This window comes from Nuphar pumila, chromosome 9 (genome assembly GCF_984573655.1).
Source record: "Nuphar pumila chromosome 9, dmNupPumi1.hap1.1, whole genome shotgun sequence".
Taxonomy (NCBI): domain Eukaryota; kingdom Viridiplantae; phylum Streptophyta; class Magnoliopsida; order Nymphaeales; family Nymphaeaceae; genus Nuphar; species Nuphar pumila.
This window is the reverse complement of record NC_143257.1, coordinates 118,543,152-118,670,082: the sequence shown is the minus strand read 5'-3', so window position 1 is coordinate 118,670,082 and position 126,931 is coordinate 118,543,152. Positions and strand designations below refer to the sequence as shown.

Below are 126,931 nucleotides of genomic sequence, written 5' to 3'. Positions count from 1 at the left end.
AGAGACCTCATACAGAACCTGGATTAATGGGATACAAATAATGTGTGGAGCAGAGAATGCACCAGTTCTTTATGACACCTACTCAAACGACTAACACATCTAGAAAGATTACATATAAAAGAGAAAAGTATTGAGGTTTGAAGTTCCATGAATTTGCACAAAAAAGGGATGTTCCCATTTAATTTAAGGAGGCGTTTACCAGCACTTTCAGGCAGGGAGTAATTTACTTGAGGATTGTTCTTCCTGAGAAAGGTAGTCACAAGGTCGGATTTGGAGATGACCTACTTTCTCAAATGAGAGAACTTTCTCAAGACAATTGTCTCACATTTGCAATGCCTCGAGAAAATGTTCCTCCTGAGAATTATTCTCTTAGAAACTTGAAAAAAATGATTCTCATATGGGTGGAAGTAAACGGGCCCCAAGCTATAGCTCTTCAAAACTAACACGAACCGGGACTCAATATGGGTAAGCGACACTAGGTCACAAATTCTTTGAAAAACAGGTCACGAGGGCACAAATTTTTTAATCATGTAATTGATTAAATATTACTTTTTCATATTTTAATATATGTGAATATACTTGTTATTGATGATATAATTAAAAATCTCAAAAATTACAAAGCAATGTCAGTACGTATCGTAAAGTATCACTTGTCGTGTTATGTCCCTAAAAAACAGAACCTAAGTGGCGATGTCACTTTCCTCCTATCCCATACTTCCTCTAAAACCTATATCCTCTATTTAGGTATTCCAATGGGCTGGCTTAGCTCATAAAATTGACAGGATGACTCGTCGACTCTGCATTGGCAGGCCTTCGGTTGATAAAATCTTTGAGGTCCCCCTTTCACAAACATTACACCCAAATTCAACCTTGCACCAAGGGATGACCCCATGGGTTTCCAAACATGATTATCTCATGTTAAGTGACAAACTACAATTGCTCCTATCCAAAGCACAGCCCTTGTAGGTAGGGATGTCAACGGGCCAGGTTTGGTTCGGACCCAGGTGGAACCAGACTTGAACCAGATTTTTGGGTATGGTATTGAGTCCGGACCAGAGCTTAATTGGGTCTACTATAAGAGAAACCATACCTGGACCCAATAAGAACTACATGAACCAGACCCAGACCATACCCAGTAAAATAATATTTTTTTCATTTTTAGATTGAAAAATTGTGGGTCTTAATCGGAACTCGGGTCGGGCCCGGGTTTGGTATAAAATTTCACAAACTATACCTGGGTCCATGTATTAATAGGCTCTTTGGGTCCGGACCGAGGTCTTAATCGGGTCTTCTTATTTTCACCATACCCGGACCCTATAAGGTTTGGTCCAGGTAAATCCGACCCGTTGACACCCTTACTTATAGGTAGGGGTGTCAATGGGTCGGGTTTAGTTCGGACCCAGGTAGAACCAGACCTGGCCCCAATTTTTGGGCATGGTATCGGGTCCAGACTCGGGTCTAATCAGACCCATCATAAGAGAAACCATACCTGGACGCGATAAGAACTACATGAACCAGACCCGGTAAAATAATATTTTTTTATCATTTTTATATTGAAAAATTGCAGGTCTTAACCGAAACTCGGGTCTGGCCCGAGTCTGGTATAAAATTTCACAAAATATACCCAGCTCCATGTATTAATCGGACCTTCGGATCTGGACCCGGGTCTTAATCGGGTCTTCTTATTTAGCACCATACCTGGACCCTAAAGGGTTTGGTATGGGTCGGGTCTAGGCAAACCCGACCGGTTGACACCCCTACTTGTAGGCAAAGTTCTTTCTGATATTATAGAATAGCATGTCACTATTTTTTCCCAACTCGACCCCCGAGAGAAAGAAAGATACAGCAATATCGATAGACCACAGTCCAAGTTTAACAGAAAACCTCAGGGAGTTACAATCTATTCAGAATACATGAACCCAAGTAAGACCAGAATCGTCCACAAGGGCTCACCTCATCTGGCTAGGTGGGTTAGCTTGAAGCATTCAAGTTGAAGGATGTCACGAGTTCGATACTCAGGTCCACCACCTGAACCGGGTTTCCTCCTTGCCACAAAAAAAAGTAAGACCAGAGTCAACACACCCAAGTTGTAAAGTCTCCAAGTGATACAGGATAACAATGATTTTGAGGATTCATGAACTAGTTTCTGCAAGTGTAGATCCCACCATACAAACAAGCTGATGTTCTTATAAGGTTTGCACACAAGTAATTGATCCAATACAGGACATGAGCACCAGTTTCATGAATCAACTTAGAAATTATCAACTCCATGAACCAGAGCTAGTAGTTTGTGAGAGTGGCAAGTAGCTCACAGTACATCCTCTGCTGAACTTTTGAAGTGTACCACTTTGGAAGAAATCAACGCAGATCAAAATATTTGAAAGGTGGATCCCCCAAAAACAGTAATGATGACGTATGCGTTGTTTGTGCCCCGAAAAAGATGGCAGCACCCTGCATATGACAGAAATATTTTAGTGGAATATGAAGTCAAGGATCACTACCCAAAGCAGACATTTATCTGGAATTCTTTACCTCTAATGATGCTGCAACCAAAGGACAGATCTTTGTCTATCCAACAGTGCAATTAAATAGTGTTTCTACTCTCCAGGGGTGTTCGACCTTGCGTAGTTGGTGAATTGTGCTATGGCCATGAATATGTACATGATCAATCCCATGAGATAAGCAGCATTTAATCCGAGAGAGAGAGAGAGAGAGAGAGAGAGAGAGAGAGAGAGAGGAACAATATATGGAAAATGTTAAAAGAACAAATTGTGCGTCGTATGGCCATGAATATGTACATGATCAATCCCATAAGATAAGCAACATTTAATCTGAGAGAGAGAGAGGAACAATATATGGAAAATGTTAAAAGAACATGACCTTTTGAAATTGCAACTGGGAAATAACATTAAGATCATAAAACAAGAATTATTCGAACAAGAGATACTTCATAAAACACCACTATTTTAGAATGGACTGAAAAAGGTGGCAAGTCCATTTCGTGTTTGAAAAAGAAACCACTTTTCGACTCCAGAACTTTCAAATTAGATACCAACGAAATAGGATCACAAATTACAAACAGCAAGCTCGCATGACTGATGAAATACGATTCATACTTGTACACTTATTTAGTTAAAACAAGCTAATGAAAAATTATTCAGTGAAATACACAATTCATCAAAAGCAGAAAGATAATAGGATAATCACAACAATTACATATAAATTCTGCTTGGTCATTCTTCTGAAAAGCATGTTCTTTGAACGTTTTTCGTTATTGATTGATTTATACCATAGTCAAGGTAATTTCTCACCGAAGGTTTTTCTTGGAGAGATTTTCATTAGTTTTTCTCGGGAAAATCTCAAAAAAAAAAAAATCTTGACTTTTAAAAGTTAAAAAATATAAAAATAACAAGAAATACAAGAAAGTAATAGTTTTTGTATTGTTTTTCTTGGAAAAATATAAGGAAATAACTTTGAAAACTTTTTAAAATACAAAAATTGGGCTTAAAACATATAAAAATAAGAAACATTTCCAAAAAATATCATGATAATACCATGGTATTATTGTGATATTTTGATTTCTGGTGATATTTTGCTGATATTATTGGCTTACCTTATATTGTGATAATATAATGATATTTCCAAAATATCGGCTATATCAGTGACTATGGTTTATATATTTTCTACATTTAAATGTACATACAATTAAAGCAGCCTAGCCATTGTAAAACGAATCCCCCACATTTAGCAACAAATAACTTTGCCCATTTGTACCAATATGAAAGGAAAGATGGAGAGGGAGGAAAGCCCCACGTAAGGCTCATTTTGTTTCTCTGAGTTTCAGTAGTTCATTGTTTTACAGATTCCAAGATTTTTCCCTGAGAAAGTGTTCAAGCTCAGAGTTTGGCATGGGATATTCTTCCTCTTGAATGTTCAACATTAATTAAAAACCTACCTGGTTGTGATGGAGCAGAGTAGGATCGTCTGCTGGATGTGCACAGAGGCTGTGAGAGAGAGAGAGTGTGTTTATACGTTCAACGGCCTTCTTCGGGGGGATAGTTCTTAAGGGGGGATAGTGCCTATCCATTTTGGATGCTCTCATTATCGATATATATGCTCTAATATAAAAAGCAGAGGTTGAGGATAACTCCGCCTAACCTGGGTAGTCGTTGCCCAGCAAATGTGTCATGCATCTGAATTACCCGCATAGAGGGATAAACGGTCTCAATGCATGACTCCATACATGTGAGGGTGCATCAAGTAAAATAACCAACAGGTAAGAACTTTACGAGTTCATTCTTTTAACATCATTAAAAAAGTTGTTTACTTCAAGCTTCACCACCGTCGAACGCCGACATTTCTTCACATGCATTGTGAACATAGGCTTCTATTTGCGGACGTACTCCTTTTACGAACTATGACCTATATTTGCGAATATAGGCTTTTATTTTCAGATGTTCTCTATTTGCAAACTATGGCCTATATTTGCGAACATAGGCTTTTATTTGTGGATGTACTCATTTTGTGAATTATGACATATATTTGCGAACAATGCTTTTATTTACAAATATCCTTAATTTGCGAACTATGACCTATATTTGCGAACATAGGATTCTATTTGAGAATGTACTAATTTTGCAAACTATAAGATATATTTGCGAACATATCTTCTATTTGTAAATGTCCTTCGTTAGATAACTATGACCTATATTTATGAACATATGCTTTTATTTGCGGACGTACTCCTTTTGTGAACTGTGACCTATATTTGATAATATAAGCTTTTATTTGTGGATGTCCTCTCTTTGTGAACTATGACCTATATTTGTAAACATAGACTTATATTTGCAGATATACTCCCTTTGCAAACTATGACCTATATTTGCAAATATAAACATCTATTTGCAGATGTCCTCTATTTGTGAACTATAACTTATACTTGCAAACATAGACTTCTATTTGTCAATGTCCTCCATTTGCTAACTATTGGGAACATAGGCAACATAAGAATCTATTTGCAGATGTCCTCTACTTGTGAAGTGTGACCTATACTTGCGAACATAAGCTTCTACTAGTGAATGTCCTCTGATTGCTAACTATGACCTATACATGCGAAGATAGGCAACATAGGCATCTATTTACGGATGTCCTTCGTTTGCGAACTATGACCTATAAAACTGTAAGTGTATAACTTTGTATAACTTGTGATTATATAACCAGTGCATAACTTTGTAATCAAAGTAATTTTTATCTAACGGTAACAATAAACTGTAAAAGTGCAAAACTTTGTAATCAAAGTAATTTATAATGTAATTTACAAAACATTCAGTTACAATGTTGTTTGTCAACTTCCTCATCAAGGTCCTTTGGTGCATCCTCCTTTGCTTTCTTTTGTTTGTCCTTCTCTCTGCCTTTTGCTTTATTGTCTTCTCCTCTGTCTTCTTTTGGGTTTTATCTTTTTTCTTCTTCCTCCTCAATTTTTAGTAGTATTTGACTATGCACTTCCTGTACTTTATTGCATCAGCTGGAAAAAAGGTTATTAGTAAGCAACTAATTAGCTTATATCACAAGAACACAATAAAATATAACATATAAATATGTACATGCATGAAATCAAGTTTCATGTTTCTTCCCAAGTATAACATGTACATCAGGACAAATATATCACAATCAATCTCTTAACAGTTATATACAAAGTCAATAACATGTATACATACATATTGAGTTTAGACATATTTACAAAGTAATTACTCGTTCTCTTATTAAAGAATATCATCAATGTGACATGCCATCCAATCAAAGTAAGCATCATAGCTAAAGCACTCTGCAAAAAGTTTAACTTACAATCCAACATTAATCCTACTTAATATGAGAGAAAAATAAATATATTGAATAAGTATTGAGTTTGTACTAATTTTTTTATATCATTATCTGCACTATGTGTGCTCTTCGTAGAATTATAGAGCCTAAACTCCTTTTATTTCATGACTATTTCCCACATAACCCAGTGATGATTGCCCCAATTGAAAAGAATTAAGATCTGTAATATAAATCGAGTTCAAGATATGAGCACACATCGTATGTGGTATAAACGTAAATATAAGTATGCAATATTGTTCAACGAATATTGTGTCATATTCATCAAAAGGATACAATACACTTTGGTTTTTCAAGAAAGAATGAGCCCCTTCTTTCATATAGGAACATTTGACTATTTGTTGTGAACAATGTTAAACAATTAATTTCTCTTAGTCGGTAGAAAAATTGGAGAACTATCATTTTCTAGACTCACTAAGAAATACAAGTTCAGGTAGATGGTCTTTGTTTGTTCCTTTCTTGCTGCCATGTCTTGATTGTAATTTTGAATAAGTCTTCCTATGAATCTATACAGATATTACATAATCGACATATATGATATATTCATATTAGATTCAAATGAGTCTACATACAAATATAACAAACAAACAACAAACATGCAAATTTAATACTTACATCATTGGCAACAAAGTATCTATGAAAAAATCATGCTCGGACATCTCTACAACATCACGTTCATGTAGTTACTTGTCAGCAACCTTTTTTCATGGCCAATTACAATTGAATATAAACACGTATATTTAATACCACTAATTGTATGCACACATAACTTGTTAAATTATACATTTTACCATAATTTGATCCTTGCTTCAAGTTGGGAGTTTGGTTCCCTTTCTGCTGCCGTATTTCTCTTTAGGTGACATATCACAAGACCTAAAATACATATAGAAAATATAAGACATTGCCCATTCATTGAAAAAAACTCACTAAATACATAGAAATAAACATTTTTTAACAAATACACACACATAGAAAAGCACACATAAACACATTCATTTCATAACAAGAGGTACTCAAACATACTTTTATGTGTGTTTCTACTTGTTATGTCTAACTCACAACATATATTTCACTTGTATGATACAACATCATTTGTTATTGTCATTTGTCTCTTCACCTTAGGTCGCTCTGGTTTACGTATCACATTTGGTGGATAGACTGAAATAAGTGTCAATAGAGCATTGTGTGAAACATTTTTTGACATTAGGAGAAACAAAAATGTATGATATACACGTAGATACGATTTAACTTTGATGTACTCATCACAAACATCGGAGTAATTCTTTGATAGCTTTTCCTTATACAAGATGAAAGCAACTGCATGTTCACATGAAATTCCACTCACCTATCACTCTTCACAAGAGCATTGCATATTTTCAAGATCAACATTGCAATCATGAGATCAGTCGAGGGCCTCGTACATACGTCGGTGGCGATGTACGACAATCACACATAGTTGTGCCTTTCTCTTCTATGCCTCTAGTTTTTTTTACCTCAAACACAATAACGCCTAACTTTTGTGCCTAATATTCTTTCTTTTCTCAACACGAGATGAAGCTTCTTCAAAAGAGGCACTAGAAGTTTGCCACATATGAGGAGAATCCATAAATTGAAGCAATCTACTATATTAGATATTAAACATCTATATTTTTTCCTAAAAAGTGAGATATAGCTCAAAATTTCGGTTTCATGTTGGTGGGAATATAATCTTATGCGGCTATATCTTGCTCTTATATTTTTTCAAAGAAAGTAATTGCATTGTGGTTTTGTGGTCACTCGAGCTGCGCTCTACAAAAATGCATTAAGTGGTGAATCAAAATTCTTAGAAAAGTTTTATGTCAAGTGCTTTATGCAATATCCAACATGACATTTAGGAAAAGTATTAAAGACAACATACTTTAGCTTTGGGTGCCTATATGAGATAATAGTCAATTTTGTTCGCATTCTAAACTCATCGAAGAGTTTGAATTCGTGTTTTAGAGACTCCAAAACAATGCACATGACTCTTTATCTACAACTACAAACACTACCGAAAATATCTCACAAAAAAATCAATACTATGAACTGACAATAATATAGCTATGTATTTTTCTTTTAAGAATGTATCATCTATCATAAGAAGGGCACTATTTTAGAAAGTAATTGATACATGAACAAAATGATAAGAACATGTACTTAAATCAATCTTTCCGACCAGTCTTAATGAATCCTATTGTTCTTAGGTTTCTCGCCATCAAATAATCCAAATAAGTAAGAAGCTTATTGAAGGAGTCATCAAATGATAAGAACGTAGCTCATCCTTTGTGTGTTCATATTCACACCATGCTTGTTTGTAACTAATCTCCACACATTCCTCATGACTAATGTTATTGATAACTTCTCTCAGAGTCTGTTATCATGAAAGTGTTTGCAAATAACACTTGTAATCCATGCAATAGACATTTTTTTCACTGAAAGGTTGCCCAATAATCCACCATATATATATATGCTCTATTTCATACTTCTTTACTTAAAAAATTATTTTTTTGTGCACCTTTGTGCAATGGATCCTCTAGTAGCAATCACCCATAGTCTGTGGTTTCTTTCTTGTGCATAAGACTGTCATTCTATTATTGTCGCTCTTTATAAATTTTAATTTATAGTTATTTCTTATCACATAATCTTTTAAAAACTCACGATAGTGCTTTAGATCATTAAACTTTTGTTTGACATCAATGTCACTAGCATTTGAGCTTATTGTTAGCTATTGAAAAAATTCCTGATCATTAAGTTTTTCTTTACGCAACTCGTTAATCAACTGAGATGCCTTCACTTCAATGATTTTCAATTGTTATACATTGTATGAGAATCCACTAAATGAGAACCTATTTAACCATGTCTCATTAGTACAAAAGCATAAAACCATTATACTGCCCAATAAATACTCATATAGCTTATACAACATACAAAGAGTTTAACTTTTCAATTGTCATTTGTGCATCATTTGCATCTGTAATTAATTATCATCTTTCATGAATGTTTTGGTCATCTCCTATCCTTTTTTAGTCATCTACATCCAACATGGTATAGTCATCATTATCATCAAATTCTTCATTGTCCACATGATCAATGCTACAACTAATTAATTGACTATTCAGATGCATAAACTAAATCAAAAGTCATCGTATTTATCATTTCATTTGCTTTTATGCATACAACATTTTTGTATTTTTAAATTTCATGATTAACAATAAAAATACCTTCATCATCACACATATATCTCAAGCATAAATTATAAAGTCCAACAACTTGTACCTAGTTATGTCATCTACCTTGGAAGGTTGGATGTTATCAAAATTACTATGGTGAATATCAATAGCACCAGTTTACTGACTTAGTTTCACATCCTCTACAGTGATCCTATGATTATATACAACATCAATAGTTTATGGAGGTTCTTTATTGCCTGCACATTGAACATCTATATTCCAAATTGATTCAGGCAAATGTATGTCCTCTGTGTGCATGTTAAGAACATCAATATTGCCCACTATTTGGGACAATTGAATGTTCACCAAAGGACTAAGCTCAATAGATGGCGTTTGAGATATATGCACATTCTCCACAGGATTTTAATCATTCTCATCATCAACTGCTTCTCGTTCATTACTTCTAACTGCTTCTTGTTTATATACAAAAGCAATTGCTCATTGTTTATCTTTGCGAGCCAACAAGTAAACATAACCACTAAATAACACCAACAAATATATATCTATAAAAAAAACCCTAAAAAAATCAAGTGCCAAACATTAAATAAAGCATAGGCAAACATACATAAATCTTTCACGGCAACAAGAGATCATAAATACTACAAGGCCATGTTATATATATATATATATATATATATATATATATATATATATATATATATATATATATAAATGTAAGAAAACAATATATATAACTCACTTTAAAACTTAATTGAAAGACAAAAAAGTTGACCAAAAGATGTCACAACCTTGTCGAAATGCTACAAGATGATTTTACAGAAATCACTACAATGAAGAGAAGGGGAGAGAGGGAAAATGGTTAGGGTTCTAGAGGAAAAAGGGTTAGGGTTTTAATGAGAACAAAGAAAAAATACCGCAATGACTTTATATATGAATCAACAAGCATGTGAAAGTCAGGGACATTCTCAATAGGTATTTGCAAATGTAAGTAGACATTTGTGGACCTCCTCGAGGAGTATTTAGTTAAAGAAGGTTTGTAGGTTATATTCATGAAGGTCGTAGCAAATGTCTCATCAGAGTGCAAATGTCGAGGACATTCATTACATGTATTTGTGAATATTAGCAGACATTTACAGACCTCTTCAAGGAGTATTTACTTAAATGAGGTTTGGAGGTTATATTTGTAAATGTTGTACTATATTTGCAGAGGTCTCATCAGAGTGCAAAAGTTGGGGACATTCACAATAGGTATTTATGAATGTCACACGCATTTGAAGAGCTCTTTGAGGAATATATATGTAAAACGCAGCCCAGCCAAACCGAGTAGGCTCAAACTTCATCTAGGTTGGGCAAATAACGATTGAAAAAAATGAAATTTTGAGGAAGACGATTCCTCTAAATGAGGAACTGCCTTCCCCCTCTCATACACAAGAGCCAAGGATAAACCTCACACCCCCTATTATCAGAAGGGTGAGAGTTGTCCTCACGCACTCGACCGAGAGAGAGAAAGTTGACAGAAAGAGAGAGGGGTGAACAGAGTGAGTTGCAGAGAGTTTGAGAGAATGAGAGAGAGGGAGGAGGTCCGTCGGAGCACCGCTGATGGCCACCATAGGTAAGTGACTCCCTTTGCCCCTTGTTTTCTTTCTATTTGTTTTTTAGAGAGGGTTGGTAGTTATGGTTGTCAACATATTTGAAAAGAAGAGGCTGCAATCACTAGCTACCAGTATCGTTACAAAGAGAGAGAGAGAAAGAGGAAGACCAAATCGGTCTGGGAGTAAACTAGACCGAGTCGGGTTTATTTTGATAGACTGGGTTGGTTTGGGTGAGACCCATACTGAACCAGCTAGAAAAAAAGGGGTGTCTCAGTCGACAGCTGATCGACTTAGTCTGGACTGAATAAGATTGAGTCAGTCTAACCGAATCGATTTGGGTGTAATCCTAGATCGGGTCAGATCTGACTGAGACCGACTCAGTTCGAGTCCAACCAGACCTAGTCTGGTCAATGTATATATAATAAGAAACCATACAGGTTGAATTATGTCACAATTTTGTTTGTTTTGGGTTTTGATTAAACTGGACTAGATTGGGTCTGGGTCCAGTTTGACCCAGTTGATCTGGATTGGTTCAGATTGGACCAAACCCAGACCAAACTGGGTCTAGATCCAGTCTATAACTAGACAGATTAGTCCTAGATCTAGATCAAAATTGGGTCTGGATCCAGTTTATAACTATACAGATCAATCATAGATCCAGATTAGAACTGGATTTGGATCCAGTTTGTAACTAGATAGATCAGAACTGTGTCTGGATCCAGTCTATGATTAGGTGGATCAGTTCTGGATCAAAACCAACTAAAAAGAAGGGTGTCTTGGTTTAGAGCCATCCGACTCGATCTGTACTGAAATGAGCCAAGTCGGTCTGATCGAACTGGTCTGGGTCTGAACTTAGACCGGGCCGGTTTTGTAATGTCCCAAAATTTTAATCCAAAAATTTATGAGAATTTTGTTATAATATTTAAAAATATTTTTATACTTTTAAAATTAATGGCAAAAACCATTTGCTCAAAAGATCAATTAAAAACATTGGGTGTATTATAGAACTAACAAACCATTTATTGAATTGAATTGAAGTCATCAGTCACATAGTTGACTTAAATCAGTCCAAGAAACTTTAAAATAAACATCAGAGTTCAATCATAATCAGTGTTGTGAGAGGCATACGCCTCAGTACCTGAAGCGTACGCCTCAGAGGCGAAGCGCACGCTCAAGGTACTGAGGCGTTGCAGTGATGCGCCTAAGGTAAATATAAAAAAAGAAATTTGATTATGAGCAGATGGGGTTTCAGCTTTCCAAATCTGATTATTAAACAAAGGTCGTTCTGATGCAGTCGAATACGCATTAAATTCAATCCATTAACATCCCTACAAAAATGCCACATATTTTTACGATATTTTAGATATACCACCGATACTTGAGAGTCTCATGTTGTGAGAGGCGTACACCTCAGGTACTGAGGCGTATGCCTCAGAGGCGAAGCGCAGAATCAATGCCTTGCTTCGCCTTATCGCATTTAACAACCTTGATCATAATCACATCCAAAACAAAAATTTTGAGAAAGAGGAAAGACTTGGCTTTGGTCCTGTCGCCATGTCCCACCATCGCAAGGCCTCTTTATTCAGTACGTGCATGATATTTTTAGGGTCAGACTCATTGAGCCCTTAGTAGGAGATGATAATCCAATGCAGGTAAATCAAAACCGCTATACATCAACATAGACAAGTATCTATTTCAAGTACGCATGATATCACAATTGCATAACATGATTAACATTCAGAAATAACTGCAATTTTATGCATGCACAGAGAATAATACATGCACTTAACAATGCAGAACAAATAACCTTCTCATGCATGAGTGACTTTTAATTGCCTTCATTTAAGTTTTCTTTTTACGTGATGCATATCATGACTATATAAATGCACAAACATTTAAGGTTTCACTTCTTAGCTCTATGAGTATTACACAAGCTTAACCTGGATTAGGATCACAACTCAAGAGGGTATATTAAAACAATTTGTGACTTAACCTTGGTCGGGTACTTTGCACCAGTAAAGGGTGAGGAACGACCTAGTCGAGAGAGAGAGAGCTTTCAACACCATCATCCTGATGCATCAAACTTCACTCATGAGTTCCTTAACTTGTCATCCCGCAACTAATGTGGAGGCTTTTCCTATCTTTGTGGTTGGGGAGGAGCAATCTTCCATGCTCAAAAACTTGCTTCACGAACCCTGAAGTACCGCTTACCCTCTCATTGTAAGCCTAAATAGAATTAATGTTTATAACATACTCTTTCAATTACATTAACTATATTACTTTTATGCACACATACATGATGAATCTATATCACTCATATTCATGCCTCCAATTTGGGCACTTAGATATATGATTAAATGCCAACAACACTTCCATGCCATGCATGATAATTATAACATATTTTCTTTTCACACATGCATTTATTCACAGACATTGAATATTATAATATGTATCCATACACAATCACAAGCTATATTATACTACACATGCACATGCAATTCAATGGTAGTTTCTCATTAGTCATAAGTATGCAAGATAATTCAGTATGTGTCATGCTTATACAAACTTTAAGGCATACATACATCTCATTATTGTTCACAATTCATGTTGTATGCATATTCATAAACAGACATTCTTATAAAGAATCAATACTTTGTACAGCTTAGCCGGTCTATCCTTGGTTCATGAACTGGTTAGGCAAGAATCTGCTTTATTATTTTGAAAGTCATTGTTTTGTACATAGGTAGAGATCATAGCTTAATTTTCTATAGAACATGCAGAATTTCATTAGCTTTCACACACATAAATAGTTCAAAAAAACTCCTTTAAACGAGAAAGATACAAACATTTTACTGGGTAGCGGTGAGAAGCCATACATGATGACGAGTTTACTCAAACGGGTGAATAGTCAAACCGAGTCATGTATCATACCAAATTCTATTTTTCTAGTAGTCATTACTCTTGTAACTTAATGCAAATTATTGATATAACTTCATGCACAAACTACTTTAATCTAAACAATTTATCAAAATAATTTTTGCATAACTAGGATCTACAATGAATGCAATATTATGCATTTTAGAATGAGCCGACTTACAATGTCGAATATCGGTCTAGCAAGGCATGAACTATGCAATGGAATGCGTAAAAAACTGAAAGAATGACTAAACCATGAAGGATTCCACCCTCTACCACATATTAAAAATTGTGCTAATCATTGATATACAACAATTCAAAAATAAACCTGCATCACCATCTAGTTACTTTTCCATGCGAACAAGACTATACCTATTCTATTTTTTTTCAGAAAACCAATGAATTCATATGTATACCAAGGTTGATTTAGTCTGATTCATATCGAGAAAACACTTAGGAATGACCCAAGAATGGTTCATCCCCTCGCATTACCACCATTGACGTGAACAAGGCCAAACACTCATACCCGATTTTCCCCAGGTAGCCTTTTCGAACATTTTTTTCTTTTTGCAAATAAAGAAATACACATAATTTTTTCCAAAACCAAACCAATCCAGCCCCTCTTTGGACTGATCTCATTCATAAATGAGATTTGATCAAAACTGATCTACGTATAAATCAGCTCTTGACCTTACCCGCATATGTTTCCAAGAAACCGATTAATCGCATAGGCCCAATATCTGCTTCCGACACCTATATGACTTAACATCGTATCCAAATTATATTTTTATGAGAACTGATCAGTCTCACAGACTGATATGGTACCTCAAAATCATATCTAGGTATGATTCAATCTCTAAGAATCTGATTCATCATTAGTTTTGGGAAAAACCTCGAATCTATGCCAAAATTTGGGGTTTTGCTTAAAAACATTTTTGGGTATTTGTGGGTTTAAGATCTATATCAATCCTATTCTCATTGAGACTGATATAAGTCTCAAATACAAATCTTAAATCCCATGAATATGCTCATATATATAGATTCGAATCTACATGAAGTGGATTAGAAACCCCTACCTTGTTTTGTCAAAATCAATAGATGTGAAAGCCGAAATGATCAGTTCGTAGGCTAGAAACATACACCTCCTTTGAAGTGTGGCTGCAGCTCCTTGGTTGAACTCTCTTTAATGGAGTTTTAGAACTCCTCAACACCAATGGAGAAAAAAAGAAAACAAAGAGAAAGAAGGAGAGAAGAGAGAGAATAAGGGGGGGGATGTGAAAAGGCCAATAAGGGGGGCGTGAGCTCTTCCTAGGGCTTGTATAATTTTTTTCAAGTCTCTAAACCTTCCAAACCCTTCTCAAATTCTAGCAACATGTTTCTAAAACTAATTTTATAAATTCCAAAATTACATTTCTTGTAAATCTCCTATTCCAATTAGCTATATCAATTTTTTCTAAGTTCTAACCTTATCTTATGTAAATTATATAATGTAATTTCATAGCATACATAATAATATATCACAACTTTCTTCTTAGAGAGGTTCTGACCATCTATAAGAGGGCCCACAAGTATGGGATGCCCCCTCATGTTCTCTACTTTGTAAAAATTATCACTTAAAAGTCTTAGATCTTAATACACTATCCTTATTTCACCATTTTAGTAACTTTTGGCTTTTGTTACTTCTTTTTTTTATATATATTATTGCAGCCAAAGAGGGCACACTAAGATGGGACATCCCACCCTAGTGAGTCTCCTTTCCATCTTTCAAAAGTCCATACAATGTTTCCTTTTTGTTGGCTTTGATATTTTTACTTTTCTTTTTCTTTTCTATTTAACCTAATTTCATTTTAGGAAACTTTGAAATAGGATTCAACTAAGATTTCAACTAAGGTTTAACTTACCAAACATTTAGAAATACACCAAATTTAGATGCCACATAGGATGGGCCCACATAGGGGGACACCCCACCCTATGGACCTCTACATTATACAAAATTTGTTTTAATATAAGTTTTTCATTTTATAAAATTCTTATTTAATATTTTATATTACTTTTAAATTTAGATTTAAATCTGACAAAAACCAAATTCTAATTTAATAAACTATATTACATCCAAATCTAAATTAAACCTAAATTCACCTAAAATTATATTCGAATTCATTTAGATTCAATTTACCAATTAATTTATTAATTTCTCTTTTTTCTTAAATTTAATTTAAAATATGAATTTCACTGAAATAAAATTTTAATTCTTCATGAAACATCTTTTATAATTTGACTTAGACTTAATTTGCATTTTTATATTTCTTTCACATAAAATTCTTATTAATATTATTTTTATACTTAAAAATACTCTAAAAAATCACAAGTGTTAAAGGGTCTGACTGAGGTTGACTTGGTCCGAGTCCAGCTAGAATGAGACTGGTCAATGTATATATATAAAAAAAAAAACTGACACATGTTGAGCCTTGTCTCAGTTTCTTTCTTTTGGGTCTGGATTAAACTAGACTAGACAAAGTCTAGGTCCTGTTTGACCTAGTTGATCTGAACTTGTCGAGGTTGGACCAGACCCAGACTAAACTGGGTCTGGATCGAGTTTATAACTAGACAAATCAGTCCTAGATCTAGATCAAAATTTGGTCTGGGTCTAGATTAGAACTTGGTCTAGATCCAGTCTATAACCAGACGGATCAGGTTTAGATCCAGTATGTAACTATAAAGATCATTTCTGGATTCAGGTCATAACTGGGTTTGGATCCAGTTTGTGATTAGGTGAATCAGTTCAGGATCTTGACTGGAACTAAACTGGATCCAGTCTAGTCTGTTTTTGACCAGAACTGAACTACATCGAGTCTAGTCTGTTCTAGATAGGATCAGTTCTTAATCCTGACTGCAACTAAACTGAATCCAGTCCAGTTTGTTCTTGATTGATACTGAACTGATTTTAGTCTAGTCTGTTCACAAAACTGAACCATCCTATTTTGTTCTCACTTGAAACAGTTTGGATCCAGTCCAGTTATACCTAATTGAATATGAATTTACATCACTTAGTCAACGAATCCAATATGGAATTTAGAGAAGTTAAGAAAGATCTGAACCCAAACCCAATTGGGTCCAGTCTGGGTTGAGTAAACCTAGTGTTCTAAACTCAAATCAAGCTCGGTCTTACTTGGATTGAGTCAGATCAGATCGTAGTGAGTTGAAATGATCAAATTACCCTTGTATGTGTGACCTGATATCAAGTTAATAAAATGAGTATAACTTTGCACCCCAAACTCAAAATTGAGTGAGATTTGGTGCGCTGGATTTGTATTGCAGAGAAAAATTTGCCTATTCTATGGTTATGACCAAAGCAGAGGCAAAAAAATTGAGGTCTGACAGACCACCTCAAAAAGAGGTATGTTGATAATTTTGATAAAGTATAAGGAATGTTTGTTTATTAATATGAACATAATTGTGTGATGATCAGATCTTACTTTTTTAGCTATAAGAGACTCGACTGCAAACTAGAGTACAATGTTTGCATTCGAGGTAAGAAAAAATTATAAGCATTTTAGTTAATAATACATTGTATGTTGATGCACTTGTGAATTAGACTACATAAAATCATGCTTATTTGAGATCACAGTTGTGTTCTAATTACATATTAGAAGTGCACCTTTCTTGAGATTATAGAATGAATGCATATGAATTAGCATTGATACAATAAATGATTTTATGTATTTGTGATTCTTTAGCATATGTTGCATGTATTGAGTTATTGTATTTTAGATAAAATACATACTTGAGTTTGTGAAGAACTTAAAAATACATGCATGAGAGTAGAACTCTTGAGATGAGATATTGAATCTCATACGAGTTATGGTCATGCTACTGTGACTTGAAATACTTTAGCATGCTAAAACCCCATAAATTATCGAGGGGGGGGGGGGTGATTAGTGAAAATGACTTCCTGATGGCCATCAATGTAAGTGCCTCCTTTGTCGGTGCCCTTAGGATTTATAGATGTAGAGAGACTATATCTTTGCATTCTTAGAAAGTTGATGAATATCAAAATCCTTATGATTGTCCCTTGAGAATGCTTGATTAAGAATGTCTCTTGAGAATACTTATTGAAAGACAATGAGTATGAATTCGAGAGAGACTTTATTTGAATGCATGAGATGCATATTATATATGTTCTAGGGGATTTTGTTTTCACCGAGAGATTTTGGACTCTAGAATTAGATTAAGATGTAGCATGATTTACAAAACATTAGAACATGTATAACTCTACTTACTGACTTGCCGGTTTGCTATCGAGGGTCTTACATTACAGTGGATAAAGACAAAGAGACTAGTTCATAGTCTGATCAACACTATAGAATTGGGATATTCTACGCGGGTTGCTATGCCAATAATAGTCTGTTGTTGATATAAGCAAAGTAGATAGTGATTAGCATCGAGAGAATGCTAACTTGTGAGAATCGAGTAAGAAATTGGGGAGGTAAAAGACATAAACATGTGTTCATTGTGTGATCAAAAACTAAAATAGGATTAGGGGCTTAGAACCCACTACAATTGTAAATCTTAATTTATTCTGCTTGTAATTTATTACTTACTAAGTTGTGGACCCACTGTCCATTATTACAATTGTAGGTTCCGTGTGACTTTATGAAACAGAACTTGATGCTAGGACGTTGTCAGCCTTCTTCAGAACGTAGGTGGCCTCGTCTTTCGGTAGATCAGTTTCTTTTTCTTCTTTTATTTATTGAACTTGTGAAGGGATGCCTCATTTGGATGATATAACTTTTGTGGCTTACGTGAGATTTCTTTATTTGAATTTAATTGATGGTAGTTTATTTAGAAAAAAATTTTGTAGTGACATGTTTTTGTGCACTACTTTGGTATTTTTCTCTGGAAAGTAATACCCACAAACTCAGACTTCAAAGGTCCCATATCAGAGTGTTGCAATTTACTTAAGTGAGGCTTACAGGTTATATTCATGAAGATCCTACTGTATTTGTGAATATCGTACTGTATTTACAGATATTCACCAAAACTCTTTTTTATTGAAAGATTGTGAGCAAACTTCATACATCGTACCCAGCGGCGGAGCCAGAGGTGGGCATGGGTGGGCGGTCGCCCACCCTAGAATTAGAAACTGAGTCGACTCGGGACTCGGTCGAGTCAACTCGACTCAGTGCTGCTGGTGTTTTTTGTCTGCAGAACCCTAGTTTTGGAGTTTCGATTTTAGGGTTTTGTTGTTTGCTGGATTTGTAGAGATGGTTTCGAAGGATTCTGATTGGTTCTGAGAGGGGATTGAAGAGTGGAAAGAGAGCAACCTCCATGGACGCTAGGAAGGGTGAGCGGGTGGTCATCAACCCGAAGGTGCGCAAAGTTGGTTTCGTGACGGCCTCCGACCATGTACGCTCTGCCCCTGATGCCGCCGTGGCGGAGGAAGTCGTGCCGTCGATCTGTGTTATGTCTCTGACCGGGAACACGCTCTCTCCGGTGATGATCCCGCCTCCCCGACATTCTGTGGAGGCAGCGGCGTGGGAGGTCCCTGTCTCGATGACATTGTCGCCTCGTCGGAGGCCGAGCAACAACCTACATGTTGGGAGCTACAAAGTGCCAGACTATCTGTTGAGCATGTCGCCACTGGCTTCGCCTTCGAGCATGACCGAGAGTGTTCTGTTGATTGAGTTCTCGGAGGAGCCCTCGCCTCGTTGGGTGTCTAAAACAGTGTCTGCAGGCGTCGACGAGGACAGAAAGATGGATGATTTTATGCAGCATTCTGCTTCCCTACCGGTCGTTGGTTTTCCCAACACCGGCAATTTGACTGTTGTTTCGATGGTGAAACCGCCTCCGGAAGTTCAAGGTAAACCCTTCTCACTTTGTTTCAATTCATTTGTCTCTATAGTTCATTTTAGGGTAACAATTTCAGAGATTTCAATGTGAATATTGTTGTGACATATATGAGAATAGTTTTTTATTTTTAGATATTGAAAATCCAAAAACTGTGGTTGAATTCTATATCATGTTTAGGCTTTGGTAAGTGAACAAGACTCGTATATGGATTGTGGGTTTTTTATCTTTGTCTGTGGGAGAAAACACATAATTGAAGAGGTTCACTTTTAGTGGGTGTAAACGAGTAAAGGTTATTTTAAACATTTTGGTTATTAGGGGGCAGATTGTTGTTTATCGTATTACCATAGGACTCCGTATCCTTCGTTCTTGTATTTCAGTTACATCGCTAATAAATCTAGTTAATGGGGAATGCTACTAAATTCGAATTGAAAAATTGAACACGTTCAAATAGTTCCTTATTGATCCCTTCCAAGCAGGATCGTCCTTCAAGACCATAGCATTGTCCCCGAGACCCGAAGTCTGCCCACCCAACGAAAAACTTCTGCCTCTGCCACTGATCGTACCTATATAACACACGAACCTCAACATGTTCACATGTGCAAAGCGCAAAAATATTCTAAAAAGGTCAGGCATCGATGATTTTGGATATGTAGAGAATTTTATAAAAATGCTAAGTATTTCAAAAAGCATGCCATTTTGCAAGGATAGTACCGTTATTTTTCGTTAATTAAATATTTAATTTTCTCTCTCAACAACTATTATCTATTTCTCTATATCACTAGTGCCTAACACCACCACCACCACCACCAATTCCAACCAGTTGTCCCATCGTAACTCAACCTACTGCTTAGTTTTTCATTTTATCATTGCTTTAATGATCCACTTCTCCAAACCCTTCTGGTGGAGCAAGGAATTGCGAGTGTTGGAATGGATCTAATGCATGATTTAGTTTTGTAGTGGTTGTCTTTATCTTAAAGAAAAAGGCTTTGTTTGGAATCAATATGATCGTGAGTATTCTCCAGGGTTTAACCAATTAGTTATGCAGTAATGGTTTTCATTTGCCTGTGATTGATCCAGTTTGGGTTCTTAACATAATCACCCATGACTGGGCACTTTTATCTTTCTTTCACTGTTTTTATGAAAACAAGGGAAAGTTTCATTTATGGGCCAATTTTTTGCCCCTAATTTCATAAATGGCTCACACTTTTTTTGAAATTCCAGAAATAGGGTATAGATTTGTCAAATGGAGACCTCCGGTAGACATCGTCATCTTGAAAATGTGACTCTCTTTTGGTTTCTTATTTTGTTCTTTGAAATTGAAAAATACTCACTCAACCTTATAAATAGAAAAAAGTTAAATATTTTAATCATTTGATCATGAAGGTTATTATTGTAATTTGACTTGTGGTTTAATCTGAGCTCTTCTTGTTTGGTAGGAGCAGCTAGTGCACGTCACCTTGTGTTGGGGCGTTGCAAGTTCAAATCCCAATGGTACCATTGTATAACTGGTAGGGGTCTGCCTAACCCCAGCTTACCTTTAAAAAAAATAATAAAGGTATGCTTCTATTTGACAGTTATTAGAAAACAAAGGCCCCATATCAGAAAATTCAGAAACATGAGGCCCATTTTATAAATTAAGAGCAAAAGGCAACGTCATCACTGCCATCATCACCATCATCCTATTTTTGTTTTCTATCATCATCCTATTACCACCTTTAATCTTTCATTTATTTTTCTTTTTTTCTTGAAGTAAATATGAAATTAATAGTGATACACTCCTTTTTATGAAGTTTTCAATATAACTAGCATACAAGGAGGCATGACTTGAGTAACAACAACAACTACGCCTTCATCCCAAAACAATTGGGGTCAGCGATATGAACCAAAAAAGAAATTCATTTTGGGTCTTCCACATGAATCAATACAAGGAGGCATGACTTGAGTGTCAAAAAAAAAAAAAGTGTGTGTGGCATAGCTTGAAATTGAGCCATTTTACCAAGGGGGGGGGGGTGGATTATCTGTAGGAGCAGCTAGTATACGTCACTTTGTGTTGGAACGTTGCAAGTTCAAATCCCAATGGCATTGTTGTATAACTGGTAGGGGGGTCTGCCTAAGCCAAGAGCTTGCCTTTCAAAAAAAAATTTGGGGGGCCATTTTAAGTCTTAAACTTCTTAAAGTTGAAAAAGTTTGTCAAGTTAACTATGGTTATGCTCGGTAGTTGGCATCCACATGCCAACCCTGGCTGAATCTTGCTCTGTTTGAGAGTCAGTTTTGGAGAGAAGTTGAGAAAGGTGATGGGAGTGGAAAAGAAAATGAACGATGAGAGTGGAGTCGCCAGTCTAGTTGAAAAGGCCCATCTCCACTCTTGTCATCCTTCCCATCTCTAAAAACCAATGATATTAGTATTGTTACACATCGTATCGGCAGAAATGGCCAAACCATTCAGAGCCGATACCGATACTGACAACATTGCTCAAAACTTGGCTTCCAAACATCAATAGGGTAAATGGGGGTAGGTAGCATTTATTAACTCCCTATATCCAGCTCCCAAACAGAGCCTAAAAGGGCTTTCTAACGAAAATTCCAATTTGATGAAAACCTAAATCTTGAGAGTGGAAAATCTTATGTTTGGCATTTCCTTCTCAAGTACCAGCTCTCAAAATAGAGCCTTAATTAGTAAACACTCTCAAACAGGCCTTATTTGTTGAATCTTTAAAGTTGTCTTAAGAACTAAGTCTTTGTTTGGGATTTGACAATACAAAATTTGTCTATCTAAAATAATGGCTGCTGCTAATTCATAGATTTTGCAGCTACCACCTGTAGGAGGTATAGTGCCAATACAAAGGGGAGACGATCTCACCTCCTTTCTCAAATGCATAAATTACCTCTCCGAGGTCATTACTCCACTCAACTGCCTTTAAGGTAGTTGGACATTTTTTTACCAAAAGCTTAAACTCCTATCCCAATTACCAGTTATAAAAAAGAGCTTGATGGAAACACGAAATCCATTGAATTTAGAATCTTATGGGCTATTGATGACACCCGAAATTAGGATTTTAAAACCAAACTACAATAAAAACATGCTTGGTTGCCTCTTTCAATATTTAAAAATTGGTATTGAAAAAATAGTTTTGACATTTCAAATGATCTTATGAAAAGATAAAAAAACTGTTTTTACCAAAACCATTATTTCATGCATTCATTTGTGTCAAAGACCTTTTTTCCCATAAGTGTCATCTCTCTCTATTTTACTGTTGGATCTTGGAAAGGATCCAATGTGGCCACATGGGCTCACAAGGGAATCTAAGGAGCCACACTTATGGTGGGCTCGTAACTAATAGAAACACAAAGCGGATGATTAAACATCTCATTCAGGTTGGGGAAGTGACTACCCAGGGGTGGGCAATTTATGCCTCAGCCCTTGCGCACTGTAAAAACGATTTGTGTATAAATCCACCCTAAAGAAGGTAGTTTATATTCACTGTGCATACCCCGATCCTAAAATTCCTATAATGGTATCAAAGCATAAGAGGTGTGCACGAAAACTCAGTGCAGAGAGGGGTATCTCCTTTGAACAACCATGCTTGACACCGAAGGGGGAGGCTGCAAGCAAAGGAAACTCCTACACAGGATGGTCTTGATCTGTGGCCCGCAGGATGGTCATGTCCTGCACCAAAGAAACTCTTGCAGAGATGATCTTCTCCTTGATCGAAAAACCCACTGGTCGACTGAACCCAACAACCAGCGTTAGAGGAGTGAAGGAATCTCCTCAATCAGATGGGTGGCAAACCCAAAAACCTTGCACAAGGGGTGAATCCTGAAATGCTTTGTATATTTGCATATTATTTTTATATGGTTTATATGTTGCTCATGTTTGAATCCTATTAATATTTGGATTCAGTATGACATAATATTGATCCAGTTTTTATGATGGATTAAGTTGGATTGGATAATATATTATTGGATCTGATGCTTGGATCAATAAAGCTGATATGAGAGCAAATTGGATCAAGTTGGAACATGTAGTATTCTAATATACTTGGTTGGATCCGATAAAATATATTGGATCTGGTTAAACTTGAATAAATATAAATAGATCCAGTTGAATGAGTTTGAATCTAGGCAACACCATTATAATCATAAACTAAACTAAATTGGTTTGATATGGTTGAACCTATTTGACATACATGATACATGTGAGTTAGATCCATATTGACACTATGAGATTTAAAAATGTTTTATAGAATTGCATTGCATGTGCCTATGGATATTCTTTTTGATCTTATTATATATGAATCTATTATGTTTCTAAATTAGTATAATGACATTCAATTTTATTTAACTTGGTTATATGAGACTATGAATGTTTTGATGCATGTATAATTTTTAGATAGTTCTTTATTGGGTTCTCTTATTGTATGAATCTGGTGATGGATCAAGAAAAGTATAATGTCTGGTATGAAGTATGAATTCATTTGATTTTGAAACCTAAGGATATAGATTTGGACAATAGACAAATCTTATGCGACACATGGTTTTGCTTGAGCTATATATGCTTACATGGAGATTTATTTTTCACTATGAATCATGGTGAACTTGATGATCACATCTCAAGTCAGTTTTGAATATGAACTCATATAAACCCAATGAATTTGGATAGTCCTTTGATTGGATCCGGTAATGGATCTGAACTTATATGTTCACAGGTTTGTAGTTTGATTGCTTATTATAATGTTTGATAAGATTAAAGCTTTGAAAAATGAATGAGCTTATAATGTTTAACATATCCAAATGGTAATTAACACAGAAAATGATATCTCATTGATTATGGATCTGGTGCATATCTAAATTGAATATGGATATGATGACTTATATTTTAATTTTAATGCATATTGCTTCTAGTTTGTGATGCCTTAACACAGATATTGCTTAACTGCAATGCATTAGAAAAGTGATAACTGATTATTATTTATATGCATGTGGATATTAATTTGCATATGATGATAAATAGTCATTATAAATCATGTTCATATGGTTTGTTTGTATAAATGCACGAAAAAATATTTTCATATTTTAAAAGCTTTATGCATAGTATGCAACATAGTGGTATTTATATTTTTTAATCATATTTATGATTGATTATTTAGATATATCAATCTATAATGATTAGGTGAAGGCTAACTTGATGAGAGTTTAATCATGTTGGATTTAGTGGAAGTATTGACTATGATGAAATTTTTGAAAAGTGAAAGTATTTATCATTTTTGGGCAAATCATAATTTATCATGAATCCATGAGTTGATGAAAATTTATAGTACTTTTACTAATATGCATGTGGACATGATGATGTTCAATGGTATGATTATGAAAGAGCTATAAGAACGTAGTACTAACTAAGAAAGTAAATCCCACGTATGATGTATTTGTTTGAATATAATATTGCATATTAAGAGTTATAATTTAAATTGTGACATGATAATAAACTCATTGTTATGTGAAATGAATGCATGAAAAGATAATGACATGGCTAAATCCATACTATATATGAAAAAAATTATGGTTCATATGATGATGAAAATGTCATATAACTATGTGAGAAATAACTCATAACATGTGTGAAAATAATCATACTTAAAAATAATAAAAAAATGCATATAATTATGTAAGAAATAACTCATAACATGTGTGAAAATCATTATACTTGAAAATGAATATAACTATGTGGTATATAACACATAGGATATATGAAAACCTTATAAATGGATGATGAAAAACCCACACATGTAGAAAAATAATCCATAGCATGTGAAAAAACATATCATACTTAAATATTTATATAACCAAAATAATTGTGCTGGCTTATTTGATGCATGTTTTGTCATGAAATGCTATATGTGATATATGATGCATAAATTATCCAATTAATATATAATATGCTTATTCGCTTCATATGGTTAAATGAGATATTGAATCTTGAAAATGATCCAATGTGACAACTATATGGGCTCACAAGAGAATTCAAGGAGCCCCATATATGGTGTACTCGTAACTCATAGAAACACAAAATAAATGATATTAAACTTGGGAAAGCGACTATTCAGGGGAGGGCTATTTAAGTCCTAGCCCCTATGCACTGCATCAACAATTCAAGTGCATATCCTCCTTGAAGAAGGCCGTTTACAAGATTGCCCCCTCTCTCATTTCTCTACAATCTTTCAGTTTTCTCCTAACTCACTGTGCACACTCAGATTTCAAAATTTCTATATTTACATGTATATTTTTTTTCTGTCAGTCATTTGGGTGAACTGTCAGGAAATGCCCTTATATGAAAACAAGGCTCTGTTTGGTAGCTGGCGATGGGAAGTTAACAAACGCTTCTTACCCCATTTAACCTCATTGATGTTTGAAAGTTAGGTTTTGAGAGATGTGAAAGGTGAAGGGAGTGGAGAAGAAAGTGAATGAGTTTTTTTTTTTTAAGTACCACTTCCCAAAGATGTATTTTACAATTCCATTCTCATCACACCTCTCATCTTCTTTCCAACACCAGCTTTAAAAACTGAAAAAATCAGGTGCCATATGATTGCAGAAATATTTGTGCATTAAGCACCTGACCACCCTTTCGGGGATAGACAGTTTGTGGGGCCCAAGGCCTGATGGAGGGCAATCAGGTGCTTAATGCACAAATATTTGTGCAATCATATTGCACCCGATCCGGACTCCTTCTAAACGGAGCCCAAATCGAAAACAGAGAGAAAAAATTAGGTTTTCTGATACTTTTTCCAACTATATAGTTGATGGTTGGAAATTGACAGTTGACTGTCTTCTTTTTTTTATTTTTGATTAGTTCACACCCAACATTTCACTGAAGAACAAAAAGTTTTTTGCAAATGGGTCTCTGCCTTATTACCAATTTGAAAAATAGTTTCTGCCTTATGCCATTTTGCAAATCCGTCCTTGCCTTTTCACTAACCCTTTCAAAGCAGTCCTTAAGTTAACATCTGTTAGCTTTCCTGTCATTAATTGATATGAAGGGTCAGGCAAATTGATAGTTCTGCCATTGTAGGAAGACCAATTTATAAAATGTGAATTATTTGATGAAGGGTATTTTGGTGACCAGCTAACTATGATCAAACTAACCAACAGGGACTCTGCTTGGTTGGTAGGAGTTGTCAGTGGTGGGATGTTGCAGGTTCAAACCCCAGTGGTACTTTGAATAATAACTGGTGGGTCTGCCTAACAAAAAAAGATTTATGGTCAAACTAACAGCTGTTGAAAGATGGATCAGTTTGTAATAAGGATGAGAAAGGCTAGAGGAGAGGACTAGGACTGATTTGCAAAATGCCATAAGGCAGAGACTGTTTTGCAAAATGTTATAAGGCCGGGATCAATTAATAAGCGACCAGTCTCGTGTTTGAATCCCACGAGGGACTACCCCTCCTTTGCTGGTAAGTTAAAAAAAAAGATTGAGGATGAATGCATGAAAATAAAATTTTGTTTTTATATAAAAAGTTATAAAAAGAAAGTGGAAGACATTATTTTAAAATTTTATTGTGCTTTTGACATTTAAAAAATAAAAAATATCATCTAAACGGGCCGTTACATTCGACGTTTGCCCTGCCGTTGTATTTGGCATTTACTTTCCAAATACCCGTTCCCAAACAGAGGCTTCCTCGCAGGCCTTATCCTTGGAATGATAAACCGACCTTGCCTTATCCGCGGGAAACATTTCAAAGCTCCCCTGTACAACAACAAAACCAGTAGAGAGAGAGAGAGATGTCAGTTTCTCTCTCTGCATGGTGTCCTCCACCTCTGTTTCAGAATGCACAGATTCACCGAAGAAGTATTCTCGGCGATCTTCGTCTCCGCGGGCGTCGTGGTTCCTCAGTTCCGCGACCATCTCTTTTGAAGGCCATAAAATGTTCATCTCAAGGAGAGGGAAGAAGAGAAGACTCTGGAGGAGGAGGAGGGAAGACGGAGGAGGTGGAGAGGCTCTTCTCCAATCTCAACCAAGTTACCCTAAAAAGGGAACCAGGTAACAATCTGCTACCCTTCTTCCGCGATTCCATCCATTATTCTATCCGTTGGTTTCTGATTTGGAGAAATATGTGGGTATCTGGACAAATGCTTCTTAGATTTTCGCTCGAACGCGGAGAATTCCTTTGAAAAATTCTCTCGTCGACTCCGTTTTCCTGAAACATTGTCAGGCACAATATGGATTCAAGCTCTTCGACTTAGAAACAATTCCGATTAATGGGTTTGGACTTTGGAGGATAAGCTCGGAACACGTTTTTCAGATTGCCCAAAATTGATGTGCTTTGGAGGTGATCAATTGAAGTATTTGGGGGTTTGCCTACCGAGATGAAATTGATTACATAGCCTTGGAGGTGACACTTCAACAATAAACATGGCATCTTTGGAAGCACCGTAGGCTGTGTTTAGAGTTTAGATGAACCCAGATATCGGAAAGCGCGGGATAGCGGGGATATTCCATTGTGGAGCACCATCCAATAGCCCGTCTTATCCCGTTCTTCCGTAATCGACGCAGGCAAACGCCTCTCAATAGGGTAGATTACAAACAAGAACACACCTTGAAGCACTAGAGAGTGATAGCTCAACGCATTTGTTAGAAGAGAAATGAGTTGTGGCAGGAGGCTCTATTCTTAGGCTTCTTAGAAAATGTTAGTGTTTGAGGAACTAAAAGAGGCTTGTGCAACCTTATAAATGCTAGAGACCGATTAAATCAAATACATGCATTAAAATATGAAGGCTTCTCATTCCACAACAATGAACATGCTTTAATTTCTCCAGCCTGTAATTCATGTGATACATTCAATTTGCTACTAAGCATAACTCAGTGAACCAAAGACTACTCGAAAAGTCTCATTTGCTAGAATGTGCATTGGGCCCGTGCTTAATGTTATGTCTAAGCATCCTACCTTCATTTAAACAACGGGCATAGAAAAAGCAGAAGTGGCTCTTGCCATACACGTTATGAATCAGCCAAATGATATTAGGATGTTTCTGTTTGACAAAACATGGTTCACTGTTCAATAGATCTCGAGTTATCAGCCAATTATGTTACTAAATATGGAAGTAAAATATTTGTAGATTTTCACATGGTTCAAGCTGGCTGATTGACCTTTTTGAAGGCTAGATCTGGCTAATCATATTTGTTGAAATGTGTTGGAAGGATAAAACCATAATAATTGTAGGAGCATGAGCATTATTTTTGTGGATGTTTGCATTCCCATGAAGATGGAATGATGAGTCAGTCATCAAACAATAATTTCTTCAAGATCGTGGTTCAAGTCTCACCACTGCTGGTATCTTATTTCTATTATTGGTATTTGTGAGACACATGAATCCCTTTGCTTTTGCAATTTACAGAATTTCAGATTTTTCATGCTCAAATTTTCTTGTTTAACTAGGGCCATCTCCTTGCTATCTATATCACACAGACACTTGACTTAGCATGCGTATCCCATGTCGACAGCACACGACACTCGGACACTTCATGAATACAACATGATGGTTCATGAGCACAGTTAAACCAGTTTCAACACAGTCAACATTGTGTCATTAACTTTATCTGTTTTTCTTTTATGATCTTATTTATGTATTTCATATTCATTTGAATGCTTTTTTGTTTTAAAATTTGTCATCAATTACATTACATTTCAATTCAACTTACTTTCATTATTTGAAGTTATTGTAGTGATTCAGAATTGTTGTTTTATACACATACACACATACTTATATCTATGTCTGTGTACAGCCGTGCCCCCATGTCCTAATTTTTTAATATTACTGAATTGTACCAAGCATATTCACTTTGTGCCCCGTTCCCACATCTGCATCCTTGTGAAATAGCTTGCTATCCATGAAAAGTAAAAAACACGGGATTGCTTATTGTCATCACTGTCTTTTTTGTTTTTAGTATTTTATAGTTTCTGACTATCATCATTAAAAAGACTTGCTATTTCATCAATGACGTTATCCTCTTTTTTTGTTTGTTTTGATTCCTAGGGAGCCTGAGTAGTGCTGTATTTCTAGTTGCTGGCACCACGGTATGTTACTCGTTGCACTCTACAACAATGTCCCTAATATATAACTCACATCTGACTTCTTTGAGTCATCATCATCTGGATGCTCATGTATGCAAGCATATGTGTGTGTATGCATGTGCATCTGTGCACATACTGGTCATATGACATTATTATATGTGACACACATTTGTCGCATGACCCCTCTTTTATATATCCAAGATGAAAAGGTTGTCATAAATGCTAGTTATTAAATGCACAACAGAATAATCTTTTCTCTATTTTAATTTTTAAGTGAAAAAAAACAATACACATTTAAAGTCTAGCATTTATAATAGTTTGGTTTGTATTGATGATCTCAAAATGATTCATAAGGTGGGCAATTTTAAAAATCCTCTCAAAAGCCTCTCTCTCTCTCTCTCTATATATATATATATATATACAATAGTGTTGTAAGTATCGTACTGTATTGTACGATACATGTGTATCGTATGTATCATATGATACAGGCCCGTATTATACGATACGGTACAATATGACCTATCATACGATACTGGCTCGACACACTTAAAAGTGTCTGAATCGTAATTTTATAGTTTTGGGTTTTAAAGATCTCCTGAGGGCCGACTTCTTTATTTGTGTAGAGGCCATTAGAGGGGAGCCCACGCGTCCTAGGAGTTGTGAGAGGGGGACAATTCGTGCTCAAGGGAGAGGGCTTTTGCGATTTTCTCAAGTAAGAGTGCATTTTCACCCTTTTTTCACTCAAGGAAGTGGGTTAAGGTAAAAAATCCCTATTTCTTGCTTCTTATTGAGTTTTTTTGGGAAAAAGTATGGTTGATGCTAGTAGTAGTGCCACCACGGTTACAAAAAGAAGAGGAGAAAGAGGAGGAGGAGGAGTTTTTCGAGAGGAGGTGGAGCTAGAAGATCTATTAGGAACTTTTTTCCTCTTAAGACTGCCCCTGGGGCGCAACTCAACATTTGTATTGCTATGACTCATCAACATTTAGTCGAGCAGGCAAATGTCGCAGTTGTCAACATTCGTACTGCTAGGACTTAAGTTTGTTATGTGTGTATAAACTTGTTGTCGAATATTTGTATATATGCTTATAATTTTATTTGGTGGTTAATTGATTATGTTTTATTTTAGATCTTTCGATATCGTCTTCACATAGAGATGATCCTGCATGACGATACTGCATAAGCTGTCATATAGGTGCGGGTGCGGCGATGCAACACTTTAAAAAAACTTGGGTGCGAGGGTGCGGGAGGGTATATATATATATATATATATAATTTTTAACATTTAACAGTTAACAGTAACACTAATGAAATAAAAAAAATTATCGTAATATCATCAAATCAATTCATCATCATGCATGCAATAAATCAAATTAACAATCTACAATAATCTCCAGTATGATAACATCGTAACATGTGATTGTGGTATATAACATCTTAACACTTGAGAAATAACCACATCAGTATGATAAAGTTCAATGAGTCACCATGATAAAAAAAAGTGTGCATAGAGATTAAATGTACATCAACCCCGCCAAGCCGAGCAGTAACATTGTATTCTGCAAGGCATCATAAATTGACCATGAAAGATGAAGCATAAAAAAAGTTAGGCATTTATAAGTGAAAGAGATCAATATTTTTTTTAAACTCTCGCATGTAAATGTTGGGTTTATTTTCCTCTTTTGGGCAGGCAATTTTTGAAGGGGTACATGCTTTGCATCCTGAAATAAGTAACTCACTTGATATGTTGATTGTCGTTGTAAGTATAAACTTCATTATCTCCATAAATGAGTTTTGTTTGTCTGCCCTTGTTTTTGGTGTCCAAATACAACTTTCTGAGTAATTTTTTGCTGGTAGGTGTGTGGGGGGGGGGGTGCATTCACATTTGATCGATAGAGTTATGAAGGACCGAAAAAGGGCAGAATACTCTTCAATAAAGATAAATAAGCTAGAAAGGGTGGAAGAAATATGTACATAGAGAGAGAGAGGCGGGGCAGGGGTTTAGCTGAGAAGAGCGAGAGAGACGAGGGGAGAGAGAGCGGTACATAGAGAGAGGGGGCGGGGGTTTAGCCGTGAAGAGCGAGAGAGATGAGGGGAGAGAGATTGAGAGAGAGAGAGAGATTAAAGGAGAGATTAAGAGAGAGAGAGAGAATGGAGACGTACCTCATCGTGTCGGAATCACCACGCCAGAGTCGCCTTGCCGCTGCTGGGTTGGAGACGAAGAAGAGGAGACGTTGGGGTCGGGAGGGGTGGGCAATTTTTTTTTGCCGTAATCCCCCTCCCAGCCCATTTCTTCGAGATTTATTTTTTTAAGTCCAAAATTGGACACTCAAGACCCTGGATGCATTGACCACACCCAGGGTCGATTTGATTGCACCGGGTGCCGCACTTGCACCCGCGTCGCATCGCGGCGACGCGGGTGCGGCACCCGGCTGGCCGAATCCCTGTAACATAGTGCAGAAGCATGGATGGTGTACCCCGACCAGGGTCATAATTGAGATGTGTGTTTTGTGGTGCTATTATTAGAGGTGAGATGCATAGATTTAAGCAACATATTGCAAGTCTTCGTCAAAAAGTACGTCCATGTGATTCTCCATTTATTCCTGCCACTTTTCATGTTGATGTTATTGCTAAACTAGAAACACTTGAAAGAAGAAGAAGGTTGCAAAAATGTAAAGAAGAAAGACTTTCAACCATTGTTCTAGATTATGCAAATGATGATGATGACCCACTTACCAAAAAACAGTCTGAATATGAAGAGGCGGTGGCGCGACAGTTGGATGCAACAATGAGGATTTTCTGTCCTAATTCTTGGCCTATTAAAAAAATAGGACCTTTATAGTTTAGACTTTAGAGATGAAGATTAGCAGATAAGACATTGGTTACATGTGATGTTTTTAGTTATTATGAACTCTCAATAGTTTAATTATGACTTATGGCATTTTAGTATGACCTGGATGTGAATTTAATATTGTTAAGGTTTTAATTGTGTTCAAATTATGTAGTTTCCTTTTATTTACATTGCCAATTATTAGTTGTATGGTTTGTTTCATGTGGTTATGATTTTTAAATTTTTTTTCTATTTTTTCTGATTTTTTAAAAAAAATTATTAAAAAATTCCGTTATTTTACGATACGATATGGTCTTAATTTGGGCCTTACCGATACGGGTAACAATACAATACTTATAACCTTGATATATATAGATGCGGATATTGTCATGAGATGACAATATTAGGTGTTAATATGAACATATCTTGCTTGAAATAAAGGACTCTAATAGAAGGGGCTGTAATGAAGTATGCGAAAATATAACCCAAGGATGCAAAAGCATTCACAAAGTCCAATAGTGGACAATATGACACAAGAGAAATACAAGTAAGAAGTCCACAAGGGACAATACAAAAGGCTAAAAAGGCTACACAAGCATGCAAAAGAAATAAAATATTTATTAGAGAGAGCTTTGGAATACAATGCAATACAAGGGGTGAAGACCCCTATTTATACACAAAAGAAGAGGAGTGAGAGGCTATTGGCGGCTCCCACATGGAGTCGTTGGGAGCCCCCAACGACTCTATGTTGGGACCCCCAATGCTATTTAAAAAAAAAGAAAATAACAAGAAATGAAAAGTAAAAAATATAAAAAAGAATCTACCTAATTAAAATAGTTGTTTCTAGAAACAACTATGTAAAAGGACTAAAATACCCCTATCAGGTATATATATACGTACATGTATTTTAACAGGGGCATCTCATGTTAAACAAGTTTATTCACAAATTTGAAGCCGTATAATTTTTTTGGCAAATCTTAGGAACAATAACTGGGCTAATTCACTTACCAAATGCGGTGAAAGAGGTAATGCTGATCCTAGATATTTCTTATTAAAGCTTTTATTGGTTCAATTATGCCTAATTAACCAATTGTGAGTTCATAGGAGGGGTGCTAAAAATATACTGTTGTGTTCATGTGGGCACGTGGGAAATTATGTCATACTTTACTCAAACATACTGCTTATGGTTACTTTCATTTGTGTCAGGATATTTTTTTTTTGTCTTTTCAAGGTTGATCATGTTGTCCAGCTTCACCCTGCAACTCAGTTAAATCAAATTTATTTTGTATGAAAATTCTTAATTATTATAATTTTCATGTTAAAAGGGGCTTCTGCACCATAGCAATGTGTACCCTCTTGAGTGATCCAAAAGCGCTATTCACTTAGCCATAGAAAGCAAACTTCTTTCTCGGTTTACTGGCATTATGGCACTGCAAGAAGTCTTTTCTGTTGAACTGTAAATGCCATAAATTATGGATTGATCTACTTATCTTGTTTCATGCTGTAAAAGCTCATTCTCTATCATGTGTAAATCAGATATATTTCATCCTAATTTTGTAGGTTGGTGCTGGTATACTAGCTATTCCTTCAGTGACACAGGAAGCTGGGTTTCTTGCCTCCTCAATGACTTGCATATTTTGCTGGGCTTATATGGTAACCTTTTCTAATCAACTGCTAACAAATAATTTCCATGCTTGATTGCTTCATGCATTACTTTTTTTTTGTTGGTTAATGCAGGTTGTGACAGGCTTGTTGATTGCAGAAGTAAATGTCAACACCATGTGTGAACTTGGTTCTGGTGGTGTTTCACTGGTAACATCCAATCTATTGTTATGTTTGATATTTATTTTTCTGGTTAATTCATGGCTGGTCATGACTTGTGAAATATATGATAATGACTTGAACACAACCTTGGTCTCTTGCTTAATCGTTGTTACTTTACTCTCTTTCTTCAATTGTTGTTTGTAGCTGTTTTTATTATCATCTTTTGTTTTTTTAAACACCATGTGAAATCTAAAGCTAGCTTCAAAAGGGATTAAATTTTGGGAAAAACTTTGGTTGAATCCTTCCATCTTGCTTTGTTTTTGTCCATTGAGTGCTCATTAAGGGTGCATTTACATGTCAAAGAAAATGAGTCCTTAAAGAAAGTAAATCTGCAAGGACTTTAGTTCCTTCCATTTGCTTTTTACAAGGATTATAAATAATTTGTTTGTTTTAGAGAGTGAAACGTGACATGGATAAACTTTCTAGTGTTTGTAAGTGTACCATACCATGCGAAATCCTTTTTGTGCATTGCACATTTGTATTCAAAATTGAATCCTTAAATATCCAAATCCAATTCGCTTATACGCGTCCACTTACCTACTATCAGAAGTGTGGCTACAAATGGTTGGATATGGATTGGGTAACCAGACAACTGCCAACTACCATCAGAATCTACTCTGGTAGTTATAAGAGCCACGCAACCTCCCCCCACTTCCTCTATTGCCTTGTTTGTGCCCAGAGATTGACAGAAGCCCTGAACCACTCCAGTGCAGCAAACACGAGAAAAGGAAACCATGTTGGTAGCGGCCGAAACACCATTACCACTAGAGATAGCAAAAACCATGATTGAACCTTCTGGTCCTTGTCAAACATTCAGCTCAGGACTCCTGTAAGTTTCAGAAACCCACATTATTAGTGCAAATGCCATCCAAAACTCTGACCTGAAACCAACGAATTCTACACCCAAGCTTGCAACTCCCAACCCCACCCCACCCTGAGAGAGAGAGAGAGAGAGAGAGAGAGAGAGAGAGAGAGAGAGAGAGAGAGAGAGAGAGAGAGAGAGATTCGGGAAATGAATTCGTGCAAAATAAGCATTTCACATAAAAGAAATCCTTGCATAAGCTGAGGATTTCATTTCTTGTATTTGTACAGAAAGTACACGGTTTTCTGTGCTTTTCCACTGAAAATTTGTATTAATGTTAATTATTAGCAACTCCATAATACAATGTATACAGTTGAGTGTGGGATTTATTAACAGAATCGAGGAGTGTCCTTCAGGAACTTGGTTAAACTAGTAGCAAAACTTTTAAGACATGTTTAACACAATATTGTCATTAAGAGCATGATTGTATTAGAACCTAATGGGCTGGTTATTTATGCAGTATGAGTCTACCAAACATCATTGTGACTAACTTTTGGAAAAAATTAAATTTATTAAAAAACAAAGGAAAAACACAACTTTTTTGTTAGTTCCTATATACAGTCATTGAAGTTCAAGAACCAAGATAAGACAGTCCATCCAAGTTATAAATTAATGGCTATATTTAGAAAAATGAAGTGCATTGTTCAAAAAGCTGTTGCCTTGTAAAAAAGCTCACAAAACCGATTTATGCTTTCATGTTCTTTTGGCCACTTTCAATGAGGTTAGTCTGTAGCTTGTTTACCAACAGATATTTCATTAACTCTATTTGGGAGGATATGAAGTTTTATTTGAAATGTGGTTCATATCATGCATCAAAAACATACTTAATGGCATTTGATGTATGTATTTTGTCTTGTCACCATGATGTGTAAAAAACACGGGCTTCTGAATGCACGAGTTAAATTTGAAGAATAATATTCTGACTAATTTGAAAATGTTTCTTTGTTTCAGGTGTCAATGGCAATGCGGACTCTTGGGAAATTAGGAGTTCAAGTTTCTTGGTATGCACAAGCTTATTGAAGCTACAAGTATATTCATATGATTAAGAATGAATTTGTCTACAGTTGAAGTGTAAAATGGGATGTTTCTAGATAATTGTATCATAATCTCACGAGAAAGACACTTGGAAGGAAGGAAGAAAGAGGAAGCTTCTGCCAAAGGGAATTCTCCCTTAGTGTGTACGGACATCCTATCATGTTTGAATCTTTTTATAGAGATGGTGTCTGACTTGAATGTCAACTATACCCTTGACAAGTTAGGACGGTTATACAACACAATACACACATAATATTACACATAAAACAAACATTGCAACCAACATGTAATGTACATTGAAATGTTCATATATTGCCCCTTATTACTCATAGAAGTGACAATATTGCCCCTACATGCACATCTCATGATTAACAGCCCCTTGCAAATTGTACGAGTGATGAGCGTGGACAGTTTGTTCTTCAAAAACCAATGTTTGTTTGACCTGAGAGGTTGTTAAAAATGTTAGCTATCTTTCTCCATGGATAAGGACAAAACACTCCATGTTCTACTTTTCAAGAAAAGAGTGATACTTTTCCATGGTGAATTGGATTTATTGCTATTGCAACATCACCACAATCGTCACAACAGAACAAGGACTGACTAATGGGTTGTGCAAAGTGGTGATAATATTTTGAATCCAAGATACTTTTGTAGTAACCATAGCTGTAGCACGATATTGAGCCTCAATGCTGGAGCAAGCTGCACTATGCTGTTTTGCCTACACCAAGATATAATATTTTGACCTCAAAAATTGCAAAGATACCAAGTAATTAACTTGAAGCTTGAAGGGTCCTGGACAAACCTGTATATAAGTATGCAACAATAGTAATGGGCAACCATTTTCAATTATTCATGCTATTTTATAAACCAATCCATTAACTAATGTCCCTTTAATGTAATGCTTCGTTTGACTGCTTCCATATGACAAGTCTTGTCTGCACATGAATAATATGAAACTTGGTTCAATGCACAAAATAAATCCAAGCACAGGAAGGTCAAGTACTGAAGTGCATCAAGAATTCTCTTCTACTTTTAGGATTGGACAATAAACGGGCACATGATAGATAAAAAACACAATGAAGATGGAGAAGATTGTCTTGAAAACAAACCACCGTATTGTATTGAGTTTGGTATCAACAGAAATATATAGTGTATGAGTACATATTTTCTGAAGTTTTCTATCCTTATCACTATCTTAGAAGATAATACACCATTGGGTGTGATTGTATACAATTTGTTAGGTAAATCACCATGTGATCCTTTTATATTCTTGACCCTTCATGATAGGATATGGATGTGGATAGTAGTATTGAATCCATTATGAACAGATTTGGATAACCGTGCCACTGGCTACTCTGCTGTACATTAGGTCATCCTTGCCTTTCTTCAGGATCTGGATAATTCATTTCTTTTTTGTGTCTCAATATGCCCCTGCATACTCATCGTGGTTAGTTTCACATTGAATTTGAACCAAAGAAAAAGGTACCTGGGTGATAGTGCATTAGTAAGTATATCAGCAGTCTGGTGTTGTGTAGGAATATAACACACTTGTAGATGCTGCCTTGCAATGTGATACCAAATATGTTTGGTTGAGCGTGGAATACTTGATTGCTGGTTAAATAGGCAGCTTCAATATTATCGCACCACAAAGTAGGTGGTTGTATTAGAGTAATACCCAATTCTTTTAGGAGCCATTGAATCCTAGCTAGCTCGGCTGTGGCACATGCAATGGCCCTATATGCTTATATCGGTGCTAGACTGAGCAACTGTAGATTGTTTCTTTGCACTCCTAGCAATTAAATTTGTGCCCAGGTAGGCAACATAGCTGTTGGTTGAGCGTCTATCATCTGGGCAGCCTGCCCAGTCCACATTAGAGAATGCTGTTAATGTGTTAGACAGTGTATAGTTCAACATTAATCCGTGTGTAATTATATGTTTGCAGTAATGCAAAATGCACTTGACTGTAGTCCAATGAATTGTCATTGGTTTGTGTGTAAACTGACATACTTTATTAAAGCATAATTCAAATCAGCCATGTAAGAGTAATGTGTTATAATGCACCAACCATGCAGATGCAGCAGACTCATTTCTGGATTGGAAAATTATAATTTCTTCATAATAATCTTAGAATTGTTGAATATAGTTCACCTTCTATTATTTAGCTATTGCCATGATTAAAATTCAGTTGGCATCTGAGGGGATTTGCATATGTTCTGTTTGTAACTTTCCCAATTTATTCTTTTGCAGTTGGTCATATCTATTCATCCATTACGCACTTCTTGTTGCTTATGTGGCCCGTTCTTCTGATATTTTGGCAACTTCCTTCAGCATGCCATTGTATGACTCCAAAGCCTTCTGCTGATAGTTAAATAGCAAATGTTCTTATCCACATTTAAGTTTGCACTTTCTAAATAAATTTAGTGGAAAACATCGCTATGCAAGCTTTGTTCTTCAAGAAATATGGTCAGGACAGTTTTTTCGCCAAAAAAGGCTGACCAGCTGTGGTTAGTGGCTTAATGTTCTTAATTCATGTTTGCATAAAAGATTGCAAAATAACTGGTTTGTTGAACCATTTAGTCTCCATAAACTGAGCTTTCTTAATTTTCTGACTGATGAATGGACATGAAAATGAAGTAGATTGTAGTGATTAAGCAATATTTTAACATTTAGTTGAGTTGGTTATGGTTCCTTGGTTGAAAGCTTATAGATTGAAAACAATATTAAAGGATGTATGATCTTGAATACACTTTTTACCTGGAGTGGGGTGCTACATCTAATTATAAGAATGCAAGGACATCAAACCTCGGGTTGCACCCTTCGTTATTAATTATTTTTTAAGTGATAGTTGTTTGCTCTTCTTTTTTAGTCAGTATGCAATCCTTGTTCCAATTTAACTAGCATAAATTGAATAACATGTCTAAGAGTTCTGTGTTAATATGCAGTGGGTACATCTTAACATTTTCCCTTCATGGAATTAAGTCAGCGAAGCACATTTTATTGCAGATGGGAAAGTGCCTTGCTGTTTACATCAGTTTTTGGTAGTATATGCTATTTTGGAAGGTATGGTGCCTGTTCTTCATCCCTCATTTTTTGTCTAATACTTAAAGGAAGGCAATTACACATTTCTTGAACATCCCTAATCCCCAAGCTAGATTCTATGTATGAGGATGGGCTAGCTGCTGTAAATTTTATGATTCTGTCATGTTTTATTATATTCAATGCACCAAGTATTTGTGTCCAGGAATGCAAACTTCAGTAACTTGCAGAGGTATATTTGTAATTCTTAATTAACTTAAATATACGAGGAGACATAATATAAGGACGTCCCATCTCTCTTTCTTTGGATATCCTCTTGGCCGCGTCAACATATGGTATCAGAGCGAGAAAATAATCCTAACGAGTTATTGATCTTTCTTTTGTTATTTCTTCTTCATTCATCTATGTCTCCTTGTCTTTCTTTATTCCTGTTCATATCTTCAAACTTCTCTCTTCTTTTGTCCTTATCATTGTTTGCTCTTCTTTCCTTTGCTCTGTGTTCTGTAAAAACAGCAAGGTCTTTACTAGGTCCAATTCTTATTGTTTGAAAAGAAAATAATCCCCAGACCTGATTCATATTGTTTTGGCTCTGGGTCCAATTATCAGATCTGATTAGAAATTGGATTGATGAAATCCGATCATAACCCACATATTCCCTTGAAACAGACACTTTCTTTCAGACTAGAAGGTGTCCTATTATTTAGGTCTATTTCTAAGAGGACGGCCTCCAACTGCATTGTCTTAGAGCATTCATATTTAAGCAAAGTGCCTATTGACCTCCAAAAAGTGGTTATTCTTTGTCCAGCTTTTGTAGGAAACAGTGTATCCTTGCTTTGCTTTTCTATGTGAATTTATTTTGTGTGTATCTAATTTTTTAAATTTATTGTATGATAATGTTATTATTACATGTAATGAATATATTTGATGGTGTTTGCATGTTAAAAGTGGTACGGGGGCCAGAACAAAGGCCTTAAAAATACCAGAAAAATGATTATTGATTTGGGGTGGGGGTGGGGGTGATGGGGGGCTCTGCTAGCAAAAGTAAAGGTATTGGCTTATGAATTGATTCATAATGATTCTAAAACTCAATTGATATCCGGCAATGTAATTTATAATTACTGGACCTGTATTTAATATGACAGGAATCGCTTCTAATATTGAAAATGGTCAGCTAATTACAGAGAAATATGAATTTCACAATAGATTAGAGCTTGTCCTTATACCAGAAATCTGAAAGCTAACAAAGTATTATATCTTATCTAATAACTATTGTTAGTCTTAGTTATTGATACATTGTAGACTGAATAAGCATTTTCTCACAGACAAAATCTGATTTCAAAACTAGAATTTGCTGCTGGCTTCTTTTTATACTTTAAGGCTCATACCTATATAAGTTCTTATTTTAATCTAACCATATTAAATAAATATGTTTTCCTAGTTGAGAATGAATTTATTGAAGTCATCTCTAATGCATATAAGCATATGCAAACAACTTCAATCTCAACTTTGTCATGTTGTTCGAAGAATAGTCTCAACTGTTGGGTTCTTAGATTTAGAAAGGTATCTTGCCTCCTTTCATCTGTTCTCGAGATTTTAGTATATTGTCCCTAGGACTCCACCACAAGTAGGGGAGTTGGATGTTGGAAACTCTACACCATGCTCTTGAAGAAAGCTTTATACTGATATGCAAGGTAAGTTTGTAGGTGGGTTTGTGGGTGTGTGTAAATGGCTATATCTGGCAAGAGAAAACATCTTTAGATATTATAAGCATTTCATTAAATCTTTGAGAATCCTATCATTTGGAAAATAAAAAAATATAAAAATACAAAAGAATAAAAAATTGGTTTTAATTATATTTTTGGAAAAAAGTGTCAATAAATGTAAATGTTTTAAATAAAAAGGAAAGAATAAGAAAAAAATATGTTTTAGATACAATAACAAAAAAATAAAACAAATTTTGAAAATATTGTGAAACTTTTGTGAGTTTTCATTTTCTGCAATTAACCTTATCTGTCTCATCTAGTGACTACACCCCAGCTTAATATTTTGGCCACACACCAACCCAAAAGAAAAAACAAACATTTTTGCATCCAGCAGCCTTTTTCTATCCGGGCAACCATTGGTAGTTAGTCTAGGTCAGTCTATTTATAGTAAGGTGTAGCTTGCTTGTTCCAAAGGCAATAGGTCTGCATTTTGATGCATCAAGTTTTCAAATCTGCTAAGTTCGTTTTCACCTCAATATTGTAATGCACATCTTACATCAGTTAATCTCTTGTTAAGCTCCATTCTCATAGTGCACTAGGGATTAGGAAAATAGAGGCACATTGTGCACTGGCAGAAGGTCAAGATTTCATCATAGGGAACCAAACAAATATATTCTCAGCCCCATGTCTGTTGCTTACTAACCTTGGTCACATTGCTGGGCATTTTATTACAACAGATTTCCACATCAAGGATTAATACATAAGAGATAATGTGTCCTCTTTCCTGAGGCCATCTGCATGGAGGAGCATCCCTCTAGAACCTTGTTAAGATAACAAAAGAAAAATGCTTGATTGATTGAGGAAATGCATTGAACAATATGGAATCTAGAACTACAGGAAAACCAATGATTTTGGTTTCTGTTTCATAGTAAGTTCATTTTATTTCTTCTTTCTTGCCATTCCTGAGATATAAATTTGATGTGTTCTTTTAATGTACTTCAATCTAAGTCACACGGACTCGGCTAAAAGGTCGACGCACCCGCGTCGACACGCCCCGACACGGGTGTGGCTTCGGACACGGTCAACGCATCGGGGCTGAGTCCGTCCATATTTTGGACTCGTTCAACTTTGCCCGAGTCTATTTTTGTCCATTTATTAAAATTAATTTGGACTCGGATCGGGTCCGGACCCGACCCAGATTGGACTCAAGACGGTATCGGAGTCGGGGCCCGACCCTTAAGAGGCTACGCAGGGGGAGGGGCAGACGACAAACCTCTCCCCGCCGATCGCTCCCTCTCCCCGCCGATCGCTCCCTCTCCCCCACCCGTCCCTAGCTCCTCGTCCCCTTCAGGCTCGCCGGCTACCCAGACCCCGACAACCGTAGCTGCCGGCGACGCCATCCACCGGCGACCCCATGCACCGGTCCTCTCAGGTATATCCCTCCTCCCTCTTCCGCCTGCCTCGTTCGTGTTTTTCGGCAGGGAGAGGAGGCCCCTGCCTCAGTTTCTTTTCCGGCAGGGGGCGGAGCCCCTTGCCTCGGATCTGTTTTCCCGTAAGGGGACTCTCTTGTGTATTTTACTTCAATAGAATTACTTTTTTATTTTTGCTTTAAAATTTACAATCTTATTATTGTTATATATAGATATATATTTAAAAAAATAATTTTTGAAATTGCTCTGCACCCATGTCGCACCCGTACCCGTACCCGCACCCGCACCCATGTGACATATACTTCAATGTGTTTTTTAATGTTTAGACTAATCCAGAAGCCTGATCAGATAATTTTTTAAAAGCAAAGAATGCTAGTAGAGACGGCTTTAACAGCTACTTCCTTGCTTGTTTTAATCATTCTGGTGCTTCAAGATTTCAAGAAGTTCACTTCTTCCCTTTCTTAAGTCTTTTATTGCCTACCGATTAGTCAAAACAGAAGATTTATTTTCTCTGCCTTGTTGGCCAATGACCTTTTCCAAGTTGACGTGCAATATTTCTAATAAATTCTGTCACAGTCAAAGCCCATAATTATGTACTATTGAAGAAATGAAGTTAACTGTAGCTTAAAACAGTTAAATAAGCTAGCATGCACTTTACAATCTTGTAAATGCTGAATTTTTTTTCATGTGATGTGTAGTGGACCTGTTTCTGTGTTGTTACTTGCTTTGGCTCAAAAATTAAGTCAGTACCACACAAGATTAACTTAGTTCTTTTTTCTTCTTTTCTTTAGCCAGCGGTTTATCGGGGCTGTAAATGGGATTTTGGTTTTCGGTATCCTGTTTTCCTTTACTGCTCTTGTGGTAAGCTTCTTCTGGCAATGAAGTGTTTTCAGTGAAACTATTTGGAGATGTAATTGTCTTGTTGCTTTCCAAATATGTAGTTCTCATAATTCTGTTGCATAGATTCTTGTAATCAGTCAGTCTCTTTAACTGGTGCTAAATCCAATACTAAGTATATTCCAAAGCATTTAAAATCAATAGACTTATCTAATTGATAGAAATTTTTCACATCACCTGGCCAATCTTTTGATGGTTCATCACTACTGCTACTAAATAAAAAATAAAATAAAATGGTTGTGTTTCATGTTCATGACTTCATGGTGTTATTTATCCTTCCAAATGTTAATGCTGAAAGGGTAGGTTGTGCGAAGATTTCCTTGTGATTTCCTTGCGATTCATTATATAAGGCAATGTTAAAAATGATTTCTGGGTGACGAATTTTAACATGACTTGCAATAAAGAATCATGAGAATACTATCGACCTCTTCACTAGTAGTGTGACTAATATCTTTGATAGATTTAAGCTACTAATGTGCATGAAGTAATTTTTGGCTGCACACGTATTCTATGACACGTCTGAATCTTATGCATCATAGAATCTGAATATTGTTCATCAGCTGCTTGATTCAGGGGGTTTAATGCTTTGTGCTAGCTTCTTATGCTCAGTGCAGAATATCTCATAGTACCATCATTTTCGGCAAGATTATGAAAACCCATAATCCATTCATGCCCTTTTTAAACCAATTAGAAAACAGCTGAGTCGTCGTCTTTAGCTGCAAAAGATAAACGGATTATGCATCAACTTCGTGCAAACAGTGGTCATATTAACAGGGTCAATTTGGTGCCAAAAGTGGAAGCATACACAAGCACATCCTGGACATTGATCACCTTCTAAGAGCTGTGTATTTACTCTTAGTTTGATATGGGTTCTGTAAAATATTTTCCTGTTCATATTTGAATCCGACTCTGAACCTGATTACATGATATTCAAATATGTCAGATCTAGTAATGCCTATGCCTGACCCATTCCCACCGATATCCATGACTGACATCATAGTTATTCATATTGTAATGATCTGGAAAATTATTGGTCTTTTTGTGGAAAGTATTAATAAACCATCATGACATTTTACAAAAAACAAAAAAATAAATAAATAGGGGAAAAGTGGAAAACTTAGAATATAGAGTAAAAACCATTTCGATATGATGTAAACATTCTTAACATCCTTTTAAATGTGACAAACGGAGAAAACTAGAAGTTAATAACAGCTTGAGTCATGGATAGTGAAGTCGTGGCTTTTCAAGATCAGACACTATTAATTTACTTTTTTCACATGTAAAAAGCAGTTTTGCAAAATTGATGTGAACTTAATAGTTGCTGTTAGGATATGCCTTCAGGGGCATAGTCATTGACCACTTATCACATTTTCTCTTTTTTCTATTTTGGTGAAATCCAAAATATCCACCATTCCGGAATTTGGTAATCTATGTAAATTAGCTCTCACATTAATAATCTTTATGATATCATAATGCAATTAGCTGCCCATGAAAAAGTGGTCATTTCTTTCAGTTAATTGTAGCTTCCTCATCCTCTCTTGTTTCCCATCCTAGTAAGTGGAAGATCACCCATGATAGAAGTCATCAGTTCGTTGATGGAATGAGTTTCTTGCCCATAGATGGTTTTAGTGATTTGTGAAGCAAAAGTTTGAATAATCCACATTGGTATTCAACTTCGTCGTATTATGCAGCACATCTTTCTAGTTAACTAAACCTAGAGATAATACAAGTAAATCATGTTAGGACTTAAAACATATAAAAAATTTCATTTTCTAGCATTTCAGTTTTTTCTTTTCTTTGTTGTATCCAAATTAAGTAATAGCTTTCTTCAATACGTGCCTTCCTGAGAGTTATTGAATATCGTGAAGATATTAAGATTCGTCCTCCTCTACCAAGCTTCTCTATGCAGCAAGTAGTAATAGAAAAATACTTTTTTTTTTCTTTATTATAGGCATTGTCTGGTAAAGATATTCAATGGAATTCTCTTTTGCAATTCCATGTGGAAGCCATACCTCAAAGCATACCAGTAATAGCACTTTCATTTGTATACCAGGTAAACTTTTTGAGGTTAATGAACAATCTGCTATCCTGGTAAATAACCTTGTTGGTGTATTTTCCCAGAATGTGGTACCGGTTATTTGTACCAACCTTGAGGGGAATCTGTCAAAGGTTAGGTATGTCGTTAAAGCAATTTATTCAGTTAATTATTGTGATATGTATCATATGTATCTTTTTACTTGTGTTGGAGCATTCATCTGTGGTTTTCTGTTAGTTTTTCTTTCTCCTCAAGCCAACCAATATCCAGCCCTTTAACCTTAATCAATTTTTTAAATAACTCGGTGGTGCTTTGTGTTAGGTGGCATCACCAAGAGTATTTAGTAAATCTATAAAGGAACACATAACTTCTTTGGAAGCATTTTTACATTCCGAATTTACAACTAATAAACACGACCATATAATCCCAAGTCTTGCACAACTTTTCTGAACTCTTGGGAGTCAATCAAACCACTTATGTTTTCTTGAAAATCAAATATTAGCTATTACATTTTCAACTCCAAGATGTTGCTTGCTTCATTGGTCAAGCTAACTCTGGAGGTTGGTTTTTTCTTTTTCTTTTCCTACCAAGTATCTCATGCCATAATATAAGTTGGCCATTTGCAATCTGCACTTTCCAGGACTGCAATAGTACTGGGAACAGTTGTTCCACTCGTTTTGTTTCTCATCTGGGACGCAGTCATTCTTGGAACCGTTCCAAATCTTGAGATAAACAACAATCTGGTTGTGGACCCTTTGCAGCAACTTCGATCCAGCAACAGTGTAATTGGAGTAAGTTCTTAGTAAATTGCTATGCCTGTGTGAGTTCCAACAGTTGATTTTGTCTGAAAAGAAAGTTGATGCATTTCAGTGTTGATTTTTCTGCAGCCAGTTGTTGAATTGTTCTCCTTACTTGCAATTGGAACCTCATACATTGGATTTGTCTTTGGCCTTTCAGATTTTCTTTCTGACTGTAAGTGATCTCTTTTCCATTTAAAAACATTGAGTTTAGTCATTAATGCTTCACCACAGCATGTATGTCATGGGTTTTCTATCATTGTGTGAGTTACAGAATGTAGGAAGAAATGGTGGCATCAGGCTGAGAACATTCTCCCAAATGAACTGATAAAGAAGTGAATTATACAAAAAAAGAAAAATCTCCACAAATTGAAACAAAAATGAAGCAAATGGTGTTGAGTTGTAAATTGAAACTAACTATAAAAAGAAAGCTTATCATACTTTATAATAAGTCGGAAATAGCAATTGATCTTATCAAGCTACTATCCCTTTAATGCTATAATCTTCTCATTTTAACGTAAAAACTGATGTGATCGATTCAATTCAACCTATGACCTTGTTGTAATGAAGTATGTGGAATTACAAGCTTAAGATGCAAAAGCATCAACCAAGTCCAATAATGGACAGATACAAATGCACAATAAGCACATAAGCAAGAAGTCAACGATGGGACAATACAAAAAGCCTCAAAAGGCAAAGCCAACAAGTAAAGAATAAATATTATTGAAGGAGGCTTGAGAAATACATGAAGAGAACAAAGGGGAACACCCCTTATTTATACACAAAAATGTGAGAGGAGGACACCATTGGGAGCTCCCCTCATGGAGTAGTTGGGGAGCTCCCAACGGTCATATTTATAATTGTTGGGGCCCCAACGATTCCATGAGTGAGGCCCCAAATGATATAAACAAAAAGAAAAATAAAAAGTAAAAAATACATAAAAAAGAAATACAAAAAATAAACTAAGAAAATAGTTGTTTCTAGAAAACAACTATGAGTACATGTGAAAAGACAAAAATGCCCTTATTGGGCAAACTAGAACTATATATTTTAACATTTGTTACCTATGTCACACGGACTTGCCTAAGTGGCCGCTGCACTAGCATCGACGCGATGCGGGTGCAGCAAATATGAAAATTTGCCGCATCGAGTGTGGTCAAACAAATCTGGGTGCGGTCAACCCGCACCCAGGGTTACGTTTGTCCAAAATAAACTTGGTCAATTTTGACCGAGTTCATTTTGGTCCAAAATTAAAAGAAATTGAAAAGTAGGGGTGGGGTGGTGTTATTAGGGCATGATTGCGTCCCCTGTTAAAATGTATGCATATATAATTATACATATACATATATATTTATGTATATATAACTATATTTATTATTTTTTTTGTATTAGCCTACTAGGGGCATTTTGGTAATTTTACCCTTTGTAATAAGGACCGTCCACTAGGGACAAATTTAGTCTTTTTTGTATTTATTTTTATTTTTATTTTTTGTGTCTTTTTTACATTATGTAAGGGCACAATCAAATGTCCATAGAGTCGTTGGGAGCTCTCCAAGGCCTCTCTCTTGTGTATAAATAGGGGCTTATCCCCTCTCTTGTATTCAATGCTTTTCCTAAGCATTCTACTCAATAAAGATGATATTTTTTATGTTCTTGTGTTATTGTTTTTTTACTCTTTGAAGTCTTGTGTATGCACTTTGTGCTTGTGTAGTGCCTTAGTGCTTTTATTTTGTTCTTTATTGTACTTGTAATAGTGCTTGTGCACTTTGTTTTTGTTTTTTCTGCATATTTCATTACTTGGTATCAGAGCCAAGAATTTTTTCTTGGTATTTTTTCCGCCTTTTTGAGTCTTGGGATTCTTTGGTTTGAGCTTGTGCTTCGTGAAGGAATCATGATCGGTGTTTTTCTTGGATTCAAGGGAGATCTTGACCTGGTATGTATCTTAAATCTTTATTTTTTCTTGAGTTATCTATCTCATGCATTATGCATTGAGAAATTACTCATTTTTCTTATATTTGAAAATTTATTTATTATTTTTGTTAGATCTAAAATCTTTAAATGCTTTTCAAAATTATTTTTTAAAAATTATTTTATAAGGCTTATAATATTTATTTGGTTTTGTGAAATGATATTTATATATGTGTATGCTTTTATGAGATCTAGTTTGAATCTTAGGTTTTTTAACTCTCTTTATTTAATATGTACACATATGATCTAGTATTCTTGAGCATGTGTTTTTGGTACTTAGATACTTTATTTGAGCACTTCATGGTTATAAATGTCAAAACATGTTCTTATGTATGACTTTAAATTTATTGTGCTCTTTTTGTTATATTGGACTTTGTTTTGTTATTGTTAAAGATTTTAAAATTATTTGAAATATTTATTTTTAAAAATGGCTTTGTGTGTCATTTACGAGTATGATTTTATGGGATTTTGCTTAACTTGTGTTTGAATTTCTTTCTTTTCTCTTTGATGTATTTTTATGTGAAACATAGAATATTTTATGTAGTATTAAAGATTTTATTTGATTAAGGTCTTAGTGATCATGGATATCTCGTTATTTTGAAATTTGAATAAATGATTTTTCATATTGATATATGACCCTTGTGCACTTGTGATTGTCTTGCATACACATTAATGAATGAGTTTTGTCTATTTGGGGATAAATAATTGATCATGATTTCTTCATACAAAACTTGTTCTTTTATGGAAATTATGAACTCATCCATGTGGGATTTATTTTGAACTCCTGCATGAGGTTTATGGATGTTTTTTAAGTGTGCTTTTTTTAAACTATTAAAAGTATTTATGGTATTGTGTGTTCTCTTATTAGCCCTTTTAGTGGTCCTTATGATTGTGCCCATTTAGGCTATAGTTTTATTGCACTTGAATGATTTGTGCCTTGTGGTTGTGATATTTCTTAGACTCATGGCTCCTTAATGATCGTTATCTTACATGTTCTTTACATAATGTTACCTCACATGAGTTTTAATTTTTATGTTTTTTGCATACTTGGTATCCATGTTATGAAAAGCGTTGAGGTGTAGCGAGGCGCTCCACCAAAAATCGAAGTGAGGCATAAAGCGTAAGCCACAAATATTTTTAAACTTAAAAAAAAATTTAAAAAAAATTAAAAATAGAAATAAATAGAAGAAATATTTTATTGATGAAGCACCAACCAACAAGAAATAGAAAATCTCAAATAAATATAAAAAATATGAAATTAACATGTAAAAGTAACATTAATGCAACAACTTGATCTATGTAAGTATCTAAGAAATAAAATATGAGCATTTAATAAAAAATTAAGTAATAAAATCTCTAACAATCAAATTTCTCAACATATGTCATCATCAGAAAATGCATATTAGCATTAACAATTTAACAGCCAAATGTTAATGTATTTTTCCAAAACTCTTAAAAAAGACTATTACAACATTCACAAGTACAAAAAAAAAAAACCAAAATACAGAGAGTACCTGTCTGAAGTTCTTCTTCCTTTCAGCAAAGAGAGAGAGAGAGAGAGAGAGAGAGAGAGAGAGAGAGAGAGAGAGAGAGAGATTATAAGTTTTGGTCCCACGGGGTTTAGATGGATCCAAAACAAAATTTGGATAGATCCAAATAGGAAAAACAGAAAATCAGTTCAGTTAGGTTATGACAGGTTTTACTAAAAAATTCGGTTCTCCTAAATGGTTGGGCAGAAAAATCTCAAATTTTCAAGGATTGATCTAGACACGTTTGGGAAGGTCTCGTTAAAATTTGAGGGTCTAACTCCACGAGATTTGGGATTTATGAGGTCGGGAACAAGAAAATGAAAATCTGGTTAGGACTGGGTTTCAGGTTTGGCAAGGTTCGATAAATAGGTTGGTTCTCCTAACTGGTTTGGAGTTTATGACTGATTTTTTGCAGAGTGGTTAAGGACATGTAGCCAAACTCGTTCTGGTTAGGGAGATATGACTGTTCAAAGTCGGTCCAGATTCTACAATTATCAGCAAACTGAAAATGAGCCTTAACTAGGTTCACATATATGGGATAGCTCTTGGATGGGTTGGGGCTAAGAACAAAGGCTGGGACCACTTACTGGACTTAGGTAGGCTTGCTAGGGATGGTCTACAAGGGTTAACATGGTTGGGTTGGGCTGGTACTGCACGGAATGCACGACTGCACCATGTAAGCTTCGAGTCCACCGAATGGGCCTGGCGTACCTTGGAGATGGAGGGCCTTGGCTGCAGCCTTGGTCTTCTTGTGATGATCAAACCCACTAGGGATCAACCCTACACTTGAGTAAGGTTTGGACCTTACTGAAAGAGAGACGAGTCAAGGGAAGGGACTTGTAACAAGGTCAAAGAAGGGACCTGATCAGATAAAGGCCTAGGGGCCAAGGGAAGAGAAAGGAAGAGAGGGACACGCCCAAGGAGAGAGAGAGCTTCAACTTATTTCATATAATTTTTCATTTTTTTTCAATAACAAAGGGTTGAGCCTTTATATAGGCCATGACTTACATATTTAACAAGATGGGAATACTAAAAACAAGAAACCATTAACTGAAATATATAAAACCTAACTAGCTAACACCTAACTTAGCAAGAAATCTAAACTTAGGTAAAACCTCTTGCCAATTTAGGTAACACCTAAGGGCCTTCTTAAACACCATCACATGTCCGTCTAGGCCACATTTAAGAGGGTTAGACGCCCTCCAAGGGAGAGCCACAAATTCTCATTGATACCAATAATGCCCCTGCAAGGTGGATTGGGTCAGGACGACTGGATCTTGGCTTGGTGGATCCGATCCACTTGGGTCCGCTTCATGAAATGGATTTTAATTGGGCAGTTTTGGTTCTTGGTGTAATGCCCCAAAATTTCAACTTGTGATTTCGAAAACATTATCGAAAAACCTTTCAAAGATTTAAAGTTTTCACTTTTAAAAACGACAGCGGAAGACATTTAGAAAGGAGTATAAGTCAACAATCCTGGGTACGTTAGCTGAAAAAACCCATTATTCACACAAACAACTACTTAAAAGAATTGAGGAAATGAGACAATAGATTATTCATAAAATCTGTAGTTTATTACAAAATGAGCATTTTCTCAAAGTTCAATAATCTAAAGAAAAACTCCAAAACTCAGAGCCAAGCCGCCAGTAGAAAGAAGAGAAATCTTGAGCCATGTTGCATCACGCCATCGGCCGCTTGTGAAGTCCTACTCATCACCTGCCCATGAAATGTGTCAGTTTCATAACAAACCAGTAGGTGCACGAAGAGATAAGTAGAATAAAATAAAGCAGGACATTCATGAGATAAGTAGTTATTATATTAAAACAATCAATACAATTGTAATCTATTCTAATCAGTGTAACATGTGAAAAGAGTTATTGTTTGAAACATTTCAAGCAGTGTAAGTCTCAATCATCTACAACTATTCAAAAAGATATTCTTTAAGTTCTGATATTAACTGACCTATAGGTACGCACAGACGCGAAACGTAGAAACAGTCGTGACCGATCTGGGGGTTTATTATGTTAGGTGTTTTTATTAACCCGGATGACTGACTGAGTCCGCTCCTAAGGGGACGGTCAGTGACCAAGAGAGTAAATCCTCGAAGGCATTCGTGGCCCATGGATGCATCCAACTTCTGCAGAAGTACCTGGGAGTTACCACCTAGGATAATTTATGGTAATCACAATTCCTCTAACTCCGATGATTGGGGAAACCAAGTCTTTTGCCCATGGGGTGGTTGTTAACAACCTGTCCATCGGAGTTTTTGTACCATCCATCCTCTCCCTTGATGAACCGTGAAGGTCGAATGGGTACGACGGAGGTTTCTTAACCGCCGCCTCATTCTACATGCTCTGGTCTGTTAGACCCACTCGAGCATCTTGCCTGTGAAGGCGAGTTATTACCATTTATGTGATCTCAGCATTGTGCTAAATGCACGCATCGAGGTTGCTACAACCTCATCATCCAAACATCGTAACACACATGGGACGTACTTGTCCAAAAGTACGGTCGTACCTTCCTAGAGGTACGACTACGATGAGAGGGCAACAATTAATGTCTTATGATTCTTTTGGTTCATACATGACATGTATTGTTCTTTGAGCAATTAGCCTGTGGAGGTCGACATTATCTTATTGATATCTATAAGGTGTTGATTGCCCACTTCAGGGTACTTCATTACCTCTCGTAAAACTTATACCGTACATGTCTTAAGGTTCGATTACAATAGCAATTGTCGTGTGTTTCTCTCTAGAAATAAGTCTACCTAAAGAGTTTTACATTAAGTATGCAATTTCAAAAGAATAAGGATGAGAAAACGCAAAACAGATAATCACAAGTTAAGTAATCCCACAGGTAAGCATGTATGCCAAATAAACTATTCTATCACAGAATCCTTATATTTTATTTCATTCATACAAACCCTCCGTGCGACTTTCCCCTACCTCGGGATGCCGTGCAGCTGCGTGCGTCTACGAGTGTAGATGATACGAGGCTCAGGCCGCGGAGCCAGAGCGGGGTTCGATGCGAAGTCTGCAAAAGTGTGAGTATTCAGTGCTACATTATTTATCATGCGGAGAATAGAAAGTCAGGCAGGGCATCGCCCTTGGCCTGTCGATCGAAAGAAAAAGAGGCAGCAGGGGTGTGCCCTTGTTTGCCGAAATCAGAAAGGCGACAGGGGGCGAGCCCCTGCCTGTCGACAACAGTGAGGCGGCAGAGGGCGATCCTCTGCCGGTCGAGAATCAATAGGCGGCAGGGGGCGAGCCCCTGCCTGTCGAGAACCAAGGGGCAGCAGGGGGCGATCCCCTGCCTTCCCAAAAACCAAGAGGCGGCAGGGGGCGAGCCCCTGCCTGCCCAACAATCAAAGGACGACAGGGGCATTGCCCCTGCCAGCCAAGATTGGAAGGCGGCAGGGGCATTACCCCTTGCCTGCCAAAATCCTAGAGGCAGCGGGGGCGAGCCCCTACCTGCCGGGAAACACGGGGGCAGCAGGAGACTAGCCCTTGCTTGCCGAGATCCAGGAAGCAGCAGGGGCACTGCCCCTGCCTACCGGAGATCGAGAGGCGACAGGGGAACTAACCCCTACCAGAGAGAGAGAGGCCGGGGCGACAGGGGCCACCAACCTCCTGTCGACCCCTTAACCGGTCATAGAGGAGGGGCACGGGCGACAGGGGTCGCCGACAATCTGCCGACCCTCAGACAGGCCCCAAAAGGAGAGGGAGGGTGTCGCACGGGTCACAGCCCCCCTGCAGGCTCTCAGACAACCTCAAGAGTAGAGAGAGAGAGTGATCGGGGCGGCAAGAACCACCAACCTCCTGCTGACCCCTTCGCAGGTCACAGAGGAGAGGGGGGGGGGGTGACAGGGGGACAACTGACCTCCCATCGGTTGCCCGATCACCCACAGGGAAAGGGGGTGTCGCAGGGGCCATTGGCCTCCTGCCGGCACTCCGACGAACGCCCAGAGAGAAGGAGACGACAGGGGCCCCGTAGGCCACTTGTCGGGCCTTTGATGGGCACAGAGGAAGTGGGAAGGCGCGGCAGGGGCCGTGCGCCGCCTGTCGGCCTCCCGGCGAACCCTCAAGAAGAGGGTGAAGAGGGAGGGCACGACAGGGGCCATCGGCCTCCTGTCGTGCCTTTCAGCGATGTGACAGAGAGGGAGGTGAAGGGAGAAAACAGCGTACCTAGGAAGAGGATCGCCGGCCTCGTCGTCAGTCGGCAGTGGTTGCAGCGGCGGCGGCGATCGACGTTGGTGGCGTGCGCAGGGAAGGAGGAGAGGGTCGGCGCGAGGAGAGCGAAGAGCTTCGAGAGGGAGGCGTGCCTCCCCTCCCCCTCCTGCGATGCTCTTAAAGGGCTCGGGGGAAGCGATAAATGGGGAAACCCTGATGGGTTTCCCTTGCCGGGTTGAAGGTGCGGTGGAGTGCGGCGCTCGGGAAGAGGATTTCTTAAAATCCTCTTCTCGAGTCTGGTTTTTAAAACCCTATCGAGGATGGGCCCGGGCCCGGGTCCGATACTATTTATTATTATTATTATTATTATTATTATTATTATTTTAAACCGTGGGTTTTACACTTGGAGCGGCTTGGTTGAGCTTGGGTGACCTTGGTTTTGGATATGAGTCCGGATCCCGGAGAATTTGGATATGGTTCCAAAATGGGATCGTATCAAGAGACGAGAGAGGGAGAGTGAGAGAGACTAAGAACCAAGAGACGAGAGAAAGAGAAGGAGAGGGAGAGACGAGAGAGAAAGAGAGGGAGAGCAAGAGAGACTAAGAGGGAGAGATGAGAGAGAAAGAGAGGGGGAGAGAGAGGGAGATCGAGAGACAAGAGAGAGGGGGGAGAGCGAGATATAGGGAGGGGAAGAGAGCAACGAGAGAGAAAGAGGGGAGAGGCCCTAAATTAGGGTCTCTCCCCTCTTTCTCTCTCGTTGCTCTCTTCCCCTCCCTATATCTCGCTCTCCCCCTAAATTAGGGTCTCTCCCCTTTTACGAGTCAAATGGGGGCTTTGACCCCCATTTGACTGAGGTGCATGCCTCATGCCAAGGCGTGCCTCACCATGAGGCATGCACCTCATAACCCCCAAGGCTACAAGCATGCACCTCATGGCGCAAAGTGCCTCGCCATAAGGTGAGCCACATTTTTAGTAACACTGCTTGGTATTAATAAAATTTGTGTTTTTTTGAGAACCTTCCATGTGTTTGCCTTTTGTGGGTTTTGTAAGTGTACCCTTTGTGATTCACTTTTGGTCTTGTCCATTTTTTATCTGTTGATGGACATTCTTGTTAAAGACTCTCATTGGTGGATATTTTATTTTTTCATATGATTGTATTTAGTTCATGCTTTTACTAAACTTATTTGAAGGTTTTACTTGACTTAAAATTGTTGTCCAATCGGTTCTTGTTTCTTAGAATGTGTCTTTCAAAGATTTCCTATTTGCCTCTTTATATGGCTTTGTTAATCCACCACTCTTCTTTCGATACATCCATTATTATTTGTTTGGCCTTATCGTGGTGAGTTATATGTACTTCTGTGTTATTGAACTAGGGCTAGTTGTTGAGGTAAGTTATATATGCACCTTTATCTTCTTGTCAGTATAGATTGTCAATGTTTTTTGCTCTAACTGACAGTTGATTGACTTCTGCTTCTATGAGTGTGTCCTATCACTTAATTGTTTTTTGTGCACCTCGATGTTGTGGAGCCAGAGTTAGTTGTTGAGGTGATTTATGTGTATACCTTTATCTTCTTATCAATATAGATTGCCAAGATTATGGATGTTGTATTTGTTAAAATGTAAAACTGTACATATAATAATATTATATTATTATATATATATATAAATACATTTTTTAATTTCTTTCTTTTCTGTATTTTTTTTTCTTTATTTTTATTTTTTGTCTTTATGTCATCTAGTTCAGTTTGAACTAGAATGACTGTTGCTAGTCAAGTCCTGTCCAGACTTGACTAGCAATAGAGCTGTTGGACTGACACAGTCCAACAGCTCTTAATAGAGCTGTTGGACTGACACATTCCAACAGCTCTAAATAGAACTGTTGGACTGTGCCCAACAGCTCTATTGAGTCCTCTTTCAGCTGTGTATATAAAGGGGTGCAGCCCCTCTTGTATTTTACTCCAATGCTTCTTAAGCAATTGGTTTTTCATATCAATAAAGAATACATTTTTATTTTTATTTTGTTTCCAGTTATACCCTTTTTAAGGGTTATGCTTTAGTGTCATTCTTGACACTTGCTCTTGTTAATCAAAGCTCGTGTTTCGAAGATCCCCATTTCATTTCATGGTATCAAGGGCCGCGGAAGTACTAAATCTTGAGGAAAAGCTGCCTCGGTTTCCGTGCCCGTTTGCAAAAGTGTTCGCCACTTGAAGAGAAGTGTTTTATCACTTCATTGGAAAAGATTTCACATCTTGTTGTATTGTTTTTTTTTCCTTTCTTTCTCATTTTCCTTCTTGTTTCTCTTCTATCCCTATTCTTTCTCTCCTTGTAATCGATGGATGACAATGATAAAGTCACCATCATGCCTATGAAACTAAGCGATACGAACTATGTAACATGGGCTTCAATCATGAAGCACCATATATGGGGAAAAGGCTTATGGGGGATTGTGGATGGTTCCGATTCGGAACCTAAGCTATCTCTTACTAAAAAGGAGGGAGATAAAGACGTCCCTCTATCGGAAGAAGAGAAAATCAAGGCTATTGCCTCATACGAGAAGAAATGGAAAGAATAGAGAATATCTCATGCGAAGATAATGTCATGGCTTATCAATAGCGTTGACATTAAAAAATGCTCAAGTCTTGCCAAATTTGATCATGCCGATAAGGCATGGGAATACCTTAAGAATATGTATTCCCTTAAAGATATTGCACACGTGTGCAACCTCCAAGAAAAAGTTCGAATGATGACACAAGGAGACAAAACTATTCGTGAATATTACAATGGGTTGTCCGAACTTTGGGAAGAACTTTCCCTTTTAGAACCAAAGTGGCATTGTGCCGAAGACATCGAGCTTCGTCAGAAACAACTCGATGTTGAACATTTTTACCAGTTTATCACTGGATTAAGGCCGGAATTTGAAACCACTAAATCGGCCCTACTTCACCGGGGAAAAATTCCTTCTATTGTTGAAACTATTGAAGAGTTAACAATGGAAGAAAATCGTCTCCGGAAAGGTTCTTCAAAAATTGAAGATGATTCCGTTTTAGCCGTGTCTAGACCAGGGAATCATGTTCGATCATATAGGCCTCCTCACTTTAACCGACAAAATGGTGACTATGATAAGAAGAAAGTTATTTGTCATCACTGTCATGAACCGGGACACTACAGGCCACAATGTCCCAAACTTAAGGAGCTGAGAGAAAAAAGAGCTGCAATTGCTGGATCGGAGCCTAAAGATCAGGATGCACCAGTTTCCCTGGCCCAACTAATGGAGATCCTTCAGCCTCTCATCAAAGGTGCCTCTTCCTCATCTGAAGCTTCAACCGGCGCAGCAGCCTCATCTTTTTCTGATTTAGGTAAAATTTCTTGGCTTCTTGACTCTGGTGCATCTTTTCATATGACCCCAAATAATCAAAGTCTATCCAAATGTGTTAAAAATAAAACAAGTGTGTCAAAGGTCTTTACTGCTGATGGGACTTCTCTTGAAATAGAAGGAATAGGAGATTTTGAAAAAATTTATAAAACAAAATTTTTTTTTATTCCAGAAATTAGACATGTTCCCAAATTAAATTTAAATCTTTTATCTGTATCTCAAATTTCTGATTATGGGTGTAATATTTCTTTTTCTTCTCATGGTTGTTGGGTACAGGATCGCCAGTCAGGCAAGCTGATTGGGGAAGGCCATAGAGAAGGAGGACTCTATTACATGGATTTTTTGGAAATGCCGAAGAAAGCTTTTTGTTATAATATTCAAAAAATAGAGTTGGAACTGTGGCATAAGAGACTTGGTCACCCACATATAGCCAAAATCCAACATTTTCCAAATCTAGGGAAATTTTGTAACTCTGAATCATTTGATTGTAAAGATTGTATTCTCGGCAAAATGAAAAGATTACCATTTCAGAACAGAACCTTTTTCTCTTCAAGACCACTTGAATTAATACACTCGGATGTTTGGGGTCCTGCACCAGTAATTTCTAAAGGAGGATTTGTTTACTATGTTATTTTTGTCGATGATTTCTCCCGACATACGTGGATGTACTTTCTCAAACATAAGTCTGAAGTATTTTCATACTTTCAAACTTTTCATAATATGGTTAAAAACAAATTTCAAAATGATATTACTATTTTTCGCATAGATTCAGGGGGAGAGTTTTTATCCACAGATTTTCAAAATTATCTTAAATTGCATGGCATCACACATCAAAGATCTTGTCCTTATACACCTCAACAAAATGGACTGGCAGAACGAAAACATCGCCATATTATAGAAACCACTAGAACTTTATTAATAGCAAATCAAGTCCCTAAAGACTTTTGGGCAGAAGTTGACTTAACTGCCACCTATCTCGTTAATAGGATGCCATCTTCTTCGTTACAAAATATCACTCCCATTGAAAAACTTATGAACATTTCTCCAGACTACTCTAGATTAAGAATATTTGGGTGCAAATGTTTCATATTTACTGACAAAAATGATAAACTTTCCCCTCGTGCGATTCCCTGTGCCTTTTTAGGATATGCTGAAAACCAGAAAGGTTATAGATGTTTTGACTTCAAAAATAATAAACTATATGTGTCTAGAAATGTTTCCTTTCTTGAAAAGGAGAGCTTCTTTGATTTTAGAAAATTAAAAGACGTCACTGAGTACTCCTTTTTGCTAGATCTAACATCAACATCTGATGAATATGACCTTGATTGTAACTTTGATGATGATCCAAGAATTATTGATCTTAATGTTGAAAATGAAGAAGTTCATAGAGATACTAGTATTCAATATTCCAGGCGACAAGAGTCTAATACTCCATGTGCACTTGAGAAATATTCTAACATTCCAACTAGACAATCATCCCGAATCTCGAGGCCTCCAGAAAAGTTTGTATCATACGAGTCTTTCTCACCCACATATAGGGCAGTTATTGCATTAATTCACTCATATGAAGAACCATCCACATATTTTCAAGCAAAAAATGATATCAAATGGATAGAAGCCATGAAAGTTGAATTAGATGCACTTGAAAAGGCTTCTACATGGAATATTCAAGATCTTCCTCCAGGGAAGAAAACTATAGGATGTCGATGGGTTTATAAAATTAAAACCAAGAGTGATGGTACTCTTGAAAGATATAAAGCCCGTTTAGTAGCCAAAGGTTATGCCCAAGAATATGGGATTGATTATGAAGAAACCTTTGCTCCGGTGGCTCGTATGACTACTGTCCGAACCTTAATTGCCTTAGCTTCTATCAAAAAATGGTTTATTTTTCAAATGGATGTCAAAAATGCTTTTTTAAATGGAAAGCTAGTTGAAGAAGTATATATGGAACCCCCTCCTGGTCTAAGTATTCCTAAGGGTAAAGTCCTTCGCTTAGAAAAAGCTCTTTATGGACTTAAACAAGCACCAAAAGCTTGGTATGATAGGTTTAGTCGTGTTATGATTGATATTGGTTTTCAATTCTGTTTAACTGACACTGCTTTGTTTATTAAGAATTCTGATGCAGGGATCATTGTGCTTCTTCTCTATGTGGATGATATGATCATCACCGGAAGCGATAAACAGGGAGTTGAAACAATCAAAACACTTCTTAAATCTCATTTTGAAATGACTGATTTGGGCTTGTTGAGATATTTTTTAGGCATTGAAGTTGCTTATTCTCCTAGAGGATATTTATTATCTCAGACTAAATTTGCTTTTGATATTGTTTTCAGGTCTGGTATTTCTGATGATAAGAAAGTTGACACTCCAGAAGTTGTTAATGTTAAAATGAAGATTGATGATGGAGAACTTCTTGCAGACCCTACTCCTTACAGACAGCTTGTCGGGGCACTTTCCTATCTATCCATTACCAGACCAGATATAGCACATGTTGTTCATGCAGCAAGTCAATTTCAACATGCTCCTACTTCTGTTCATATGGGAGCAGTCATGCGTATTATCAGATACATCAAGTCCTCTCTTTCACGAGGACTTTTCTTATCTTCCTCCTCTTCTCTTGATTTAATTGCATATACTGATGCTGATTGGGGAGGTGATCCCAATAACAGACACTCAACCACTGTCTTTTGTGTCTTTTTAGGGGAATCATTAATCTCGTGGAGGTGTAAAAAGCAGCAGAAGGTATCTCTCTTATCCACCGAAGCTGAATACAGAGCCATGGCAACCACGACCATGGAAGTAGTTTGGCTCCGACGACTGCTTGCTGACATGGGAGTTGAAGCAACAAAGGCTTCACAAATGTGTTGTGACAACAAAAGTGCGATCTACATTGCCAGTAACAGAACATTCCACGAACGCACCAAACACATCGAAATGGATTGTCACTACGTCAGAGAGGAATATCTACACGGGATAATTGATCTGCCATATGTCACTTCAGAATATCAGTTAGCAGACCTCTTTACAAAGCCTCTCGCTGCTCCCCGATTTCACTTTCTCTTAGACAAACTTTCGCTCATTGTACCGTAAGTTTGAGGGGGAGTGTTAAAATGTAAAACTGTACATATATGTATATATAATACTATTATATTATTATATATATATATATAAATACATTTTTTAATTTCTTTCTTTTCTGTATTTTTTTTCCTTTATTTTTATTTTTTGTCTTTATGTCATCTAGTTCAGTTTGAACTAGAATGACTGTTGCTAGTCAAGTCCTGTCCAGACTTGACTAGCAATAGAGTTGTTGGACTGACACAGTCCAACAGCTCTTAATAGAGCTGTTGGACTGACACATTCCAACAGCTCTAAATAGAGCTGTTGGACTGTGCCCAACAGCTCTATTGAGTCCTCTTTCAGCTGTGTATATAAAGGGGTGCAACCCCTCTTGTATTTTACTCCAATGCTTCTTAAGCAATTGGTTTTTCATATCAATAAAGAATACATTTTTATTTTTATTTTGTTTCCAGTTATACCCTTTTTAAGGGTTATGCTTTAGTGTCATTCTTGACACTTGCTCTTGTTAATCAAAGCTCGTGTTTCGAAGATCCCCATTTCATTTCAGTATTGACACTTGTCTTGGCTCTAACTGACAATTGATTGACCTCTGGTTCTATGTGTGAGTTGTATCACTTAATTGTTTATTTGGCCTTTATTGTTTATTGGATGTTCGTATCGATTTTTATTAGTGATGACTATTGTTATTTTCTTGTGACCATTTTTTGGTCCTTATGGATTAAATCTTATATTATTGCAAAATTTATTGCTTTAATTTGAATATTGTTTTCAAATTTTCTTGCTTATTGACATCAATTTATCTTCACTACAGTATATTTGTCTATCTTGCTTTCTCCACTCTTCCCTTTTATTTGAGTGGCCTTTTTATTGGATAAGAGATTTTTGTTTATCAATTTTACAACCATGGTTGTGGTGAGTTATGTGTACATGTTGGAGCTGATGTTATTGTTTGCGGTTTTACAATCATTTGTGAGGTAAGGGATGCACACCTTGTGGTTGTAGCTAGTTTGTATTGTTAGTTCAAATAGCCAGTATTGCTTGTGCATGGTCACTAGTATGGTTATTATTGACATTTGTGACTGATCTCTTGTCCTATGCACTGATACACTTAAATTTTGAGGATTTTGAGTTGGAGGTCAAACATGTGGTGGCTTGTGGTGAGCAAATTGGTATTGAGATTTGCAAATATCATTCCTTTTGTTATGTGGGATTTTTAAAATCTCTACATGAAATTTCTAAACTTTTATTACTCATTTTCCCTTGTATGGAAAATGCTTATTTATTAAAAAGAAATCATGCATTGTTATGTACATTGAATATGCTTTAATTGCATATTGGATATATATACATTGAGGATATTTAGATTTGTTTCATGTTGGTTATCTTGCATGTTCCATATTATAAACTCCTTTGAGTTCTTACATTTGATATACATGTTATCGTGTTTTGCTTAATATAATTAATGAGTGGATAATTTTTTAAAATGTTTACCCAAGCCTTTGAGACATTATTGCCAAATTGTGTATATCTTATTGATATTTTATGTCTAGAATGTGCTTTTCTAAGCATTTTATTAATGAAAACATGTTATTATTTTTGCTTGTGACTCTTAGTGAGTTGTGTATCTTCATTGTGAGAGTGCTCTTGGTCCATGAATGACCACTTTGCTTTGTATCTCATTATAGCCTTTAAGACACTCTTGAGTTTCTAATATATGCTATTTTTTTTAAACCTAATGATCAAAATTCTACTATGTTTGAAATTTATGAGGAATATGTTGTTTTTATGGTTATAATTACCTAAACAAGAAATTCTTAAAAATTGATTTTGAAGTATATTCTTTGTATTTTCTTTAATGGATATTGTTACTAATGTTTCTAGAATCTTACAAATTATTGCTAGTTTGTTTGAGTGTTATTCAATATATATACAACAACAACAACAACTACGCCTTCATCCCAAAACAATTGGGGTCGGCGATATGAACCAACAAAGAAAATCATTCTGGGTCTTCCATATGAATCCTTCTCCTCCAATCATTTCTATCCAATGCCATGTCCTCGGTGAGGTTCAAAGCATTCATATCCTTTCCTATCATTTCCATCCAAGTCTTCCTAGGCCTACCCCGGCCTCTTTTAACTAATATATTTTCCCATTTTTCCATCCTTCTAACTGGAGCATCATTAGGCCTTCGTCGAATATGTCCAAACCACCGTAAACGATTCTCTCTCATCTTATTTTCAATTGGTGCAACGCCTACCTTCTTACATATCTCCTCGTTCCGAATCTTATCTTTTATTGTATTTCCACACATCCATCTCAGCATACGCATCTCAGTTACACTCATTTTTTGAATATGATGTCTCTTGGCAGCCCAACATTCCGTACTATATAGTAAAGCGGGCCTAATAGTCATCCTATAAAACTTTCCCTTCAACCGCAATGGCATTCTACGATCGCACAACACTCCAGTTGCACTCTTCCATTTCATCCACCCAACCTTTATCCTATGATTTACATCTCCATCAATTTCTCCATACTTTTGAATGATAGATCCCAAATATTTGAAAGAATCATCCACCGGTATTTCGTGCTCACCAAGCTTCACTACACTCCCATCACTACTTCGTTGCTTACTAAATCGACATTCCATGTATTCTGTCTTACTCTTATTCAACTTAAAACCTCTTGCTTCCAATGTCTGTCTCCATAATTCTAACTTAGCATTAACCCCAGCTCTAGACTCATCAATCAAAACAATATCATCAGCAAACAACATACACCACGACACATTTTCTTGAATTGATCTCGTAAGCTCATCCATCACTATAGTAAATAGGAAAGGGCTTAAAGCAGATCCTTGATGTAACCCAACCGTTATAGGAAAATTGGTTGTCACCCCTCCACAAGTGCGGACATTGGTTACTACTCCTTCATACATATCTTTAATTATACTAATGTACTTGAGAGAAACACGTTTCTTCATCATTGTCCACCAGAGAACGTCCCTAGGTACTCTATCGTAAGCCTTCTCCAAATCAATAAAAACCATATGCAAATCTTTGTTCCTCTCTCTATTTCTCTCAATAAGTTGTCTAAGAAGATGTATAGCTTCCATAGTTGATCTTCCAGGCGTAAAACCAAATTGATTCTCCGATATCATGACAATCTTCCTCAACCTAGACTCAATCACCCTCTCCCAAAGTTTCATAGTATGACTCATGAGTTTTATACCACGATAGTTTGTGCAATCTTGTATATCACCCTTATTCTTATATAGAGGCACCAAAGTACTCTTCCTCCACTCATTAGGCATCTTATTTGTCCGCCAAATCTTGTTAAAAAGATTTGCTAACCATTTTAAACCTTTCTCTCCCAAGCATTTTCAAGCCTCGATAGGTATACCATCTGGGCCAACTGCCCTTCTTGATTTCATTTTCTTCAAAGCCTCTGCAATTTCTTTCTTTTGAATCTTGCGCATGAAGTCACGATTCATCTCATGAAAATGAATTAAAAAGTCTCCAAGATCCTGAGCATGACTTTCATTAAATAGCTTATCAAAATAATCTTTCCATCTCTCCTTAATCTCCTCATCTTTGACTAAAACCCTTTGCGTTTCATCTTTGATACATCTAACCATACCCAGATCCCTCAATTTCCTATCTCTCATCTTTGCAAGCCTATAAACATCCTTCTCACCCTCTTTGGTATCCAACTTGTCATAAACCTCCTTATATACCTTATCCCTCGCGTTCCGAACTACTTTTTTAGCTTCCTTCTTTGCTATCATATACTTCTCCAAATTCTCATTATCACGATTTTTAGTTAGATTTCTATAACACTCTCTTTTAACCTTAATAGCTAATTTGACATCCTTGTTCCACCACGATGTATCCTTACCTAGCGGTGCACCGCCTTTAGACTCACCCAATACCTCATTAGCCACCTTTCTCATGCCACCAGCTATCTTATTCCACATAGATTCTGAATCCTCCTCGAGACACCAATCAACTTCCTTAACTACCCGCTCTACAAACATTTCGTGTTTAGCTTCTTTCAGTGCCCACCACTTAATTCTAGGATCTATCATATGTCTATCCCTTTTGCGGTATTGTCTAATTCTAAAATCTAAAATTAAGACTTTATGTTGTGTAGCTACACTTTCTCCCGGTATAACCTTACAATCGATGCAACAACCCCTATCTCTCTTTCTAAGTAGGAAAAAATCTATCTGACTCGTATTAACCCCACTTTTAAATGTTACTAGGTGAGACTCCCTCTTCCTAAACCAAGTGTTTGCTAAGATCATATCATAGGACAAACCAAAATCTAAAATCCTTTCTCCACTTTCGTTTCTTTCTCCTATACCATAGCCTCCATGGATACTCTCAAATCCATCCCTACTAATGCCTACATGCCCATTAAGGTCACCGCCGATGAAAAACCTTTCTCCATAAGATATCCCTTGTACTACTCCATCTAAATCTTCCCAAAATTGACGCTTAATGGAATCATCTAAACCTACTTGAGGTGCATAAACACTAATAATATTAATAATATTCGTACCTAATACTAATTTAATAAGTAAAATCCTATCACCCTTCCTACGGACCTCAACTACATTATCTATAAACTCACGACTCATAACAATCCCTACTCCATTCTTATTCCTATTTATTCCTGTATACCAAATCTTATATCCCCAAGGTTCTATCACTTTTGCTTTCTCACCTATCCATTTGGTCTCTTGTAGACATAAAATATCAATCTTTCTCCTACACATAACATCTACTAACTCTACCAACTTACCAGTTAAAGATCCTATGTTCCAAGTGGCTAACCTAATTTTATGGTCTTGGACTAACTTCTTTACCCCCACCCGTCCAACAAAGTGAGGGAACCCTTGCCTATTTGACACCACACCCGGGCGCCGGTGTGACGCGTCGCTTCCGGGCGACGACCTAGCAACCCTTGCCCATTTATCACTGCCTCCGGGCCTATAGAGTACAACGCGTCGCTCAGTAGGGAACGCCCCAACGAAATTCTCATATTGGTTCATATTCATAGGGTATGACTAAGTTTTTATGTTGGCTGTCACAGGCCTACCGCAATCCTCCTCCTTTATCCGGGCTTGGGACCGGCAGTGTATAACTAAACAGTTATACACATGCGGAGTTATATATATATATATATATATATATATATATATATATATATATATATATATATATATATATATATATATATATATATATTTGTTTGTTTTGAAACTCTACAACTATTTGGTTATAATATCTCCTTTTGTGTAGTTGGAACCTTTGTTTGTTCTCTTTGCCAGTTCGTAAAGATGCTATGGGTTGAGAAAAAAATTCTATTGTTGATGCATCATGAAGATGGAGATAGCTGATGCAGGCATTTGGAGAGGATTATCATTTAAGACTTGGATCCTTCCCTTTGTTTCTTTTTGTATTTTCAAACTTTTGATAAATCACACTATAAGTTTGAGGGGGAGTGTTAAAATGTATGCATATATAGTTATATATATTCATATATATGTCTATATAACTATATTTATTAATATTTCTTGATTTGGCCCACAAAGGGCATTTGGTAATTTTACCCTTTGTAATAAGGATTGTCCACGAGATAATTTGTCTTTTTTTGTATTTATTTTTATTTTTGTGTCTTTTTTACATTATGTAAGGGCATAATGGTTAAATGACCATAAAGCTGTTGGGATGCTCCCGACAGCTATATTTATAGCCGTTCGGAGCTCCCAACGTCTCTTGAGAGCTCCCCAAGGCCTCTCTTTTGTGTATAAATAGGGGCTTATCCCCTCTCTTGTATTCAATGCTTTTCCTAAGCATTCTACTTAATAAAGATGATATTTTTTATGTTCTTGTGTTATTGTTTTTTGACTCTTTGAAATCTTGAATATGCACTTTATGCTTGTGCAGTGTCTTAGTGCTTTTGTTTTGTTCTTTATTGGACTTGTAATAGTGCTTGTGTGCTTTGTTTTTGTTTTTCCGCATATTTCATTACACCCTCCCGACTCCTCTCCCTCCCCGATCGACTACTTCTCCTCCCCTCCTCTTCCGACGACGGCGATGGCTACAGATAAATAGGTACCTCTCTCTCTTTCTATCTCTCTTTCTCCTCCACCTCCTCCTCTATTTCTTCTTCTTCCTTCTTCCTTCTCCTCCTCACTCTGTCGCCTCCTCTCTTTCTTCTTCCTTCTTCTCCTCCTATCTTTCTTCTTCCTTCTCCTCACTCTGTCGCCTCCTAGTCTCTGTCTTCTTCCTTCTCCTCCTCCCCTCGTTGGTGCAAGGGCCGAACCTAGCCCCGGGTTTAGCAGAATTGAACCCAGGCATGTTGGGTTTGGTTCTGGTGAACCTAGACCTGGGTTCACCAGAGGTCCAGAACCGAACCCAGGCTTGCTGTTGAACCCAGGTTTGGGTTCAAGCAGAACCAAACCCAAATTATATATATACGTAAGGGGGTATCATCGGATCCTCCTTTCGTCGATCGAAATTGGACGCACGCTTGTTGAGCATGTGTCCTTTTTTTTTGAGTTTTTTAGCTTTAGCGGTGGTCACAACCACCACTAAATCTCCCTTTGTAAAAAAAAACATTTTCCGCAGCTGATCTTGCGCGATCAGCGATGGAAATGCGTCTGACGTATCATAGTGTCTGATGATACGCCCATCTCTCTCTCTCTTTATATATATATATACCCTCCTCGCACCCAAGTTTTTTTAAAGTGCCGCAGTGCTGTATCGGCACCCCCACCTATGTGACATAGCTTGTTACTGTAATTCAGATTTTACATTATCATAGACATTAAGCCCATTTCATTGGCTATTCATTTTCTTCCCAAAAATTTGTGGATCTATTCTAATTTTCCTTCTCATTGTTGCAGTCTAAGAAAACTTTGTCATTTTTTGTTTAACAATTTAGTATAGTATGAACAAAAGCAAAGAAAGAAAATGCAATTCAACTTGGCAACTCAGGTGACTTCCCGTTTGGTCTCTGCTCACCATGCCTGAGCCAGAGGTGCAAGTGTAGAGCTGATTGCTTCACAGCTCATGCTATTTTGGTGACTTTGCTGTTTCCTAACTTTGCAGAAGTGCTATTTTCTGAAATTTGGTCCTTTTTTTTCAGTGCTAAAGCAACCTACTGGGCAGAATAGACCTCTTCCATACTTGTTAACCATATTGCCACCCTTGGTTTTGTCTCTGCTAGACCCAGAAATATTTTTCAGAGCTTTGGACTTTGCAGGAACATATGGAGGTATGCAATTAGTTAAATGCATGTTATTGTTAATGTTGTCTAAAACACCACATTAGTTTATTCATGCAAAAGCCTGCCTGGCATCTGTAGGTTATTGGTAAAACTTCTTCTTAATTAGACTGCTAGCCAAGCATAGTTTTCTGGTTTTCACAAAGTCCTGGCTGTAAGTTTTCAAAACAGGTGCCCATGTCGAGTTGATATAGATGGCTTCATCTATGTTTTCTACAACTTCATGATCACCTTCACTTTGCAGCCTCATCTTCATTCACATTTGCTTTATAGCCTGATTTTTACTATTAAGTCTGACTTGGTGCATATGTCTAGTCTTGGTCTTGTTTGGAGTTCTTCCTGCTGCCATGTCATGGTCAGAAAGATATAATAATGCATCTCCATCACCGATACTCTCCCCTCTTGTTCCTGGAGGAAGATTTACTCTAAGCCTGGTTATTGGTGGGGCAGCATGTGTGATTCTTTCAGAATTTCTTGAGAACTTCTCTCATTGACGTAGGACTCTTTATGTGTGGAATATAGTCACCTACAAGAAGCAAAAGGAAATGAGAAATTACCTTTGCAGTTTTATTAATTAATGATGTTCACATCATTGTTTTTCATGTACAAAAAGATAATGAAATTTATGTCATGGATGAAGCTTTTGAATCAGTACGTAGGCCTATGATTTTTTTTTAACTAAGGTTATAAATTTCCTGAATTTAGTTGTCTCTAATCTCATTCTTTTGTTGGCTATGTTTCATCTGAAAAAGAAAAAAAGTAGTTACTGATTCAGCATATTTTTAGTGAATCTCCACCCGCTACTGGCAGCTGCAATGCATAAAGCCAATATCTTGAAAACCTGAATTGACCTACTGTTGGGATCTAGTTCTACTCAAAAGAAATCTGATCCAAACTGTGACATACTTGGGAAATCAATGTAGTGACACTGGAATAAGGTCTTTGTGGTACTTGTCAAGCAAAATCCAACCACTTCATACTTCACCACATTTTGTTCTAATTGGCAGTTGAAAGACCTCAATCAGTTGGTCTAATTCTCTAACTTATTCTAGTGATTCCATCTTTTAGGAGCTAGAAATGAGTGATTGTCATATTATCGTTAAGAGGATCTCTTGCCGGATATGAAGGCCTCAGTGGTGCCGCACAACATAAAATTACCAAAATGACATTGTATCTTGTTTACACTTTGTGTTGGTTCTGTGCAATTCGTCTCTGTTCTTGGCTGAGAGATGCCACACCAATTTCTTGTTTTAAATAGCAAACTTACCTAGAATATGTTGGAAGATACAGGTATATTAGGCTTATCTTAGTTTTCCTAAATAATTATCACACCATCCACTATTGTTTGTAAATCATGACACAGTTCTATAGGGGCTGCTATGTTGGTGTGTTGGTTTCTAATGAGAGGTAGGGGTGGAAATGCATCAGATATGGGATGGATCATGTTTGATCCAAATCTGATTTATGAAAGTGGTTCTTTGCTGGCACCAAGGTGATGACCATGCAAAAGTATCATGGCTGCCCAGAAGGATAATTTTGTCTGTGAACTGGAATATTGACCTAAAGGGATTCACCACATATCACAAGTGTTGAGCGCATTACAAAGCCTAGAGTGCATAATTAGCTTGTCAGATGGTGTTTGGAGTGACTTCTCTGATTGTAATAAATATTTATTTGTGTTCATAACATAGTTACCAGGAAACGAAATAAATATGAGAAGTGAGGGAGTGTTGAAAAGTAGTATGAAGCGGGAAGCGGTTATGAAGTGATTATTGAAGTGCATGAGAAACGAAAAGGAAACACCTGAAACAATATGAAATAGTAGAAGTGAATAATAAACAACATGAAAACAAGTAGAAAATAATATAAAATCAAAATCAAAGCTTGTTAAAGAACAATTATTAACTTTTTATATGAGAAACACAATAAATTAGAGGAAAGTCAGTAGAAAACAATAAGAAGCGAGAGGGAACCAATTTGGGAAACGAGGAAAGTGAGTTTCTCATATTTCAAAAGCAAGTTTCTCAAAGTTTTCCCTTGTTTCAAAGGGGTTTCTTGCTTCCGAGACACTCTAATTGGCAGTTTCTACATGTCGCCAAAATCTTCTAGTAACTATAGTCTAGTGCACAAGAACATAAATTGTGCTCACTTGTTGTAACACTCCAAAATTTCTAACTTAAAAAATTTAAGAAAAAATCAAAATTTTTGTAATGGATCTTTTATCAAAGTCGAGTACAGCGAAAAAATTGTTCTACGGTTACAAAGAAACACACACGACAACCAAAAATTGGATATCAATCTTATTGGATTTGGGTTCAAACTCACCCACATTGATTCAAAACATAGAATCTGAAATCCAAACTTCAAACTATAACTGAATTAAAATTGTTTAAGTAACATTCTAAAAACATTTAACAAATCTAGAAACAAAAGAAGACAGTGTGGTTCCATGACTGTGTCGTGCCATCCTGCCATCACCCGTAATAGCAGTTTACTCATTACCTGCAATTTTAAAAGGTCAGACCTGTGAAAGCTTGGTAGGTAAACATCAGATCACAGGTAATTACATAACATTGAAATATACATCTAATTCATGATATCACATTTTATTAAATCAAATATTCATGAAACTTTCAATCACATATACATGATAAATATCTAACAGGATAAAGATACTGCATATAAACTCAACATTCATAAATAATACAACATACTACAAACTTTTTAAGTCCAATTTCCATGAATGGCTATCTCTACAAGCTCATGTTATCATTGAACATATAACATGCATATAATAAAATTGATCATTCGTGCATGTAATCATCATGCGAATGCCCACTCGTGGTTGTTTGCATTAACAGGATATAATTTCATTCCATATATCTTTATAAATATAAGATCTTGGTTTCAATATTTATCCTTTCTAAGGTAGACTAAGGTTCCTTTTTAAGATGGGTGCAAACATTGCATCCCACAGTGTTTCTCTTAAAAATGGATGCGAACCCTGGGATCCTTGCAGCACATCAAAGCTTAACAAGTATTATGTACATGCATGCCTTACAAGATAATCGTAATCAATACCCAAATCTCAAGTCATGATAATTCAGATTTGTCAGATGCATATCGAAAAACTCAATATACGTGTGACCGTTGTCCACGTAATCGAAGTCTCACAATTGTATAGTCAAAACCAAAACATGTCAATTGCGTATTCCAGAATTTGCATATGTATTAAAAACCCATTTCTAAGTAACTTAAAGTTTGAAATATGCACGGTTAATGTTTCTTAAAAATCTAGCTTTTATAAAATATCCAAATGCATGCGACTATATATTTTATTCGTAAAACAATTCATGTGAACATAAATGTCATATTTTGTTCGTAAAATATTTAATGCATACAAACATAAATATCATATTTTATTCATAAAATATCAAATGCATGTGAATGCAAATATCCTATTTTATTTGTAAATCAAACATTCAAAATGTGCATTATCTAACATTTCAAAACATTCTGAATTCATGTATCCATGCATTAGATTTGAAGCATGCATAAAATAACATACCTATTTGACACATCAAAGTAGTACATATCACGAATACATAATTCAAAACATGCATATATGAAACATTTCAAACTTATGCATATGTATTTCATACACACGCTATATGTATTTAACACATCTATGTAATTCAATTGATGCAATTTCACTAATATATATATATATATATATATATATATATATATATATATATATATATATATATATATATATATAATTGCCATGCAATTAGCGTAATTCCCTACCTCAAAATCCATAAAGTATCATAAAACATGAAAAATCTGAAAAACACCTGAGGGATTTTCCTCTATAAATGCATGGTGTGGATCACACTCACTGACGATCCGAAACGCGAGCGTGGTTGCATGTGCCTTGGTCGTGTCAAAAGTATGAAAGTGTGCATGGTGTCACACTTCCAAGTGGATTCTCAAAACAAGGTAGCGGCGATGACCACGAAACTTCGACGGTCACGGCGACAAAGATAGTCACGAGTGGAGGAGGCGAAAGAGGCGACTTCTCCGGCGCTCTGCGGGACCGAGTGAGGCTCGGCTTGGTTGGGCTCAATTCAGGGAACCAAGAAGAAGAAGAAAACTGCGGCGGCTGACCGGGGCACTGCACTACCTGTGGTGCAGTTGCCGATGGTCGCAAAAAAATGAGTGAAGAGGTGGCAGCACCCATGTGGTGCGGCTGCTCAAGCGACAACAGTCGAGAGGAGAGGGACGTCGACGGGCTGCAGTGAAGTGGAGTCGGCTGTGGCGTGGTTTTCCAGCAGAGGAAGGAGAAGAGGAGGCAGTTGGGTGGCTGGTCGATTTTCAGATGGGCATCTATTGGGAATCAGATAAAGGAGAAGGGGCAAGAGGTGCGGGGCTTCGACGGTCACCGGTTCGAAGAGGCGGTGGCAATCGAGAGGCACCGGTTGTCCCTCTCTCTCGTTCGACAAAAAAAGGAGACGGAGAGGAGGACGACAAGGAGGATGTGCAGCCCTCCCTCCTTCCTTCCGGCAAAAACAAAGAAGGATAGGCAGATAGCAGGGGGTGTGCCAATTAAGGGTGATGGTGATGGTGTCGTGAAAGGCGTAGCAAGGTGGAGGTGGTGGCTTCCACCACTTCCTAGGTGGTGGTGGAAGTGGTGGCTACCACCACTTCCCTCTACTTCAAAAATCAAAAGTATCGGAACTCGTAATGGGTTCATTTGAGGTCTAATTCTCTCTCAGGTCCAAACTCCATAATTATAATTCGGATTGGGTCTACCAACGGGATCCAATCTCGGTCACATGAGTTGATCAATTTGGACCTTCTTCCCCAAGGTGCGAACTCAGTAGTTTAAGATTCAACAGTTCCTATGTGTTCATTCGGATAGTTCAAACTTTAAGTTTGTGTGGGTTGATCCTCTTGGATCCCCACTTAGATTCAATTCCAAATACCTCATACCAAACCTCGTAAATCCCCAATTAATTGTCAAATAACTTAAATATATGTCAAAATATCATTGATAAATAATCACTAATTTATCGACCAATATTAACTAATTAATTTGCCAAAAAATGATAATTAACTAAACTTAAATACCAAAATAATCCATAAAAATTCTTCTCTTATTTATTTAAAAAGTCCAAAAAAAATGCTGATATTACACCTGCAAATTGCAAAACTAAACAAATCCACAGTTCCCAGCATATATAGCTACTCACTAGGGAACTAGTACCTTATTTTGGTCCTATGAATAGACATTCAAGGCGCATGTCCTCCCTCAAAAACCCCCCACTAATGCCAGCATCAATGTCTTCTGAGTTGTGATTGAAACCAACATGAAATCATCCTTATGAGACATTATTCTTCGAAAGGAGACAAGTTGTCTTAATAAGATGAAAGTTATTACCCCCATAGGGTTCTGCTCATTTGGTAGGGTTAACTCATACATAACCAACTTGATGGGATGTCAAAAATTTGAAAATTGTGAGGACATCTTTTGCCTGGAAGCAGAAGCTAGGTATCCTCTTTGGTGGGCAAGTAAGACTTGAGGTTTTATGTCAATGAACTTGGTGAATGGGGTGGTTTCTGCGCGGTTATTTGAAAAAAAAAATGAAGTTATTGATTTGAATTTTCTAATTAACATGGTAATTACATAACATTGAAATATACATCTAATTCATGATATCACATTTTATTAAATCAAATATTCATGAAACTTTCAATCACATATACATGATAAATATCTAACAGGATAAAGATAAGACATATAAACTCAACATTCATAAATAATACAACATACTACAAACTTTTTAAGCAAAGCCAAATCCAATTTCCATGAATGGCTATCTCTACAAGCTCATGTTATCATTCAACATATAACATGCATATAATAAAATTGATCATTCGTGCATGTAATCATCATGCGAATGCCCACTCGTGGTTGTTTGCATTAACAGGATATAATTTCATTCCATATATCTTTATAAATATAAGATCTTGGTTTCAATATTTATCCTTTCTAAGGTAGACTAAGGTTCCTTTTTAAGATGGGTGCAATCATTGCATCCCACAGTGTTTCCCTTAAAGATGGATGCGAACCCTGGGATCCCTGCATCCCATCAAAGCTTAACAAGTATTATGTACATGCATGCCTTACAGGATAATCGTAATCAATATCCAAGTCTCAAGTCATGATAATTCAGATTTGTCAGATGCATATCGAAAAACTCAATATACGTGTGACCGTTGTCCACGTAATCGAAGTCTCGCAATTGTATAGTCAAAACATGTCAATTGCGTATTCCAGAATTTGCATATGTATTAAAAACCCAATTCTAAGTAACTTAAAGTTTGAAATATGCACGGTTAATGTTTCTTAAAAATCTAGCTTTTATAAAATATCCAAATGCATGCGACTATATATTTTATTCGTAAAACAATTCATGTGAACATAAATGTCATATTTTGTTCGTAAAATATCTAATGCATACAAACATAAATATCATATTTTATTCATAAAATATCAAATGCATGTGAATGCAAATATCCTATTTTATTCGTAAATCAAACATTCAAAATGTGCATTATCTAACATTTCAAAACATTCTGAATTCATGTATCTATGCATTAGATTTGAAGCATGCATAAAATAACATACCTATTTGACACATCAAAGTAGTACATATCACGGATACATAATTCAAAACATGCATATATGAAACATTTCAAACTTATGCATATGTATTTAACACATCTATGTAATTCAATTGATGCAATTTCACTAATATATATATATATATATATATATAATTGCCATGCAATTAGCGTAATTCCCTACCTCAAAATCCATAAAGTATCATAAAAAATGAAAAATCTCAAAAATACCAGGAGGGATTTTCCTCTATAAATGCATGGTGTGGATCACGCTCACTGACAATCCGAACGCGAGCGTGGTTGCATGTGCCTTGGTCGTGTCAAAAGTATGAAAGTGTGCATGGTGTCACACTTCCAAGTGGATTCTCAAAACAAGGTAGCGGCGATGACCACGAAACTTCGACGGTCACGGCGATAAAGATAGTCACGAGTGGAGGAGGCGAAAGAGGCGACTTCTCCGGCGCTCTGCGGGACCGAGTGAGGCTCGGCTTGGTTGGGCTCAATTCAGGGAACCAAGAAGAAGAAGAAAACTGCGGCGGCTGACCGGGGCACTGCACTACCTGTGGTGCAGTTGCCGATGGTCGCAAAAAAATGAGTGAAGAGGTGGCAGCACCCATGTGGTGCGGCTACTCAAGCGACAATAGTCGAGAGGAGAGCGACGTCGACGGGCTGCAGTGAAGTGGAGTCGGCTGTGGCGTGGTTTTCCAGCAGAGGAAGGAGAAGAGGAGGCAGTTGGGTGGCTGGTCGATTTTCAGGTGGGCATCTATTGGGAATCAGATAAAGGAGAAGGGTCAAGAGGTGCGGGGCTTCGACGGTCACCGGTTCGAAGAGGCGGTGGCAATCGAGAGGCACCGGTTGTCCCTCTGTCTCGTTCGACAAAAAAAGGAGACGGAGAGGAGGACGACAAGGAGGATCTGCAGCCCTCCGTCCTTCCTTCCGGCAAAAACAAAGAAGGATAGGCAGATAGCAGGGTGTGTGCCAGTTAAGGGTGATGGTGATGGTGTCGTGAAAGGCGTAGCAAGGTGGAGGTGGTGGCTTCCACCACTTCCTAGGTGGTGGCGGAAGTGGTGGCTACCACCACTTCCCTCTACTTCAAAAATCAAAAGTATCGGAACTCGTAATGGGTTCATTTGAGGTCTAATTCTCTCTCAGGTCCAAACTCCATAATTATAATTCGGATTGGGTCTACCAACTGGATCCAATCTCGGTCACATGAGTTGATCAATTTGGACCTTCTTCCCCAAGGTGCGAACTCAATAGTTTAAGATTCAACGGTTTCTATGTGTTCATTCCGATAGTTCAAACTTTAAGTTTGTTTGGGTTGATCCTCTTGGATCCCCCACTTAGATTCAGTTCCAAATACCTCATAAACGGTTCCTATGTGTTCATTCCGATAGTTCAAACTTTAAGTTTGTTTGGGTTGACCACTTAGATTCAGTTCCAAATACCTCATACAAAACCTCGTAAATCCCCAATTAATTGTCAAATAACTTAAATATATGTCAAAATATCATCGATAAATAATCACTAATTTATCAACCAATATTAGCTAATTAATTTGCCAAAAAATGATAATTAAATAAACTTAAATACCAAAATAATCCATAAAAAATCTTCTCTTATTTATTTAAAAAGTCCAAAAAAATGCTGATATTACACCTGCAAATTGCAAAACTAAACAAATCCACAGTTGCCAGCATATATAGCTACTCACTAGGGAACTAGTACCTTATTTTGGTCCTATGAATAGACATTCAAGGCGCATGTCCTCCCTCAAAAAAACCCCACTAATGCCAGCATCAATGTCTTCTGAGTTGTGATTGAAACCAACATGAAATCATCCTTATGAGACATTATTCTTCGAAAGGAGACAAGTTGTCTTAATAAGATGAAAGTTATTACCCCCATAGGGTTCTGCTCATTTGGTAGGGTTAACTCATACATAACCAACTTGATGGGATGTCAAAAATTTGAAAATTGTGAGGACATCTTTTGCCTGGAAGCAGAAGCTAGGTATCCTCTTTGGTGGGCAAGGAAGACTTGAGGTTTTATGTCAATGAACTTGGTGAATGGGGTGGTTTCTGGGCGGTTATTTGAAAAAAAAAATGAAGTTATTGATTTGAATTTTCTAATTAAGAAGATGAAAGTTACTGCCTACAAGGGCTCCCCTCATCTGGTAGAGGCGACTTGTGAATATCACCAAGTTGACAGGACGTCACTAGTTCAAAATCCATGGGTGGCATTGATAAAACATAACCTATATCAAGAGTAGAGCAGGTCAGGTAGCCTTCCGTTAGAGTCACCCAAGATGCCAATTTTCTAAGCAATGATTAACGACATCCAAGCACCACCATGGCTACACCACTTTGCTCTCAACTGTTACCTTTAAAATATTCTACATGTTATTCTAGAGATTGGATGGCTTTGAAATTTTTTTGTGGGGCCCATCTAAACATGAGCAACCCAATCATCTCTTGAATGAACGGCATTCAAGTGACCCCTTACCACTGAACTGATCCAAAGTCACCTAAATCTGCTTCCTTAACTCATGTATAATGTCATTAAAGAGGAGGCCTTGGTAAATTGTGAAAAGTCAAATCAATGGCTTCCATCTTTTTTTTTTTTATAATGGAAAAAAACCCTCTCATGGGAATAACAAATATATTTTTGCATATTAAAATATGAAAATATTATTTATCAACTAATGTCTTACTCTTCAAAATAAAGATCTTCAGTGGTATGGAGTCCTTGTGATATAGCTCTCAACAAAGCATCATATCTTTTTTTTTTTTAATCCAAGGGAGCCCCTCCCCCATCACAGACTGCAAATTGACTGGCCTTTGATTGGTAAAACCCTTGAGGTCCTCTCTACTCACCAAGGAGTACACCCAGCATCTACCTTGCCATCAGTGGGTTTCAAACCTGTGACGTCCGGTCAACTTGGTGACATTCACAAGTCACCCCCCTTACCAGATGAGTGGATTCAGGGGGGCGAGGAGGGTCTGGAGCCCCTCCTAAAGTTTTGAAAATAAATAAATAAAAAGAAAAAACGACAAGGTTTTGAAAATTTGTTGCCCCCTTTTAAGCAAAATCCTGGATCTGCCACTGAGCAGATTGATAGAAGATGTTGGCAACTTATAGGTAGTGGCAAGGCAAGTCTTTTCTATTTTTCAGTAAATTTGGGAAACCTTCTCCCTTCCTTGCAAGCTTATTGGTGTAAAAAAACCGAAGTTTCCCTTACCTATTAGTAGGGGTGGCAAAACCTGACACGACCCGCCAACCCTTCTCTTAGGCGGGTTCGGGTTGGGCTTAAACTAACCCATTTAATAAATGGGTCGACCCGCCTAACCCGTTTATTAAATGGGTCGGGTTCGTGTTAAGGGTATGCCAACCCGCCAACCCGTTTACCCGACTCAGCCCGTTTATTAAACGGGTTGGTGGGTCGTGTCGGGTTACCCGTTTAATAAACGGGTCGGGTTTGTGTTTGCCACAGTCAACCCGTTTACGGTTTAATAAACGGGTTGGGGTTCAGGTTGAGGTATGCTGACCTGCCAACCCTCCGGGTCGACCCGCCAACCCTCCGGGTTGACCCGATTGCCACCCTTACCTATTAGGAAGTACACCTAACTTCTACCTTGTGTGGACCTACACTGATGGGTTTTGAACTCATGACATCCCTTGGTGACATTTAGCCCTTATCAGATGAACAGAGCCCTTCTGTGCGTGGCAGGGCAAATCCTGTCACAACACTGAAGTAGTATAAAATAAAAACATGCTGGGTGATCAACAGTGAAATGTAAGTGTACAGCTCATCTCAGCCCACCAAGGTTTTCACCGTAGAACAATCAGATTCATACCCATGTGAGTTGGGCCCCACCTGCCTAAAACCAAAATCATTTAGGGAAAAGGAAGAAATGGGCACACAGCCATGCACTCTGCTTGCCCAAGAGGGGCTTGGCATAGTGGGATGAGACCTAGGCTGCTAGGCAGGTGGTTTAGGTTCAAATTTCATGGGCATCACCCCCTTGTGCAAGCCGGAGCATGGCTACTCCCTAGGGGGCAAAGGCGACGCCACCGACGGAGTTTTACATTGTCAGGATAGCGACGAAAGGCATAGCCAACACAGCTAGGTCTCTGATTTTCTCGGTGTAAATATAAAAAAAAAAAATATGCAGTGTGCTCAAAGCATCATCATCTACATTTCAAAAGAAAAGATGGAGTATTTAACAAACTTAGCAAGCCCCCAATCAAAGTTTGGAGGACCAATGATTGATTTGGGGATATCTTAATGAACAGCCTGCCTTTCAAACGGGCATCTAAATAAGAAGGTTGGAGAGAGAGATGTAAAATATGAGAAATTTACAAAACAGACCACCTAACTATCAATTGTTTACAAAAAAATGACTCACTTTTAAGTAATTACATCTGCCACCTTTCTTTAATTCACGTGACATGTCAACATAATGTTTTAAAAACAAAATTAAGTCATTTACACAAAGCCACCTAGCTTATCACTTATTTACAAGAAGCCGCATATCCCTTGGGTTTTTGCAAACTACTGCCTACCTAAAGCATAAAATCACATTTTTTCTTTGCTTTATAAACTTCAAAAGCAGATGACTAAAAGCTATTTTTAGAATATTAGGTGTTTTTTTTAAATAGCTTATAAGTTTTTCCGATAGAATAAATAGCTTATAAGTTAGTCAGCTATTTGTAAATTACTCATTGAAGACAAAGGGCATTCTATTCAATGTGTTTGATTAAACAATGTTCAATTTACTGAATTTAAATGAACTAGAAATTTTTGAGCACCATTTTCCAACTGGGTTGGCTTTTTACAATTTCTTCAAAACAATGAAAGAGAGAGGGAGAGGCATGATTGAGACCTTGACCCTTCTCAATTATTCACAATTTATGAATATCTCTGCCCCTTACAATTCATCTCTAGCTGTAAGCTGTGGCGCACCTGCTCTCTCCTTTACTAGATCTAAACATGTGGCCACTTGTATCACGTCCAACATAACATAATAGTGAGATGGTTAGGTTGCACTATCATAATCAAATGGTTCGGGTTTTGGGTTTGGTTAGAATTGTTCTAAAACTTATATATATATATATAGAGAGAGAGAGAGAGAGATGAACTATAACCATCAACATTACGAAACAGGTTCAACCAACATTGAACCTACCAGATAACCCACCAGGCCCAAGACATGCCAAGGAGCCCCAAAACGAAGGAAAAAAGAAAAGAGAGAGAGAGAGAATCAAAGGAACATGAGAACTAGAAATATGGGCATTTACAATACTTTTTTTTGCAAATCCAACTGTGGATGCTCTCCCCATGGTGAATTTACTAGGAATCAACCATTGGATCTTATGTTTTTATGAAAAAGTATGATTTTTTAATGCTTGAATATTTATAAAGATTAGAAGTCATTGATTTTATAACCTTAAAAAATTCTCATTTATGCATCAATACGGGATGATTCAAGATCGGGCTCTTATAAAACCAAGCATGTAGATCACGTCCGTACAGTTAGATTCAAGAGAAAAGAACAAAAAATCCATGAAAATCACTGTTCACACATTTGTTCTCATATTTTCAGTTCGCACATTCTAGTGACTATATATATATAAAAGAAGGGGATGATCCTTCCTCTTATATTTTTTTAGGTTTCATTAGGACCCTTTAAAATCATACTTTTAAGTATTTTTGCGTGATGTGAACTATTAATGTGTTTATCATTGCTTGTCAAATGGATTTGATGTAACAATATAAATATTTTATTATCAAATTATATTTTTTTATTTCTTTAAAATACACATCCAAGCATAAAAAATCTTAACCAAATATATGTTCTCTATGGAGGAAAAAGTCGTAAACACATGATATGGCTCAGATCAAACAAAAAAAATCTTCAAATTGTGTTTTTTTGGAAAGCCCTAATGGGACCTAATCATAAAAAGGGTAAGGTCGTCTCCCTTATATATATATATATAGAGAGAGAGAGAGAGAGAGAGAGATTAGGCCCCATTTTTCATTCTGCCCCCATTTTACCCTATAGTTTTGAAGTATTTTATGACAGATCTGAACCGTTAGATGTGTTTAGCATGCTCTATTTAGTGAGAATCAACTCTTGCATCCTGTTTTTTTTGACAACTAACATGATTTAATGAGCGGGAAAAATTGGTACCTTCATAGCCATTGATTTTGGATCACGGGAAAAACTTGTATACAAGACAAATTTGGATGATCCAAAAGCCAGTTTTCACTAAACAAAACCTATAGATCACATCTATAATGTTTGATGTGAGAAAAAAAACCCAAAACAACATTTTTTGAAGGGGCAAAACGAGGGTAGGTGCAAAATTGATACATACTAAATGAAATTTTCTGCCCTTTCTATATTTTTTTTGTAGTTTCGACTCCATAAATGTGTTGCATGGTCAATTTACAAGGAATCCACACATGGTTGTGTTTTCGGTGTAAAAAATAATATTTGGAGTCTCAAAAATGTATAAAGATTTTGTACCGTTGATTTTTTAACCTTATAAAAACCCACCTAGTGTCAGAATTGACATCAAGAGCGGATCCCTATAAAATCAAGTACATAGATGGTCAGAATTTAAAAATAAAATGAAAATACTCAGAAAAATTCATTTAGCACCTGTCCATTACTCTCACACACACACATATATATATATATATATATATATATATATATATATATATATATATATATAAAGATTTAAAGTTCTCCAAAAGATTATAGTATCATTGGTTAGGTCATGCCATTCAACAGAGAAGGTTTGACCCTCTCACTTACATGTGACAAAAGTTAAAAACAGCAAAATATCTGCAGTCAAAAACTCATGAGAAATTTTTTTTTTAAATCTTGCATTCTTCAACAAAATTTTATTTTGTAACCTATAACAGATGATATTGCATATCATATGTGGATCGTAGCTGTCCAACAAAATCTAATGTATCTATCTTGACCATTCACATTTTTACTCGTTTGTATAATTTCTTTTTTCGGCTAAGACAAGAAAAAAAAAACATCACTGACATCTCATTGGTAGAGCTTAGATTGGTAAAACGTTTTAGGTCTCTCATTCCCAATGAGTACACCTAGCTTCAACTTTGTGGCAAAGGTCGCTCCCCGCGCTGCCAACGGGGGCTCTGCTTGTCTGGTAGGAGTAGCTAGTGCACGTCACCTTGTGTTGAAACTTTGCAGGTTCAAAACCCAATGGTATAGATATATAACTGGTAGAGGTCTGCCTAACCCCAGCTTGCCTTTAAAAAAAATGGGTCGCTCCTCGTGAGGTGGGGTATCGAGTATATGAGATCCTACCAATTTGGTAAAGTTCACCCTACCAAATGAGGGGAGCCCTTGTGGGCTTTTTTACATATATCTTAGCTGTTCTAATACATTTGATTGGATGATTAGGGTCGTGCAACATTATATGTCATAATATGCTATCCTTTATTGCAGAGCTTCAATCTCAAGCTAGGTTTAAAACCCAAGGGACTATTATGACACATTAGTAATTTGGACGAAGATAGGATCAATGTTGTCGATATCGGGGTATCGGCCTATACTTATCGAAAATCGATACACATCACTCGAGTATCGGTATCGTTCGAATCGTTGGCCAAATGATTCAAGGCCGATACCGATACTGACAATATTGAGTAGGATAAAAATTTAAGATATAATTCATGTTCTTTATTCAAAGTAAGATGCGAGAAACACATTTGTTTTTTTTAAGAGGTAGTGTTTGCTAACCTAGTGGTTTCCAAGAAACGCTCTATTTTTTTTTATATATCTGACCCTTCATATGTATGTGATCTACATGTTTGATTTAATAGAAACCAATAGAGACTCTTTGATCATATTTTTTTGACATGTTCTATTTTAAGGGGTTGCAAATCAACAGCCTACCCAATTGAATTTTCAACCTTTAAAAACTCATATTGATCCAAGGGTGGATTCCTACTATTTTGACTGAACTCATAGATGTGAAAAAAAAAAACAAAGGGTTCCTCCTCATTTGCTTGGAAGATTGCACCTACAATCTAATATAGTAAATTTTAACCCATATATATATATTGATAATTGTTAATACAAAAAAGAACTATTTTAATCCACAAATAAGGTCAGATACGGAAAATAGCATTTCACGTGACGTGTCCGCATGTCGTATCGTATCCCCTAAACACGGGGAACCAAATAACGTTACTTTGTGATAGCCTGATAGGAAAGCAGATCAAGTGATCTGGATGAAGCAATGGACGGTGAAGATGTTGACAGATCACCTGATCTGCTCTCGTCTGATAGGCTCACAATGAAGAGGTAAAATACGAAAACCTAATAGGGGCAATTTAGGGATACGAAGGTTAACGGTTAGGGAGGTAGGGAATATTAAAAAATAAAAAATGTTTGACCTCATCCTTTCCGCTCTGCCAGCGATAACCAGAGCGCGGGGCGCTCGCGGTTGAGTCGTTCCGAATCGTCAACCGAACCGGAAGACCGGCTTACCGAGTCGACAGAATCTCCTCCGATTCATGATCTCAATCTTGTGTTTTGCACAAAGAAGGTTTTTTGTGATATTTACGTGGTGGGCTTACCTTTTGCGTAACGATTTCTTGTGTTTGTGTTTTATAAAAAAATCGCTGCGCACAAAGCAAATTTTCGGTGTTGTGTTTTATATAAATTTTTTCACATATAAATTTCTTATGTCTCTGTTTTACAGAGAAAATTGTTGCACTCCTTAGTGATTTTCTGTGATTTGTGTGGTCTTATCAGGTTTCAGACCTAGATCTAAATCTAAATTCAAATCCAAATCTAAATTCAATTAGTGGAATTGAATAACTAAATTTTGATCTCATTAATAATTAGATTTTAGTTCAGTATAGAGTTTTGCATTGACGCTCGAACTTGAATATTGACTGAAACCCGAACCAATTAAGTGTAAGTACCGAGTTTAAAGATAGTGGGTAGGGGTGGCAAAATCTGACACGACCCGCCAACCCGCTTCTTAGGCGGGTTCGGGTTTAGCTTAAACGGGTTTGTGTCGTAAACGGGTTGACCTGCCTAACCTGTTTATTAAACGGGTCAGGTTCGTGTTAGGGGTATGCCAACCCGGCTGACCCGTTTAATAAATGGGTTAGGCCGGTGGGTCAACCCGTTTACCCAAACCCGACCTGCCTGCCAACTTGTTTACCTGTTTACCCAAACCCAACCCACCAACCTGTTTACCCAAACCCGACCTGCCAACCCATTTACCCGACCCGACCCGACCCGTTTATTAAACGGGTTAACCGTGTCGTGTGGGGTTACCCGTTTAATAAATGGGTCGGGTTCATGTTTGCCACAGCCAACCCATTTAATAAACGGGTCGGGTTTATGTTGAGGTATGCTGACCAGCTAACCCGTTGACCCGACCTGATTGCCACCCCTAATTAGTGGGATACACATTCGGTTTTATCTGATTCCATCTGACTCCCAATCCAAATCCTAATCTGATTAGGTCGGACTGGGTAAATGGCCAGATGCGACCCGAGTCCGACTTGTTTTACATCCCTACTCGGATTCTAGAGTGAGACAAAAGGCGTCCGATACGAGTCTTTCGTCACTCTTTTTGTTTTTTTTACTTTTCAAGGGTTGGGGTCCCGAAGCAGACAGCATATTACAGCCCATAGTGGGGGGCCCACGTAGCCGCCTCGGATTCAAACCGGGCTATTAAGATCGGTTTATTCCATCCACAGGGTCCGGTCTCTCTCTCTCTCTCTCTCTCTCTCTCTCTCTCTCGTGAGGAGATAAATTGACGGCATTGGGCTTTTTCTGTATTTGGGGTTTTGTTTGTTTGGGTGTGTCGAAGACAGAGCAGAAAGAGGAGGTAAGGGGATCCTTGCTTTCCCGTCGCCCTCCTACTGCTTCGTCTTCGTCTTTGTCTTTCTAGGGGAAAAAGAGAGGGGGAAAAAGAATGAGGGAGATCATCAGCATCCACATCGGCCAGGCGGGCATCCAGGTCGGTAACTCCTGCTGGGAGCTTTACTGCCTAGAGCACGGTATTCAGCCCGATGGCATCATGCCCAGGTCCGTTCCTTCTCTTTCTCTCTCTCGCCCTACATTTTCTTATCTTCGTTTGGTTTTGTGTGTGTTTGGATGTAAGTTCGATTCTTCTCGGGTATTGTTGATCGTTTTGATGAAATCGAGGTCTGTGGGTTGGAGTTTCGTGCGATTTGGAGGATCTGAGAGTTTCAGATGGATCGGTGCGGGATTTAGGGAGATCGAGGTTGAGATCGGAGACGGAAACATGCGTATGCGTAAATTTTTTTTTCTGTTCGTCTGTTTCCTTTTGAAACGCTAAAAGAAATAGATGAGCAGAGGAGAAATTATGCTTATGTATGTTTCCGTCGTCTGATTTTTGTTTCTTTTGTTTGAGAGCGAGTTGCGGTGGATCTTGTATTGGATCTCGAGGGAAAATGTGCGTGCAGTTGTGTTTTGGGGGATTTCTTGTTCCTTACCTCTTCTTACTTCGCTGATCTATTTTCTTCTCTTGGAGCGGAGGCTAGAATGATTTTGCAAGAATGTATCGGTCCTTGCGGTTCTTGCTTTGGCTGGAAAATGCATGGATTGTCGAGATACTTTTTTTTCTTGCTTGAATCTTTCATATTGTGAAAGGGTTTGTTTGAGATCATTCCTAGTTTTACTTACTTTTGAATTAATGCGTGAAAAAAATCCGGTAATATGCAAGGGATCTGTTTCTAAAGATTCTCTTTGGTTTTGGTATTTGTTGTTGTTCGTACCTTTGTGATAAGTAGTAGCAGGATTTGTTACGTTTTTGGGCAATCAGTCATTGTTATTGGAAGAAGAAATCCTTTTTTTTCAATGTCACAAATCTCGTCCAGGGGAAGTTCTTGGACAGGAAAAATCTCATGATATGTTGAAAAATTCTGGTTTTCTTTGAAAATTCTTGAGGAAATATCGGCATATATTATGTAAAATGCGTACAAATATATATAAATGTAGATAGATATAAATAATACAGCAGATGCTGCAAAAAGTGATTTTCTCATGTTAATATCGTGACAAAAATGTGATATCTTGAAAATATCATTTTTGGGTTTTTGATATTACGTCGGCCTTTGAGAATATTTCGACAAAAACACGATATTTTCAAAATATCTGTGACATAGGTTTCTTTTTCATCATTTTGCTTCTTTCATATATGCCTATTGTTGTGCTTGTAATGCGTATGCCATTAGCATGATCGATCCACTAGACCACATTAGATTTATGGGCTGCAGCCTGATCTCCACATCCTCTAGTTTTCTTGTGTAGCTGATCTTATTTTCTGTTTTTTTAGTGATAATGTGGTATTGTATTGTCTATTTACTTTATTTTTTGGTAATAATGTATGTTGGTTTCAGATTATAATTGAAGATTTATCATGCCTCCTGCAGTCTGGAAACTAACTTGTAATAGGTGCTTCGTCCGTTGTCTTCATCCTTGTATGAAACTGCTATTCCATACGATACAGATAGTTGTCACTATTGTCTCTTCGATGAACGTTTATGTTTCTTTCTCTAATCGCATGGTTATCCATGATACTAAACATATGATTATAAAGATTTTTCAAATCAGTATGCATTTAGTTTTTCAAGTACGGTTATGTTTTTTAAATACTCCTGTTCATTCCATTCTTTCTATAAATGCCAGTATTTTTATTGGACAATTGGTGCATGTTTGTGGTGGTCTTGGCTTAGATTGAAGATCTATATTAATTTTTCTATCAGTTTGAAGATCTATATTAATTTTTCTATCTTTTTCTTGTGTTCTTCAATATCCAAGCTGGTGGATAGCCCATGTTGGGATTTGATATTGAGAAACCTTGGTTAAGATATTGAAACTCTTGATCCAGCTATCCCGTTTCGAAGTTTTTCTTTTTTTAGGTTTATCACATGAGATCTTCATACTTGTGATATTCAGCTGTGATTATCTGGCCTAGTTTTGTGCTTTTGGGGGATGATCTTTGATCACAAAGTTAATATCTAATATATGGCATGCTGCATTTTTGCAGTCATATTTCATTTTGAAGAATTGAGCTCACAGATTTTTGAAGGAGCTGACATGATTTTGCACCTTTTGCAGTGACACTTCTGTAGGTGTCGCGCACGATGCTTTCAACACCTTTTTCAGTGAAACGGGTGCCGGCAAGCATGTCCCACGAGCAATTTTTGTAGATCTGGAACCTACTGTTATTGATGAAGTCCGAACTGGGACCTATCGCCAGCTTTTCCATCCTGAACAGCTTATATCTGGCAAGGAAGATGCAGCCAACAACTTTGCTAGAGGACATTACACAGGTAAAGATTGAAAACAATAAAAATAGTTTTACCTGTTCTTGAATATTTGGTTTCTGATTTTGCTTGTGACCATGTTAGTTGACAAAGCATCCTGTCATTAATTTGTTATTGGTAATTTTTTGTTTTTCAGTTGGAAAGGAAATTGTGGATCTGTGCCTGGACCGTGTCCGGAAATTAGCAGACAATTGCACTGGTTTGCAAGGATTTTTGGTGTTCAATGCTGTTGGTGGTGGCACTGGGTCAGGGTTGGGTTCATTGTTGTTGGAGCGATTGTCTGTGGATTACGGCAAAAAGTCAAAGCTTGGATTCACCATTTACCCCTCTCCCCAGGTAAAGATTGTTTAGCTAAACACCAATATCCATTGTTTCAAGTTTTTAAACATTACCTTGGATTTTTCCATTCTAAAATAGTCACTCATTAATTCTATTCCCTCTTTCAGGTTTCCACAGCTGTCGTGGAGCCATATAACAGTGTTCTCTCCACACATTCTTTGCTCGAGCACACTGATGTTGCTGTTCTTCTGGACAATGAAGCTATTTATGACATATGCAGGCGCTCTCTAGATATTGAGAGGCCCACATATACCAATTTGAACAGACTGATCTCTCAGATAATATCATCTTTGACTACTTCATTGCGATTTGATGGTGCAATCAATGTTGATATTACAGAATTCCAGACCAATCTTGTGCCATATCCTCGAATTCATTTCATGCTTTCTTCATATGCACCGGTTATCTCTGCTGAGAAAGCATATCACGAGCAGTTGTCAGTTCCTGAAATAACCAACGCGGTGTTTGAGCCATCCAGTATGATGGCCAAATGTGATCCAAGGCATGGAAAATACATGGCTTGCTGTTTGATGTACCGTGGTGATGTTGTTCCCAAGGATGTCAATGCTGCAGTTGCAACTATCAAGACCAAGAGAACTGTTCAATTTGTTGACTGGTAAGCATCATTTTGTTGTTAATCCTACAGTTCTTCTGGATATTTTATGTGAAGTTTTCCATTTCTTTGCATCTACTTTTCTGTTTATTGATTGCTCATTAGTTTTACTATTTCAATGATGATCTCTCAATATCACGGTTCTTTTCATTATTTAGGACTTCATCCCTTCATGACTACTGCCAAAATGAATCACTTGTTGTACCGAGGAAATGTTGTCTATAAACCTTCTTTGACTTGAATTTGGTGACAAAGCATTTGGTTGGGCCAATGTGTGTTTGATTGTGGACCTGAAAAGTTAGAAAGTTAGATATTATTCTTTTAAATTTTTAGATTAGGTCTCTCGCATCAATAAATAGGTTAAACATATCCGTCATAAATTCATTGACGTGTTATCTTTTTGATTGAAAATGTTCAGATTCCAAATTTCTGATGGGACAGGCGAACTACTTACTGATGAAGGAGACCTAAATCTCCCATCAGCAGGTAAACACATCCATCAGAAACTTGTTGACTTCTAAATCTTTTAGGCATGAAGATGTTATTTCTGGACCATCCTAATAACTATTTAAAACATTACGGTGTCTGATTGAAGTGTGGGTTTTGCTTTTTCTTTCTTTCCCATTACTTGAGATCTTTAAATTCAGTCTTCCACACTCTGAAATATTCAAAAGTTCATGTTTGGAATTTTTAATTCACATAGAAAAATGTTCTATAATGGATACCCAACTTGGGGTTCACAATGTTCTGCAGGGTAATTTGTGTACTTTCCAGTAGTTGCAACCTGATCGCCTGCATCTGAATCATCCCCTAAATCATGCTTTTAAGGCATTTTAATGTAAGATGGGTATATATGCCTCTTTCCTTGTGTATATTATACATTGTACTTTTGATGAACTGATCGTTAGTCGCATATCTCGTGTAAGCTGGTTTTCACAATAATTCACAACTATTCTCAGAATGTGATTTTCTCCTGTTCATTCTGTTTGCAGGTGCCCAACTGGTTTTAAATGTGGAATCAATTACCAACCCCCAACGGTTGTTCCCGGAGGGGATCTTGCCAAGGTCCAGAGGGCCGTGTGCATGATCAGCAACAACACTGCTGTTGCGGAAGTTTTCTCGCGCATAGACCACAAGTTCGACCTCATGTATGCTAAGAGGGCCTTTGTTCATTGGTACGTTGGGGAAGGAATGGAAGAAGGCGAATTCTCCGAGGCGCGCGAGGACCTCGCTGCTTTGGAGAAGGATTACGAGGAAGTGGGTGCGGAGGGTGTCGATGACGTCGACGAAGGAGAAGATTACTGAACACAATCTTGTTTTGTGGTGGTTAGGTCCTTCCCATCTCTCCCCTTTTCTGCTTTGTATCTTGTGCTTTTGCTCCTGAGTGTTGTAGGAGCTTTTATATAGTCATAAAACTCTACTGTGTTTCTAATATGCTTATTGTATCCTACCTTTTTCAACTGTATCTTCTAGATCTTGATTGATTTGAAGAGCGTAAGTTTTGCAACTGTTGATTTTGATGGGGTATGGTGGAATATCATTGAGTTGATTAGAGGGGGAGGAAACAACCTTTTTTAAAACGTCGGTTTCCATTGCTGTCATGGGCCACACCTGAATTGTCTGGTAGGGTCAGGTCTTGCCGACACTGCTAGGCTGTAATTTTGTGCCCAAGTGGGCTTCCAACAGCTCAAACTAAATTATTCTCCTTAACAAGCTTATTTTATACCATGGTAGGCCCCTGTCACTGTCACACTGCTGGTGATGACGAAATTTGGTTGTGGGGTTTTTTTCACCAGTCATGTGAATGGACGACTCGTGACCAAGTCCATTTCTATTCATGACCAAAGGCACAGTGGGGACGAATTGAATTGGATGTAGATATTTCACCTAGGAATCCATGTGACTCCGGTCGGGCCTAGGTCTGGTATGAAATCTTCACAAATCATACCCTGTTCCATATATTAATCAGACCCTTCAGATCCGACACGAATTTTAATTGGGCCTTCTTATTCATCACCAAACCCTAGCTCTATAGGGGTTAGGTTCGGGTGAAACCCGACCACCCATTGATACCCCTAAAACCGGATGAGCCTGAACAGTCCATGTTCAGTTCATTCGGCAAATTTTACCAGTCCTAGGCCCACTGTACCTTACATAATTTGAAATTCCACCCATAACTTTTTCTAGCTACAGAATTGGAAACGCCCCCATTCAAATAAGTACGAGTATGAGCTCAACGTGGTCAAAAGGACAATTTGGAGGTGAAATAAAACGCTACGAACTTGTCAAAAGGATATTTGAAGGAATCATGTACTTTTTTCTTCTTCAAAGTTGTACCCTTTTGGTTGGATGCTCTCTTTTTTTTTTATATATATTTACACGCAGAAACCACTCCCAGGCGTAGAGACCTAGCTATGCTGGCTTTGCCTGTTGTACTTACGGTTGCTGTCATGACAGCATAAAACTCTATGGGCTTACTTACACCTTTGCCCTTAAGAAATCACCATGTTTTGGCTTGCGTGAGGGGTGATACCCATGGGATTTGATCCTAAACCACCTATAATCAAAAAATGGATAAAAGCCAAACTGGGTCTGTTGAACTAACCAGTCTGGTGTCACTCATCCCCCATCTTCTTATCCGTGGTTCTTTTGATGAAATCTGACCCCATAGATGGATTCAGCATGGTCCATTTAATAAAAAAAAAAAATCTTGGATCATATTTTTTCAATGAAATTACAAAATTTTATGTTTTGTCAATTTTGACTTTTGAATGGCAAAAAAAATCCTGCACACAAGTCAGATTTCAATGATTTAAATGCCCATCTTCACTAAATAAATGATTAGATCAGATATGTGGAGTTCAATTTAATCAAAACAACTTGCATAGTTGAAATCCTGAGTAGTACCAAGATAGGGATGACATAATGGATGAGTGAAACCCATTTGGTCGACTAATGCCTGAACTTTTCATCTAGATGTCCATTAATCAGTATTGAATAACTTTGAGATCTGATTCAATTCTTAAAATCCAATTAGAAAACCCAAAGATTCCAATGCTTCTTCTTAAAACTTCCCAATCCAAGCAATCATAAGCCTTAAGTAAATTATTTTTAAAAGGTATTACTCTTTTTGTTACTTTTAGACAATGAGTCGATCATTTCATCTACTGCTAGAATGCTACCTTGAATACTGCTTTTAAGAAATGCCCACTAAATATGAGAGAAGGTTCAAAAAAAATTCCCAAGGAGAGATTTCTTTTTTCTTCATTGCACTCACAACAATATGATTTCAAAATTTTGCAAAAAAACAAAGAACACCCTTAAGCACATACCAGTAGCATTGAAAGAACACAACCTGAAAATCCATCTGGTCAAGTGGCACGGTGCCATGGACCCCCACATTAGTCATGGAGGCTGCCAAAAGATAATTTAATTTATTCTCATTTTCCATAAAGACTTGCATTTTCTTCAAGTACTATCTTTTTTTATATTTATACTAAGAAACCACCCACACACAGGAGAGACCTAACGACATTGGCTCTGCCTGCCCTACTTATGGTCGCTGTCCTGGCAGCGTAAAACTCCATTGGCTTACCCATTGCCCTCAAGGAATCACCACACTTTGGCTTGCGCAAGGAGTGACACCCATGAGATTTAAACCTAGACCCTAGACCGCCATACTAGGAGCCTAGGCCCCATCCCACTACGCCAGTGGCGCAGCTAGGATTCATGTGAAGGGGGGGCAAACAGGGCTCTAGCAAAAAAAAAAAAATTTTTTTGTGTGATAGTCGGGGGGGGGTTCGGGGCAGCGCCCCCGGAATTTTTTTTTTTGAGATAAAATAAAAAATGGCTACAATTATTAATAAAAATCTATTTCATATGGACAAATCAAACTATTTGCTGCAGTCGGGGCTGGGCTATGACTGGACTGGGCTAAAAAAATGGATAAAAATCTATTTCATATGGAATCAGGGCTGGGCTAGGACTGGGCTTTTAAAAAAAAAAAATTAACTGTTTCGGGAGGCAGGACTGGACTGCAACCCAGTCCTGCCCCCACCCCCCCCCCAATCTCCGCCTCTGCACTACGCCAAACTCCTTTGGGGCTCTTTCATGTACTACCTGATCACTACAAATTGTACTGTCACAAAGATACGAGGACACACAACACGGGATCGACTCACAAGTTAGAAAGTTTTTAAAAAAATAAGGCATGAGGACATGGGTTTTTAATTAATAAAAATTTATTTGTTAGATATTTTAATTCTTAAAACTGGATTTTATTAGAATATTTAAAAAATAAATAAAAAGTGTTCATGTTTGTCTATGTTCAGATCAGCATGCCCAGAAGGGACACGCAGCTAAAATGGCATGCCCCTGTAACATAGCTTTAGCCTTTGCATCATACATGTTTATGTTGGTAACATCATCTACCTTTTTGAATGTGGTGCTCAATAATTTTAACATGAAGACAACTATGTCACAAGGGCACACATTGATGTAAACAGTTTGGATTCGGATTGGATGTGGCCAATACCATATTCAACTCATCGGATGTTGGCTAAACAGATTCAAACTCGGACTGTGACAAGCTCATACCAGATCCGCTTTTTTATATGTAAACTGATTCGGATATCCATCAAATTTGGATATTTCTCCTATCCACATCGGATTATATAATTGGATATTGGTTTTGCTTACCAAATACAGCTAAATGGAATCCAATTCTGTCTGATATCAGATAAAATCCGGTTCATTGACATCCCTACATTACCATTAATTTTCCGTGTAGTGTCTAGACACGACATGGCATGCAGATACGTTACAGTATATGCTATGACACGCATGGTCATTGTTTTATTATTTTGAATAGCTTTTAGTTATCTTTAATAATATTTCAATGATAAATATATGTTTATACATTAAAATATTGGAAAAAATATTTGTATTCAATTAAGTAATTACAAAAAATTGTGCCCTTGTATCTTGTTTTTCAAACATTTTTGCAAATTCATGTCTCATATTCACATCGGGTCACAATCCGTGTCGTGTCTTTGCCACATAGTAAGACAATTTTTTTTTGAGAGAACACAATATCATGTTTCGATCTCCTTCTTTATGCTACGTGCATCCATAGTGCCAAACGTTAAAAAAGGCAAAAACTCATGAGAAATTGAATTTTTTTCATAAATCTCTCATTTTTGGCAAAATCTCGATAATAAAAAATAAATTTAAAAATATTTGTATAAGAAAATATTAATAAAAAATATTTAAAAGTAAAAATACACGGTTTTCTCATGATAAATAGCTGTTTAAATCATAGTATTTATGTTTTTCATGAACCAGACCCGACCCGTTTAATAAACGGGTCGGGTTCGGGTTGAGGTATGCTGACACGCCAACCCGACCCGATTGCCACCCCTAGGTAGGGGGTCTGCCTAACCCCAGCTTGCCTTTAAAAAATAATGACCTCCTTTGAAGAACTGCTATTGCTTTCTCTGATTCTTCCCAACGTTCACCTCCCAAACAAGGTCTTAAAAAAATCCTGAATAGCTACCGAAAGTTAGCCAAGCTAACGCTTGAGTTAAACATACTCCAACTTCTTGAATTGCTGCTCATGGCTTGTGCTACATCAAACATCTTGTAACATACTCGTGTCCACCGGAGCAAACCCTTTAAATGATAACTTATCGGCGACAAAAATATCGTGATATTAAATTCTTTACATTTCACGCATTTTATTGGCATAATATAAAAAAATAGAGATATTAGAAATAAAAAATATAAAAATGGAACAAAGCATTAAATAATACCCAAAAAATATAGAATAACTATGTTTTTGTTTAAACAATAATATTGTGATATTTGCTCATTTAAGATGGCAATTAAAATATCTTCTTCTTTTTTGTGATACTTTCAAAATAGTATATTATAGATGCTTGTGACAATGCGAATTGTAAAATTTGGGAGGGTCCTCCAAGCATAGTGAAAAACATTTTTTTCAGCAAAATCTCATTTTTCAAAAACTTGTGAGAAATTAATTTTTTTTCATAAATCTCACATTTTTTGGCAAAATCTCGGCAATAGAAAAATAAATTAAAAATATAAAAAATTATTTTTACAAGAAATATTAATAACATTTATTTAAAAATAAAAATGCATGTTTTTTTCATGATAAATAGCCTTTTAAAACATAAATATCGCTTTAATTTGCGGTATTTATGTTTTTTCATAAATCTCGCGATATTTTGAAAATCTTGCAAAAAAATGCTGTTTTAAACTTTCAAAATCGTGAGGTTTTCATAAATTTCGCGATATTTGTCACTATGCCTCCAAGGCCATCATAAACGTTTCTCTACTTTGCAATATTTTGGGGACCCAATTGAATATCATGTAAACCAAAAACAAGTTGTCTTCACGTTTTGAATCTGTCCAAATTGGACCCCAACAATGCAATTTTGATGCTTCAACATATTCAGGAAAAACAGAGAAATAGTATATATATATATATATATATATAATGACGCCCGGCATTTCTTAAAATGATGAATGAAGACTGCCAATGTCATTTTATTATATCTTTGAGTATTGATTTTGTAAGAAAACTTTATGGAGGAGGAAGTGAAAAAAAAAAATAGGAAAATGTGAGTAAAAAAAAAAACTACAGTTTTTAAAATTGTTTTAACCAAGAGAAAAAATTTCATATGATTTTTTTTCGAAAAGCCTAGATTTTTTATATAAAAATTTTCATCTTTAGAGGTGTAGACATTTTCATATGACAAGCTGCTTTCTCTCTCTATCTTGATTCTATTGTCACATGTCATGTAAATAAAACAAAACTTTTTGTTTGAGAACTAATGTGCAAAATTTTCTTTTCATATGAGATTTTTTTTCTCACTTCCAAGTGGAAAGTGGAAATTGTCAAAACAAACTAATGATCGACTTCTTAAAGTTGAACAAAGAATATGATTGGGAACATAGACATAACTTTGGGGAAAATATGTGTGAGGAAAAAACCTGCAATATCAACAAAAAACTAGTTTTGTCTAGATAATATTGGTATATGTAAAGTATAAAATATCAATATAAATATGATTTTCAGTGTTAATATTCCGTTAAAAACATTATGTTCAAAATGGGTGATATTTTGAAAACATGGCAAAAGTTTTTCTGAAATATTGGTGATATAATTCCGATACTTATCACTATTACTAGGAATGCACTTCACACTCCACAGATAAATACCCTTTTCTTTCACGTGAAGCACCTCCTAAGATAAGATTGTAAATGGGGGCCCGCCAACCCGTTTACCTGACCCGCATGCCAACCCGTTTACTCGAACCCGACCCGTCAACCCGTCCGCCAACTCGTATACCCGAACCCGACCCACCAACCCGCCCGCCAACCCGTTTATCCGACCCGACCCATTTATTAAACGGGTTAATTGTGTTGTGTCGGGTTACCCGTTTAATAAGTGGGTCAGGTTCATGTTTGCCACAGCCGACCCGTTTAATAAACGGGTTGGGTTCGTGTTGAGGTATGCTGACCCGCCAACCCGACCCGATTTCCACCCCTACCCATATCCTTGTTGTGGATGCATTCTATAAGGTTCAAATGTAGGGGTGGCAATCGGGTCGGGTTGGCGGGTCAGCATACCTCAACCCGAACCCGACCCGTTTATTAAACGGGTCGGCTGTGGCAAACACGAACCCGACCCGTTTAATAAACGGGTAACCCGACACGACCCGCCAACCCATTTAATAAATGGGTTGGGTCGGGTAAACGGGTTTTCAGGTCGGGTTGACGGGTTGACGGATCGGGTTGGCAGGTAGGCAGGTTGGCGGGTCGGGTTGACGGGTTGACGGTTCGGGCAGACGGGTTGGCGGGTTGACCCACCGCCTAACCCGTTTATTAAACGGGTCAGCCGGGTTGGCATACCCCCAACCCGAACCCGACATGTTTAATAAACGGGTTACGCGGGTCGACCCGTTTATTAAACGGGTTGGCTTAAGCCCAACCCGAACCCGCCTAAGAGGCGGGTTGGCGGGTCGGGTTGGCGGGTCGTGTCAGAAATTGCCACCCCTATTCAAATGTAAAAACTAATCCGAAACTTTAGATCCAGTTGGATCCGGCTGTCATCATCTTAAGTGGGTCTGGGTCAAGGGATACCTTGATCCTACACATCACCGTCCATATCTAATCCAATAATTTTGCTTGTGTACCTGAGTTCAGGTCCAGCCCAAGTAAAGCGACACCCACGATCTCTTCATCGTTATCATCTCAAAAGGCATATAATTTTCTTTTGTAAAAACAAACCAAACTTTGGAAGCTTGTTTGTGCTGCAGAAATAACTTTATTTTTGCAGCCCCCACAGCATCCTTGATCAGGGAGGATCAGCTGCAACCCAATTGCACCCTTTTAGTGTGCTGCTGCATTTGATCGCCCTCTATCTTTGGGTGTGCAATTGGGTTTGGATGTGGATGAACGGAATCCAAGGGACCCCTGACCAGATCATCTCTCATTTTTTCCACATGACCCCCATTTTCAATGGAAATGAAGTCCGATGAGGACACTCAGACTTTCTTTCTGCAGAAAGTGGCTCCACCGAGTCATTTTGAGTAGAGCCCCCCCACCCTTAGGTGGATTTGCTTCCTAACAGGCCATGGAATTCCCATTCCATTCTTAGTAGAGGATGGTTTTTCCCACCATTTGCATGAATACTCAATCAATGGATATGCTCTTGGACCCAAACCCGGCCGTATAAGACCGGAACTGCATGAACCAAATGAGTCCATTGTATTCGGGCTGAATCAGAATAGGACATATACAAGGCTCAAGACTTGGCCAACCATTTTCATCATTATATTTGGGAAGAAAACAAATCCAAATTGAAATCGTTTTCCAGATCTAAGAATTGTATCATTAGTTAGGTTCCAGATCCGGTTGAATCAGACCCGTATAGTGAGCTTTTGTATGAATTATGAAAAAAATCAACAGTAGAACAACCAATGTATCTATTACCTGTTTCATGTTTGGAAGTGAAAAGAAAAAGTAGTGAAATTCTTGTAGTAAACAAGAAAAGCCAAATCTTTTTATGCACTTTGTAAAAAGGGAAAACTTTTTTATATTAGAAAAGTTTTTTATTTTTAACCAGGGAGCTCTGCTTGTCTGGCAGGAGCAGTTAGTGCTTGTCACCTTGTGTTGGAACGTTGCAAGTTCAATTCCCAGTGGTATATGGTTGTACAACTGGTCCCAGCTTTCTCTGTTGAAAAAAATTTAAAAAAAATTTACATTTTAAAGCGATTTTATCGGCCATGAAAAATCTCTCCATCAAAGGAGATGAAGCCATTCCGGTGGATTTTTTTTGAGAGAGGCCTCTGTTGAGGTGACCCTAATTAGAGATGGCAATGGACCGGGCCGGGGGTGGGGGACAAGGTCTCCACTCTCATCCCATCTCAAAATTTTGCCCTCCATCTCCACACGGGTTTTGATTTTAACTTCTATCCCCATGTTCTCCATCCCCAATCTAAATGGGAGCGAGGCGGGGCTCCATTTCCCCCTGTCCATTGTCATTCCTAAAGGCATTTTAGTTATTTTACTAACGGGGATTGATGATGAGGAGGGTGGGGGAAAGCGTAAGTCCATCACCGCACTGGTTTTGATTTTAACCTTCATCCCTGCCTCCATCCCCGGTCCAAACGGGGCGAGGTGGGCTGGAGCCCCATTTTTCCCAAGTCCGCCGTCATCCCTAACCCTGATGCCTTTCATCCATGCGATGAACATCTTTCCAAAGACAAGCTGGGGTTAGGCAGACCCCTACCAGATATCTCTTAAACCTCATGTGACGAAGGGATTTGAACCTGGGCCTTGAGCTTGGCACACGACCCCGCTTACCACATAGGATACTACCTCGGTGGTCCGCGATACCATAGTTGAACTATGTTTCAGCGGTTCATTTTGCGAACTCTAGATGTTGTTCATCTAAGGCATCATCGGCTCTGAAAAAAATGTGAAATCCATCTAGGAGATACATAATCCAACCATGGTATCTTGGATGAACGGCATACCACCAATAGATCGATCGCCTTCAGAGGTTGCTCTGACCTGATAGGCACCCAAATACTTTCATGTCACAAATTACATAAATATATATTTTTTAAAGAACAAAGTACACTGATGTTTTTAAAAATATGAAGATTTTACATATTTACTAGTTATATCATCTACAATCGCTTGAATCTCGAGACACTCTTCGAACCAATCATATACTTTATTGAGATAGGTGAACCAAAGAGACCCCCTCTGAGAACCGTATATGAGAATTTCGTCATGTACGGCTCAAGCGAAAACACCCCAATACTGGTTCTGGTTGCAACGTGCAATAGAAAAGAAAGATTTGAAACCTTTTAGACACTTCACTTGATACAATCTTTCCCCAAAAAATGAAGGGACCAAAACCTAAATACACATGAAAAATTGAAAATATCAACAATTTGAAAACATCAACATTTTGAAAACATCACGTTCTTATGAAATTAACATGACAAATAAATCTGTTGTAAAATTTTTAGATTGCCTACAATTTTAACTATGTTTTCATAGGGAAAATATTGGCTATACTCATGAGTTATAAATTTCCTGGTTGAAACTCATAGAGGCAGGTTGCTTGGACCAAAACTGATTTCGTGGACACTTTCAACGCTATCAAAATATATTAGGAATCATATTTTTTTTTGACATAAGAATATAATTGTTGAAGAGTTGAAAACTCCATATAAATGGGTCAAATCGAAAAAAAAAATATAGTTTTCCACTTATGAGTTTGGAACTCACTAGTGTAGCCAACATTTTCCCCTTATCAGATATACTTTATATTTTATACATTCTTATACACGCATACAATTTTCCCAGATTTCCTCGATGAAAACAAAACTTTTAGAATATCTCGGAACTTTCTCTCACCGAGTTTTTTCTCGAGATATTTTTTGCCGTTGTTTCGTTAGACGAATACCCAAATTTTCCAAGGAAACTTTTTCCACCTCCAAACGCGCGGTCTAGGGTTGCGTGGGGCTAAGCGAAAGCGAAGGATATGGAATAATAGGGGCGGTTGCGTTTTGGCTTCGCTCCTTTTTCGTTCCCCAATCTCTCACTCTGCTTCCTCTCGCTTCTCTCCTTCGTCCTCTCCTTTACTGTTACCATCATCATCATCTCCTACCTTCCTACAGAGATTGTGGGGAGGGAAGGGAAGGGAAGGAAGAGCAAGATACAGAGAGAGAAACACAGAGGAGGGAAGTCGGATCTGCGTGCCGTACGCTTCGATTTCGCACCATCTCCGTGCCGATCGACGATCGTCGCCGTTGCCTTCGCTCCTGATCGATCGTTACTGGTATCGCCTTCGAGATTGAGTGTTTTACGGTTTTGATCGTGGTTTTTGTTATCGTTATGGGCGGTTTTCGTGTGATGTCGATGTGATACTCTCTTTCTGTCTCTTTGTGTTTTTTTTCGGATGAGATCTGATGGTTTTTGCGGTGAATTTGTTCTTGTTCTTCGTGAATTGCGTGCGTAGGTTCTTTGAAATAGGAATTTTGTTATATTTTTGCGATTAATTAGCACTAGTTGCGTGGATTTGATTCTCATGGAAGCGCTCTTCCCGATGTAAGCTTCTTCTCGCGTTCGATTTTGCGAGTAATTGGCGCTAGGCGAGTGGCTTTGATTCTCATCGAAGTACTATGCTCGATGTAAACTTCCTTTGTAGCTTTGGATGAGTTTTTTGTCTCGTGGACGCTTTTGATGCCGAAATGGTATTGATTTTGTTTAAAAGTTTCAGATCTTTCATTAGAGGACTGAAGACTGCGGATGGGCCTTGTTTCTTTTTATTTTTTTGATAATTATTTTATTTTATTTTTGTTTTTCCTGTTTCATTACCCCTAGCAATCGGTGTTTTCTGACGCGTTTATTCGCAATGATATTTTGCTTGTTCAGCAAAATGGGACGCATACATGTGATTTGATGTGGATATTTTAAAAATTATAAGATGTAGACTGCCGTGGTGTGTGGATTAACTTTTATTATCGAAGTACTCTTCCTGATGAAGCTATTATTTTTTCTGTTAAAGAGTATCAGTTTCATGAGCTAGATCACTAAATGTAAAGGATGATGTCTTGTACTGTTGTTAGATGCATGATATTATGCTTGTGCGCTTATTTTGCTGCTGGATGCAGGTTTTCCTTTTATGTCTTCTTAGCTGTCTATATGCACATGCTCCGTGTGTTCGTGTGTCTGCTTGCATGCGTGTGTGTGTGACTCTTAAATTGTTGTATATTTCTGCATCTTCAATATTTTGTAGTTTTTACTCCATTATGGTGTATCATGCCAAATGGGTTAGTTAATCATTTACGTGTCTTCTTTTTCCATTTTATGAGCTTGTCTGTCTGGGAATGCAATCTAGCCAAGTCTTTGTATCTAAGGCCTGTGGAATTTTGAGTTGGATTGCCACCCAATATAAAATTCTAGATTTTGTGGTTTATGGAGATACTAAATTGGGAAATTTGTAGGTTTGTGTGATAGTGAATGTTACATATTAACAACGGATGGCTTATTTGAGCTCCTAGGGTTGTAGTTAAGTCCTTGATGGTTGCTGGTCCCTATTGATGAAAGATCTCTAAGTTTACTTGTGATTGTTTGTCACAATTATGGCCCTCCTTTACTGTTTACCAACATTGTACTTTATTTGGTTTGTCTGTGACTGTGGAAACTATTAAGAAATGAAAATATGTATGTATGTAAAATCTGGTTTATGGTTGAATTACGGATGATGCTAGATGGTGATGACTGGGTGCTACGAGGACCATCAGCTCCATGGTTTCCTATTAAAGTGAGACTAGATGTGGGTTGTTGTAGTCCAGTCATGCCCCTCGGCTTGATTACCTGAAAAGAAATTACAGATGACAATGGATGATATCAGTGATGTGTTGGGTAAGCGTGCAAACATCTAAATTCATTCATCAAGGTTCTGAACCTATTTTCTTCTATTTTGTTCATGCAAAAATCAATTACCAGGTAAACTGGATTAGTGGCTGCCCATGTAACATTGATACTTCTACCAAGCCCCCATACTAGAGCTGTACCCATATTGGTATTGGGTATTCCTGTGTATGAGGCAACTAAGTTTCCAACTTAACTTGGCCCAATTTATCCATTTTATGATCCAATCAATGTGTAGTCTATGATCATCATCAAAAGTGTTTTCTATTAACTAGATATTTGTTGATAATTATTTGTTACCTTTGACATGCTTTAAAATTTTAGTTCGTAGTCGGCAGTCTATGACTTATACTTAGAACACTTTCACACACACACACACATATATTTATATATCCAAATGGTTTGGAAGATCTCTCACTTTAGGTCACTGAAACCCTCTTATGGACCAGTGAAAAAATTTATACTCTAAACCATTAAAAAAGTTTAATTAACATTTGACACACTTTCATTCCCATGCAACCTCTTGTTAAAATATATGGATATCATATGTATATATATGTGTCTTTACACATATATATTATGTATTTATGATATATATCTATGCAAACATATATTTCATACATATATATGTTTTTATGAATGCCTTTTGTAATTTCCACTAGGGGAAATTTAGTCTTTTTCTCTATATGTAAATAGACATGTCCACTAGGGACATTTTTGCCTTTTTGTTCTTTATTTTTCTTTCTTTTCTTTTCTCATTTGTGTAGGGGCAAGTGGGTCCAACTCATAGTCATTGGGGAGCTCCCACTGGTCACAAATGTGACCGTTGGGGAGCTCCCAACGACTCTATGGGAGCCCCTTTGGTCCCGTAAAGTGTATAAAAGGGAGCCTTTGCTCCCACTATATTCTAATGCTTCCAAAAGCATTTCAATGCATAATTCTTTATATTTTTAAAGCTCTCTCTCTCACTGTGTGTGTTTGGTGCCTAGCCCTTTGTGGCTTATTGTAGTTTGCCCATTAGTGGCTTCTTGTTTATGTGCTTGTGCATTCATTGTAGTCACTTTGTGACATTGTTCTTTGCACTAGTGTTTCATTTCACCTCTCTTCCTTTCCTTCTATCTTTGCAGTAACCTTCTCTCTCTCTCTCTCTCTCTCCTAACACACCCTCATTTTGATGCTCCCTCTCACTTCCCAATCTATGTCACGCGTACTCTTCTAACAGGGCATCGCACCCGCACCCAGGCGGGTGCGACACTTGGACACAACTTCCTTTGTGTTAGGTGAAGTCAACCACATTGAGGTCCATTTTTATCCAAAAGTAGATTCAGTTAACCTTAATCAAGTCCATTTTTATCTATATTATATATAAATACATAAATGCACACAAATACACAGTGTTAACTTAAAACTGTTAATATATATATATATATATCCTCCCCGCACACCCGCACACCCGCACCCAAGTTTTTTTAAAGTGCCTCATCGCCGCATCTGCATCCGCACCCGTACCCTCACCAGCATCCACACCCGCACCTATGTGACATAGTTCCCAATGCATCATCTTTCTTCTTCTTTCTTCCCCTCTCTTTCCAATGCATCTTTTTTCTCTTTCCCAACACACTTCCTCTTTCTTACCCACCCCATATTTCAAGCCAATAATAAATCTCCCTCCTTCCCTTTCTCCCTCGCTCTCTCTCTCCATGCGCACATCTCCGCTCCGGATAACATCACTCTCTCTCTAGCTTGCATGTTTTATTAAATTATTACTTTCAAAGAAAAAACCTAACTCAATTTACATTATTTATAATAAAATCATTTTTATGCTCAAGATCTTGGAAACTTCTCCATTCCTTTTCATGAGATAAATCGTGACTTCATGCACAAGATTCAAAAGAAAGAAATTGCAGAGGCTTTGAAGAAAATGAAATCAAGAAGGGCAATTGGCCCAGATGGTATACCTTTCGAGGCTTGGAAATGCTTGGGAGAGAAAGGTTTAGAATGGTTGACAAATCTTTTTAACTTGATTTGGCGAACAAATAAGATGCCTAATGAGTGGAGGAAGAGTACTTTGGTGCCTTTATATAAGAATAAGGGTGATATACAAGATTACACAAACTATCGTGGTATAAAACTCATGAGTCATACTATGAAACTTTGGGAGAGGGTGATTGAATCTAGGTTGAGGAAGGTTGTCACGATATCGGAGAATCAATTTGGTTTTATGCCTGGAAGATCAACTATGGAAGCTATACATCTTCTTAGACAACTTATTGAAAGATATAGAGAGAGGAACAAAGATTTGCATATGGTTTTTATTGATTTAGAGAAGCCATACGATAGAGTACCTAGGGATGTTCTCTGGTGGACAATGATGAAGAAAGGTGTTTCTCTCAAGTACATTAGTATAATTAAAGATATGTATGAAGGAGTAGTAACCAATGTCCGCACTTGTGGAGGGGTGACAACCAATTTTCCGATAACGGTTGGGTTACATCAAGGATCTGCTTTAAGCCCTTTCCTATTTGCAATAGTGATGGATGAGCTTACGAGATCAATTCAAGAAAATGTACCGTGGTGTATGTTGTTTGCTGATGATATTGTTTTGATTGATGAGTCTAGAGCTGGGGTTAATGCTAAGTTAGAATTATGAAGACAGACATTGGAAGCTAGAGGTTTTAAGTTGAGTAAGAGTAAGACTGAATATATGGAATGTCGGTTTAGTAAGCAACGAAGTAGTGAAGCTTGGTGAGCAAGAAATACCGGTGAATGATTATTTCAAATATTTGGGATTCATCATTCAAAAGTGTGGAGAAATTGATGGAGATGTTAATCATAGGATAAAGGTTGGGTGGATGAAATGAAAAAGTGCAACTGGAGTGCTGTGTGATCGTAGAATGCCATTGCGGTTGAAGGAAAAGTTTTATAGGACGACTATTAGACCTGCTTTACTATATGGTACGGAATGTTGGGCTGCCAAGAGACATCATATTCAAAAAATGAGTGTAGCTGAGATGCGGATGCTTAGATGGATGTGTGGAAATACAATAAAAGATAAGATTCGGAACGAGGAGATACGTAAGAAGGTAGGTGTTGCACCCATTGAGAATAAGATGCGAGAGAATCGTTTACGGTGGTTTGGACATATTCGGCGAAGGCCTAATGATGCTCCAGTTAGAAGGTTGGAGAAATGGGAAAATATATTAGTTAAAAGAGGTCGGGGTAGGCCTAGGAAGACTTGGATGGAGATGATAGGAAAGGATATGAATGCTTTGAACCTCACCGAGGACATGGCATTGGATAAAAATGATTGGAGGAAAAGGATTCATGTGGAAGACCCAAAATAAATTTCTTTTTTGGTTCATATCGCTGACCCCAATTGTTTTGGGATGAAGGCGTAGTTGTTGTTGTTGTTGTATAATAAAATCATTTTATCTCTATCTAGAAACCTCTCCTTAAGGGCGTGGCAAGCTGTGCAAATCCTGAACTTGTTAACCTCCCCCACCCCATCTCTCTCTCTCATGTAGCTTGCATTGATGGGGATCTCTCCAATCTCAAGGCTTGATGTTCTTGGTGTCTTGGAGGTGAGGGTGCAGCGGTTTGTTGATGGGATGGATCACACTCAACACTGAACCACCTCTTGGTTGCTATCACAAAGGGATCCATGCTTGAACATATCTTCAACCTGATTTTTTTTCTGTATTATTTTCTTGTCCATGTGGTGCATATCACAACATTCTACATTCACACGTTCTATCATGTAACGAGGAATCCTGAGGGAGTCATGCATCAAGATATACCGCACGAAAGATGTGTGGAATATCATATGAATGAATACCTCCAAGCGTATTATATTCATATAAGCCATCCTTCATGAAACAAATGTGGTGTTGGTTGTCACATATACTCATGGAAGATATGGGCTGTCTCTTTAGATTTAGCGAGAAGATTTTGTTTAGGGAATGGCAAAGCTCCAAATGGATCACATCATCATTTGAAGGTACACTTGGAGCAGCTTGATTCATGTAACTATTCATCACAGTCCTAACACCATCAAGAGCTTGCGATTTTCATTTATCCTCCTTCATTTTACCTATCCCACCTGACATGTTTGTTTGGCTTCTTAGTTGCATATCGCCAACAAACTGGGTGGCGTATTATATGACTGAATACCACATGAAATATATGTGGTGTGTGTATATATAGAGCTTTTCCCAAAATTAGAATAGCAAGGGGAATAAAAAAAAGATTTTGAGCTTTCTTCTGGTGGTACTCATTTATCTACTCATTGATTAAGAATGAAACCATCCAAAGATGCATTTGATGCCTTGGCCGACCCACAAGTGGAGCAAATCATATCTCCCCATGAAGGGCATAGTGAGAAAGAACATCTTGTCAAGGAGGTGGAGACATCTCCGGGCCTCTATTCTTCTTCTTGACTTTGACGGGCACTCTTTCTCTGAACAATTTGCGGGACTCGTTTGTTACACTTGGAAACCAAAGAGACCTAAGCCAAGCAAAAGATGGTTAAGAGGAAATTCATCTTCATGATTAATCATTGCCTCAAGCAACACCGATCAAATCTTCAAAGCTTTTGCCTCTATTTTAATGCTGATGAAGAGTGGTATGATGTTGTCCTCGAGCGATTGGTTAGTTGTGTCATCTACAAGAAGGAAGTTTAGGAGCTCCATCTCATTCTCTCTGAGGAAATCACCTTCCTGTTTTCGTCAACCACAAAAGTCTTCTCTTTACTGAAGCACCTAGCCCTCGAAAGTTTGTTTGTATGTTATGATTGTGTGTTATCCCTATTACTTGATATCTTTTGTTTGTCTTGAAGAGATGAGATTAATTGGTTTCCAATTGAGGTGGGAAACAATTAGAATCAAAGGTCGAGTCTATTGTTCTAAGGGGTTATGTTGATCACTATTTTAAAATGGATATATTGATGATCGACACACCAAACCTACTTTGCTTTGAGTACATAGGGTACCTGCTATTGTTTGAACGAATGAATGCACCATCCTCGTTAACCACTGGGTTTTGATTCAATGACCTCTATCTGTGCTCTGATGACTTGGGTGATTTTATCGATGATTAAAGCAAGCAACATGAGAGATATAACAAAGTTACTTGGTGATGTAGAAACATAGTTCTTCATTTATGTGTGTGCATTCATTTTTTGGAATCTAGGGTTGAGCATTCAAGTTCTTATGTGGTTGAATCATTCTGGACTTAGATGTATTAATTTTGGTAAATGGGGAAGGATGTTGGAAGTTTTAGGTCATTTTTGAAAACATTAAATGTTTCATGTTCATTAGAATTTCTAAAAGTAGCAGTTAGTGGAACCTAGTGGCAATATGATATAGATCTCTAATAGCAAAAGAAATTTAAGTGGATTTCACTAGTGTAGTACTGGGTTGCATATGTATGTGTGGAAAAAATTATTGGTTACACTTGATTGGACCATGTTCTCTTGCAAAAACTTGTGATACAGATCCAATTGAACCCGGATTGACATTAACAATAATTGGTACAAACCTTAAAGCATCTAGAAGAACCTGAATCCAAAGAAGCACTGGACGGATTAGAGCAAGAAAGGTTCACACCTCACTTGGAAGGACTTGGCTCCAATGAGAGCTTGGAAAGTCAAGCTAGCCCTAGTTAGGCCCACATGGAGGTTGACCTCCCCTTGGGGGAGTCTTGGCGGACGCGTGAAGGAAGTAAAGGGGGCCAGGAATTGGTGTCCCTAATTTTGATTTAGTCAACAAGGTCTTATTCTTGGGTAGGGGCTTGGGAGGTGTTACCTAGTTTTAGGGTGTGGTCCAGTAATCTTTCTCTTCTTTTAGATTTCCTTTAATATTATGCTTGTAACTTGTGTAAAGTGTAAATACCTCATCTACACCTTATATATACCCCTTCATATTATGCTTTGGGAAATAAGACCTCTCTCTCTCTCTCTAAAAATCGTCCTCTCTCTCTCTTCCCCTTGGCCCGTAGGTCTTCCTCACTTCTCTCTCTTTGGCCTCTAAGCCCTCTCTCACGTTTCTCTATGTTGCATCAAGATCAAACCTCAAGTAGGTTTGCACCTTGGTACTTAGCCCACTAAGTGTGGATGGTGGACCCGAGCTCGGCAGTGGCCGAACTCCTGCTGCACCATCCTGCGCCCAACCGACTCTTTGGACCTTCAAACCTATAGCTGATCTCTCTAAGAATCCTCTCTAGGTCCCAGTAAGTCGAACCCACCTTAACCTAAGCCAACCCATGTTTGCATCCTTTTGACCCAAACCGATCCTAAAACTCCCACCTATTCTGCATGCTGTGAATGGAAGCAGTTGACCCGACTTTCCTAAGTCATATCTCCCTAACCCAACCTAATCTAAGCTTCAAATTTTAACCATAGGTGTTCCCATGCGTTCCCTACCAACCCTCCAAAAATCAACTTCAGACCATGACCCAGTAAAGAGAACTGACCTTTTTACTGAACCATGCTGAACCTGAAACACAGTCCTGACCTAGCTTTCTGCAGTCTGATCCCGAGCCTATAAATCTTGAACCAAGTGGAGTTCTATGTCACACGGACTCGGCTCCAAGGTCGCCGCACCCGCGTCGACACGCACCGACACGGGTGCGGACATGGGTGCGGCTCGGACTCGGTCAACCCGACCCTGGGTGTGGTCAACGCAACCAGGGTCATTTTGGTCCATTTTTTGGAATTTTTTTTTTTTGAATTTTTTTTTTAAATTTTCTGGGCTACAGCTGTAAGGAAAAAACCCATCACAACTAAAAAACCTGTACACTTTCAAGTTTTAAGTACAGAATGGGCACAACTCAAGTTTTTGTGGTTTTTTCCTGTACGAAGAAAGTGAATTATTACAGTGTATGAAGAAAGTGTACAGAATGCCTTCACAACTCATCACCTGCCCCCTAATGGGCACAACTTTGACCGAGTCTTATATATATATATATATATTTAATATATATATAGCCGAGTCCCCGTGTCCAAAATTTTTGAAATTGCGCCGCACCCGTGTCGCACCCGCACCCGCACCCGCACCCATGTGACATAGGTGGAGTTTGGCTCTAATTTTTTACCGGGACCTACTTCCACGTGGTCCAACCCTACCCCTAAAATTGCAACATTTTATCTACTGTATTTTGGGTCTACTGATCTTTTTCCCAAAACTTGCAAGGCCGAAACAGAACCTAACCCTGTCTTAGTCTACCCAACCTAATCCAGTCCTAGGCTTGAACCTAGACATACTCCCGTGGGCCCAGGAACATAACAATGTGGTATCAGAGCGAACCCTTCTTTAACCCTATGGCACCCAAGAAAAGTCCAAATAATCCACTTGAATTGAACCATGAGTTTTTCCAAAAGCTAGCCAATGACACCAACTTGATGATGGGAGGTTTCAAAACAAGAGTGACTAGTCCCGATGCTAGTGTCCAATGCACCCACGACCAGTTGCAACAAATCCATGCACTCTTACAAATGCAGAGATAGTTCTAGTTCGCGGTTCGCGGTTCGCGGATGGTGGTGGTGGATCCTGTGAAGAGGAGCATGACGATCATGACAAAGTGCAAACTTCCATTCTTGGGTAACATCTGAAGGATCGACAAGGAGGATCGAGCATGCACAACTCTTTCAGAGCTTCTCTCCCGTGCCCAATCAAAATCTTGTTCCCTAAGTTCTCAGGAAAAGAGCCTCACGAGTGGTTGTACAAGTCCAAACAATATTTTGTAACCCAAGGAATAACAATGAAAAATAAGCTAGGGCGTGCAATAGCTCATCTCGAAGGTGAGGTTATGAGATAGTACCATTGGTGCGAACAACGCCACTGAACCCCTACTTGGTACGAGTTTGAGCGAGAAGTGCTCAAACGGTTCAGACCCTCTCCCCATGTGAACTACGACGTAGAGATGAAAAACCTCAGGCAAAAGGGCAAGCTGGCCCTAGTTAGGCCCACATGGAGGTTGACCTCCCCTTGGCGGGGAGCCTTGGTGAACGCGTGACGGTAGTAAAGGTGGCCAAGAATTGGTGTCCCTAATTTTGATTTAGTCAACAACGTCTTATTCTTGGGCAGGGGCTTGGGAGGTGTTACCTAGTTTTAGGGTGTGGTCAAGTAATCTTTCTCTTCTTTTAGATTTCTTTTAATATTATGCTTGTAACTTGTGTAAAGTGTAAATACCCCATCTACACCTTATATATACCCCTTTATATTATGCTTTGGGAAATAGGAAATGAAATGAACTTATGCCTCTCTCTCTAAAAATCGCCCCTCTTGTCTCTCTCTCTTCCCCTTGGCCCGTAGGTCTTCCTCACTTCTCTCTCTTTGGCCTCTAGGCCCTCTCTCACGTTTCTCTATGTTGCATCAAGATCAAGCCTCAATTAGGTTTGCACCTTGGTACTTGGCCTGCTAAGTGTGGATTGTGGACCTGAGTTTGGCAATGGCCGAACTCTTGCTGCACCATCCTGCGCCCAACTGACTCTCTGGACCTTCAAACCTATAGCTGATATCTCTAAGAATCCTCTCTAGGTCCCAGTAAGTTAAACTCACCTTAACCTAAGCCAACCAATGTTTGCATCCTTTTCACCCAAACCGATCCTAAAAACCCAACCCATTCTGCATGCTGTGAATGGAAGCAGTTGACCCGACTTTCCGAAGTCATACCTCCCTAACCCAACCTAATCTAAGCCTCAAATTTTAACCATATGTGTTCCCATGTGTTCCCTACCAACCCTCCAAAAATCAACTTCGGACCATGACCCAGTAAAGAGAACTGGCCTTTTTACTGAACCATGCTGAACCTGAAACACAGTCCTGACCTAACTTTCTGTAGCCTGATCCCGAGCCTATAAATCCTGAACCAAGTGGAGTTTGGCTCTAATTTTTTACCAGGTCCTACTTCCACGTGGTCCAACCCTACCCCTAAAATTGCAACATTTTATCTACTGTATTTTGGGTCTACTGATCTTTTTCCCAAAACTTGCAAGGCCCAAACAGAACCTAACCCTGTCTTAGGCTACCCAACCTAATCCAGTCCTAGGCTTGAACCTAGACCTACTCTTGTGGGCCTAGGAACATAACAATGTGGTATCAAACCGAACCTGCTTTAACCCTATGGCACCCATGAAAAGTCCAAATAATCCACTTGAATTGAACCCTGAGTTCTTCCAAAAGCTAGCCAATGACACCAACTCGAGAATGGGAGGTTTCAAAACAAGAGTGACTAGTCTCGATGCTAGTGTCCAATGCGCCCACGACCGGTTGCAACAAATCCATGCACTCTTAGAAACGCGGAGATAGTTCTAGTTTGCAGATAGTGGTGGTGGATCCTGTGAAGGGGAGCCTGACGATCATGACGGTGCAAACTTCCATTCTTGGATAACATCTGAAGGATCGACGAGGATCGAGCAAGCACAACTCTTTCTGAGCTTCTCTCCCGTGCCCATTCAAAATCTTGTTCCCTAAGTTCTCAGGAAAAGAGCCTCACGAGTGGTTGTACAAGTCCAAACAATATTTTGTAACCCAAGGAATAACAATGAATAATAGGCTAGGGTGTGCAATAGCTCATCTCGAAGGTGAGGTTATGAGATGGTACCATTGGTGCGAACAATGCCACTGAAGCTATACTTGGTACGAGTTTGAGCGAGAAGTGCTCAAACGGTTCAGACCCTCTCCCCACGTGAACTACGATGTAGAGATGAAAAACCTCAGGCAAAAGGGCAAGCTGGCCCTAGTTAGGCCCACATGGAGGTTGACCTCCCCTTGGCGGGGAGCCTTGGTGAACGCGTGACGGTAGTAAAGGTGGCCAGGAATTGGTATCCCTAATTTTGATTTAGTCAACAATGTCTTATTCTTGGGCTGGGGCTTGGGAGGTGTTACCTAGTTTTATGGTGTGGTCAAGTAATCTTTCTCTTCTTTTAGATTTCTTTTAATATTATGCTTGTAACTTGTGTAAACTGTAAATACCCCATCTACACCTTATATATACCCCTTTATATTATGCTTTGGGAAATAGGAAATGAAATGAACTTGTGCCTCTCTCTCTCTCTCTTCCCCTTGGCCCGTAGGTCTTCCTCACTTCTCTCTCTTTGGCCTCTAGGCCCTCTCTCACATTTCTCTATGCTGCATCAAGATCAAACCTCAAGTAGGTTTGCACCTTGGTACTTGGCCCAAGCTAAGTGTAGATGGTGGACCTGAGGTCGGTAGTGGCTGAACTCCTGCTACTCCATCGTGCGCCCAACCGACTCTCTGGACCTTCAGACCTATAGCTGATCTCTCTAAGAATCCTCTCTAGGTCCCAATAAGTCAATCCCACCTTAACCTAAGCCAACCCATGTTTGCATCTCTAAGAATCCTAAGAACCCAACCTATTCTGGATGTTGTGAACGAAAGCAGTTGACCCGACTTTCCTAAGTCATATCTCCCTAGCCCGACCTAATCTAAGCCTCAAATTTTAACCGTTGGTGTTCCCACGTGTTCGCTACCAACCCTCGAAAAATCAACTTCAGACCATGACCCAGTGAAGAGAACTGACCTTTTTATTGAACCATGCCGAACCTGAAACAAAGTCCTTACCTAGCTTTCTGTAGCCTGATCTCGACCCTATAAATCCTAAACCCAGTGGAGTTTGGCTCTGATTTTTTACCAGGACCTACTTCCATGTGGTCCAAGCCTACCCCTAAAATTGCAACATTTTATCTACTGTATTTTGGGTCTACCGATCTTTTTCCCAAAACTTGTAAGGCCCAAACAGAACCTAACCTTGTCTTAGCCTACCCAACGTAACCTAGTCCTAGGCTTGAACTTAGACCTACTCTCGTGGGCCCAGGAACATAACAATATGGTATCAGAGCGAACCTACTCTCGGTCCAGGAACATAACATTGTGGTATCAGAGCGAACCCTACTTTAACCCTATGGCACCCAAGTAAAGTCCAAATAATCCACTTGAGTTGAACCCCGAGTTCTTCCAAAAGCTAGCCAATGACACCAACTCGAGGATGGGACGTTTCAAAACAAGAGTGACTAGTCTCGATGCTAGTGTCCAATGCGCCCACGACCAGTTGCAACAAATCCATGCACTCTTACAAACGCAGAGCTAGTTCTAGTTCGAGGATGGTGGTGGTGGTGGATCCTGTGAAGAGGAGCATGACGATCAAGACAAAGTGCAAACTTCCATTCTTGGGTAACATCTGAAGGATCGACGAGGATTGAGGATGCACAACTCTTTCAAAGCTTCTCTCTCGCGCCCAATCAAAATCTTGTTCCCTAAGTTCTCGGGAAAAGAGCTTCACGAGTGGTTGTACATGTCCAAACACTATTTTGTAACCCAAGGAATAACAATGGAAAATAGGCTAGGGTGTGCGATGGCTCCTCTCAAAGGTCAGGTTATGAGATGTTTCCATTAGTGCGAACAACGCCACTGAACTCCTACATAGTACGAGTTTGAGCGAGAAGTGCTCAAACTGTTCAGACCCTCTCCCCACGTGAACTACAACGTAAAGATGAAAGACCTCATTCAAAAGGGGTCGATCCAAGAGTATCAAGCCGATTTCGAGGATCTTTGCACCATGTGCGGTGATTGGTCTGAGTCCGCATTGATCGGAACATTCGTTGGACGTCTTCGGGATGACATTCAGGTCGAACTCGTGGCCCTAGACTTGCAAACCATCGAAGAATGGTTTATCAAGGCACAAGTGGTTGAGGAGCTGTTGAATAAGTCGACCCATGTCAAGAGACCCTCGGATGGGTATGGAAATATCAAACCAGTTAGAGATATCATACCCAAATCCAAAATTATGTACCAATATCAAAATCGAGTTCATCTCCAAGGCCCAAATGGGTGACCGTAGGAGTAAGGACCTTTGTTATAACTGTGATGAGAAGTGGGTCCTGGGTCATAAGTGTAAGACCCTAAAAATGTTCGTTGTTGCGGAAGACTGGGAGGAAAGAGAACACGAGTTGGGTGATTCAACAGATGAGACTGGGCAAGGTTATGACATTTCCTATCATGCCATGGATGGGGTCTCTGTCCTGAACTCTATGCGTGTTTGAGGTCGTTGACACAAGTTGGGTGTCGAGATGTTGATCGACATAGGATCAACCCGTAACTTCGTGCAGGAAGATCTTGTGCAAACCATGGGCTGCTCAACAAAGAACCAACTGCGGATCAATGTCATGGTGGGAGACGAAAGTCACCTCAAATGCTCATATGTATGCCCGGAGGTGGAGTTGGATCTCTAAGGATCCAAGTTCGTTGTGGACCTCTATGTGCTACCCATGAAGGGGTAGATATGGTCCTTGGCATGAGTTGGCTTAGGACATTGGGCAAGGTCCAAAGGAATTTTAATCAAATGGAAATGAGTTTCGAACTCGTCGGAAAAAGAGTTTGTCTTAAGGGTCATACACCCAAGAGAGGTTTTGGAAGGGAACCAGAAGAGTCTCTCAAAGTTTATAAAGCAACCTTGGAAGCCCTCCTTTTCATGCTTCAAGTGGAAGATATCGACAAAAGTATCCCTAATAACTCCTCTCCAAAAGGAGAAGCAAGACAACATTCTCTCGGTTGTGACTTGAAAAATGCAGGGAGAAGCGTGTAAGGTGCAACGTGAGAGTAAGCAAATTTAAAAGATTAAGAAAACTCTCAAAGAGGACCCAAGTAGCCACCCGCACCACCAACTTAAAGGGGACTTGATCTTCTACAACGGGCGATTCTTGCTCCCAAGTGATGTAGAGATGTTCTGAATCTCCTACACCACTACCACTCAACTCCTATGGGCGGTCATAAAGGGGTTTATAAAACCCAACAACACATAAAGGGCGAGTTCTACTGGCCTAAGATGAAGGAGCAAGTGATGAAATTTGTTCAAGAGTGCCCTTGTGTGCCAAGCAAATAAGTAATAAGCAATCAAATGTCGGGATACTTGCAACCCTTGCCCATTCTGGATAGAGCATGGATCTACATATCAATGGACTTTGTAGAAGCATTACACCGTTCTAACAGAAAGAAAGTCATTTACGTAGTTGTAGATAGGCTGACTTACCTTCCCCACTTCATATCTCTGCCTTGAAAGTATTCCTCCCAAACTGTTGTCAAAACCTTCCACCACAAAACCTTCCACCAAAATATCAACAAGCTCTATGGGATGTCAAAATCCACAGTGAGTGATCGAGAGTCCCTTTTCACCGGTCACTTCTAGAAAGAGTACCTATTAGGGACCAAAATAAAGTTTACATAACCTTTCACCCATAAACCGATGGCCAAACCGAGGTAGTAAACCGTTGAAACCTATCTTCGATGCTTCACCTAAGAGAAACCCAAAACTTGGACAAACTAACTTCCTTGGGCCGAATTGTCATACAACACCTCTTACTATTCCTCCATTATGATGATCCCTTATGAAGTCTTATATGGACAAATCCCACCCAAAACCATGGCGTATGAATAAGGGTCTGCTAAATCAATCGAGGTTGATCGACAATTGAAGCAAAGAGATGTAGTCTTGCGGGAATTGAAGGAGAATTTGGCTAAGACACAAAATCAGATGAAACAAATATATGACAAGAATAGGAAGAATGGGGAGTTCCAACCCGGAGATTGGGTATGACTTAAGCGAAGATCCAAGGGGCAAGCTCAAATTGAGGGGGAGCAACGACAAGCTTTCTCCATTCTACCATGGGCCGTACCAAGTAATAGAGCATACCATACTTGCGACATACAAACTTTGGCTACCTCCCACCGCCAAGTCAATCCCATATTCTGTGTCTAAGTTGAAGGCACATCATGGAGATCTTCCTGAAGGAAGCACAACCACATCAAAGGTCATTAGCCCCAAGACACCAATATGGGTTCTCAAAGCCCGAAGGACGCACGTCAATGATCGAAGCGTTAAGAAACACTTTGTGGAATGGAGTGATAAAGTGAAACCAACATGAGAATTCAATTGCACCCTTCGAAAGCGATACTCGGGCTTATTGCCTAGTGGACTAGGCAATGTCCAAGGGGGGAAGGATGATACAAATCCAATTGAACACAGATCCACATTAGCAATAATTGGTACAAACATTAAAACATCTGGACCGGCATTGACTAGGCTTGGAATAAGTCCAGAAGAACCTGAATCCAAAGAAGCACTGGACGGAGCAGAGCAAGAAAGATCCATACCTCACTTGGAAGGACCCATATCCAAGGAGAGCTTAGAAGGGCCATCTAGCCCTAGTGGGGCCTACATGGAGGTCGACTTCCCCTTGGGGGGAGCCTTGGTGGACGTGTGAAGGAAGTAAAGGAGCCTGGGAAATGGTGTCCCTAATTTTGGTTTAGTCAACAAGGTCTTACCTATTATTGGGTAGGGGCTTGGGAGGTGTTACCTAGTTTTAGAGTGTGGTCAAGTAGTAGTTCTTTTCTTTTAGATTTCTTTTAATCATGGTTGGCAAACCTCACGATCGCCCGAGTCGGATCGGATCGCCCACTAATTGGGCCGTTGATCTAGGCCAGTCTTGTTTAACCAGATATCGACTGACTCGGTGAGTCAGCTGATTCAGTTCTGAATTAGCTGATTTATGACTGAAACACGACTCAGTGATTCAGTACCGATTCATTGAGTCATATCGGATTTTGAACTGGTTCGCTTTGATTCGAACTGGTTGAACACTTTTAAAGGATTTTTTTTTCGAGAAGGGACCCTACTCGTTCTCTCGCCCCTTCTGCAACTCAAAGTCTCAAACTCCCTTGGGTTGCGGTCGGTGATCACCAGGCCACCGGCTGTCGGGTGCTCTCTCTCTCTCTCTCTCGTACCGACGAAGAATAAGGAGGCCACCCGAGGTAACTCTCCACCCCCTCTCTCTCGCCCCTTCTTCTTCCAACCCCTCTTCTTCTTCCCTGTCTTCCGTTTGCTTCTTCCTCTTCTTCTTCTTTTCCTCCCTTCTCCCTTCTTCTTCTTCTTTTCTTTCTTTGTCTCTTGTCTTATTCTTCCTCTTTTTCTTTTCCAGTTTTCTTCCTATCTCGGCTGTTCTTCTTCTTCTTTTCCTCCTATCTCGGCTCTTATTCTTCTTCTTTTCCTCCTGTCTCTGCTCTTTTCCTTCTTGTCCTTTTCCTCCTATCTTCGCTCTTCTTCTTCTTGTCCTTTTCCTCCTATCTTCGCTCTTCTTCTTCTTGTCCTTTTCCTCCTTTGTCTCTTTTCTTCTTCTTCTTCTTCATCTTTCTCTGTCTCCCTTCTTAAAAAGGTAGTGATTACTAGTTTACTTGTTTTATTTCTACCTGGACAGCTTAATTATTAATATTCATTTCACAAATTTCATTATTGTTCTTATGTATGTGGCTATGTGTAGTTATAAAGCTTATTTATATTTTGTTCAGATATTTTGTAGTTTTTGTTCTTTGATGCTTTGATTTAGTGAATTTGCTACTTGGAGTTTGATTATTTGCATTCACTTTGTAGAAAACAATGTTATATTCAATATTTAAAGTATTATTTAAAAAACACTAAAAAATTTAGGTCCTAACCCGTCCGAGTTACTGAGTTGACCCACTAACCCGCGAGTCATGGGATGGGCGATCCGAGCCTGAGTCGCGGGTTTGCCAACTATGCTTTTAATATTAAGCTTGTAACTTGTGTAGAGTGTAAATACCCCCTCTACACCCTATATATACCCCCTTGTATTGTGCTTTGGAGAATAGAAAATGAAATGACCTCTCTCTCTCTCTCTCTCTCTTTGGCCTTTAGGCACTCTCTCATGTTTTTCTCTGCTGCATCAAGATCAGACCTTAAGTAGATCTGCAATTTGGTACTTGGCCCAAGCCAAGTGTGGACGGTGGACCCAAACTTGGCGGTGGCCGAACCCCTGCTGCACCATCCTGCACCCAAACAACCCTCTGAACCTTCATACCTGTAGCTGACCTCTCCAAGAATCCTCTATAGCTCCCAATAAGTCAAACTCATCTTAACCTAAGCCCAAACCCACGCTTGCACCCTTTTGACCCAAACAAATCCTAAGAACCCAACCTATTATGCATGCTGTGAACTGCAGAATTTGACCCGACTTTCCTGAACCATTTATCCCTAACCCGACATGATCTAAGCCTCAAATTTTAACCATAGGTGCTCTCACGTGTCCTTAATCAACCTTTCAAAAATCAGCCTTAGACCCTAATCCATGGTTGCCAGTTGAGGAAGCGGGAGCGGGAGCGGGAAGCGAGGCACTTTCAAAATTTTAGGAAGCGGGGAAGCGTGGGACCACTTATGACCGATTCGGGAAGTGTCTCGGAAGCGACTTAGGAAGCGTCTCGGAAACGAGGGAGAAGCGAAAAAATAAAAAATACAAAAAATTGAAAAAAACAGAGGAAGCGTGGGGGAAGCGAGGGGGAAGCGCGCTTCCCATTAAAGGGAAGCGCGTCCCCCATTAAAGGGAAACGCGTCCCCCATTAAAGGGAAGCACACTTCCCAAAAAAGGGGGACGCTTCCCCCCACGCTTCCCCCCACGCTTCGGAAGCACGACGTTTCGCGCTTCCGAAGCGCGCTTCGGGGAAGCACGCTTCCCCTTTTAGCTAGGCGCTTCCGGTAACCTTGCCCTAACCCAGTAAAGAGAACTTACCTTGGAACACATTCCTGACCTAGTTTTTTGCAGCCTGATCCCGAGACTATAAGTCCTAAACCAATTGGAGTTTGGCCCTGATTTTTTACCAGGACCTACTACCACGTGTTCCAAGCCTACTCCTAAAATTGCAGCATTTTATCTGCTGTATTTTGGATGTACTGATCTTTTTCCCAAAACCTGTTAGACCCAAACAAAACCTAACCCTATCGTAGCCTACCCAACCTAACCTAGTCCTACCCCCGTGGGCTTAGGAATGTAAAAACTCGTAGCATGTGAGTTTCATCTGCTCAATTTGACCTCATTGATGTTTTCAACACATAGTGACTAGTATCATGCTTGGAAATTTCTTGGCTAGGGTTTTTTCTTGGGAGTTTTTGCTCAAGAAAATCTTTGAGGCTTCAAATGCATAAAAAATTACAAAAAAATACAAATTACAAAGAAAATGAAAAAAATTATTAAACAGGCCTTAAAAATAGATAAAATAGATGAGTAGTGACATAACTGGTCATAGCATGTAATAATGAGAAAGCAAGTTCAATAAACAAGTATTGAGTACCAACTTTTTATTGCAATTTTTTTCGAGATTTATCATTCTTTTTTTTTTCAAATTTTGTTGCTTTTTCCTTTTCCAAGAGAAGTAATTCTTGGTGTTGGACTTCTCTCATTGTCTTATTTTTTGTGGGCTTTGTTCCCCGTTTGACCCCCAGCCCATCAGGTACCTCATGGGTGAGGTGCACCTTAGTCTGAGGTGTGCACCTCATGGCCCTCTATGCTGCAATGGCCTCGCTTTGAGGCGAGGTGCATTTTTTCTCCTCAAAGTGCGGGAATGGTTGTGTATACTCATGACATGAATATGATGCCGTCTAGTCCTTTCTGGATGACTACCTGAACTCTTCGAAATTCAGTCTACTTTTATTTTTGTTTTCAATTTCTGCTGATTTGTTCTTCAAATTCTGGTTATTACTTGACTTTTGCGATTATAGTTATTGTTCTTATTAATAGTCTCTTTTGCTGTGATTCTGTTCAATGCTAGAACAATCTTGCGTTTCTTATATGAGAATTGAGGGTTCCTCAAATTCTATCCCCTAGAAATTTGTTTATTTATTATGTTAAAAACCTGGATATTTCTCACTGAGAATGTGGTTTTGTTTGAAATTCCTATTTCAGTTGGTTTCTGTTTCATTGTTCTGTTCGTAGTCATGGCTGGTTTGGCTCCAGAGGGATCGCAATTTGATGCACGTCAATATGACTCAAGGATGAGTGAACTGTGAGTTCCTATTGTTTCCATGTTCTTTGTTATGGTCCACATTTTTCCAGCCTCGATACTTTTAGATCCTGTTTTCTATTACTCAAAAAAATGAAAAGGATCCTGTTTTCTAATAAATCATGCCTTCTGTTCAGGCTTTCGGGTGATGCGGAAGATTTTTTTGCATCCTATGATGAGGTTCATGATTCCTTTGATTCCATGGGTTTGCAAGAGAACCTTTTGAGGGGCATTTATGCATATGGTACGTTCTAGCACATTTTATCTGATTAAATAAACTGAACGTCTATGTGCTGAATTGGCTGCTGATTCTTTCCAGGTTTTGAGAAGCCTTCTGCAATTCAGCAGAGGGGTATTGTACCTTTCTGCAAGGGCCTAGATGTTATTCAGCAAGCACAATCTGGTACAGGGAAAACAGCGACATTCTGCTCTGGAATTTTGCAGCAATTGGACTACAGCCTAGTTGAATGTCAGGCTTTAGTTCTTGCTCCTACTCGTGAGTTGGCACAGCAGATTGAAAAGGTTATGCGTGCCCTTGGTGACTACTTGGGCGTCAAAGTTCATGCATGTGTTGGTGGGACGAGTGTACGTGAAGATCAGCGTATACTTTCAAGTGGTGTTCATGTTGTTGTAGGGACTCCTGGCCGTGTTTATGACATGCTGCGTAGACAGTCTCTCCGACCTGACAATATTAAAATGTTTGTACTCGACGAAGCTGATGAAATGCTTTCCCGTGGCTTCAAGGATCAGGTCAGCATTCAATATCCATTTCAAAAGCCTATCTGAGCTCTTCAGAAATTTGTGATTTACTCATTGGCATGGAACTTCCCATTCTTTCAACTGCTATATTCTCTCTACAGATGTTAACTGTTGTCATGATTGGTGTTTCTTTTTCAGATATATGATATATTTCAGCTGCTTCCTTCGAAGATTCAGGTTGGTGTCTTCTCAGCCACTATGCCACCTGAAGCGTTGGAAATCACCAGAAAGTTCATGAACAAGCCCGTGAGGATATTAGTGAAGAGAGATGAGCTGACTCTTGAGGGTATCAAGCAATTTTATGTGAATGTCGACAAAGAGGAGTGGAAGCTTGATACTCTTTGCGATTTGTATGAGACACTGGCTATCACGCAGAGTGTTATCTTTGTGAACACGAGGCGCAAAGTTGATTGGCTTACTGACAAAATGCGGAGCCGAGATCATACAGTTTCTGCAACACATGGAGACATGGATCAGAATACCCGTGATATTATTATGAGGGAATTCCGTTCTGGGTCTTCGCGTGTTCTCATTACGACGGATCTTCTTGCTCGTGGGATTGATGTCCAGCAGGTTTCTCTGGTGATCAACTATGATCTTCCGACACAACCTGAGAACTATCTTCATCGAATTGGTCGAAGTGGTAGGTTTGGAAGGAAAGGTGTTGCCATAAATTTTATTACTCAAGATGACGATAGGATGCTTGGAGACATTCAGAGGTTCTACAATGTCATCATCGAGGAGCTGCCTGCTAATGTTGCTGATCTTATTTGATTCAGTGAACGAGCTGCCAATCAGAATAGATAGGTGGTCCTATTTTTGAGCCTCTAGAATTTATGCTGTTTGTTTTTAAAACATTTTCGACTTTTGGATATCGAGTAGGCATGAAATGGCAGAAAGGTGATGCGTTTCTCTTTTTTTTTTTTTTTGTGGGACACTTTCTACATTCCTAAACTGCTTTCTATTTTTATTTTTGAATTTTGAGGGGATGTTGATGCAATTTCATGCAAGGTTTATTTATTGCCATTCAGATTTTGAAACAGTTTTGGACGTGTCTTCTGTTTTTTGTCAAATAAATAATGACTTGTGAATTTATGCTTTTACCCACATTCATTGATTGGAACAGGGAATGTTGTGGTTGAGGTCCTTGAGGTGGAGTGACCTAACTCTCTCTCTGCCCTGATATAAAATCATCATATGTCCTGGAAGAATTATGTGGCTATATCAGCTGTGATCAGGGCAAGATACTTTAACTGCCCCATCCAGGATTGTTATAACAAAATAAATCTATATCTTACAAAACTAGGAGGGATCAGAATGGCCTCATTGCATTATAACTTGTCCTTTTGTGTTGGCCCAAACATTTGTTCTGCAGGGAAGTTTTCCTAAAGGATGAGCCACTTTCAGCATTTTTATGAATAGGGTAATTTTTTTTCATCTTGATCTGTTGAAGTTGATAACCAGATTGGCTGTCAAGAAAATTACAAACATAACATGATTGTAAGCTTTTCAAAGAATAGAAAGAAAGCGGCTGCATATTTCATGGAAGTCTTTTATCAATTTTGTAGAAGGTAACTGGTTGACAATAACAATACTTCGCATACCCATAAGGGCTCCGCCAATCTGGTAGGGGCAACTTGTGAACTTGGCCAAGTTGATGGATGTCATGAGTTTGAAACCCATGAGTGCGTCCTTTGCTGTGATGCCTAAGCTGGGTTTACTTCATGGTAGGCCAATGGATTTGTTGAGAAGGTGGTCTTTTCCTGGTTATCAAAAAAGAAAATAAAGCATCATATTTGGACCAGATATCACTGGTGGAAATTTTCAATATCACATGCATGCGTAAATCATTATACTAAGAGATCCTTTGAAGCATAGCCACAAATATAGCTGATATTTTGATTATAGCATGATTTTATCACTATATATTCAAAAACCAATATTATGCTAAAAAAACCATGATATTTTGAAAAATTGCATATTCTGGAAATTTGCATTTTTTCACATTCTCAACCTGATAAAAACAAAATTTAGTGATTGCATATTTTACATATGCAATATATTGGCAAGTTTTTCTTCTAGTTTTCCTATTTTTTCAAAATATTACGAGATTTTTCCTCGCTGATATTTTTCGTGAAAAAGAGATTTGCCATTATGGTTTGTAGAAGGTTTGGTTAGACTGTGGACATGCAGAACGTTGAGTTTGGAATGTTTGGTCGACGGTTGAATATAAGCCCAACGGTCAAGCAGCTCTATGGAGGAATTCTCAGCTCATGAGCTACCGGTCAATCCAAACAAAATCACCATGCACAACAAGAGAATTGTTGTTGCTGCTTTCTTCTCTAGCACCCAAGTGCCCCTCCAATTAAACTCCAATATGATGAACCCTCCCTACCACCCAATGACTCAATTCTGCCCTCATGGAGGTCTCCCAACCCCTTCCTCTCCCTTGCTCTACTCATGACACGCTCGTCGCACTGCATCTGCTCATGCTCCTGCATACAAATTCAGGGCCGACAAGCTCGGAGTCGGCCGGATATGGGGAGAATTGCCGGGTAAGATATTCCGTTGTATCGTATAATTGGTAGTTGCCAATTTTCTGCTAGATTCAGTAGTATGGTTCCTCTGTACGGGTCTTTCTTGGTGATGCATTTCTAGTTTCATTGTGTAAATGGTTTTAGTTCGACATGTATTGTAAATTTACACAAATTTTCCATGCAATTGCATATTGTAGATTAAGACATAGCAGGAGTGCTTTTCATTTCATGAACCAAGCATGGTAGACCATATTTTAATGGTTTGATAAAGATTGGTTGCACTAGTTATGGTTGAACATGCACTTGAAAAAAATAACAAGACATGTTTTGGGGATGAAAGTTGCATTTTATGGGAATTATAGATCTATAATACGAGATAAATCAAGGTTTTAGTTGTAATTTTTTGGTCAGTGTGTTTGGTACTCTTTCTTTGCTTTGTAACATGGCATAGGGATTGAAATCATTGAATGGTATAAAAAGGAACAACCAAATGGATATGTTCAATGCTGCAAGACTAAGGGCAGTTCCAGCATCATGTCCATCCATTCATGGAAATGATATACTCCTTCAGGTGTTGTATACATCTGCTTTCTAGGGAGGGCCCCAGTCTTATAGGTGTGTGGCCTTGATGTGGTTCACAGGATGAGTAAGGGCATGCAGTCCTGATAAGGTGCATTATGAGTAGTCCCTTGTATGTAGGGCTGGGAAACAAACCGAGCAGCTCGTGGCTCTGCTCAGTTTGGCTCGTCCCAAGCTCGTTCATGTTCGGTTTGTTTGGATGGTAAGCTGAGCCGAAACATGTCCTGTTCGTTTACTTGCCCTACTTGTAGGGCTTCATCAGGTCTAGGGGTGGCAATTTCTGACACGACCCGCCAACCCGCCTCTTAGGCGGGTTCGGGTTGGGCTTAAGCCAACCCGTTTAATAAACGGGTCGACCCGCGTAACCCGTTTATTAAACAGGTCGGGTTCGGGTTGGGGGTATGCCAACCCGCCAACCCGACCCGCCAACCCGCCAACCCGACCCGATTGCCACCCCTAATCAGGTCTTCCTTCTCTAGGTCATACTCTTTTTTCTTTTTGACTATACCAAACTAAAGCCCTCCTCATTGACCGACCTCCTGTTGGTAAAACCCTTAAAGTCTTTCCTGCTCACCTCTTTAGCCTTGTGGTGAGGCACGCTTTTTGTAGGTTTTGAACAGTGGCCGTCTTATGCCAGGTGACAAACTATGATCACTCATAACTAAGAAATGGTCCTGCTCACAAGGGCTCCACTCATCTGGTAGGGTGACTTGTGAATGTCACCAAGTTGACGGGACGTCACAAGTTCAAAATCTATGGGTGGTATCCCTTGCCAAAAGGTCGAAGGTGGGTTGTACTCCTCGATGGGCATGGGGGACCATAAGGGTTTTAACAACAGGAGGCCAGACACGGTGCGGTCAGTGATGATTTTTTTTTTCTCTTGCTAAGAATTGGTCCCTTCCCTATAAAAGGAGGATGTGCACCAACCCTTTGAAAAATGATGGTGTTTGTGACATTAGGAATTTAATATTTTGTTACCAATGTTGTGAAACTACTTCAATATGTGCATTTTTTTTCTTAATGTGCTTAAGAAATAATTTCCCAGAATTTTTTATAATTAAAACTTCCCCATACACAAGGCAGACAGGCAGAGAGTGCCTAAATTCTAAAGGTGATGTGATCAGGTGCAATGATTGCACAAATGCAATGTGCCATGCACCTGATCACCATCCATTTGCTGTTGGGCAGGTGTAATACAGAAGATGGAGGGTGATCAGGTGAGGCGGCACATTGCATTTGTGCACTGAGATTGCACCGGATCCTGCCTCCTTCTAGAGGGGCATAATATTATATGTTCCCAGCAGTTGTATTTATAAGCCAGTATCTCCTGGATCAAGTAATAAATTCACTAGGAATTGGCTCTTGACATAGTGGAGATATAATATGCATAGTCATATACATCACGTTCTTTTTGAGAAAAAAATATTTTCCAGCCATTTAAAACGTTAAATATCAGTATATATATAGTATATATATAGAGTGATTGGTAGATAAAAAAAACTTGATCTTGCTGAGGGTATGTGATAGACGTTGGACGCTCAGGGTTTTTTGTTGCGCAAAAAAAAAAAATGAAAATGACATTTAGCTAAAAACAAAAAGAAAAATACCGGGCACATCCCCGAATGACCTTTAGCGACGGTTTTGAGTGCCAATAAAAAGAGAAAAATGGGGCTTTTAATGGTGCTTCAAAACTGCCGCTAAGTCTTTTTTTTGGACATTTTGCATCTTTTTTACTGTTTTTTGCACGCTGACCGTCCATCACATGTGCGATGAACGACCTGATCAAGTTTCATCAAGCACTTAATGAATCAAGCAGCTACGAATTTTCCTATATGTCATAACTTCGAAAGACAAGTTACGACGAGTAAGGTGTTAGGTAGGGGTGGCAATCGTGTCGGGTTGGAGGGTCGACCCGACGGGTTGGCGGGTCAGCATACCTCAACCTGAACCCGACCCGTTTATTAAACGGGTCGGTTGTGGCAAACACGAACCCGGCCCGTTTAATAAACGGCTAACCCGACACTACCCGCCAACCCATTTAATAAATGGTTTGGGTCGGGTAAACGGGTTCTCAGGTTCACGGGTCAGGTTGGCGGGTCAGGTTGATGGGCCGGGTTGGCGGGTCGACGGGTTGGCAGACGGGTTGACCCACCCGCCTAACCCGTTTATTAAACGGGTCAGCCGGGTTGGCGGGTTGGCATACCCTCAACCCGAACCCGACCCGTTTAATAAACGGGTTAGGTGGGTCGACCCGTTTATTAAACGGGTTGGCTTAAGCCCAACCCGAACCCGCCTAAGAGGCGGGTTGGCGGGTCGTGTCAGGTTTTGCCACCCCTAGTGTTGGGCTATATTTTTTTTTTGATGACGAGAAACCCTTGGCGAGAGCTAGGTCACTTGATGGGCCCGTTCCCTTGGAGCCGTGGGAGTTGAACCTGGGACGAACAGGTAAAGCACCTTCTCCCCAGGCCCACTAGTTGGATGAATGAAGTTTTTGGTAAAGGTTATAATTAAGGTTGATTAAGAAATAAGCAGCACTTGCTTGTATGCTACTCGTAAAAGGTCGTCTCACCAAACAATGCAACTACCTCGTCTCAGCTGCTGGTCACACCAAATAGTCTGTCAAAAAAATTTTTTTTTTAAATGCCAAGCTGGTATTAGGCAGATTCCTACCAGTTACACAACCATACCATTGGGTTTTGAACCTGCAACGTCCCAACACAAGGTGACGTGTATGGAGGCCAATTTGATCAAAACAACTTGAATCAATGAAATCTAAAAAAGGGGTATGAAGATAGGCATGACTTTGTGGATGAGTGAAACCAAATTGCAGAAACTCATGCAAAGCCATGCATTTTCATTGGGCCCCATGGTGAAAATGCAAACACTGGGTTATCTTTCCTCACTGAAAGGGACTCGTGTTTTAAATGTCCACACCCCCCAGATTCAATGCCTGCCGCCCTTGGATTCATCTTCTAAGCAGAGGTGAGAGTATATTTATTGATACGAGAACTGAACATATTAGGCCCTCTTTTCTCGTTCTGCCCCATTAGCCCCCCATAGTTTGAAGTGTGTTATGATAGATCTGAATCGTTAGATGTGTCCTTGATTTAGTGAGAATCAACTCTTGGATCATATTTTTTTGACAAAAAATATATTTTTATGAATCAGAAAAAAATGATGCCTTCATAGCCATTGATTTTGAATCACCAGAAAAACCTGTATACAGGTCAGATTCCTGTGATCCAAAAGCCAGTTTCCACTAAACAAAACCAGTAAATCACATTCTATGGTGCTAGATGTGAGAAAAATACAAAAAACTACAACTTTTAAAGGGGCCTAACAGGGGAGAAGGAGAAAATGGAGCAGGAGCACATTACTCTCTCTCTCTCTCTCCATATATATATATATATATATATATATATATATATATATATATATATATATATATATATATATATATATATAGGGAAAGCCTTCCATTTACCAACTGTACATGGGGCTGACATCCTGTTGGTAAAACCCTTGAGGTCCCCCTGCCCAACCGAGAGTACACCAGCTTCCACACAGGGATGCCACATGTGGGTTTCAAACTTGTGATGTCCCATCAACTTGATGGCATTCATAAGTCGCCCCTACCAAATGAGCCGAACCCTTGTGGGCTATTTGTATAAACCTTCATAGTGCATTGTTACATGAGCCCGCGGAAGTGTGTTTTGTGTGAAACACACTCCTCTGCACGAAAGTGCTTCCCAATGAGGGAGGAGGGGGAAGGGTGTGGGCATTTGTTTCAATATACCCATAAGAATATATGAAAATGGGCTTCTTTATCACTTTTTGGGTTAAAACAAAAGTCCCCTAATTGTGTTTAACTTACTAGCTTTGGCAGAATTGCTTGTGCCTGGTCTTGTGAATTTCGTAAAATACAGCTACATGGGCAATCTTGGGGTAAAGCGTATTATGGCCTTCTAGATGATGAAAAAGTGTAAAGAATTATTTTGCAAGCTGTATAAGCTGTAATCCCATTGAGAATTCATGTGATATAGTTTTTATTCATTGGGATACATGTGCTGCTTAGGTAGATGATGCATCAACTTGGTTGGAGCATGAGATAGGGTTCATGACAATTTCATCATTCAAGTCTACATAAAAGATGGCTCCCTCATTCTATTCTTTGGTGTATTACCACGATGAAAGAAAAATTGATTGAAACTATGTAGATTGCATTGATTTTGTGAGATGGAATGCAAAAAAGGAAGTTGGGTTTTGCTGTGGAACTTGTTTCAATTGTAAAATTATTGGATGCCTTGAAGAATGCATGAGTAAAAGCTGTCAGAATTGAAGGCAATGAAGTGACAAAATAGAGCTAGGGATATGCTGCTATTAGAACTCCATGCGCACCAAGTCATGAGTGTGTTGGTATAAGAAAATTTAATGGAGATTTTTGAAAATAGTTGTCTCACAGTTATATGATGTAGTATTTTTCTTTTGTCATGTTGGCTTGGACTTTAGGGCTGTCAATGGGTTGGTTTTGTATAGGGGTACTCAAGCAGGCCCGAACCCGTATATTCGGGTATGAACATAAAAAGTACCGACCCGAATAATATTTGGATTGACCGGAACCTGACCCGAGCAATATGCAGGTCAGGTTTGGGTTACGAATTTTCTCAGGTACTTGACCTGACTTGTTTTTCTATCAAGTACCCGACCTGACCCAAGTATTTTATATATTTTTAGTGAAAATAAACTTAAGATTTCATTTTCCTGACCTGGCAAAATCCAAATCTGACAACTTGTTAATTGGATGGGTTAGAGTACACTGATGGTTGGGATACCCA

At 38.2% G+C, this 126,931-nt stretch overlaps 3 protein-coding genes across 4 annotated transcripts; all 3 read left to right on the top strand.

Moving 5' to 3' along the window:
* The first annotated feature begins 27,149 nt into the window (after positions 1-27,149).
* On the top strand, positions 27,150-68,048 carry LOC149829055 (Tryptophan/tyrosine permease). The gene is made up of 14 exons (XM_090017884.1): positions 27,150-27,476; positions 29,471-29,511; positions 33,896-33,988; positions 34,073-34,147; positions 35,973-36,022; positions 38,304-38,393; positions 39,060-39,116; positions 43,017-43,086; positions 45,074-45,175; positions 45,244-45,296; positions 45,798-45,948; positions 46,045-46,129; positions 67,233-67,361; positions 67,686-68,048. The coding sequence occupies exons 1-14, from the start codon at positions 27,218-27,220 to the stop codon at positions 67,862-67,864; spliced, it is 1,434 nt and encodes a 477-aa protein (XP_089874010.1). The 5' UTR covers positions 27,150-27,217; the 3' UTR covers positions 67,865-68,048.
* A 15,835-nt stretch (positions 68,049-83,883) lies between these two features.
* On the top strand, positions 83,884-88,889 carry LOC149829054 (tubulin alpha-3 chain). Its single transcript, XM_090017883.1, has 5 exons — positions 83,884-84,163; positions 86,222-86,436; positions 86,567-86,766; positions 86,877-87,385; positions 88,375-88,889. The coding sequence occupies exons 1-5, from the start codon at positions 84,051-84,053 to the stop codon at positions 88,685-88,687; spliced, it is 1,350 nt and encodes a 449-aa protein (XP_089874009.1). The 5' UTR covers positions 83,884-84,050; the 3' UTR covers positions 88,688-88,889.
* A 9,588-nt stretch (positions 88,890-98,477) lies between these two features.
* On the top strand, positions 98,478-120,022 carry LOC149829053 (eukaryotic initiation factor 4A-10). Of its 2 annotated transcripts, none has more exons than XM_090017881.1 (5): positions 98,478-98,765; positions 118,125-118,224; positions 118,359-118,465; positions 118,541-118,971; positions 119,119-120,022. In XM_090017881.1, the coding sequence occupies exons 2-5, from the start codon at positions 118,157-118,159 to the stop codon at positions 119,752-119,754; spliced, it is 1,242 nt and encodes a 413-aa protein (XP_089874007.1). In that variant the 5' UTR covers positions 98,478-98,765; positions 118,125-118,156; the 3' UTR covers positions 119,755-120,022. The 2 variants fall into 2 exon arrangements, with proteins under 2 accessions (XP_089874007.1, XP_089874008.1); XM_090017882.1 differs by having other exon boundaries at positions 98,628-98,765; positions 118,155-118,224.
* The last annotated feature ends 6,909 nt before the right edge of the window (positions 120,023-126,931 follow it).

What these genes read in the sequence shown, in the direction of transcription:
- LOC149829055 (XM_090017884.1), top strand. Translation starts at nt 27,218, where the DNA reads ATGTCAGTTTCTCTCTCTGCATGGTGTCCTCCACCTCTGTTTCAGAAT. An exon ending in ACTTCCTTCAGCATGCCATT is followed by an intron (nt 38,394 to 39,059) that starts GTATGACTCCAA and finishes ATTTTATTGCAG; the next exon opens with ATGGGAAAGTGCCTTGCTGT. An exon ending in CCAGCAACAGTGTAATTGGA is followed by an intron (nt 45,949 to 46,044) that starts GTAAGTTCTTAG and finishes ATTTTTCTGCAG; the next exon opens with CCAGTTGTTGAATTGTTCTC.
- LOC149829054 (XM_090017883.1), top strand. Translation starts at nt 84,051, where the DNA reads ATGAGGGAGATCATCAGCATCCACATCGGCCAGGCGGGCATCCAGGTC. An exon ending in TGCTAGAGGACATTACACAG is followed by an intron (nt 86,437 to 86,566) that starts GTAAAGATTGAA and finishes TTTGTTTTTCAG; the next exon opens with TTGGAAAGGAAATTGTGGAT. An exon ending in ACTGTTCAATTTGTTGACTG is followed by an intron (nt 87,386 to 88,374) that starts GTAAGCATCATT and finishes TTCTGTTTGCAG; the next exon opens with GTGCCCAACTGGTTTTAAAT.
- LOC149829053 (XM_090017881.1), top strand. Translation starts at nt 118,157, where the DNA reads ATGGCTGGTTTGGCTCCAGAGGGATCGCAATTTGATGCACGTCAATAT. An exon ending in GACTCAAGGATGAGTGAACT is followed by an intron (nt 118,225 to 118,358) that starts GTGAGTTCCTAT and finishes CCTTCTGTTCAG; the next exon opens with GCTTTCGGGTGATGCGGAAG. An exon ending in GAGGGGCATTTATGCATATG is followed by an intron (nt 118,466 to 118,540) that starts GTACGTTCTAGC and finishes GATTCTTTCCAG; the next exon opens with GTTTTGAGAAGCCTTCTGCA.